Genomic DNA, 122,719 nt, shown 5'->3' with positions numbered 1-122,719 from the left:
TGTTTCCACCCCCATGCTTCACAGTAGGTATGGTGTTCTTTGGATGCAACTCAGCATTCTTTGTCCTCCAAACACGACGAGTTGAGTTTTTACCAAAAAAGTTCTATTTTGGTTTAATCTGACCATATGACATTCTCCCAATCCTCTTCTGGATCATCCAAATGCACTCTAGCAAACTTCAGACGGGCCTGGACATGTACTGGCTTAAGCAGGGGGACACGTCTGGCACTGCAGGATTTGAGTCCCTGGCGGCGTAGTGTGTTACTGATGGTAGGCTTTGTTACTTTGGTCCCAGCTCTCTGCAGGTTTTTCACTAGGTCCCCCCGTGTGGTTCTGGGATTTTTGCTCACCGTTCTTGTGATCATTTTGACCCCACGGGTTGAGATCTTGTGTGGAGCCCCAGATCGAGGGAGATTATCAGTGGTCTTGTATGTCTTCCATTTCCTAATAATTGCTCCCACAGTTGATTTCTTCAAACCAAGCTGCTTACCTATTGCAGATTCAGTCGTCCCAGCCTGGTGCAGGTCTACAATTTTGTTTCTGGTGTCCTTTGACAGCTCTTTGGTCTTGGCCATAGTGGAGTTTGGAGTGTGACTGTGTGAGGTTGTGGACAGGTGTCTTTTATACTGATAACAAGTTCAAACAGGTGCCATTAATACAGGTAACGAGTGGAGGACAGAGGAGCCTCTTAAAGAAGAATTTACAGGTCTGTGAGAGCCAGAAATCTTGCTTGTTTGTAGGTGACCAAATACTTATTTTCCACCATAATTTGCAAATAAATTCATTAAAAATCCTACAATGTGATTTTCTGGATTTTTTTTTCTCAATTTGTCTGTCATAGTTGACGTGTACCTATGATGAAAATTACAGGCCTCTCTCATCTTTTTAAGTGGGAGAACTTGCACAATTGGTGGCTGACTAAATACTTTTTTTCCCCACTGTATGTGAAATCCATAGATTAGGGCCTAATGAATTTATTTCAAGTGACTGATTTCCTTTATATGAACTGTAACTCAATAAAATCGTTGGAATTGTTGCATGTTGCGTTTATATTTTTGTTCAGCATAGTTAGTCTATAATTATTTACAGGCTACCTGCTGCTGAAATGTCTCTCTCTCCTCGGGCACTGGCACAAACACAGATGATGCCCGGCACACACAGAGAGGCGCGCTAAAGGGTAGGCCTAATTTTGATCATGCTGGTATGTAGATTTTTTAAGTGATTGATTAATACGTTTTAAAAGGAAAAGACAATATTACAATTGCATTACTTTTCCAGGATTTTCATGACCGCAGGAACCCGCATCCTGCGCATTCAGGTTGGCGCATTCTCAATCTGTGGTGCCTCCCATGGAAGACAGACTATTACCCTACCAGGTTCTGTGGCGCCTCCCATGGAAGACAGACTATTACCCTACCAGGTTCTGTGGTGCCTCCCATGGAAGACAGACTATTACCCTACCAGGTTCTGTGGTGCCTCCCATGGAAGACACAGACTATTACCCTACCAGGTTCTGTGGTGGCTCCCATGGAAGACAGACTATTACCCTACCAGGTTCTGTGGCGCCTCCCATGGAAGACACAGACTATTACCCTACCAGGTTCTGTGGTGCCTCCCATGGAAGACACAGACTATTACCCTACCAGGTTCTGTGGTGCCTCCCATGGAAGACACAGACTATTACCCTACCAGGTTCTGTGGCGCCTCCCATGGAAGACAGACTATTACCCTACCAGGTTCTGTGGTGCCTCCCATGGAAGACAGACTATTACCCTACCAGGTTCTGTGGTGCCTCCCATGGAAGACACAGACTATTACCCTACCAGGTTCTGTGGTGGCTCCCATGGAAGACAGACTATTACCCTACCAGGTTCTGTGGTGCCTCCCATGGAAGACAGACTATTACCCTACCAGGTTCTGTGGCGCCTCCCATGGAAGACACAGACTATTACCCTACCAGGTTCTGTGGTGCCTCCCATGGAAGACACAGACTATTACCCTACCAGGTTCTGTGGTGCCTCCCATGGAAGACACAGACTATTACCCTACCAGGTTCTGTGGCGCCTCCCATGGAAGACAGACTATTACCCTACCAGGTTCTGTGGCGCCTCCCATGGAAGACAGACTATTACCCTACCAGGTTCTGTGGCGCCTCCCATGGAAGACACAGACTATTACCCTACCAGGTTCTGTGGCGCCTCCCATGGAAGACACAGACTATTACCCTACCAGGTTCTGTGGCGCCTCCCATGGAAGACACAGACTATTACCCTACCAGGTTCTGTGGCACCTCCCATGGAAGACAGACTATTACCCTACCAGGTTCTGTGGCGCCTCCCATGGAAGACACAGACTATTACCCTACCAGGTTCTGTGGCGCCTCCCATGGAAGACACAGACTATTACCCTACCAGGTTCTGTGGCGCCTCCCATGGAAGACAGACTATTACCCTACCAGGTTCTGTGGCGCCTCCCATGGAAGACAGACTATTACCCTACCAGGTTCTGTGGCGCCTCCCATGGAAGACACAGACTATTACCCTACCAGGTTCTGTGGCGCCTCCTATGGAAGACACAGACTATTACCCTACCAGGTTCTGTGGCGCCTCCCATGGAAGACACAGACTATTACCCTACCAGGTTCTGTGGCGCCTCCCATGGAAGACACAGACTATTACCCTACCAGGTTCTGTGGCGCCTCCCATGGAAGACAGACTATTACCCTGCCAGGTTCTGTGGCGCCTCCCATGGAAGACATGAAAACATATGCGTAAATCAGATATCACATTTTTGGAATAAGGTAGGGTTTAGGCTACAACCTTGTTATATTCCACTATCCTGAGAGTGTTATAGTTTTTTTGTTGGAAATGGTAAGAGATTTTGTGAGGGAAAAGAATGGTGAGCATAAGAGAGAAGCTGCCCCGATGTGGGAGGCCTGGGTGGGGGTCCTTGACCTTGAGGATTAGAAAGACAGTTGAGTGGTTAATAGTTTTATATTATTTGACCAAAATGTTGATCCAAAAACCATTATATTCATGACAAATATAAATGTCTTATAAAAGGCCATGAGGCGGATTGAAATGACAAAATCAGACCTTTTTTTGCAGAAAGATTCTAATGTGGCGGTACAGAACTCATCGTTGAGTCGCCCTGGGGCCGCTTGGGGCGTTTCCCGAACATGAGCACAATCCTCGTTGCCCTGCCAATTATCAGGCTGGTTGGGCGCCCACGGCAGGAAGTCCTTTGTGAGAGAATGAAGCAAAAGTACGTTATTATATCATTATTTGTATTGTTTGTTGGTTATTGCCTATTTGTCACTCACGGCTGGAGTCCCATCAGTCCAGACCCACTGTGCTTCTGTCTGACTGTCACTTAGCCCAATACAGGATGGTTCAGACATATGAGCTGCAGTCTAACTCTCACTCAGTACTTCAAAATGACGTTTAAAAGTGTTCAACAAAAGTAACATATATTTTACAGGTGCTATCTAGAGTACTTTTTGTCAATGGCTCACCAGTGAAAAAGCTCAGTTCCTCTTGAGTATGACAACTGGCTAAGTGGTCAATTTGATTGGCACAGTAAGTCTCAGCATGTTGCCATTTTTTCACCATTTCAGTCTCAAAGTGATAGCAGTAGTCTCCATAGAGAAGATATCCAGCATCACAATGAGAATCTACACCAAAACAAGAGAAGATATCCAGCATCACAATGAGAATCTACACCAAAACAAGAGAAGATATCCAGCATCACAATGAGAATCTACACCAAAACAAGAGAAGATATCCAGCATCACAATGAGAATCTACACCAAAACAAGAGAAGATATCCAGCATCACAATGAGAATCTACACCAAAACAATGCAAAGTATTTTGTTATATTTCAAACAATATACTGTATAGGTATAAAAGAGAACTCTCAGATTCAGATCACTGACATGAGTAATGTGTTGACATGAATAACATGAACACGAACAATATAGCCACTAACCTGGAACAGAGGTAGGCTTAACATTTTGACCCCCCCACCATTTTACAAATGTATCCCAGGTTTTTGAAGCAGTTGGTTGTTTCCCATTTTCCAGAGAAATCTCCTGTAAGGCAAAAACAATAAAACAAAGTTCTGTCCCTTTCCTCCTCTATGATCCAGAGTTTGTTGATGGATTAAGTGATTAATGTAGTACAGACCACATGCCCTTACCGGTGTAGATTTGACCACAGTCCCAGAGGTTTGCTGTGTTCTTGGGAAAGTTAGGTTTCCAATTGGAGAACATAATATCTGTTTTCTCCACCCATCTGAATGTACCATCCTGGTCCTGATCTAGTGACATCACAATATTGGGAGATGGCTTACTAGCCCTACTTCAGTTTAATTGAAGTTTTAGTTTGATCAATTGTTTAGTGAGGCTCTCTTTAAAACGTTGTCACCAGCAGCACCTTACACCAGCAGCACCCTACACCAGCAGCACCCTACACCAGCAGCACCCTACACTATAGTTGTGATCAGGCCAGTGTCTCCACAAGTTACAGCGAGAAACTCTTGAATGATTGATTTCAATGCAAGCCTGTAGGTATGATGCACCCCGACAGGCCAGTCAACACATCAGGCGCTTCCCCCTTCATTTAGTCCAGGTGTTGATGAAGTACTGCTCGGGACATTTTCAGTCCTGGTTTAATTTTTTTCAAAACCAATCACTAAATCAATTTGTTTCTTTACGTCTTAATTGTCAACCGGTTAGAACCCAGGTCTGAACGCCTAGTGCCAGCTGGTCAGGAGCATGATGTTATGTCGCGATATTAAGAAGTAATGCTACAAAAAAATGACATAGGAATTTGCATAGTTATCCAGTACGGGAGAGTGGGGTAAGTTGAGCCATTTTTTTTACATTCAGTATCACTCCGTCAAGGGAATTATAGCGTTTGAGGATGTTGTGTATTCCTGGAAATAATCATAATACATTACAGTTTTGAAAACATAGCTTGTCCCAAAAAAAGTGGTTTGTTGTCACATCTTACCCCGGGTAAGATGAGTCGCGGGACGGGGTAAGTTAAGCCGCCTACAAATGTCTGCACTGAATGAAATATTACTACTAGCTCAGCTGGTAGAGCACGGCGCTTGTAACGCCAAGGTAGTGGGTTCGATCCCCGGGACCACCCATACACAAAAAAAAAATATGTATGCACGCATGACTGTAAGTCGCTTTGGATAAAAGCGTCTGCAAAATGGCATATTATTATTATAATTACTACATTTAAAAAACCATGTCTATCTTTATTTCCCCAACACAATTCAACATAATCACAATCACTTTTTTGTCTTTTAATCATTTTAAGCATCTTTTAACACAGGCTTGACACCTAACACACACTTAACATAGGCTCTGTTGTCACCTCACAGCCCAGTGATAATGCCTTGCTTTATGCCTGGGAAGAAAACTGTTCATTTTGCTTAACTTTCCATTGGCTCAACTATCGTCTTAACTTACCTCATGGCCATTGGCAGAACTTACCCCAAGGCCACACCGCTACAAGGATGCACTTTCCTGCTAGGTTTAGAACCTCATACTGAAGCTTACAAGAAACCCCAACGGATGTATAGAACAATCTTTAAATTACCTACTTTGGTTTAGATACAAGCATCATGAAACCTCTAACACAATACATGTTTTTGACTTGGAGAAAATCCGTCTTTCGGACCTAACTTGCTTACCACTTTTTCCATGTGTGGTTTCCTAGAAACAAGGATGGCTCAACTTTCCCCTTTGGCTCAACTTAACCTACTCTCCCCCTACTGAGTCCTGAAGATCTGAACTTACTGTTTAGTCCCTTTTTGCACATGTAAGGACGCTCATTACTGCAGACATGACTCTTCCACTTCCCAAAGTCCTGTCCAGCCTCCTTGATCACTGCGCCACAAATCCCGTTCTGCTTTTCACTGTCGGAAAATACAAACACATCATAAAACCAGTTCTGTACAATCACTGTGACTGTTAAATACAATAAGGCAGTTAATATACAGTTCTACCCAGGCCTGGGATTTCGTGGTTTTAGGGGCAAGGCGTAAGTTGATTTGCCTGTTAAAGAGGCCAATCTGCCAGGGCACCAAGGCCATTAACCAAAATAGCCAAGAAAACCAAAAAACACTAGCTATTCTGTTAAGAAAAACATAAGTGCCTTCAGAAAGTATTCATACCCCTTGACTTTTCCACATTTTGTTGTGTTACAGCCTGAATTTAAAATTAATTAAATTGAGATTTTTTTGTCGCTGGCCTACACACAATACCCCATAATGTCAAAGTTGAATTAATTAATTAATTGAAAATGAAAAGCTGAAATGTCTTGAGTCAGTAAGTATTCAACCCCTTTGTTATGGCAGACCTGAACAAGTTCAGGAGTAAACATTTGCTTAACAAGTCACATAAGAAGTTGCATGGACTCTCTCTGTGTGCAATAATAGTGTTTAATATTATTTCTGAATGACTACCTCATCTCTGTACCCCACACATACAATTATCTGTAAGGTCCCTCAGTCAAGCAGTGCATTTCAAACAGATTACACTACATAGACCAGGGAGGTTTTCCAACGCCTCGCAAAGAAGGGCACTTATTGGTAAATGCGTAAATATTAAAAAAAAGCAGACATTTAAAATCCCTTTGAGCATGGTGAAGTTATTAATTACACTTTGGATGGTGTATCAATACACCCAGTCACTACAAAGATAGAGGCATCCTTCCTAACTCAGTTGCCAGAGAGGAAGGAAACAACTCAGGGATTTCACTGTGAGGCCAATGGTGACCTTTGAACAGTTTGCAACAAGGCACTAAAGTAAAACTGCAAAAAATGTGGCAAATAAATGAACTTTATGTCCTGAATACAAAGCGTTATGTTTGGGCCAAATCCAACAACACACATAACTGAGTACCACTCTTCATATTTTTAAGCATGGTGGTGGCTGCATAATGGGTATGCTTGTCATCGGCAAGGACTAGGGAGTTTTACAGTTTTGACTTAAAATCGTCTTGAAAATCTATGGCAAGACTTGAAAATGGCTGTCTAGCAATGATCAACAACCAACTTGAAAGAGCTTTAATAATTGCAAGGCCTGTGAGAAGGACCCGGTCACGTGATGGGCATTGGCTAATAAGAATTGAATTATCTGATAGAGTCATGTGCGTGAGAGGTAGCATGGCAATTGGCAGCCAGGAGAAGGAAACTATATTTCTATAATTCAAGACCTGGTTGTTGGGCTTGAGTTCCCCAGTTGAGCCGAATCCGAAGCATCAGACAAAACTGAGTGCTATTCATTTCAACTTGACATGCTATTGTTGTGCATTTCTGTAGAAAAAAAACATGAGCCAGTCAACCAGTCAGCCAGTCAACCAGTCAACCAGTCAGCCAGTCAGCCAGTCAGCCAGTCAGCCAGTCAGCCAGTCAACCAGTCAACCAGTCAGCCAGTCAAGCAGTCAGCCAGTCAACCAGTCAACCAGTCAGCCAGTCAGCCAGTCAGCCAGTCAACCAGTCAGCCAGTCAACCAGTCAACCAGTCAACCAGTCAACCAGTCAGCCAGTCAACCAGTCAACCAGTCAGCCAGTCAGCCAGTCAAGCAGTCAGCCAGTCAACCAGTCAACCAGTCAACCAGTCAGCCAGTCAACCAGTCAGCCAGTCAACCAGTCAACCAGTCAACCAGTCAGCCAGTCAACCAGTCAACCAGTCAACCAGTCAAACAGTCAGCCAGTCAGCCAGTCAACCAGTCAGCCAGTCAACCAGTCAACCAGTCAGCCAGTCAACCAGTCAACCAGTCAGCCAGTCATCCAGAAAATCTCTGTACCAATCTGAGTCCGCACCCATGTCTACCAGGAGAGAGCAGAGGTTACAGCACAGAGCCCTATCCAGCAGCTATGAACTAGACTACTGTAGAACGCATCTCAAACCCAGAAGCTCACCCTCTCATGAATGTCCAGGATGCTCATCAGATGGCTCCCCCGTCCCACACAGTCTGTGCGGGCATCATCCCAGGACTTTGTGTTGGTAGAGAAGTAGTAACACTTGTCCTCATATGCTCTCCATCCCTCCTCGCACTGACCGAAGGCTGACAACACAACAATCACAGGAGTGTTTAGCTGTTTGTCTAAAAACTGTTAGAATTTTTCAAAATCACAAGTTAAGGAAAATCTATTTGACATATATTGTCCAATAATAGGACATTTTGAGTAAAAACCTTCATAACGATAATAACGTTAAGATTTTATAATGATGACAATTGTGTTACTTTATCAATAATTGGATGAGTTACAATAAAATCACTGTTTTTCTGCTGTAGAGTAGACATGTAATCCCCAGTTTATGTAATCCCCAGTTTATGTAATCCCCAGTTTATGTAATCCCTAGTTTATGTAATCCCCAGTTTATGTAATCCCCAGTTTATGCAATCCCCAATTTATGCAATCCCCAGTTTATGTAATCCCCAGTTTATGTAATCCCCAGTTTATGTAATCCCCAGTTTATGCCAAAATTGAAAAGGCATAATTAGACTCCTACTTCGGTCATAAAAGTCCCATGACAGATCTACAAAGCCCATCCATATTAACGCTTAAAGTCAAGGCAACGCTGTCAATGTTTTACTTGAATTGCCTGTCACTGAGTCACCGATTCAATGGTATAATAAGGTGTTTTGTATACATCTGATAATTATAGAGTTACACTAGTGGCAGTAAATTGGGCCTATATTGACATGCTAGTCATTTAACCTATGCTCTCATCCTGAGAGGTTCAATGTAAACCCCTACATCTATAGTCTATCAGTGTAGTTGTGATAGGTTGATCGATAGGCATTGCAAATGTCAGTTGAAAGATCTTACACTGTCACGCCCTGACTCTGGGGACTCGTATTTGTTGAATCAGGGTGTGTATTTTCTGTGTGGTATGTTCCTATGTTGTATTTTCTAGGTTTGGATCTAGATCGTCTAGATCTATGTTGGCCGGTGTGGTTCCCAATCAGAGGCAGCTGTCGCTCGTTGTCTCTGATTGGGGATCCATACTTAGGCAGCCTATTGGCACTAGTGGGTTGTGGGATCTTGTTCCGTGTTAAGGTATGTTGTGTTGTGCTGCCTTGGACTTCACGTTTCGTTTCGTTTCGTTATTTTGTCGTTGTGTTTGATATTTAATAAACATGTACGCATATCACGCTGCGCCTCGGTCCGTCCCGTCTATAAGCGAACGTGACAGACGTCTACAAACGTTGATCAACGGATCCACTGGCTTGCAATATATAACGTTTATAAAATAAAGATGTGAATCTTGGAATGTCTGTAAATAAGTGTTAAAAGAAAATGTATTTTTGGTCCCAAAAGAAAGAAATTACAAACACACAAAAACAGTAAATATGTAATAACAAAATTAAGTATGATAATTAATACATTTCATATCAATTGCTACATGATATCCAGATTGCTTCATTTCTTTCAAATACAATGGATATAAAATTACATTTTTACAGATCCATTTTACGGACAACATTGGATATCTGCCAAATAAATGATTGGATATACCACAACTGAGGAGACTACAGATGAGAAGCAGTAGAGGCTCCGTGTTTTGTCCATCAGATCAATGTTGACTCTTTTCTTACTTTTCATGGTCTAATACATTCCATAAGGTTAATCTTCCCTAAATGTCCTGAGACGGCCCCATAGTATGTACCAGCTGCCACCAGACTTCTGAGCAGTATGTACCAGCTGCCACCAGACTTCTGAGCAGTATGTACCAGCTGCCACCAGACTTCTGAGCAGTATGTACCAGCTGCCACCAGACTTCTGAGCAGTATGTACCAGCTGCCAACAGACTTCTGTGCAGTATGTACCAGCTGCCAACAGACTTCTGTGCAGTATGTACCAGCTGCCAACAGACTTCTGAGCAGTATGTACCAGCTGCCAACAGACTTCTGAGCAGTATGTACCAGCTGCCACCAGACTTCTGAGCAGTATGTACCAGCTGCCAACAGACTTCTGTGCAGTATGTACCAGCTGCCAACAGACTTCTGAGCAGTATGTACCAGCTGCCAACAGACTTCTGAGCAGTATGTACCAGCTGCCACCAGACTTCTGAGCAGCATGTACCAGCTGCCACCAGACTTCTGAGCAGTATGTACCAGCTGCCAACAGACTTCTGAGCAGTATGTACCAGCTGCCACCAGACTTCTGAGCACCCTCTCACAGTTTCCCTTCTTTTAAGAACCAGCCCAAGGTCCAAAGATTGAGGGGGAGTAAAACAGGGATGACAAACCCTTGGACCTGAGCTGTGATGCCAAACGCTTTCTATACTAGTCAACAAGAATACATGACATGACAATGCAAAAAATGTCCCACCTGACAACTGAAATAATTGACGTCTATGCTAATGAGATTGTATAACAAGACACATTAGTTTTGAAATAGATCTTTATGTGTTATATTGTTTTACATAAATATTTATAGCACTGCATAGACGCATTCATATGGCATCAATAACTGTATAATACTGAATAATTGGTTATAATGACATAACAAAATAATGAAATAGGGGAAATGATAGTAATTAAAATAGGAAAGACTCAGAAGGTCAGGAGAGGTAGCTATGTTTATTCTCGTAGCAATCAATCACATACCTCAAAGCAAATTTTCAAATTGAATTTTATTCATCACATGTTTCGTAAACAACAGGTGTAGACCAACCGTGAAATGCTGACTTACGGGCCCTTCCCAACAATGCAGAGAGAAAGAAAATGGAGAAATAATAGAAAGGTAAAACATTTAATAATAAATACACAATGAGCAACGATAAATTAGGTAGCTTAGTGGTTAAGAGCGTTGTGCCAGTAACCGAAAGGTCGCTGGTTCTAATCCCCGAGCCGACTAGGTGAAAAATCTGTCGATGTGCCCTTGAGCAAGGCACTTAACCCTAATTGCTCCTGTAAGTCGCTCTGGATAAGAGCGTCTGCTAAATGACTAAAATGTAAATGTAATATACACAGGGTACCAGTAACGAGTTGATGTGCAGGGGTACGAGGTAATTGCGGTAGATATGTACATATAACTAGGAATGCAGTGACAAATAATAAACAGTAGCAGTAGTGTATGTGATGAGTCAAAAAAAGGGACAATGCAGATACAGTGGGGAGAACAAGTATTTGATACACTGCCGATTCTGCAGGTTTTCCTACTTACAAAGCTTGTAGAGGTCTGTAATTTTTATCATAGGTACACTTCAACTGTGAGAGACGGAATCTAAAACAAAAATCCAGAAAATCACATTGTTTGATTTTTAAGTAATTAATTTGCATTTTATTGCATGACATAAGTATTTGTTCACCTACCAACCAGTAAGAATTCCGGCTCTCACAGACCTGTTAGTTTTTCTTTAAGAAGCCCTCCTGTTCTCCACTCATTACCTGTATTAACTGCACCTGTTTGAACTCGTTACCTGTATAAAAGACACCTGTCCACACACTCAATCAAACAGACTCCAACCTCTCCACAATGGCCAAGACCAGAGATCTGTGTAAGGACATCAGGGATAAAATTGTAGACCTGCACAAGGCTGGGATGGGCTACAGAACAATAGGCAAGCAGCTTGGTGAGAAGGCAACAACTGTTGGCGCAATTATTAGAAAATGGAAGAAGTTCAAGATGACGGTCAATCACCTTCGGTCTGGGGCTCCATGCAAGATCTCACCTTGTGGGGCATCAATGATCATGAGGAAGGTGAGGGATCAGCCCAGAACTACACGGCAGCACCTGGTCAATGACCTGAAGAGAGCTGGGACCACAGTCTCAAAGAAAACCATTAGTAACACACTACGCCGTCATGGATTAAAATCCTGCAACGCACGCAAGGTCCCCCTACTCAAGCCAGCGCATGTCCAGGCCCGTCTGAAGTTTGCCAATGACCATCTGGATGATCCAGAGGAGGAATGGGAGAAGGTAGTGTGGTCTGATGAGACAAAAATAGAGCTTTTTTGTCTAAACTCCACACGCCGTGTTTGGAGGAAGAAGAAGGATGAGTACAACCCCAAGAACACCATCCCAACCGTGAAGCATGGAGGTGAAAACATCATTCTTTGGGGATGCTTTTCTGCAAAGGGGACAGGACGGCTGCACCGTATTGAGGGGAGGATGGATGGGGCCATGTATCGCGAGATCTTGGCCAACAACTTCCTTCCCTCAGTAAGAGCATTGAAGATGGGTCGTGGCTGGGTCTTCCAGCATGACAACGACCCAAAACACACAGCCAGGGCAACTAAGGAGTGGCTCCGTAAGAAGCATCTCAAGGTCCTGGAGTGGCCTAGCCAGTCTCCAGACCTGAACCCAATAGAACATTTTTGGAGGGAGCTGAAAGTCCGTATTGCCCAGCGACAGCCCCAAAACCTGAAGGATCTGGAGAAGGTTTGTATGGAGGAGTGGGCCAAAATCCCTGCTGCAGTGTGTGCAAACCTGGTCAAGACCTACAGAAAACGTATGATCTCTGAAATTGCAAACAAAGGTTTCTCTACCAAATATTAAGTTCTGCTTTTCTGATGTATCAAATACTTATGTCATGCAATAAAATGCAAATTAATTACTTAAAAATCATACAATGTGATTTTCTGGATTTTTGTTTTAGATTCCGTCTCTCACAGTTGAAGTGTACCTATGATAAAAATTACAGACCTCTACATGCTTTGTAAGTAGGAAAACCTGCAAAATCGGCAGTGTATCAAATACTTGTTCTCCCCACTGTAGTTACAGTAAATAGTTAACCAAATAGCTACCCAGACTAACTATTTAGCAGTCTTATGGCTTGGTGATAGAAGCTGTTCAGGGTCCTGTTGGTTCCAGACTTGGAGCATCGGTACCGCTTGCCGTGCGGTAGCAGAGAGAACAGCCTATAATTTGGGTGGCTGGAGTCTTTGACAATTTTTAGGGCCTTCCTCTGACACCGCCTGGTATAGAGGTCCTGGATGGCAGGGAGCTCGGCGCCAGTGACCTTTAGTCATATACTGTATATATGTCATTATATAACCAAACTCTGCCTTGAATTGTTACTTTTTACATTTACATTTACATCATTTAGCAGACGCTCTTATCCAGAGCGACTTACAAATTGGTGCATTCAACTTATGATAGCAAGTGGGACAACCACTTTTTTTCTTCTTTTTTTATGGGGGGGTGGGGGAGGGGAGGGGGGATGACTTTATACTATTCCAGGTATTCTTTAAAGAGGTAGGGTTTCAAGTGTCTCCGGAAGGGGGTCAGTGACTCCGCTGTCCTGGCGTCGTGAGGGAGATTGTTCCATCATTGGGGTGCCAGAGCAGCAAATAGCTTTGACTGGGCTGAGCGGGAACTGTGCTTCTGTAGAGGTATGAGAGCTAGCAGGCCAGCCCCTCACAGCTCCGTAGGCAAGCACCATGGTCTTGTAGTAGATGCGAGCCTCAACTGGAAGCCAGTGGAGTGTGCGGAGGAGCGGGGTGACATGAGAGAACTTGGAAAGGTCGAACACCAGACGGGCTGCGGCGTTCTGGATAAGTTGTAGGGTTTTAATGGCACAGGCAGGGAGCCCAGCCAACAGCGAGTTGCAGTAATCCAGACGGGAGATGACAAGTGCCTGGATTAGGACCTGTGCCGCTTTCTGTGTAAGGTAGGGTTGTACTCTGCAAATGTTGTAGAGCATGAACCTGCAGGATCGGGTCACCGCTTTGATGTTAGCGGAGAACGACAGGGTGTTGTCCAGGGTCACGCCAAGGCTCTTTGCACTCTGGGAGGAGGACACAATGGAGTTGTCAACCGTGATGGCGAGATCATGGAGCGGGAAGTCCTTCCCCGGGAGGAAGAGCAGCTCTGTCTTGCCGAGGTTCAGCTTGAGGTGGTGATCCGACATCCACACTGATATGTCTGCCAGACATGCCAAGATACGATTCGCCACCTGGTTATCAGAAGGGGGAAAGGAGAAAATTAATTGTGTGTCATCTGCGTAGCAATGATAGGAGAGACCATGTGAGGATATGACAGAGCCAAGTGACTTGGTGTATAGAGAGAATAGGAGAGGGCCTAGAACTGAGCCCTGGGGGACACCAGTGGTGAGAGCACGTGGTGCGGAGACAGATTCTCGCCACGCCACCTGGTAGGAGCGACCTGTCAGGTAGGACGCAATCCAAGAGTGAGCAGCGCCGGAGATGCCCAACTCGGAGAGGGTGGAGAGGAGGATCTGATGGTTCACAGTATCAAAGGCAGCGGATAGGTCTAGAATGATAAGAGCAGAGGAGAGAGAGTTAGCTTTAGCAGTGCGGAGAGCCTCCGTGACACAGAGAAGAGCAGTCTCAGTTGAATGACCAGTCTTGAAACCTGACTGGTTTGGATCAAGAAGGTCATTCTGAGAGAGATAGCAGGAGAGTTGGCTAGAGACAGCACGCTCAAGAGTTTTGGAGAGAAAAGAAAGAAGGGATACTGGTCTGTAGTTGTTGACATCGGAGGGATCGAGTGTAGGTTTTTTGAGGAGGGGTGCAACTCTCGCTCTCTTGAAGACGGAAGGGACATGGCCAGCAGTCAAGGATGAGTTGATGAGCAAGGTGAGGTAAGGGAGAAGGTCTCCGGAAATGGTCTGGAGAAGAGAGGAGGTGATAGGGTCAAGCGGGCAGGTTGTTGGGCGGCCGGCCGTCACAAGTCACAAGATTTCATCTGGAGAGAGAGGGGAGAAAGAAGTCAAAGCATAGGGTAGGGCAGTGTGAGCAGGACCAGCGGTTTCATTTGACTTAATAAATGAGGATCGGATGTCGTCAACCTTCTTTTCAAAATGGTTGACGAAGTCATCCACAGAGAGGGAGGAGGGAGGGGGAGGAGGAGGAGGATTCAGCAGGGAGGAGAAGGTGGCAAAGAGCTTCCTAGGGTTAGAGGCAGAGGTTTGAAATTTAGAGTGGTAGAAAGTGGCTTTAGCAGCGGAAACAGAGGAAGAGAATGTAGAGAGGAGTCTAGTTTTCCTCCATTTCCGCTCGGCTGCCCGGAGCCCTCTTCTGTGAGCTCGCAATGAGTCATCAAGCCACGGAGCAGGAGGGAGGACCGAGCCGGCCGGGAGGATAGGGGACATAGAGAGTCAAAATATGCAGAAAGGGAGGAGAGGAGGGAGAAGGATTTAGCAGAGGGAAGATATGATAGGATGGAAGAGGAGAGAGTAGCGGGAGAGAGAGAGCGAAGGTTGCGACGGCACATTACCATCTGAGTAGGGGCAGAGTGAGTAGTGTTGGAGGAGAGCGAGAGAGAAAAGGATACAAAGTAGTGGTCGGAGACTTGGAGGGGAGTTGCAGTGAGATTAGTAGAAGAACAGCATCTAGTAAAGATGAGGTCAAGCGTATTGCCTGCCTTGTGAGTAGGGGGAGATGGTGAGAGGGTGAGGTCAAAAGAGGAAAGGAGTGGAAAGAAGGAGGCAGAGAGAAATGAGTCAAAGGCAGACGTAGGGAGGTTAAAGTCACCCAGAACTGTGAGGGGTGAGCCATCCTCAGGAAAGGAACTTATCAAGGCGTCAAGCTCATTGATGAACTCTCCAAGTGAACCTGGAGGGCGATAAATGACAAGGATGTTAAGCTTGAATGGGCTAGTGACTGTGACAGCATGGAATTCAAATGAGGAGATAGACAGATGGGTCAGGGGGAAAAGAGAGAATGTCCACTTGGGAGAGATGAGGATTCCTGTGGCACCGCCGCGCTGACCAGATGCTCTCGGGTATGCGAGAACACATGGTTGGATGAGGAAAGAGCAGTAGGAGTAGCAGTGTTTTCTGTGGTAATCCATGTTTCCGTCAGTGCCAAGAAGTCGAGGGACTGGAGGGTAGCATAGGCTGAGATGAACTCTGCCTTGTTGGCCGCAGAACGGCAGTTCCAGAGGCTGCCAGAGACCTGGAACTCCACGTGGATCGTGCGCGCAGGGACCACCAGATCAGTGTGGCAGCAGCCACGTGGTGTGAAGCGTTTGTATGGCCTGTGCAGAGAGGAGAGAACAGGGATAGACAGACACATAGTTGACAGGCTACAGAGAAAGGCTACAATAATGCAAAGGAGATCGGAATGAAATGAACTAAACATCTGGCAAAGCGAGAGAGGGGGGCCTCCCTCACTTTCGATTGGTTTAGGGCTATACTCCATGCAGATTGGTTTAGGGCTATACTCCATGCAGATTGGTTTAGGGCTATACTCCATGCAGATTGGTTTAGGGCTATACTCCATGCAGATTGGTTTAGGGCTATACTCCATGCAGATTGGTTTAGGGCTATGCTCCATGCAGATTGGTTTAGGGCTATGCTCCATGCAGATTGGTTTAGGGCTATACTCCATGCAGATTGGTTTAGGGCTATACTCCATGCAGATTGGTTTAGGGCTATACTCCATGCAGATTCAATTTTATCATTTGGTAAAATGTGTGGACAGAAATGTGGGGTTGGCAAAACCACAAATGTGTTCAAATCCTACAACCCCCCTCATTCAGTATGAATAAAAGTATTAAAATTAATGCACTTACTACTTACTGTTCACCAGGCAAGGAGCTCCCCTCTCACCAGGCAAGGAGCTCCCCTCTCACCAGGCAAGGAGCTCCCCTCTCACCAGGCGAGGAGCTCCCCTCTCACCAGGCGAGGAGCTCCCCTCTCACCAGGCGAGGCGTTCCCCTCTCACCAGGCAAGGAGTTCCCCTCTCACCAGGCGAGGAGCTCCCCTCTCACCAGGCGAGGAGCTCCCCTCCCACCAGGCGAGGAGCTCCCCTCTCACCAGGCGAGGAGCTCCCCTCTCACCAGGCGAGGAGCTCCCCTCTCACCAGGCGAGGAGCTCCCCTCTCATCAGGCGAGGAGCTCCCCTCTCACCAGGCAAGGCAGGAGGAACTAGTACTACAAATCTACTATGCCACAACAAATAGCTGTTCTATAATCATAGTAAATTAATATAGCCTAGGCTAGGCTAGGTGGCGTAGCTGCAATTTGACAAGAGAGGGACACATATTCCATGAGCTAGCAAAATATTTTGGTCAAGCAAAGACAGAGCAGGGGTATTCAACCGGGGGTCCGCGGCTCCCTAGGAGTGAGCGGAGAATAGTGATGCGCGGGTTGTCTCATAACCAAGTAAAGCCCCCCCGGCCAAACCCTCCCCTCACCCGAACGACGCTGGGCCAATTGTGCGCCGCCCAATGGGAATCCCGGTCACAGCCGATTGTGGGATCGAACCCCAGGCTGTAGTGACGCTGCAACACTGCGATGCAGTGCCTTAGACCGCTGCGTCACTCAGGAGGCCCCGTACATACCCCTTTTAAAGGACACAAAAAATGTTGTCTTGCCAATTCACCCTCTGAATGGCACACATACACAATCCATGTCTCAAATCCTTCTTTAACCTGTCTCCTCCCATTCATCTACACTGATTGAAGTGGATTTAACAAGTGACATCAATAAGGGAAGAGCAGGTGTGTCACGGTTTCGGCCGAGGCTGCTCCTTCTCCTTGTTCGGGCAGGCTTCGGCGGTCGTTGTCCCCGGAGTACTAGCTACCACCGTTCGATGTTTCATGTTTGTTAGGTTTTGTCTGGTTGTACACCTGTCCCTTGTTAGTGTTTGATTTTGTTTCCTATTTAGTTATCGTGTGTTGGGTCAGGTGTTATGTGTGATTATTATTGTCAGCTGTTGCCCTTGAGGAGTTTCCTCTCTCGTTTGTTTGTATTTTCGAGAGTTCGCACTGCGTGCGCTTTTTCTTGTTTTTCGCACTGTGTGTTGTGCGTAATTTGTTCGTGCCGCCCGGTTGGGTTGGCGACTCATTCCTATTTTGGAGTTACTAAAGTCTGTTGAAGAACACCCTTGTTCCTGCGCTTGATTCCCTGCACCACATCCACACGCAGCACCCTGACAAGGTGTCCTTCATATTTTGTACACTCAGTACAAAACATACCTACAATAGAAAAGTGTAGAATATCTTCTAATGATGTGACCTTAATTTCTCAACTCCTAATATTGAGCAAATTACACTCATTGGAGTATCTGACATAGGCTTTGAAAAAGCACCTGCTAATAGGCTACCAGTGTGGCAAGTGCTGCTGGCTGCTGGTTATCATTCTTGACTTGACATAATGTTTTGCCAACACATGGCTAGCCTCTGTTTAACCAGCTAAACAGCTGCTCTTAGCGAAAATGTGTTTGGAGTTACCTCTCTAACTAATAGGCTATTTTAGAGTTCACAGTTCCACTTCCAAGTATAATGTGGGGAGGTCAAAATAATGAAAATCTATCTACTAATTCATTTAACTATTCATTTAAAAAATGTTTATTACTTCTCCTTGCCATTACCATTCACCTGATGATAAGAGATTCGATTAAAACTTTTTTTTTTTACTAACGTATGACAGGGGTCCCTGGGTTGCCGGGGCAAGAAAAGTTTGAAGACCCCTGATATAGTGTTCGAGTTAGACTCACTATTCCTTACAAGCTTTCCTCTTGTCTAAGTTTATTTTTATTTTTATTGTTGTTCTACTACACTCTGAAAGGGCCTTGTTAAAGGAAGCCAGGAGGCCTTTGGTTCACAAAGAGAGAACTAAGGAAGTCTCCTAACAGCTGTAGAGCTATAATGTCCTCAGACGGTGAGAGGACTGTCTCAGGTGTAGGTGAGAGGACTGTCTCAGGTGTAGGTGAGAGGACTGTCTCAGGTGTAGGTGAGAGGACTGTCTCGGGTGTAGGTGAGAGGACCGTCTCAGGTGTAGGTGAGAGGACTGTCTCAGGTGTAGGTGAGAGGACTGTCTCAGGTGTAGGTGAGTGAAGGGGGATCCTGTAGAGCTCTTTCCCCCTCCACCCCACCTGTACTGTAGCTATAAATAGGACCGTCACACCACCTGTCTATTGTAATAGGACTGTCCCGTGGGTGCCTACCCCAACAGAAGCTGTGTCCGCTCGGGGCCGATTAGCCTGAGCCCTGCCTGCAGCCCCAGACTCCTTCCTGGGCTCAGGTGGCTCAGGTGTTGGGGTGTCACCTGGGGGGACACTTTCTTTCAGAGGTCCCCATCACACACAGGTGAGGTGCATGCATGACATTGCGTTTTTTGTATGTCATATCGTAAGGGGACTTCATCTCACCTCAATGGTTTTGGTGCTATTTAGACTAATCTAAGCCATTTACTAAAACTAATATCAACAGCTTGAATTAAAATCACTTTCAACCACCAGGAGGAAGGCAGTATTACTCAAAAGCAGTTATTAAATAGAACAAGGGAAAATAGTGATGAAAGAGCATCATCTTCTCAACACCATGCAAATTAGACTGTCCTCACTGACGTTAAAGAGCCGGGGGCGGAATTTCCCGGCTGTGTTCTACTACAACACATAGAAAGGTGTTTAGATAAGAAACGGGGACACACGCGGCTGTCTGGGGACACCGGCCCTGCAGGCTCAGTCTGCTCTGCATGTGGCCATGTAAAGAGAGAAAGGGAGTCTGTGGTACTCATGCAAATGGCACACCCACATGTGAGTAGATGCTCCTGCAATGTGTCCCTGCCGATGAAACCTTTAATCTGAGGGCAGGGTGGTATATCTGCTGGTTTAACCTCTAATCTGAGGGCAGGGTGGTATATCTGCCGGTCTAACCTCTAATCTGAGGGCAGGGTGGTATATCTGCTGGTTTACCCTCTAATCTGAGGGCAGGGTGGTATATCTGCTGGTTTAACCTCTAATCTGAGGGCAGGGTGGTATATCTGCTGGTTTACCCTCTAATCTGAGGGCAGGGTGGTATATCTGCTGGTTTAACCTCTAATCTGAGGGCAGGGTGGTATATCTGCTGGTTTAACCTCTAATCTGAGGGCAGGGTGGTATATCTGCTGGTTTAACCTCTAATCTGAGGGCAGGATGGTATATCCACTGGTTTAACCTCTAATCTGAGGGCAGGGTGGTATATCTGCTGGTTTAACCTCTAATCTGAGGGCAGGGTGGTATATCTGCTGGTTTAACCTCTAATCTGAGAGCAGGGTGGTATATCTGCTGGTCTAACCTCTAATCTGAGAGCAGGGTGGTATATCTGCTGGTTTAACCTCTAATCTGAGGGCAGGGTGGTATATCTGCTGGTTTAACCTCTAATCTGAGGGCAGGGTGGTATATCTGCTGGTTTAACCTCTAATCTGAGAGCAGGGTGGTATATCTGCTGGTCTAACCTCTAATCTGAGAGCAGGGTGGTATATCTGCTGGTTTAACCTCTAATCTGAGAGCAGGGTGGTATATCTGCTGGTTTAACCTCTAATATGAGAGCAGGGTGGTATATCTGCTGGTTTAACCTCTAATCTGAGGGCAGGGGGGTATATCTGCTGGTTTAACCTTTAATCTGAGGGCAGGGTGGTATATCTGCTGGTTTAACCTCTAACCTGAGGGCAGGGTGGTATATCTGCTGGTTTAACCTCTAATCTGAGGGCAGGGTGGTATATCTGCTGGTCTAACCTCTAATCTGAGGGCAGGGTGGTATATCTGCTGGTCTAACCTCTAATCTGAGGGCAGGGTGGTATATCTGCTGCTCTAACCTCTAATCTGAGGGCAGGGTGGTATATCTGCTGGTTTAACCTCTAATCTGAGGGCAGGGTGGTATATCCACTGGTTTAACCTCTAATCTGAGGGCAGGGTGGTATATCCACTGGTTTAACCTCTAATATGAGGGCAGGGTGGTATATCCACTGGTTTAACCTCTAATCTGAGGGCAGGGTGGTATATCTGCTGGTTTAACCTCTAATCTGAGGGCAGGTGGTATAAATCAAATCAAATCAAATCAAATTTTTTGTCACATGTGCTCAAATTATTTTACACAAAAAATTAAACCAGAAAAATACAGTAATCGGGTAAGAGTCATGCGGGGCACCGGCTAGTTGAGGTAGTTATATATTCTGCTGGTTTAACCTCTAATCTGAGAGCAGGGTGGTATATCTGCTGGTCTAACCTCTAATCTGAGAGCAGGGTGGTATATCTGCTGGTTTAACCTCTAATCTGAGAGCAGGGTGGTATATCTGCTGGTTTAACCTCTAATATGAGAGCAGGGTGGTATATCTGCTGGTTTAACCTCTAATCTGAGGGCAGGGGGTATATCTGCTGGTTTAACCTTTAATCTGAGGGCAGGGTGGTATATCTGCTGGTTTAACCTCTAACCTGAGGGCAGGGTGGTATATCTGCTGGTTTAACCTCTAATCTGAGGGCAGGGTGGTATATCTGCTGGTCTAACCTCTAATCTGAGGGCAGGGTGGTATATCTGCTGGTCTAACCTCTAATCTGAGGGCAGGGTGGTATATCTGCTGGTCTAACCTCTAATATGAGGGCAGGGTGGTATATCTGCTGGTTTAAACTCTAATCTGAGGGCAGGGTGGTATATCCACTGGTTTAACCTCTAATCTGAGGGCAGGGTGGTATATCCACTGGTTTAACCTCTAATATGAGGGCAGGGTGGTATATCCACTGGTTTAACCTCTAATCTGAGAGCAGGGTGGTATATCTGCTGGTTTAACCTCTAATCTGAGAGCAGGGTGGTATATCTGCTGGTTTAACCTCTAATCTGAGGGCAGGGTGGTATATCTGCTGGTCTAACCTCTAATCTGAGGGCAGGGTGGTATATCTGCTGGTTTAACCTCTAATCTGAGAGCAGGGTGGTATATCTGCTGGTTTAACCTCTAATCTGAGAGCAGGGTGGTATATCTGCTGGTCTAACCTCTAATCTGAGGGCAGGGTGGTATATCTGCTGGTTTAACCTCTAATCTGAGGGCAGGGTGGTATATCTGCTGGTTTAACCTCTAATCTGAGGGCAGGGTGGTATATCTGCTGGTTTAACCTCTAATCTGAGGGCAGGGTGGTATATCCGCTGGTTTAACCTCTAATCTGAGGGCAGGGTGGTATATCCGCTGGTTTAACCTCTAATCTGAGGGCAGGGTGGTATATCTGCTGGTTTAACCTCTAATCTGAGAGCAGGGTGGTATATCTGCTGGTTTAACCTCTAATCTGAGGGCAGGGTGGTATATCTGCTGGTTTAACCTCTAATCTGAGGGCAGGGTGGTATATCTGCTGGTTTAACCAAATGTCACAAATATCACACATCTTAGTGTGTCACAACCCATTACGTCCCATTGCAGAAATTATATAGGGCCCTTATAAAGATCATTTCAAAGGGTGACATAACGCATGGTAAGTAATGTAAGATGAAGACTTCATTACGCTAAGCCTGAATATTTATATTTTATTTAAAGTCTGACCAAATTAACTACACTGAACAAAAATATAAACACAACACGCAACAATTTCAAAGATTTTACTGAGTTACAGTTTATATAAGGAAATCAGTCAATTGAAATGAATTCATTAGACCCTGCTCTATGGATTTCACGACTGTGAATACAGATATAGATCTGTTGGGTAGGGGCGTGAATCAGAAAACCAGTCAGTATCTGGTGTGACCACCATTTGCCTCATGCAGCGCAACACATCTCCTTCACGTAGGGTTGATGAGGCTGTTGATTGTGGCCTGTGGAATGTTGTCCCACTCCTCTTCATTGGCTGTGCGAAGTTGCTGGATATTGGCGGAACTGGAACACGCTGTCGTACACGTCGATCCAGAGCATCCCAAACATACAAAATGGGTGACATGTCTGGTGAGTATGCAGGCCATGGAAGAACTGGGACATTTTCAGCTTCCAGGAATTGTGTACAGATCCTTGCTACATGGGGCTGTGCATTATCATGCTGAAACATGAGGTGGTGGCGGTGGATGAGTGGCATGACAATGGGCCTCAGGATCTCGTCACGGTAACTCTGTGCATTCAAATTGCCATCGATAAAATGTTTGTTGTCCATAGCTTATGCCTGCCCATACCATAACCCCACCGTCACCATGGAGAACTCTGTTCACAGAGTTGACATCAGCAAACCGCTTGCCCACACGACGCCATTCACCACTGTCTGCCATCTGCCCGGTACAGTTGAAACCCGGGATTTGTCCGTGAAGAGCACACTTCTCCAGCGTGCCAGTGGCCAATCGAAGGTGAGCATTTGCCCACTGAAGTCGGTTAAGACGCCGAACTGCAGTCAGGTCAAGACCCTGGTGAGGATGACGAGCACGCAGATGAGCTTCCCTGAGACGGTTTCTGACAGTTGGTGCAGAAATTCTTCAGTTGTGCAAACCCGCAGTTTCATCAGCTGTCCGGGTGGCTGAAGAAGCTGGATGTGGAGGTCCTGGGTTGGCATGGTTACACGTGGTCTACGGATGTGAGGCTGGTTGCACGTACTGCCAAATTCTCTAAAATGACGTTGGAGGCGGCTTAAGGTAGAGATATTAACATTCAATTCTCTGGCAACAGCTCTTGTGGACATTCCTACAGTCAGCATGCCAATTGCACGCTCCCTCAAAACTTGAGACATCTGTGGTATTGTGTTGTGTGACAAAACTGTACATTTTAAGAGTGGCCTATTATTCATTTCTGGGATCTTTTATTTCAGCACATGAAACATTTGACCAACATTTTACATGTTGCGTTTATATTTTTGTTCAGTACAATAAGTATACATTGGAATTATATACTTGATAAATTGAGAATAACTATATATCGTCAAAATGAACTACACTACATGGCCAAAGGTATGTGGACATACTTGTCGAACATCTCATTCCAAAATCATGGGCATTAATATGGAGTTGGTCCCCCCTTTGCTGCTATAACAGCCTACCACTCTTCTGGGAAGGCTTTCCACTAGATGTTGGAACATTGCTGTGGGGACTTGCTTCCATTCAGCAACAAGAGCATTAGTGAAGTCGGGCACTGATGTTGGGTGATTAGGTCTGACTCGCAGTCGGCTTTCCCCAAACTGTTGCCACAAAGTTGGAAGTACAGAATCGTCTAGAACGTTATTGTATGCTTTAGCGTTAATAATAATAATAATAATAATATGCCATTTAGCAGACGCTTTTATCCAAAGCGTTAAGATTTCCGTTCACTGGAACTAAGGGGCCTAGCCTGAACCATGAAAAACAGCCCCAGAGCACTATTCCTCCTCCACCAAACTTTACAGTTGGCACTATGCATTTGGGCAGGTAGCGTTCTCCTGGCATCCGCCAAACCCAGATTTGTCCGTTGGACTGCCAGATGGTGAAGCATGATTCATCACGCCAAAGAATGTGTTTCCACTGCTCCAGAGTTCAATGTCAGTGAGCTTTACACTACTCCAGCCGACGCTTGGCATTGCGCAAGGTGATCTTAGGCTTGTGTGCGGCTGCTCGGCCATGGAAACCCATTTAATTAAGCTCCCGACCAACAGTTATTGTACTGACGTTGCTTCCAGAGGCAGGTTGGAGGGCTGCAACCGAGTACAAATTATTTTTACACGCTACAGCACTCGGCGGTCCCGATCTGTGAGCTTGTGTGGCCTACCACCTTGCGGCTGAGCCGTTGTTGCTCCTAGATGTTTTCATTTCACAATAACAGCACTTACAGTTGACCAGTGCAGCTCTAGCAGGGCAGAAATTTGACGAACTGACTTGTTGGAAAGGTGGCATCCTATGACGGAGCCAAGTTGAAAGTCACTGAGCTCTTCAGTAAGGCCACTCTACTGCCAGTGTTTGTCTATGGAGATTGCATGGCTGTGTGCTCGATTTTATACACCTTGTCAGCAACGGGTGTGACTGAAATAGCCAAATCCACTCATTTGAAGGGGTGTCCACATACTTTTGGCCATGTAGTGTACTTTTAAAAGATTCAAATGATTAATAAAAGCACAACACAAGCAACAGCATACAGTGTATGATCTCATATTAATTTACAAAACAATTTGTACTTTCTCTATTAAAATTGGCAAGTCACTATACCAGCAGTGAAAAGTTGAATACATCAAGGATATTTCTATACCATAGCAGTTAGAAGAATAGAACACCAAGTGAATATTCTCTTGATAGAGTATTCAATATTATATATTATTATAATATATAAATTCAGTATTCAATACACAATATTCTAATCTGAGCAAACATAAAACATATCTTCAAACATGTTTGTTTTATATTTATCGGTTTTACAAAAGTAAAATCAGGGGAAAATATAACTACGATATTTTCAGCCACAGACACATTTGAAAAGGTCTCCGGCACGCAATACATTTAGAAATAGTATTAAAAGTGTATTTTATTTTATTCAAACCTCTTTTAGAAAATAGTGCATTATCAATACATTAAATACAACAGTAAATAATACTATTTCATACATTATCGTAAAATAGCTTTGCCATTTGGCAGATATATGAAATCTCCGGTGGTCGTGGCAGCCCAATTTGTTTCAGAAAGGTGATTTTATTGCTAATGTAGTGTGATATATACAACAACAAGCATCAATCAAAAAAATATTATATGTTGCCGACTGATTTATAAGAATTAAAAGAGATTAATAGAAAACATATTCTCTCAAAAATGCACGTCTCAAAAACAGTTCTTAGATATCGTTGTATTCATGGTTTATTAAAACAGACCTAAGTTATTGAGATGGTGATCTCTTATACAAGAGAAAGTGTGGCAATCGCGATTCATTACAAACATTCAAAAACTGATCCAGATCCAATGCTTCATGTTTCCGATTCTCCTCCAAAGTTGGGGTTGTTAAAAGCAGGCTGCAATAGAAGAACAAAGGAAGATTCAGCCTGAATTTTAACATTTCAAATCAAAATTTAATTTTGTCACATGCGCCGAATACAATAGGTGTAGTAGACCTTACAGTGAAGCCCTTAACCAACAATGCAGTTTTAAGAAAAATAAGTGTTAAGTAAAAAATAAAAATAGATAAGTGAAAAAAATAAAAAATGTAAATAAAAAAACAAATAATTAAAGAGCTGCAGTAAAATAACAGTAGTGAGGCTATATTCAGGGGGTACCGGTACAGAGTCAATGTGCGGGAGCACCGGTTAGTCCAGGTAATTGAGGTAATATGTACATGTAGGTAGAGTGTTCATGAATCCCTGTAAACCTCCTCACATGAACATCGCCCATTTCTCAATATCTAAAGAGGAACTAGCCAAGGATGGCTACTATCCCTGCTATTTGCTTTGTTTACAGCTAACAGCTATTTCCTCTCTCGTTGCCATGTTACCATCACGAACATCCATCTTTTTATAACAGCCATGGTTTCTTCAGCAGAAGATTCACTTACCACATCGACGCTCTTTCCCGTTCTTGTTGGGAAGCTGACGTCACTCAGCTTGACCCCTCTGATACTAAAGACATAATATAGCAGTCCAAATATCAAGGTGAAGACGACTATGGCCCCAATCACAGCCCCAGCTATCAGTCCTGCACCTGTTTTAAGAAAGGAACAAATACAAATGAATATTTTGATGATCTATGGTTTCTGGAATGATCTATGTTGTTTTTTTTTCAATGTTGCAACTAGTATAGCAAACTTACTGTTAGCTGGGGGAGCATCAGTGGGAATGACTATACCACCGTCATCTGTGGTGTAGTCTGCAGGAGAAATAACAGTGGCATTAGCATCTGAAAATACTGCATCAAATGGACCCCAGTGCCTGTCTTGTATCAGTTATACTGAGTACTCACATTGGCGATGGCGACAGGCATATCCTCTCTTCTGCATACAGTTGTTGTCGTTCCACTGTCCGTCAGGGTACATCTCGACACAGTTCTCTCCTCCCACGTCTCCTTGGTGGAAGGCTTCGTTGGGCTCGTTGGGCGCCCAGTTCAGGAAAGCCAAGGACTGCATGTCTGTCCAACTCCAACCAACTGGAAACAGTTACAGATATTAGCATCATGTTATACACTTAGGTGAGAAAACAATAATGGTGAAAGGTTAGGTCAGTGCACAACGGTACTTGGGTCGTTCCACCAATTCGGTGCCTTTTAAGAAGTGTAACTCGGTTTAAAATTCTGTAATGTACAGCACATGTTCAACTTAATAAAAAAACTAAATTTTCCTATCTCAAGAGGTTAAATAAAAAATAATATTATAGTAAGTGCCTATTAAGTGCCAAATAAAGTAACACGGTTGACCGTAACAGGGTTGACCGTAACACGGGTTGACACGTAACACGGGTTGACACGTAACTCTGTCATCTTAAATCAGCCATAAATCCGCTCGTGACAGGGGGAATGGAAGCTGGTTGTGTGCAACAGGGATGGCAATTGAATGCAAGCTTCACAAACAAATGTAATTGTTGAATAATTTCTAGCCTGTCTATCTATGGATAACAGGGTTGACGTGTTTTGCTCGACCCGCTCCGTTTTCCACCACAAAACACCAGAAAATGGCCAGAAAGAGTAGAACCAGCTCACCTGCTTTTACACTATGATTTGACTATTCGATGTTCAATGTTTCTATTGAACAAAATATTGAAAATAATAGTTCAGTTCACATAACAGGGTTGACCTTAAAATGAGTGACAGATGTAAATGAATCACTAATTACATGAAATAAATAATAATCTTCATAAATGACTTTGTCAAAGCAACAAAATAACTAGGGCTTTACATTAGAGAAATGTTTGGATTAAGTGGGTTGAAATCTTCCTAGAAGTGACACAGGGTTGGTGGAGGGACAAGTCAATATGCTGAATTTTGACCCTTTAGCAAGCCTTTATTCACATTAAAAATCTGATTGATTGAATTCTCCATGGGTCTATTTTAAAGGGTACTTCAGTTAATATAACAGGCTTTTATTTGTACTTCTAATATCAATAATACACTTACAGTTGTTGTCCCTGGTCAGGCCGATCCAGACGTTGTGCACCCTGGTGTAGTTCATTTTCAAGATGAACTCCACCTCTGCTCTACTGTGGATGGACACCAGGTCTCCTCTCATTCCTTGGCAGTAGTGTCTGGCCTCTGGCCAGGAGAATCCCTGGGGCCCGTTGTGTACAAGGTAGCAATAGCGACCATAGGGAACCCAGCCATGAAGGCATTTCCCATCTCCGGGGGCTGGGGTTGGAGGAGGAGACTCTGAGGAGAGAGTGTATATAAAAAAATATATATATTTAGTATTTTAAACAGGTGGCATTTGAAGCTGCAATTATCGGAAACCTGTGGGAAAATATACTACACTTGTCATGAGTGGGCTAGTTAAATGATTCTGCTTATCCCATCAGAGTCTAAGCCCTGTCTAAGACGGGGGAGGGGGTTCTACTAAGCTGTATGGAATTGTTTTCAGAAAGTCATACCAAAGATCATTTTGCTATTTCATTTTGAATTTTAAGACCCCTTGAAGAATCAAAAAATATATATTAAAACAAATATTTGATTAAACATTTTATTTGGCCTTACTGCTATTAGCTTATTCAAACGCATTTAATAACAGATTCACTACATGGAACAACAAATAGTCTCCAAAAAATAATCTAAAAGGAAGTTTGTTCTGAAGTGTCTGTCCTATATTTTAGAGATATAAGAAAGATTTTATTATTATTTTTTACATGTATTTAACCCCTTATTTTTGGCACAAAACAGTCTCCATATGTACTTCCATTCATTTTATCAACTGGTACCGGGGGACCTTCAGACGAGTCTCGTGGGCGTCCTAGAGCAAAACAACCAACATGTTCGTGAGAGTGTGTAGCCCAAACTGTTCCGGAAGCTACAGACAGAAGAGAGCAGATCGTCTGTACTGACTTCAGACGAGTCCCAAGACACTTGTGGTCCTCTGTAGCTCAGCTGGTAGAGCACGGCGCTTGTAACGCCAAGGTAGTGGGTTCGATCCCCGGGACCACCCATACACAAAAATTTATGCACGCATGACTGTAAGTCGCTTTGGATAAAAGCGTCTGCTAAATGGCATATTATTATTATTATTACTTGTGGGGGTCGTAGAGCAAAACGGAGAACACCGTCGTGTTCGCGAGAGTCTCGTCTTTCCATACAGGGGTCAAATGAGTCCCGATTTTTCAGGATGTCTCATGGTCCGACAAACACCGCTCTAGCTTTGTCACCTTTCACCGCAGATGCAGAAGTGCGACATAGGCGGATGCAGTGGATTGAGACGCATATAACTGACGGATTTCTATGGGGATTTTGTTATTATGCGAATTAGATTTCCGCGGGGGCGTGGACATCAACCTTAGGGGGTTATGCTGCAGTGGAGATGTAAAGTTCCTTCAGACTTATATATTTTGTGTCACTGGTTTACACACAATACCCCATAATTTCAAAGTGGAATTCTGTTTTTAGAAAGTTTTACAAATTAATAAAAATGTTAAATAAAAATATTCTAAAACATGCATCCTGTTTGCAATAAGGCACTAAAGTAAAACTGCTAAAAAAAAAATTGGCTACCAAATTCACTTTATTTCCTTAATACAAAGCATTTTGCTTGGGGCAAACCTAACAAAACACATTACTGAGTACCACTCAGAGGAAAACTTGGTTTCATTCTGCTTTCCAACAGACACTGGGAGACAAATTCACCTTTCAGCAGGACAATAACCTAAAAGACAAGGCCAAATCTACACTGGCGTTGCTTACCAAGAAGACATTGAATGTTCCTGAGTGGCCTAGTTACAGTTTTGACTTGGAAAGACTTGAAAATGGCTGTCTAGCAATGATCAACAAACAACTTGACAGAGCTTGAATAATGTTTTTAAGAATTATGTGAAAATATTGTACAATCCAGGTGTGCAAAGACTCACAGCTGTAATCGCTGCCAAAGGTGATTCTAACATGTATTGACGGAGGGGTGTGAATACTTGAGATATTGAGATAATGAGATATTCCTGTATTTAATTTTCAATAAATTTGCTAACATTTCTAAAATCATGTTTTCACTTTGTCATTATGGGGTGTTGTGGGTAGATGGGTACATATTTCATCCATTTTGAATTCAGGCTGTAACAACAAAATGTGGAATAAGTCGAGGGGTATGAATACTTTCTGAAGGCACTGTAGGTCCTACCTGAGGTGATCTTGCAGATGTAGGCCTTGGCAGAATTGCAATCGGTGTCATTCCACGTTCCATGGAAGATGCGGTCTGCATGCATGCTCACACAGCCCTCTGCTTTGTGGTTGCTAGGTTCCCCAGGTCCCCAGTGAGTGAAGAACACTGGCCAGCCGTCTGTCCAGGTATATGAACTGCTATCATCCTGCAGATACAACAAACCATCAACCAAGAGCACCCTGTCCACTTACCATAATCAAAGAAATGACACAACTTGAAAATGAGCTTTGTTGTGATGAATGCCAGTTCAATTCTATAAAGAGGATTTGGCTAGTGCCTTGCGTCGGAGTCCAATCCATGCGTCTGCCTTGCCCTGGAGTACAGCCCCAGCCACGAAGGCCTGGTCGTAGCTCATGTCAATGCTGGCCAAGTTGCCCACTTCCTGCTCACATGCCAGCTGAGCTGCCTCCCACGTCTTGGGCTCCTCCACCAGCTTGTAGCAGTTATTATACCAGGAGACGTAGCCAGCGGGGCAGGGGTTTGGGGTTGGAGCTGGCGGAGCCATACTGCTTGCTGTCGGGAATGAAATTATAGAACTTTTAACAAAGGTCAACAACAAAAAAATGAAGTTACAAAGAGTGAGTTTTTGTTTTGTCAGCACTAACATTTCTTCATGGAGCAGACCCAGCTATGTTCCTCAGTGCACAAGTCATCGTTCCAGCGTCCGCTCACCAAGGAGTTATGAGTAATGGCGGTGCAGTGCTCCTGGGGGAGGCAACAGGTCAAAGTCTAATCTCTGTGAAACTTGTAGCCTGTTAACTCGTTTTAAAACCATCCAGTCTGTGAGGTGAAAAACCTTAGAATCTTTTGACATTCACGGTGACCTTCAAAAAAACCCTCATCTGAAGTATGTTGGAGCTGTGCATGATTCTCACCCGCCCTCCATCGTTGTTGGGTTCCTTGTCGGCCCAGTTGGTGTACAACACCGGACTCACACCGTCACTCCAGCCAAACCCCCCTTCCACCAGGCTGTCTGTCAAGCCAATCCATGTTGACCGCTTCAGTTCCCTTAGATAGCTGGACACAAAGTCTGGAGAACAGAGGACATTCAAAATGTAAAACCACCATGGGAAAAAAAAAATAGGAACTTTGATCCACTGGATCTCCAAAGTGATGGTTCTTTCTAATAGATTACCGTTCTCATATTGATTGTCGATGACAGCCAATTCTGCTCCTTTACTTTTGCACCAACTCCGAGCGAAGGTCCAGTTGCCTTTCATCCCGTGCTTGTGTCCTTGGAACATGAAGCACTTGTTTCGGAACAGTTTCCATCCTAGAACAGCCAGACATAAGACACTGGTTACTGCTAGTGTTTTTTTGGGGGGGGGGATCATTTCACAAATCAGCACCTGAAGGATTAATGGGCATGTTTCTGCCGTACCCTCTGGGCAGTATCCCGTCCAGGGTTGGGTGGGAGGAGGAGGGGTGTGGTCTTCACCAGGGTATTTCTTACACAGGTAACCTGCATTGGTACGGGCGCAGTTGACATCGTTCCAATTACCTACGAGAAACAAGAGACAGAATATGTTGGATGAGGCCTCTAAATGAACCGTTTTCCAATGGTAGAATGGTGCTCCCAACTTAAAAAGTTAGGAGCACAACATAAAATTTAGGAGCACCAGAAAACAATATTTTTAAAATTGATTTAGATATAGCCTATATTGGGACTAGATTAATTTCTAGCTACTGTTGTGCCTTAGAAACTAATAATTTTAACCCTGTAAAGACATTTGTTTCTGATAAAAAGCTAAAATGTTGATACATAAACCTGGTCATTGACATTACAGTCATTTGTGGAATTTTTGGTTTCTCCATCGTGTATGAGAACCACCTATAGAGATGCATTCCCATCGACATTTGTACACTGTCTCTTTAAGAGCGTCAACTTCATTGCAGTGATGTGATCGTTCCTTACTAGTTTTGTGTGTATTGGGTATATGTTGTGAAATTGTTAAGATATTATTTGTTAGATATTACTGCACTATTCGGAGCTAGAAGCACAAGCATTTCGCTACACCCGCTATAACATCTGCTAAACACGTGTATGTGACAAATACAATTTGAGTTGATTTGATGGATTTTCTGAAGAAGTATACTTTTTCCCCTTTCTATCGTCAAATGTTTAGATATACTGGTAATTAAAGTTGGCTAGCTAGCTAATGAATTTACATGACTGAACAACGAGTGGTTTTGGTACAGCCTGCGAAATAGTTAATGAACGTATAGCCAATTCACGATCGGAAGAAAAAAACATTGCGTCGGTAATATGGGTCATACAGTATCTTTTAACCTGACAATCCGTTTTCGCTGTAGTAATGACGCAACAATGACAGTAACGAATCTGTGCTCACTTTTTTTTTTCTCTCAAGGCACTCGAAAACAACGGGACAACGAAGCCTAATCATTACAACAATTATTATCTGGGTGATTTATTTTTGTAGGCACACGGTGCTCCCAAAATAAAATGTCAGGTCGCACAGCAAAATATTTAGGAGCATATGCGACCAAAATTGTTGTATGGGAGTTTATTTTGTATTATTTTTTATTATATTCTTTACAGAAAGCTCAACCTGTTTACATCAGTACCTTGATGTCTGTTCATCTGGACACACTGTTCCTCCCCATTGGCATTATTAGGCTCTCCCGGACCCCAGAAAACATATGTGACAGGGGACCAGTCCACCCACCTGTGTAGGGGAACAGAGATAGGTGGTGAGCAGTCTTGACAATATCCCACACCATATATTATGCAACAGCATGGGTAGTATCAATACAAAAAAAAATACATACTGGTATTGGTCTGCTGCGATCCCAAACACCAGCATTCCAATCCACGATGATTCGGCCTTTCCCGTCCCAATCTGCAATGTCCAAGACACGTTACTGAGAGGAGCCGACCATTGAGATTTTGTAACTCCTCCTACACACAACCCGATAAACTTAACAAAGTTAAGCTAAGTTAAAGCTGCATTAGATGTATCGGTTTTCGAGAGGTCTGCTTGGACAAGCATATCGCACCATTGTGTTGATGTACGCCTGTTCGTCTTTGTTTAAGATGGAGACCAGATGGGCCTTCTCAGCGTAGCAGCGGGACATAGCTTGGTAGAAGTCCACTATGTCGGTATCGTTATAGTAATAGCAGATGCCATTGTTCTTCCTCCAGCCAGCGTTGGTACCGCAGTCAGGTGCTGGAGGAGATACAAGCCATTTCTCAGGGACGTACAGCTCATTGAAACTTCTGGAACAAATCAATGATCATGAAACCTACGGTGCTATCTTATGGTTTAACAGTGTGATCAGAGGTGCACTAAGCTGGTTACCTGGAACAGGAGGAGGGGGCACTGGAGGCACGATGGGCTTCTTCACCTTGGAGATCATGCAGATCCAGTCCTGATGGGCATCACAGTTGAGATCGTTCCACCAAGACGACGTTCCATTTGTGTTGCTCACCATCTCTACACAGTCCTCACGACCCTCATGGTTGTTGGGCTCCCCATGTCCCCAGTTGGTGTGGCTCACAGGAGTAGCGTCACTCCAGTGGTAACCTCCATCTGTAGGGTTGTGTTTCAGCCCGATCCACATGGACTTCCCCTTGGTGTGCGTGGACAGGAAGTTCTCTTCCTCCATGCTATGGATACTGACAAGGTCTGCCCCCCTGGACGTACAGTCCTCACGGGCTGCAGACCAACTCTTCTTCTTGGAGAAATCCACCGTGAAGAGCTACAACAAACATTTTGAGATTTACCCTGTAGCACTTCAGATAATGCTGTGTTTCTCTACCAAGTATCAGTTCATATAGTGTTGAGGCTCTTTACCCTGTACTAGTTCAGCAGTTCAGAGGAAGCTAGTCTGTGTCTTTAATGATTATCAGTTCACATAAAGATAGTGTGTCTTTACCCTGTATCAGTTCAGATGAAGCTAGTCTGTATCTTTACAGTGTATCAGTTCAGATGAAGCTAGTCTGTATCTTTACCCTGTATCAGTTCAGATGAAGCTAGTCTGTGTCTTTACAGTGTATCAGTTCAGATGAAGCTAGTCTGTGTCTTTACAGTGTATCAGTTCAGATGAAGCTAGTCTGTATCTTTACAGTGTATCAGTTCAGATGAAGCTAGTCTGTGTCTTTACAGTGTATCAGTTCAGATGAAGCTAGTCTGTATCTTTACAGTGTATCAGTTCAGATGAAGCTAGTCTGTATCTTTACAGTGTATCAGTTCAGATGAAGCTAGTCTGTGTCTTTACAGTGTATCAGTTCAGATGAAGCTAGTCTGTATCTTTACAGTGTATCAGTTCAGATGAAGCTAGTCTGTATCTTTACAGTGTATCAGTTCAGATGAAGCTAGTCTGTATCTTTACCCTGTATCAGTTCAGATGAAGCTAGTCTGTATCTTTACAGTGTATCAGTTTAGATGAAGCTAGTATGTATATTTACAGTGTATCACTTCAGATGAAGCTAGTCTGTATCTTTACAGTGTATCAGTTGAAATGAAGCTAGTATGTATCTTTACCCTGTAGCAGTTCCTGAAGTGTCGCTCAGCCGTCCAACCGTCCGCACAGTCCGGTGAAGGGGGAGGAGTTGGAGGTTTAGTGGGCGGTGTGATGTCAGGCCTTGGTGTCTCACACACGAATGGGAATGCCTCAGTGCATTGCTTGTCATCCCAGAACCCACCAGTAGGGCCCGTAGTCATGCCAACGCAGGTTCCCACGTGGTTATCTGGAGGACCACAACGACAATTGTAAACAATTCAACCGATATACTAACATTAAAATATTTCAGATTCGTTAATTGGTGTAACATGACTCTACCTGGCTGGTTTCGATCCCAGTGTGTGAAGGTGAGAGGTGCTCCATTATCCCAAATGTAATCCACCCCTCCTGAATCACCCCCTGCCCTCAGTCCAATCCACCACAAACCAGTGTATCCAGCCAGCTTCACCGTGAAGTGGGACTGTTCATAACTGGAAAAGACATCACAGATATTATTCAACACCAATCGAAGACCAGCATTATAGACATATAAAGACATCCTGAGGCATGCCGAGATTCCAAGGGGGTTTGTTTGTCTTGAATGTGATGCCCCTTTGGATCAAAAAAATGCACCGGCCGGTTTCCAACAGATCGAAGTACACCAGACTGATGATCTGTATCTGCCACAACATATACAAAGACATCTTGTGAGATGCTGAGGTAGAATCACACTCACATGTCCCCAATGTGCAGAAGTTTGCTGTTCTGCTGCTCGCAGAAGGCCTTGGCGTCTGACCAGGTTCTGGCGGTCTCTTCCATCCAGTAACAGGAATAACCATAGGCATCCCAGCCCTGTGGCACATCACACAAACACTGATGTGGTGCTGCAGAGGGATAGCTACTACAGGCAGGTGCAGGTGCAACAGGACAACCACTCACCTGTGGGCATCCGTACACCGTGGGCATGACGGAGGGAAGCGGGTAGTGTGCTTTGGGCATCTTGCATATATAAGTGTTCAGTTCCGTGCAGGGGACATCATTCCATCTACCAGTCTGCAATGAAAGGAACAGGACACTTTTGGTTGGACACAAGTGTCAGGTTAAAGTGATGACAACAGTAAGGTTAAGAGTAGGGGGGTAATTGTTAAGAGTTAAGCATGTGAGCCCAAGCTAACCGTGTTACCTGATAAAACATCTCCACGCAGTCCTCATTGAAGCCTTGATGGTTGTTGGGTTCTCCTGGTGCCCAGTAGGTGAAAGTGACCCAGTGGTTGTCTGACCAGGAGAACAGGCCTGAGAAGCCCAAATCATTCAGCCCAATCCACACATCATTGGTGGCTGCAAGGAAGACGGAATCAAAAGAAGAAGTCAGCTTTCCAACAGCAAGTAGTGTTCATGTTCCCCCCCATACTTCCCCATACGGACCCTGTGGACTCTTACCCATGTAAAGGTAGCTCTCCAGCCAGCTCTGTTCCGTCATGGACTGAATGGACACCAGGTCAGCTCCCAGCTTCCTGCACTCGCCACGGGCTGCATGCCATGTCTTTTTATCTCCGTAGGGCTTGTAGCAGAATTCCCCAAATTCATACCAGTCAGGCCCCAAGCATCTCAACTCTGCAGAGGAATCAAAGTTAAGTTAAGTAGCCTACAGCACATTCAATCACATTGAAGTCATATTAGTGTCCTTTGGCGACTTGATTTGACGTCGGAGCATGTTCTGTTTGTTGGTGTAGTCTGACGTACCTCCATCTGCAAACTGGTATGATATTTGATAGTTCCCATCATACCTGTTGAAGATCAAAGGGTACTATGTTGGTATTGGCTGCATGGTTCTTATTAATTAATTAATTAATTAATTAAAGAAGTGTAGACAGTGCACTGTCATGCAGTAATGAGACACTAACTGCCTGGAGGTGATGCCGTTCTTGGTGGAGCCGCTGTAGAAGTTCTGGCCCGGTTCCTTCAACATAGTACAGTCTCCTCCAATATCATTCAGGATTACTCCGGCATGGATCGCAGCTGCACAAATGTGGGAGTCCTGGTACACAGATTCATGTCATGCAAATGAACATACACCCAATATCGTCACATCTACAAACCGTGTGTTGAAGCAGTGGTAGTAGTAAATGGTTAAACCCATTTTTATTCACTCACCCCTCTATATTTTGTTGACCCGTACACAGTGTATGTCTTCCGTGCGCATCCTGCTGGGCAGTGGACACTGAAAGATGCACGCAAATAATACTCATAAAGATAGCAGAAATAGTTGTAGACATAAAATGCCCTTTTTTTTGTTGTGTTTTGTGTGTGTGTATCCTGTCAGGTTCTGTGGTGCCCCCCATGGAAGATATGAATCCATACAGAACTGCAAATCAGACAATATCTAAGCATATACATTTTTGGAATAGGGTAAGGCATAGACTTTAGCCTGGAGGAATCTAGCAGATTTCTCTTCTCAGTTATGGAATAATAACAAGGCAGCAGTCTAAGCAATACTCTATTCCCGAAATTAAAACTATAATTCAAAATGAGTCTTGACTTACGTCCTACGGTCACTGGCAAAGTCAAAGTTGGGCTTTGCACTACAGGTCACAGCATCTGCGAAAAGTAAACACCTCTTTGTCAGTATGCTGAGTGGACACAAAAAATTCACAATAGGGAAAAAAAAGATAGCCGAGTTTTGCCTACAGTCAGGTGTACATCCCAGGATGTCAAAGCGAAGTCCAGCCTGTCCGTTGAATTCCTGGGGAAGAATCCTGACATACTGGGCAGAGACAGGAGTCCCCATGATGTAGGTCTCTGGCGTGTTCCTGTCCGTTGAGCCTGGGAATTGCTGGACAAACAGGAAGGGCAAAGTGCAACGATGAGGCTGGAGTTTATAATCCAGACCACCATAGGACAGTGGATGAAATACAGGAACATTGTGTGCTGGATAAAGTATAGTCCTGGACTTATATGTTCAATGGAGATCTCGATTGAAAGTGGTCTTTAGTCCTGAACTTTGCTTAATCTGTGTCTGGGAAACGGGCCCTGTGTGTTTGATGTGATTTTTACCCCTCCGTCGTCTACGTAGTCAGTCCATTGGCCTCCATCCATACTGTGCTGGATCTTGAATTTAGTCACCCAGTGATCTGCATCTTTACACCCTTGCATCACGACCCCTGTGACCTTTTTGGTTTCGCCTAGGTTCACCTGGATCCAGGAGTTTACTGTGGTGATGTCAGAAGAGGAACAAAATGAACTGCCTTCACCAAAAAAAAAGTAATGAGAATTGATTTGAGAATTGTGAGAAATTTGAAAAGTGGTGTTAGGGGTTAACTTACCGGGGCTTGAGGTTTTCCAGCAGGAGTTACTATTCAGGCGACCATTGCTAGGACCATTGCTAGAACCAATTGAGGAAGAGGCAGAGAATCCTGCGTCCGGGACGGTACCACCCTGGGCCAGACCCAGACTTTTCAGACACACTGAAAGATCAAAAACACCAGCACCATGAAAGTCAGACCACAAGAGGTATCCGGCACGTGAATAACTGCAGAGAGACAACGGTTAAAAACAGTAGAGGTACTGTTCAAGTTTTGGGGGTTGGGTATTGAGGAATTGGGAGTATGGACAGGGAGTCTGGTTAGGGTTAGGGATGGTTTCAACCTACCATGTTGCTCACAGCTGTACACTACTTCCAGATATTTGGAGATGGAAGGGCAGGGGTCAGTTTCAGCATGGGCATACAAGAAGCAGAAGGGTCGGCCTTCACACGCCTTTCGTACCAAAGGCAGGATGCCATCTACAGTGCATGTTCCTGATAGGTATAACCAACGTGTTAGTAATATGTCTGTCTGAAGCACTGTATTACGCCCAACACATACAAATAGATGACTGGTTGCAGCGACAGTAGCAGAGGCATTTGCTCCACCCCGTACCTGAAGCTCCTTCCTGGTGGGGGCAGATCTTGTCACTCTTGCGGCCAAAGAAAGCTGACTGGATGTTGATGGAGCTGTTGGTGTCACAGTGGAGGACAGCACTGGAGTCCTCACAGATGTAAGCAGTTTCAAACCCTACAGGAGATCACCAGCCGTACAAACATGATCAACAGGTTTCAAAGATAGTGTAGTATCGAGTAAATGCTGGCAATTATTGCTGATAAACAAAGGAGTCCGCTCATACTGAACCTTGATCATAAGTTTATTCACATCACAAGCTTTCAGCATGAGTTACAGACCTGCAGTGTCTGGAGAAACAGTGTCCCAAAATAATCTGTCTGTTTCTAACCCCCTCTTTGTCTAGCCCATACTTATAAACAATGCAAAAATATGGGTTGCTCCCTCTGCTGTCCAATCACCTGTCTCCCCTTGGGCGTCACCCTACAAATGGCTACTTTTGAACTAAAATCAACATCCTTTCAGTTCCACATGAAAAACATTAACAAAGACATAATCCTAATACACTACAATAGTAGAAAAAGGAGTCTCCACACTCTTAAATCAGATAAAAAAGGCAACAGTAAACTTGTGCATCAATAGTCCACAGTTTATACTTTGTCTATAAGAGCAGGGTTCATTTATCTTACCATCGTGGGGTGGAGGAGAAACTGGTGTGTTTCCTGAAAGAAACCAGGGAAGTAGTTTTTTTTTTAAAAATAACATTTTAACATTTTCAAAAGACACAACCATTTGTACAGGACCAGGTTACCTCTGCGCTTGCATATGTATCCTCTATTGTAGTCACAGTTGTCATCGTTCCAGTAGCCGGTGTTGATGAGCATGGAAAGGCAATCCTCTCCTTCATAGTCGTCTGGGTTGCCTGAGTGAGGCAAAGAGGAGGTAGAGAAATGTCATGCTTGGTATTTGTACCACCTCGCCACTCTGGGGAAGTCACTCCTCTAAAATACATGGAAAAAACATCCAAAAAAAGAAGCATTACCTGCGTTCTAGAGGATAAGCCATAAGTGAATAAGCGTCCCAAGCAATAAGACTGCTGAACAGCTAATCAAATGGCTACCCAGACTATTTACATTGACCCCCCCCCCCCTTTTTTTTACGCTGCTGCTATTCGCTGTTTATTATCTATGCATAGTCACTTTAACCCTACCTACATGTACAGTCTCCTTCAAGACTGTCGGAAAAGCATTCCAGGTGAAGCTGGTTGAGAGAATGCCAAGAGTGTGCAAAGCTGTTATCAAGGCAAAGGATGGCTACTTCTAAATATATTTGGTTTGTTTAACACTTTTTTTGGTTACTACATGATTCCATATGTGTTATTTCATAGTTTTGATGTCTTCACTATTATTCTACAATGTAGAAAATAGTAAAAAAATAAAGAAAAACCCTTGAATGAGTAGGTGTGTCCAAACTTTTGACTAATACTGTACATATTACCTCGACTAACCTGTACCCCCGCACATTGACTTGGTACCAGTACCCCTTGTATATATAGTTATTGTTATTTTATTGTGTTACTTTTTTTAAACTTTAGTTTATTTAGTAAATATTTTCTTAACTCTTATCTTTCTTAAAACGGCATTGTTGGTTAAGGGCTTGTAAGTAAGCATTTCATGGTAAGATCTACACCTGTTGTATTCGGTGCATGTGATAAATACAATTTGAATTGATTTGATGTATCTGAAAGCATTAGGACTATTACCTGAGTTCCAGTGGATGTATCTGAAAGCATTAGGACTATTACCTGAGTTCCAGTGGATGTATCTGAAAGTATTAGGACTATTACCTGAGTTCCAGTGGATGTATCTGAAAGCATTAGGACTATTACCTGAGTTCCAGTGGATATATCTGAAAGCATTAGGACTATTTCCTGTGTTCCAGTGGATGTATCTGAAAGCATTAGGACAATTACCTGTGTTCCAGTGGATGTATCTGAAAGCATTGGGACTATTACCTGAGTTCCAGTGGATGTATCTGAAAGCATTAGGACTATTACCTGAGTTCCAGTGGATGTATCTGAAAGCATTAGGACTATTACCTGAGTTCCAGTGGATGTATCTGAAAGCATTGGGACTATTACCTGAGTTCCAGTGGATGTATCTGAAAGCATTGGGACTATTACCTGAGTTCCAGTGGATGTATCTGAAAGCATTAGGACTATTACTGTGGTCCTCTGTAGCTCAGCTGGTAGAGCACGGCGCTTATAATGCCAAGGTAGTGGGTTCGATCCCCGGGACCACCCATACACAAAAAAAAATTATGCACGCATGACTGTAAGTCGCTTTGGATAAAATCGTCTGCTAAATGGCATATTATTATTTATTATTATTATTACCTGAGTTCCAGTGGATGTATCTGAAAGCATTAGGACTATTACCTGAGTTCCAGTGGATGTATCTGAAAGGAGAGCCATCAGTCCACTCCCAGCCCCCCTCTGTAATGGAGTCATGTCCCCCCATCCACATGGACACCCCCGTAGGAATCAGCTGGACCTGAGCTGTTCATGAACACAACACATCAGAATACTACTCATTTGAATTGCTGTTGTGAATAGACAATATTGTTATAGTATTTTATTTTTACTGAAAATGTTTATAGCACTTTTTAACATAACTGTACATTGAATGAAGGCCTGTTCAAAGGGCTCGGTGATGCTGAGAAGGTCCCCTCCCTGGTTCACACAGTCAGCACGTGCATCAGCCCATTTCCTCGTGGACAGGTAGTTAAACAGGTAGCAGTAGTCATTGAACGGGTCTGACATCCAAGAGCCACACTTCTCATTCCAATCTGCAGGATGGAAAAAATCAGATTATATATTTTGGAATAGGGCTTAGACTACAGCCCTGTCTTACACCACACTCTGAACATTTTTTTTACCTGTTTGTTGCATTTTAACTGCACAAAAATAAATGTGTGTGGTTAAAATGGCCAACAGTCAAACTGATTTCTTGTTGGAAATTGCAAGTGAGAGATTTTTAGGAGGTAAAGAATGGTCAACTTACCTGGCCCCGATGTGGGAGGTCTGGGTGGGGGTCCTTGACCTTTTGCTGAGGATTAGAAAGACAGTTGATACTTTTATACACTGCTCAAAAAAATTAAGGGAACACTTAAACAACACATCCTAGATCTGAATGAATGAAATAATCTTATTAAATACTTTTTTCTTAACATAGTTGAATGTGCTGACAACAAAATCACACAAAAATTATCAATGGAAATCAAATGTATCAACCCATGGAGGTCTGGATTTGGAGACACCCTCAAAATTAAAGTGGAAAACCACACTACAGGCTGATCCAACTTTGATGTAATGTCCTTAAAACAAGTCAAAATGAGGCTCAGTAGTGTGTGTGGCCTCCACGTGCCTGTATGACCTCCCTACAACGCCTGGGCATGCTCCTGATGAGGTGGCGGATGGTCTCCTGAGGGATCTCCTCCCAGACCTGGACTAAAGCATCCGCCAACTCCTGGACAGTCTGTGGTGCAACGTGGCGTTGGTGGATGGAGCGAGACATGATGTCCCAGATGTGCTCAATTGGATTCAGGTCTGGGGAACGGGCGGGCCAGTCCATAGCATCAATGCCTTGCTCTTGCAGGAACTGCTGACACACTCCAGCCACATGAGGTCTAGCATTGTCTTGCATTAGGAGGAACCCAGGGCCAACCGCACCAGTATATGGTCTCACAAGGGGTCTGAGGATCTCATCTTGGTACCTAATGGCAGTCAGGCTACCTCTGGCGAGCACATGGAGGGCTGTGCGGCCTCCCATAGAAATGCCACCCCACACCATGACTGACCCACCACCAAACCGGTCATGCTGGAGGATGTTGCAGGCAGCAGAACGTTCTCCACGGCGTCTCCAGACTCTGTCACGTCTGTCACATGTGCTCAGTGTGAACCTGCTTTCATCTGTGAAGAGCACAGGGCGCCAGTGGCGAATTTGCCAATCTTGGTGTTCTCTGGCAAATGCCAAACGTCCTACACGGTGTTGGGCTGTAAGCACAACGCCCACCTGTGGACGTCGGGCCCTCATACCACCCTCATGGAGTCTGTTTCTGACCGTTTGAGCAGACACATGCACATTTGTGGCCTGCTGGAGGTCATTTTGCAGGGCTCTGGCAGTGCTCCTCCTGCTCCTCCTTGCACAAAGGCGGAGGTAGCAGTCCTGCTGCTGGGTTGTTGCCCTCCTACGGCCTCCTCCATGTCTCCTGATGTACTGGCCTGTCTCCTGGTAGCGCCTCCATGCTCTGGACACTACGCTGACAGACACATCAAACCTTCTTGCCACAGCTCGCATTGATGTGCCATCCTGGATGAGCTGCACTACCTGAGCCACTTGTGTGGGTTGTAGACTCCGTCTCATGCTACCACTAGAGTGAAAGCACCGCCAGCATTCAAAAGTGACCAAAACATCAGCCAGGAAGCATAGGAACTGAGAAGTGGTCTGTGGTCACCCCCTGCAGAACCACTTCTTTATTGGGGGTGTCTTGCTAATTGCCTATAATTTCCACCTGTTGTCTATTCCATTTGCACAACAGCATGTGAAATGTATTGTCAATCAGTGTTGCTTCCTAAGTGGATAGTTTGATTTCACAGAAGTGTGATTGACTTGGAGTTACATTGTGTTGTTTAAGTGTTCCCTTTATTTTTTTGAGCAGTGTATTATTTACATTCTGTGGTAATTTACTTTTGAATAGTGCCTTCGGAAAGTATTCAGACCCCTTGACTTTTTCCAAGTTTTGTTACGTTACAGACATATTCTAAAATTGATTAAATAAACAGTCCTCATCAATCTACACACAATTCCCCATAATGACAAAGTGAAAACAGGCTATTAGATTTTTTTGCAAAATTATAAAAAATAAAAAACAAAAATACCTTATTTACATAAGTATTCAGACCCTTTGCTATGAGACTCGAAATTGAGCTCAGGTAAATCCTGTTTCCATTGATCATCCTTGAGATGTTTCTACAACTTGATTGGAGTCCACCTGTGGTAAATTCAATTGATTGGACATGATTTGGAAAGGCACACACCTGTCTATATAAAGGTCCCACAGTTAACAGTGCATGTCAGCGCAAAAACCAAGCCATGAGGTCGAATACATTTTCTGTAGAGCTCCGAGACAGGATTGTGTCGAGGCACAGATCTGGGGAAGAGTACCAAAACATTTCTGCAGCATTGAAAGGTACCCAAGAACACAGTGGCCTCCATCATTCTTAAATGGAAGAAGTTTGGAACCACCAAGACTCTTCCTAGAGCTGGCTGCCTGGCCAAACTGAGCAATCGTGGGAGAAGGGCCTAGGGAGGGAGGTGACCAAGAACCCGATGGTCACTCTGACAGAGCTCCAGAGTTACTCTGTGGAGATGGGAGAACCTTCCAGAAGGACAACCATCTCTGCAGCACTCCACCAATCAGGCCTTTATGGTAGTGGCCAGACGGAAGCCACTCCTCAGTAAAAGGCACATGACAGCCCGTTTGGAGTTTGCCAAAAGGCCCCTAAAGACTCTCAGACCATGAGAAACAAGTTTCTCTGGTCTGATGAAACCAAGATTGAAATATTCTGCCTGATTGCAAAAGTCACGTCTGGAGGAAACCTGGCATCATCCCTACAGTGAAGTATGGAGGTGACAGCATCATGCTGTGGGGATGTTTTTCAGCGGCATGGACTGGGAGACTTGTCAGGATTGAGGCAAAGATGAACGGAGCAAAATACAGAGAGATCCTTGATGAAAACCTGCTCCAGAGTGCTCAGGACCTCAAACTGGGGCGAAGGTTCACCTTGCAACAGGAAAACAACCCTAAGCACACAGCCAAGACAACGCAGGAGTGGCTTCGGGACAAGTCTCTGAATGTTCTTTAGTGGCCCAGCCAGAGCCCGGACTTCAACCCGATCTAACATCTCTGGAGACACCTGAAAATAGCTGTGCAGCAACGCTCCCCATCCAACCTGACAGAGCTTGAAAGGATCTGCAGAGAAGAATAGGTGAAACTCCCCAAATACAGGTGTGCCAAGCTTGTAGAGTCATACCCAATGAAACTCGAGGCTGTAATCGCTGCCAAAGGTGCTTCAACAAAGTACTGAGTAAAGGGTCTGAATACTTATGTAAATGTGATATTTCTGTTTTTGCTTTGTCATCATGAGGTATGGTGTGTAGATTGATGAGGGAAAAAAACAATTTAATACATTTTAGAATAAGGCTGTAACGTAACAAAATGTGGAAAAAGTCAAGTGGTCTGAATACTTTCCAAATACACTGTATATATATTTTTTACAAAGAACATTTAGTCATGGAAAATGGTGAAATGACAAATCAGACCTTTTCTGCAGACAAATTCTAATGTCATTGTACAGAACTCATCGTTGAGTAGCCCAGCTTCATGGTGGTTGAATCCCCGAATATTGGAACAATCCTCATTGCCCTGCCAGTTGTCAGGCTGGTTGGGCGCCCATGGTAGAAAGTCCTGGAAGAGAGAGTGAAGCCAAAGTGAATGTTAATTTAAATCTCAAATGTGTATACCATCAAACAATTTGGCCCACAAACTTTTAATCAATGGAATATTTGTCACTCACGGATGGAGTCCCATCAGTCCAGACCCACACTCCTTCTGTCGTAATGTCACTAAGACCAACCCAGGATGGGCCGGGCATATGAGCTGCAAAATAACAATTTCCAATGGAATATAATATTTTTAAGGTTCAACATATAGATGTTTTTTGTTGTTGTTTTATTACATTTTGTCAACCACTCACTAGTTATGAAGCTCAGTTCCTCTTGAGTATGAAAACTTGCCAGGTGGCCATTTTGATTGGCACAGTAACTCTCAGCATCTTGCCATTTTTTCACCATTTCAGTCTCAAAGTGATAGCAGTAGTCTCCATAGAGAAGATATCCAGCATCACAATGAGAATCTACACCAAAACAAGAGAAGATATCCAGCATCACAATGAGAATCTACACCAAAACAAGAGAAGATATCCAGCATCACAATGAGAATCTACACCAAAACAAGAGAAGATATCCAGCATCACAATGAGAATCTACACCAAAACAAGAGAAGATATCCAGCATCACAATGAGAATCTACACCAAAACAAGAGAAGATATCCAGCATCACAATAAAAATCTACACCAAAACAAGAGAAGATATCCAGCATCACAATGAGAATCTACACCAAAACAATGCAAAGTATTATGTTATATGTCAAACGATATATTGATAGAATAAAGAACGTATTAGTTTGCATTGACATGATTTATAGGAATACAAACAAAGGGCTTCCAGTTGTCAGCCACTAACCTGGAACAGACGTAGGCTTAACATTTTGACCCCCCACCATTTTACAAATGTATCCCAGGTTTTTGAAGCAGTTGGTTGTTTCCCATTTTCCAGAGAAATCTCCTGTAAGGCAAAAAACAATAGAACAAAGTTCTGTACCTTTCCTCCTCTATGATCCAGAGTTTGTTGATGGATTAAGTGATTAATGTAGTACAGACCACATGCCCTTACCGGTGTAGATTTGACCACAGTCCCAGAGGTTTGCTGTGTTCTTGGGAAAGTTAGGTTTCCAATTGGAGAACATAATATCTGTTTTGTCCACCCATCTGAATGTACCATCCTGGTCCTGATCTAGTGACATCACAAATCAGGAAATTGTAGACTTGGCCTTTTCATTGACTTAAAATGTGAGTTTTAGTAAATATTCTGCAGTCTCTCTTTACAACGACGCAACCAGCAGTGCTCGTCAAGCCCACATCGGTCAAGTGTCACAGATTACAGTGAAAAGCTCATAAGATATTGGCCAAATAAAGCTATTGGGTTAAATCTGTAGGTCTGATATACCTGCAACACCAATCCACATATCAGGCACTTCCCCTTGATTAAGTTCAGGCAGATGAGTGTTGATGAAGTATTGCTCCTCTTGACTAAAACAACAAGTGATACGAATTAGAACATGTTTTCATTTTCTTATCAATCATTGTGTTCAGTAAATCGTGTTGTTTCTTACGTCTTAATTGTCACCAGGTTAGCCCCCTCACTTGAACACTTCTGTTGAGCCTCATGCCAGCTGGTCAGGAGCATCTTGTTGCTGACCACCCAGTAACAGCTCCCACTGAAACTGATCCAACCGGGAGGGCAAATGGCTTTTCAGAGGGAAATACAACAGAGTATAGGGTGTTCACTCACTGCTGTTACAACGTAGAGAAAAACGGGGCAATTCAAGAGGGTGCTACGAAATCAATGTCAAAACGTTGTTTTCCTTGCCCTATTTTATTATAAATTACATATAATTAATCATTCGATTGTTCTCTACAATATTGTAACCTTGTACTTGACAGTGTTGATGAAATAAGAACATGCATTTGCTGCGATCGTTGCTAGTTTAGACTGTGCCGCTCTTGGTTGTATCTCTTCCATATTTGGTGTTGTGAGGTGGTACCATTTGGAGGTGTTTCCGCTTGTTGGACAAATCAAAAATCAACTTGATATCTTCGTCATTTTCACCTACATATCCTTGGCTTTAATTGCATATAACCACGATCAATCTACGTTGAGAGAGGCCGTTTCTATGGCGATTTAAAGGGAAAGACACAATGAAAACAGGAGCAGATTGTCTTCGCGGAGGATGGATATTGAAATTCAGTCTTTTAGCTTTGTAAATAAATATACATGTAGTCCCCGTTTAGTTTTGTCTTGAGTGGATTTCATTTAGAAAAAGCCCATGTTTTCACTCAGGAGCCTGCAGCCACTAGTTAGCTTGTCAGTTGACGCCACGGAGTTCTATTGAGCAGTTAGCACATTTATCTGCATTGTTGCACGGTGTTCAATTGCCTTCTGAAGACCATATCAAACCATATAATAATTGGCAATGTATTAAGTCATGTCACAGTAATTTGAGCTAATACCACATCATTCACATGGTTATCTATCCAGTAATGATTTCTGAAGATCTGAGCTTACTGTTGAGTGCTCTTTTGCACATGTAAGGGCGCTCATGACGGCATATATGGGACTTCCACTTCCCAAAGTCCTGTCCCGCCTCCTTGATCACTGCGACACAAATCCCGTTCTCCTTTTCACTGTCGGAGAGAGAGAAGGTATTTTTGACTGCGAAGCTAGAATCAACCCTGCACAATCACTGTGATACAGTTGATCATATAGATCTGGCACCCAACATGTCCTGTCCGACCTGAGATCTGGCTGATGAGGATCGGTTCCCCAGTTGACGTAGGCCCCTGTAGAAGCATCAGACCAGCTGAACTGAACGCTGTTAATTTCAACCTGACATGATATTGTTGTGCATTTCTGTGAAAAAACAAAAATGATAACTCATTATACCAGGGTTAAGTTATATAATTACATGTAGCTAGTACACACTGGTTGGATCAATGTTGTTTCTACTTAATTCGTCTATGTATTGTGGAAAACGTGGAAAATACATTGTATTTAAGAAAAGAAATCAACCTATACTGTTTTCATCTAATTTCAACCAGCGTTGTAATCAATTGATTAGGGTAAAATTTTAACTTAAATACATTGACTTAATCTGACTAACAGGTTGTTACATCGATCTAATTCCAACGTAATCATCAGAACTATGTATACGTTGAAATTGCGTTGAAAAGTCCACATAGAAACAGAACAAATAGTTGTCCTTCTATATTCAATATACTTATATATTGGGTTGTATAAATTATGTAGAATTTTATATTTCATTAGACATATGTTATTTGACCTTGTTTCAATGTTGATAGTAAAATGATATGTTTGAATCAACCTCAAAAAACTATTTCTGTATGGACCTGGCTTTGCACACTGGCATTGTCATGCTGGAACAGGAAAGGGCCTTCCCCAAACTGTTGCCACAAATTTGGAAGCACAGAATCATCTAGAATGTCATTGTATGCTGCAGCATGTGGTCCTCTGTAGCTCAATTGGTAGAGCACAGTGCTTGTAACGCCAGGGTAGTGGGTTCGATCCCCGGGACCACCCATACGTAAAAATGTATGCACACGTGACTGTAAGTCGCTTTGGATAAAAGCGTCTGCTAAATGGCATATTATATTATATTATTAAGATTTCCCTTCACTGGAACCATGAAAAACAGCCCCACACCATTATTCCTCCTCCACCAATCTTTACAGTTGGCACTATGCATTCAGGGTTCTGTGGCATCTGCCAAAGCCAGATTCATCCATCAGACAGTGAAGCATGATTCATCACTCCAGAGAACACGTTTCCACTGCTCCAGAGTCCAATGGTGGCGAACTTTACACCACTCCAGCCAACGCTTGGCATTGCGCATGGTGATCAGGCTTGTGTGCGGCTGCTCGGCCATGGAAACCCATTTCACGAAGCTCCCGACGAACAGTTCTTGTGCTGATGTTGCTTCCAGAGTCAGTTTGGAACTCGGTAGTGAGAGTTGCAACCGAGGACAGACGATTTTTACACGCTAAGAGCCTCAGCACTCATGTGAGCCATTGTCTATAGAGATTGCATGGCTGTGTGCTCGATTTCATACAGCTGTCAGCAACGGGTGTGGCTGAAATAGCCGAATCCACTAATTTGAAGGGGTGTCCACATACTTTTGGATATATAGTGTATATTGAAATAAAACTTGTACCCATAGTTCGAGGACTCCTGCCTGAACGGTGACTCCTACTGGTATTTGAGGGGTAATGCACTTCAGCGAGACTGAGACTACCATCCAGATGCCTACCTGTAGCTCAGTTGGTAGCGTGGCGTTTTGCAACGCCAGGGTTGTGGGTTTGATTCCCACGGGGGGGGGGCAGTATGAAAAATGTATGCACTCACTAACTGTAAGTGGCTCTGGATAAGAGCGTCTGCTAAATGACTAATATGTACCCTACTTAGCTTTGTCCGATGGAGCTGAGCTATCATGTCAACACGTTTCAACATTGATCAGCTTCCATACTCATTGGCGTAGACTACCTAAGTGACTCCTCTAACTTTTCTTACACAAGCTGTATGTGAAAGTAAATTGGAGTGAGGTTGGGTTTATGTAGGCTACATTGACATGTGATTTGCCCAAAGGACACCATACTTTCAACGTGTAGCTAGGTATAATATCATTCATCCCTGGTTGATTGGATCTTTGGAAGTTTAGAAGTAGTCACCATTAGCCCTATTAATAGGTAAATTGTGGTAAATTCAATTGATTGGACATGAGTTGGAAAGGCACACACCTGTCTATATTAGGTCCCACATTTGACAGTGCATGTCAGAGCAAAAACCAAGCCATGAGGTCGAAGGAATTGTCCATAGAGCTCAGAGACAGGATTGTGTTGAGGCACAGATCTGGGGAAGGCTACCAAAACATTTCTGCAGCATTGAAGGTCCCCAAGAACACAGTGGCCTCCATCATTCTTAAATGGAAGAAGTGTGGAACCACCAAGACTCTTCCTAGAGCTGGCCGCCCGGCCAAACTGAGCAATCGGGGGAGAATAGCTTTGGTCAGGGAGGTGACCAAGAACCCGATGGTCACTCTGACAGAACTCCAGAGTTCCTCTGTGGAGATGGGAGAACCTTCCAGAAGGACAACCATCTCTGCAGCACTCCACCAATCAGCCACTCCTCAGTAAAAGGCACATGACAGCCCGCTTGGAGTTTGCCAAAAGGCACCTAAAGGACTCTCAGACCATGAGAAACAAGATTCTCTGGTCTGATGAAACCAAGACTGAACTCTTTGGCCTGAATGCCAAGCTTCAGGTTTGGAGGAAACCTGGCACCATCCCTACGGTGAAGCATGGTGGTGGCAGCATCATGCTGTGGGGATGTTTTTCAGCGGCAGGGACTGGGAGACTAGCCGGAATCAAGGGAAAGATGAACGGAGCAAAGTACAGAGAGATCCTTGATGAAAACCTGCTCCAGAGCGGGGCGAAGTTTCACCTTCTAAAAGGACAATGACCCAAAGCACATAGCCAAGACAATGCAGGAGTGGCTTCGGGACAATTCTCTGAGAGCCCGGACTTGAACCCGATCGAACATCTCTGGAGAGACCTGAAAATGGCTGTGCAGCGACACTCCCCATCCAACCTGACAGAGCTTGAGAGGATCTGCAGAGAAAAATGGGAGAAACTCCCCAAATACAGGTGTGCCAAGCTTGTAGCGTCACACCCAAGAAGACTTGAGGCTGTAATCGCTGCCAAAGGTGCTTCAACAAAGTACTGAGTAAAGGGTCTGAGTACTTATGTAAATGTGATATTTCAGTTTTTTATTTGTTATAAATTTGCAAAAATGTCTAAAAACCTATTTTGTCATTATGGGGTATTGTATGTAGATTGATGAGGAAAAAATCAATTGAATCCATTTTAGAATAAGGCTGTAACATTGTGAGAATCGCAATACATATCGTAGTGTCACCTAAGTATGGTGATAATATCGTCTCGTGAGGTCCCTTGCAATCCCCAGCTCTATATACTATCCAAGCAGAAGATACATTTCCTTCAAATGTTGGCGTTTGGTTGCGTTCACAATTCAATATCCAGTTTGTCTACAAATTAATGATTGAGATGTCTCCATCTTAACCAAAAATGCAAGTTAAAGTATAAGGCACTGCATCGCAGTGCTAGCTGTGCCACTAGAGATCCTGGTTCGAATCCAGGCTCTGTCGTAGCCGGCCGCGACCGGGAGACCCATGGGGCGGCGCACAATTGGCCCAGCGTCGTCCAGGGTAGGGAATGGCCGGCAGGGATGTAGCTCAGTTGGTAGAGCATGGCGTTTGCAATGCCAGGGTTGTGGGTTCGATTCCCACGGGGGGTATGAAAAATAAAAAATAATGTATGCACTCACTAACTGTAAGTCGCTCTGGATAAGAGCGTCTGCTAAATGACTAGAATGTAAATGTAAAATATAGCACTAATTCAAAATCAACTTTAAATGCACTTCAAATAAAGTTTGATTTGATTTAGTCCTATTCTTCAACTTATATTTTTATGTTGAGATGGAAACGTGAATACAATGTATTAATAACTTGGCGATTTAAATTTGAAGTCAACCAACCATTCTTCATATACAAGACAATATTCAAAAGTAAAAGTGTATTATTAATATAATACATTTGGCATCCTATTTATAAGGCTAATGGTGACTACTACTAAACTTCCAAAGATCCAATCAACCAGGGATGAATGATATTATACCTAGCTACACGTTGAAATTATGGTGTTCTTTGAGCAAATCAGATGTCAATTAAGCCTACATAAACCCAACCTCACTCCAAATGCACTTTTGCATAAAACTTGTGTAAGAATAGTTAGAGATACTTTCAACTGTTCAATGTTATTTAAGTAGTCTACGCAAATGAGTATGGAAGCTTTTCAATGTCTAAATGTGTTGACATGATAGCTCAGCTGAATGGAACGCTGCTTGTTTCCAAAGCTAAGCAGGGTACATAGAGGCATCCAGATGAAAGTTATTCTCACTGAAGTGCATTTCCTCTCATATACCAATAGGAGTCACTGTTTCAGCAGGAATTACTGGACTGTGAATTCATATTTTATTTCAATATAAGTCCTAACTCTTTATTTAGGTTGATGGCATGATTTTGAAACAATGACGTTGATTCAAACATACCATTTTACTTTCAACATTGAAACAACATCAAATAAAAATCTGTCTAATCAAATATTAAATTCAACAATTTTAACCACCCAATATTGTAATTATTCTACATGGAATTTTCTATGCAATTTCAACGTATACATTGTTCTGATGATTATGAATTAAATTAGAATGATGTAACAACCTGTTAGTCAGGTTAAGTCGATGTATTTAAGTTAAAGTTTTCATATACTGTATGTTTTGATTACCAGAGTGGTGTAGCCAAGCCAGAGGTCGTACATGGAAGAGTCCAGTCGTCCTGTGACGTACTGCTCCTCTTCCTGTGATGCGATGGACACCAGGTCCGCCCCGTCCCTCACACAGTCATTTCTGGCTCCCAACCAGCTCTTCCTGGTGTCTGTCTGTAGTTTGTAGCAGTTGGATCCATACTGGCTCCATCCGTTGGCTGTGTCGCACGTTGTTGGAGGATTAGCTGAGGAAAGGAGTGAAATGTGTACGAATGTCATTCACCTCCTTAGGTCCCATAAGCATTATTGTAGACAACAGGCAACGGCGGTATGTTGATTTGCTTGTTAAACCTACGGTTGGGGCGCTTGCAGATATACTTCTGCAGGTTAACACAGACGTCATCATTCCATTGTCCATGTTCTCCCCCGACCACCTCCCCACAATCCTCGTTGTCCTGCCAGTTGTCAGGATTGCCTGGTTTCCAGTATCTGTGTAGAGTGCACAAGCACACATGAGAACATCAGAGGTGAATATGAATAATCATGGGGTCAAACGAGGGCTTGATACCCAACTATCCTGGGAAGTATGGTGCCCATCAACCAATCATCAACAACCTTCACACAACAAAGGCTACTATAGGGTGTTACTGTACTTGATACAATGACAATGACTGACACATAACAGCACTTGATTACCCCCCCCCAACCAGATTGTTCATTTAATGGAGCCATAATTTTGCTGATGTGTTTTTAATATAGTGTCAGATCGTATAAGATCATAAGATGGCTACGTACGCTAAGTAGGGGAGGAAGGTGCTCCCGTCAGTCCACTCCCACACTCCCTCAGCAGCAATGTCATTCAGACCGATCCAGAAAATCTCTGTACCAATCTGAGTCCGCACCCATGTCTACCAGGAGAGAGCAGAGGTTACAGCACAGAGCCCTATCCAGCAGCTATGAACTAGACTACTGTAGAACGCATCTCAAACCCAGAAGCTCACCCTCTCATGAATGTCCAGGATGCTCATCAGATGGCTCCCCCGTCCCACACAGTCTGTGCGGGCATCATCCCAGGACTTTTTGTTGGTAGAGAAGTAGTAACACTTGTCCTCATATGCTCTCCATCCCTCCTCGCACTGACTGAAGGCTGACAACACAACAATCACAGGAGTGTTTAGCTGTAGGCCTAACTGATCATAGTTCAGTTTATGGAAAATAACAAAGCAAATACAATACGATGTATGGAACATTATAAACTGGGTGGATCAAGCCCTGAACGCTGATTGGCTGACAGCCGTGGTATATCAGATCGTATTTCACGGGTATGTCAAAACATTAATTTTTACTGCTCTAATTACGTTGGTAACCAGTTTATAATAGCAATAAGGCACGTAGGGGGTTTGTGGTATATGGCCAATATACAACACCCCCTCATGCCTTATTGCTTATTTACACAACAAGAAGAAAAAAAGAACTAACTTCAGTCCAGTGTAACTGATCGTAACTTATCATGGCTATTCCTAGTGTTGTCGCTTGTCTGTAATGAATTACAGTGATAGCCCCCTATCCCCGTTTTGTCTTGGGTTAGATGAGGAAACATTCCACAACTTTTTCGTGCCAAGGATGAGAGGGCATCGTGCCCTCCTTCCGTCATAAACTTTTACATTAATGTGGACGCTACCATGATTACAAATAATCCTGAATGAATCGTGTATAATGATGAGTGAGAAAGTAACAGAGGCACAAAGATCACGTCCCCCAAGACATGCTAACCTCTCACCATTACCAATAATAGGGGAGGTTAGCATTTCAACTCTTCAATGTTATTTAAGTAGTCTACGCAAATTAGTATTATATATACCTCTGTACCTTTCTCACTCATCATTATACACGGATTCATTCAGGATTATCCATAATCATGGTAGCGTCCACATTAATGTAGAAGTGTTAAGAAACATATTGTATTCTTATTTACATTAAAAGTGACTCCAAAATCATACAATACTTTTTTTTACCAATTCATTTCTATTGGGCACAAAATAATCTGAAACACAACCAAAAGTTTGTAGAGTAATCATTGCGTGCTATGAATATGGAACCAAATACTAAACTTTTGACTACTTTAATGCACATATAAGTGAATCTGTCCAAATACCTATGCCACCTTCAAATGGGGGGGGCTAAATACATAAAGTGCTTTTCATTTCTAAACGGTAAAACAGATTTTGTAGGAAAATATCCTCAAATAAAAGGTGACACTCTGCACTGTTGCCTCATGAAACATTTTATCTCAAAATCCAAAATGCAAGAGTATAGAGCCAAAATTAAGGTTTTAACTTCACTGTCCAAATAAATACGTAGTGTAAGTATTCCATGTACATTTATAGCAATATGATATTAAATTAGGTTCCATAGAAAGATAATTTCGAGGGATATAAATAATGATTATACTTACCACAACTGAGCAGACTACAGAGTGTGAAAAGCAGTAGCAGCATGCTATGTGTTTTGTCCAGCAGATCAATATCTTATAGTATCTACAGTATATAGTATATAGTATATCTATCTATATCTATCTATAGTCTTGGTTTAGTCTAATACATCCTAAAGGAGTAGTCTTCTCAACGTTCTCTAGACGTGGGTATGTACCTGCTGCAACTCAACACAGCTTTGAGCATCTTGGCACAGTTTCCCTTCTTTTAAGAACCAGCCCAAGGTCCAAAGATTGAGGGGGAGTAAAACAGGGATGACAAACCCTTGACCTGAGCTGTGATGCCAAACCATCACCAAAAGTGGCCTACTGTTGGTGGGGTTAAGTCAGAATTTCTTGAAGTACATAAAGGTAGATGCTAGGACCTGTTCTTTTCACTATTTATACAAATGTATAAATAGTGTCAAAATTGTCAAATATATATCAAAATTGTCAAAGACTCCAGCCACCCTAGTCATAGACTGTTCTCTCTGCTACCAAAAGACTTCTCAACAGCTTCTACCCCCAAGCCATAAGACTCCTGAACAGCTAATCATGGCTACCCGGACTATTTGCACTGCCCCCCCACCCCATCCTTTTACGCTGCTGCTACTCTGTTAAGTATTTATGCATAGTCACTTTAACTCTACCCACATGTACATATTACCTCAACTACCTCAACTAGCCGGTGCCCCCGCACATTGACTCTGCAACGGTACCCCCCTGTATATATAGCCTCCCTACTGTCACTTTATTTTACTTCTGCTCTTTTTTTTCTCAACACTTTTTTTGTTGTTGTTTTATTTTTACTTTTTTTGTTTAAAATAAATGCACTGTTGGTTAAGGGCTGTAAGTAAGCATTTCACTGTAATGTCTGCACCTGTTGTATTCGGCGCATGTGACCAATACAATTTGATTTGATTTGATTTGAAATGCTATTGGTCAATCTGTTGTAAATGTAATCCTTCAGAAAGTATTAACACCCCTTGACCTTTTCCACATTTTGTTGTGTTAAAGACAGAATTTTGAATGGATTACATTTTTTTTTTGTCACTGGCCTACACACAATACCTCATAATGTCAAAGTGGAATTATGTTTTTAGAATTTTTTTGAAATTAATTAAAAATGAAAAGCTGAAATGTCTTGAGTCAATAAGTATTCAACCCCTTTGTTATGGAAAGTCTAAATAAGTCCACTCGGCAGCACCATGGACAGTGTGCTGGCAACCATCCTGTGGTTGGAGGGGAACGTGCAGTCCCTCCAGTCTCCAGCACCGGTTCCGGCACCAGTCCGCACACAACCACTACCTGCCTCCGTCCCATCTGAGCCGGTCCGCGGAATACCCCTGTCCCTCGCCGGAGCGCTTTGACGGCGCGCCAGCGAGATGCAAGGGATTCCTTCTGCAATGCGACCTGTACCTCGCTCGCTAGGCCGAGGCTGTCTCCGGGAGAGACAGGGTTGCCACCGTCCTCTCTGCACTGACCGGACGGGCCCTGGACTGGGGTGCCGTGGTCTGGGAAACAGGCGGACCCGAGGTCGAGTCCTACGAGCGCTTCACCCTCCTCTTCCGCTCGGTGTTTGATCATCCTGTGGAGGGCCGAGAGGAGGGTGAGCATCTACTCCGACTACGTCAGGGATCTAGGACCGCCTCGGAGTTCACCCTGGAGTTCCTGGACCATCGCAGCCTTCACCGGATGGAATGAGTCGGCTCTGGTCACCGTGTTCCGCAGCGGACTGCAGGAGGAGGTACAGATGGAGTTAGCCTGCTGTGATGACAACCTGTCACTCGACCAGCTCATCAGCATGGCGATCCAGTTGGACAACCTCCTGCGGTCCTGACGAAGACCTGTGCGGAATCCGGAGCCCATGGCTACACCTGCTCCGTGGCCAGAATCGATGGAGGTGGGCTCTGCACGTTTGGCCGAGGCAGAGCGTAGGAGAGGGAGGAATCTGGGCCTCTGCTCTCCTATTGTGGAGAAAGGGGTCATTCCTCCCCGACCTGCCCTATATCCACTAATAGGCGAGGAGGTGACAAGCCAGGGAATTCCCTTGCTCCAACCCAGATAGGATGCAAGATCTCCTTTTCTATCAACTCAACCAGTGTATTTTCCCATTAAATTCCCTGAATACCCTAGCCCCTCACTCCCGCTAGCTCTGATTGATTCCAGAGCTGCCGGGAATCTTTTAGATAGCACACTGGCCACTGCATTATGCATTCCTTTGGTTCCCCTACAGTCACCCATTCCGGTTCGAGCCCTGGATAATCGTCCAATAGGGACTGCGCTCGTACATCACTTCACTGTACCCGTTTCTCTGCTGACACTCATTTAGAACAGATCACCTTTTTGATTATAGACACCCCCCACGCACGCCGTTGTTTTAGGTCTCCCCCCTGGTTGAATTGGCATAACCCTGTTATTTCCTGGTCCAAGAGGAGACTGCTGGGTTGGTCGCAGGAGTGTCAGGGGAGGTGTCTCGCGGTGTCTGTCAACACCACTGTGGTGGAAAGTCCGGACCGCGCCACTCAAGTGGCTTTACCGGATGAATACCAGGATCTGCACTGGGTTTCTCTAAGACCCAGGCTACACGCCTGCCTCCTCATTGCCCCTGGGACTGTGCCATTGTCCTGCTGTCTGACGCAGCCCTCCCGAGAGGACACGTCTATCCCCTCTCCTGTGCGGAGACCGAGGCCATGGAGACCTACGTACAGGAGAGCCTCCAGGGTTTTATACACCCCTCTATGTTACCAGCCTCCACAAGTTTATTTTTTGTTAAGAAGAAAGATGGGGGACTGCGTCCCTGCATTGATTATCGAACACTGAATAAAGCCACCGTTAAGTTCAGCTATCCTTTACCCCTCATCCCATCCATCATCGAACAAATGCACGGGGTGCAGGACTTCACGAAACTGGACTTGAGGAGTGCCTACAATCTGGTGCGCATTCGTGCAGGCGACAAATGGAAAACTGCCTTTTCCACGACCACGGGGCATAATGCCCTTTGGCCTGTCTTCCAGGCCTTTATTAACGAAGTGTTTCGGGACATGCTGGGACAGGGCGTAGTGGTTTATATAGACAATATTTTGGTCTATTCTGCTGACCAAGCCAAGCATGTCTCGTTAGTCAGGTCTGTGCCGGGAAGACTGTTGGAGCATCATGTCTATGTTAAACAAGATAAATGTTTTGTTTTTCCAGCGGTCCGTGTCCATTTTGGGCTACCTCATATCCAAGGAAGGAGTGGAGATGGAGGAGCAACGCGTCAGCGCAGTCAGGTCAGAGCCCATCCCCAACTCCGTGAAAGCTGTCCAGCGATTCCTGGGGTTCGCCAACTATTTCCGGAGGTTCATCTGGGGCTTCAGCACGGTGGTCGCGCCTCTTACCTCCCTGCTGAGAGGAGGTCCCCAGCGGAGAGGGCGGAGAGGGCGTTCGAGACGCTGAAGGCCCGCTTCACCACTGCTCCCGTGCTGGCACATTCCGACTCCTCACTCCCTTTCATCGTCGAGGTGGATGCCTCCGAAGTAGGAGTCAGGGCAGTGCTGTCCCAGTGCACCGGAACCCCTCCAAAACTGCGGCCCTGAGCCTTCTACTCCAAGCAGCTGAGCCCCGCCCAGAGGAACTACGATGTAGGGGACCGGGAACTCTTGGCGGTCAAGAAGGCTCTGAAGGCGTGGAGGCACTGGCTGGAGGGGTCCAAACACCCTTTCCTGGTGTGGACGGACCACCACAACCTGGAGTACAGGCTAAACCCAAGACAGGCCAGGTGGGCTCTATTCTTTGCCAGGTTCCAATTCACACTTTCCTATAGGCCAGGCTCGAAGAACGTGAAGGCGGACGCCCTGTCTCGCCTCTATTATGCAGAAGAGAGGCAGGAAGAGGAGACCCCCATCATCCCTCCATTCCGTAACATCGCGCCAGTGGTGTGAGATGTGGACGCCGACATACAACAGGCCCTTTGTACGGGACCACTTCCTTTCCTGGGCGCACACGGCGCCTGTGTCGGGTCATCCTGGGATAGGCCGTACCATCGCCTGCCTGACTGAAAAGTACTGGTGACCCACCTAGGCTAGGGACGTCCGGGTTTACGTCACTTCCTTCTCCATCTGTGCCCAGTCTAAGACACCCAGACACCTCCCTTATGGAAAGCTCCTTCCCTGCCGGTTCCACAACAACCCTGGTCTCACCTCTCTGTGGACTTTGTCACTGACCTTCCCCCCTCCCAGGGGAACACCACCATTCTCGTCGTTGTGGACCAGTTTTCCAAAGCTTGGGTTCCCGTCGGCCATGCAAACCGCGGAGGCTCTTTTTACGCACGTCATCCGGCACTACGGGATCCCAGAGGACATTGTGTCAGATTGTGGCCCTCAGTTCACCTCACGCGTATGGAATGCGTTCATGGAACGCCTGGGGGTCACGGTCAGTCTCACCTCCGGGTACCGTCCTCAAGCTAATGGGCAGGTGGAGAGGGTCAATCAGGAGGTGGGCAGGTTCCTGAGGTGTTACTGTCAGGACCGGCCGGGGGAGTGGGTGGATTTTCTACCTTGGGCTGAGGACGTGCAGAATTCCCTCCGCCACTCCTCCACTAACCTCACTCCTTTCCAGTGCGTGTTGGGGTATCAGCCGGCCCTGGCACCTTGGCATCCGAGCCAGACCGAGGCCCCTGCGGTGGACAAGTGGTTTCGGTGCGCTGAGGAGATCTGGAACACTGCGCACACTCGTCTCCAGCGGGCCGTGCGTCAGCACAAGGAACAGGCCGACCGCCACCGCAGTGAGGCGCCTGTTTTCTCTCCAGGCGACCGGGTCTGGCTCTCCACCCGGAACCTGCCCCTCAGTCTGCCCTGCCGGAAGCTGAGCCTGCGGTTTATGGGGCCGTTTAACGTCCTGAGGAGGGTTAATGAGGTAATGTACTGTTTGCAACTCCCTGTTGATTACCGCATTAACCCGACTTTTCATGTCTCTCTCCTCAGGCCAGTGGTGCCTGGTCCCCTCGCTGAGGCTGGACCCAGTGACGCCCCGCCTCCTCCTCTGGACATTGAGGGAGGTCCGGCGTACTCGGTCCGTGAAGTCCTGGATTCGAGGCGTTGGGCGGGGCGTCTCCAGTACCTCATCAACTGGGAGGGGTACGGCCCAGAGGAGTGGTACTGGGTTCCTGCGGTGGACATCCTGGATGCTTCGCTGACCAGGGATGTTCACCGTCAGCGCCCTGACTGACCCGCACCGCGTCCCTGTGGTTGTCCTCTAGGCCGGTGTTGTCCCGCTGGGAGGGGGGGGGGTACTGTCACAGATCCCCCCGGTACTGATGCTCATTCCGTTCACCAGCTCCAGAGGTCTACGTCACCGGCGTTCCATGCATCACTGACCTGGATCATTACCACCAACCCTGGACTGTCTTGTCTCATTACGCACACCTGGTTCCCATTCCCCCTAATTAGTATGTGTATATATACTCAGCAAAAAAAGAAATGTCCTCTCACTGTCAACTGCGTTTATTTTCAGCAACCTTAAAATGTGTAAATATTTGTATGAACATAACAAGATTCAACAACTGAGACATAAACTGAACAAGTTCCACAGACATGTGACTAACAGAAATTGAATAATGTGTCCTTGAACAAAGGGGGGGTCAAAATCAAAAGTAACAGTCAGTATCTGTTGTGGCCACCAGCTGCATTAAGTACTGCAGTGCATCTCCTCCTCATGGACTGCACCAGATTTGCCAGTTCTTGCTGTGAGATGTTAACTCACTCTTCCACCAAGGCACCTGCAAGTTCCCTGACATTTCTGGGGGGAATGGCCCTAGCCCTCACCCTCCGATCCAACAGGTCCCAGACGTGCTCAATGGGATGAGATCTGGGCTCTTCGCTGGCCATGGCAGAACACTGACATTCCTGTCTTGTAGGAAATCACTTTGGTGTCTACAGAGTTAGGTAAATCAGCCTTCAGTTGTCTTGCTCCACACGTTTGGAATGATCTCCAAAATACATTTCGAATAGATGCGTTAGTGTCCGTTGGGCGGTTCAGGCAGCAGACAAGAGGATTTGTATAATGAAGAATGTGTTTGTTTTTAATTGACTGTGTTTTGTGTATATTAATGTTTGTCCGTTCAATATGTGTTGTGATGTATTTTATTAGATATATATTGCATTAGATTTTTGATGTATTTTATGAAATTGTAAACGCAGGGTTCCCTCGTAAAAGAGACACTAGTCTCAATGGTGACTCGCTGATTAAATAAAGGTCAATAATAGTCTTTATGAATTCCCTAAAAACCCTTCATAAGTTGTAGTTCATAAAGTGGGGCAGAATATTTAAATAAAGGGAAGCAGTCTGTGACATATATGTTCGAATCTATACACCAAATGTCTTATAGATTTCATGATCTGGTCAAACTGACGTTAACGTTGATCGGTTGATTGCATAGTTGGTGTTTATACACTGAGTGTACAAAACATTAGGAACCCTAATATTGAGTTGCACACCCTTTAGCCCACGGAACAGACTCAATTCAGTCTGTCATTGGAAAGAGCACTCAGTGTAAAAATGTTCTTACACCCATGCCATGATCCTCAATGTCTTCAGTTTAATGAAATAATGGGCTGATGCATGATCAGGAGGTAAATTTTACACAATATCACTTATGAAATCTCAAAGTCCAAAATATATTTTATGATTCTCCTAAAAAACCACATACTTTTAGTCTGTAAACATTATATAACCGAAACTGCCTTGAATGGTTACTTTTTAACTTGGGGCTCTATTTACTTAGATCCGCATCACGGAGGTGGAACTGTGTTAGAGCGGTCAAACCCACAAGCGGGTCCCGGCGTTATACCTAAAGTGGACGCTGCCATTGGCTGCACGGAGTGTCATTAAGAGAAATCAGATGCGGCCTTGTTTACAAGTTTGGAACACTGGAATGTGAGATGGAATCTACACCTCCATTAGGATGATAGAAATCCTCATAATTTCGTTTAATGATTTTAAATTTGAGCATCTTTATATGTAGCCTAACACTTTCGCATTCTGAACTTCTAAAGGCGAGTAGGACGGTGCGTCTTCGTGACAATGATCAAGAGAAGCTGCTCACCTATTTGACACCGCCACAACATCAGCTATGCGGGGGTGTCAGTTATCGCTTGATCTGATTGAACCTAGGCCTTGATTTATGGTGAATTGGTGGAGTAGCAAAAAACCATCCTCACAACAATAAAACCATAGATTGCTAATTCACATACACTGAAGAAAACAGATGGTTGAATCTGTACCTTTATCTGAATCTAAGTTATTCTGTTCACTGGATACAGACCATAAAGAACATGTTAACTTCAATATGCAATCCCAAAAGAGTAAAACAAATAGACATCTTGGAGCCATATCATGGATAACGAGATTTATTATAGTAATACCAACAAAAATGAAAAGATTTTAGCTGTATAAAATACAACACAAGACACAGCATTTCGTCTGAACCAATATCAACACATTTACAAAAGCTTGAACTGACACGTTCTATGTTACGGTTGGCAAGTCAGTACACATCCCTGGTGTACTGTACGCATTACAGTTCAATTGTAGAATACAGCAAACCAAATGGCGCAACAGTTCAATATTCCCTTACTGGAGGGTACAAGAGCAAATATACACCGAGTGTACAAAACATTAGGAACACCTGCCTAATATTGAGTTGCATCCCCTTTTGCCCTCAGAACACCATCAATTCGTCATCAGGGCGTGGACTCTACAAGGTGTCGAAAGCTTTCCACAGGGATGCTGGCCCATGTTGAAGCCAATGCTTCCTAAAGTTGTGTCAAGTTGGCTGGACGTCCCTTGAGTGGTGGACCATTCTTGATACACACAGGAAAAACTGTTGGAACGTGAAAAACCCAGCAGCGTTGCAGTTCTTGACACTCAAACCGGTGCGCCTGGCACCTACTACCATACCCCGTTCAAAGGCACTTTTGGCTTGCCCCATTAAATCTTTCGTCTTGCCCATTCACCTTCTGAATGGCACACAAATAATCCATGTTTTGTCTCAAGCCTTAAATATCCTTCTTTAACCGGTCTCCTCCCATTCATCTACACTGATTGAAGTGGATTTAACAAGTGACATCAATAAGGGATCATAGCTTTCACCTGGATTCACCTGGTCAGTCTATGTCATGGAAACAGCAGGTGTTTCTAATGTTTAGTACTCTCAAGTGTATATCATCTCGTCAAACATTTGTATTTTTAAATCAAAGTCTTCGGTCAACCTGTTGACCAACAGCAGTCTTACAATCAAAATCACCTGAAAGGCCTTGAATTGGCCAGGAGTCACAAGAAAATAAGGTTGAGGAAAAATCTTCAAACACAAGGCCTCAAAAAAGAGCAGACACTCAACTGTCAAAACATTTTGAAAATAGCATAAACATTTCCATAGGACAAAATATAGTGAAACCCCTGTCAACTCCAGGAAGATTGTGCACAGCAACAAGTCCAAGACAAGACATTAAAGAATAACGCCAAAGATCAGCACTGATTTCATAAAAACTCCAAATATAAAAAATATATCTGAACCATTATGGCAGATAGAGGATTCATCTCTTCACACATCTGAAAGCACACTTGTTTACTGACAGCCCAGCTATCTTTGAGTAGGACACAGAGAGTCGGGCTTGCACTCTGCTAAGACCCCAGACTGTCTGTCCTGAGGGTTAGCACTAGTCCCTCAGCCATTTCAAAACTTCACACGTTCAGTCTGGTAACAAAAGGCATGCATCAACCTCTTTTATTGCATCACAAGATAGTCAAACTCTGCCAAAGACCGCCATAGTTTAAATACATCCCAATCAGACTCAAAATCAGTCTGATAGGAATGATTGTTCAAACGCAAATACAGGCTACAGCTATCTAATGCTAACACGAAAGCGGTTTCAGCATCACGGAGCCTACAGGAGAAGGAATTGACAGAAAGCCCTGAAATCCTAAAACAGAAGGAAAAAAACATTGCCTTTGTGTGGCTTATTTGGAATTTGGAGTCAATAGAATGTCAACAGATTTTTATCCCAAACACTGTTATGTTCATCCGAGTCTTTACTTCACAGCTTTCCATCCTCTAGATACGGTCCAAACTTCACAGTACTCTCTCTCATACCGTTTTATATGTGAGAGACTGCTGGGAACCTAGGAAGATCTCTCAACTTAGACTGCTAGGAACCCAGGAAGATCTCTCAGCTTAGACTGCTAGGAACCCAGGAAGATCTCTCAGTTCAGACTGCTAGGAACATCTCTCAGCTTAGACTGCTAGGAACCTAGGAAGATCTCTCAGCTTAGACTGCTAGGAACCCAGGAAGATCTCTCAGTTCAGACTGCTAGGAACATCTCTCAGCTTAGACTGCTAGGAACCTAGGAAGATCTCTCAGCTTAGACTGCTATGAACCTAGGAAGATCTCTCAGCTTAGACTGCTAGGAACATCTCTCAGCTTAGACTGCTAGGAACATCTCTCAGCTTAGACTGCTAGGAACCTAGGAAGATCTCTCAGCTTAGACTGCTAGGAACCTAGGAAGATCTCTCAGCTTAGACTGCTAGGAACCTAGGAAGATCTCTCAGTTCAGACTGCTAGGAACCTAGGAAGATCTCTCAGTTCAGACTGCTAGGAACCTAGGAAGATCTCTCAGCTTAGACTGCTAGGAACCTAGGAAGATCTCTCAGTTCAGACTGCTAGGAACCTAGGAAGATCTCTCAGTTCAGACTGCTAGGAACCTAGGAAGATCTCTCAGTTCAGACTGCTAGGAACCTAGGAAGATCTCTCAGTTCAGACTGCTAGGAACCTAGGAAGATCTCTCAGTTCAGACTGCTAGGAACCTAGGAAGATCTCTCAGTTCAGAAAGCTAGGAACCTAGGAAGATCTCTCAGTTCAGACAGTGATGATTGTGAAAGTGAGGTCTGACCGAGCATAGGTACTAACTGGTTGCTCTTAAAAATACAAGTTGATATGCAAGGCCTGTCTAATATGACATCTAAAGCTCAACTATCAGTCAGCTATTTTCCTTTGATAAAGAACCAAAGCCACAGCAGTCAAGAAGCAAAAGAAAATCCAGTACGATAAACTTTTTCAAAAAAAACACCATCACTGAATTGCATCTGCAAACATCACAAAAAGAGAAAATACATGTATTGTTTGTAAAATCAGCTCTCCACTGACAAGGTTCAGTCAGAGAAGTGTCTTCAGCTGAATAATATCAGTACACGCCGCCCTACATAGTGAGACTGATTACATTACAGTCAGTGCTAAAAGGAACCACTGCTGAAGGACAAATGCTCCTAGTCAGTGACCGTGCAGTGCGGTTGAGTGCTTGTGGCTGTGCGTGGGATGGGTGCTTGTTCCGTGCAGGTCTGGTCTTAGTGCGGTCTTTCCAGTCAGCCTGTGGTCAGATACAGCCGTCACATGCAGTCGACCACGTTGCTGGAGCCCTGGCCCACGTCCCTGATCTGGCTGATGTGAGAGGAACAGACAGCCACCCCTGCGCCGGCCCGACAGTGAGAGACAGACCCCACCAGCTCCCATCTGAGGAACAACACAAGACATACAGTCAGACCAGGTGGTTATGTATTTTGATAAAGTTTCAGTTAACTCACCAGACCTTAAAACTAAAAGACCCTATTTAAGTAGAAAACGGTTGCTCATCTGTGCTAGAGCATTGACCATACCAGACCTGGGTGAAATACTCGGTGTGCTTGTTTAAAACTTGCCTGGTACAACCTCTTCCTCTGACCTGAACAGTAACCCTGCTCTCTCTCCCCGTCTCACCTGTTCATGCGGGGGTCGAAGGCCTCCACAGTGTTAAGATAGATATTCCCGTTGTGACCTCCGACCGCGAACACGCGACCCATGACCGTGGCCACGCCCACTCCGCCCCGGGGCGTGGTCAGCTCAGAGACGTAGTTCCAGCGGCTAAGACGGGGGTCGAAACGCTCCACAGAACTCAGAGGGGAGTTGTCATCAAAACCACCTGACGGGAAGACAGAAGGGGAGATCAGCGAGACCTCGGCGGAGCCCTGACTAACAAACTATGAATGAGCAATTTCAGAGGGGAAGGCTTGTTGTACACGCCGTGTCCCAAATAAAGTAAGTTGTGTTGTGTGCATACATAACAGCTCAAGCAGTGCAAGACGTGATACGAATAGCGTAACCCGGTCAGTGAAGCAGCAGGCGGACTTATCAACAAAGATCTACTCCTCTGTCCACCGAGGTCAATGCCTATGAGTAGCTTCACCTCCTACACAACCACACCAATGCTGACTCATTTAAACTAGGGTCAGCTAAAAGTCAGGCCAGAGCTCTGAAACAGCTTTAGAGGACTCTTCACATTCAGCCAATAACATCACCCCACCCTTATGGATTACTTTTAATCAGTAACCAACTTGACAAAACATTGAACTTTTCTCTTTTCTGTTTCATGTTTACAAGCCAACCCCTTGTGTGTGTGTGTGTGTGTGAAGCATGTGACCCATGTTAAAGAGCAGCCAGTAGGATGGGTGGTAAAACACTGATATGAAATATAAATGTGATGGTTTTACTTACAAGGATTGTGATATGTGGTTGTCTCACCTAGTTTAAGTTGAATTCACTTACTGTAAGTCGGTCACATCTTCTGAATGATTAACATGTCACTGCAGCGGTGCTGTGCTGTGCTCTTACCCACAACATAGAGGCACCCGTTGAGCTCACTGACTCCGTTCCCTGCTCGTCTCTGGCCCATCTCCCTGACCTCCGTCCACTTGTTGAGGTGGGGGTCAAACCTCTCCACGCTGGACAGAGAGGCCACTCCGTCGTTACCCCCGACAGCGTACACATGATTCTGATTGGGACAGGAGAGGACAAAGGTTAACAAGTGATTCTCAGTGCTTGAAGTGGACTGAATTAGGTGCTCATTTTGGGTGTCGGAACTTACATTTACATTTTAGAACTTCACAATATTTTAAAGCCGACATAAAGAGGCTCAGAAATTCAAGAAGTACTTCAAATCACACAAACAGCACAGGGAATAAAATCTCTTTTCTCAAATGGTATAAAATGGTTATAAAATAATTGTATGCGAGGAGCGTAATGTCACCTGTTGAGTGTTTAAATGTGATATATATAAAAAAAACACCTGGGTCGTGTTCACTAGGCACAAAACAGAATAAAACAGGCCGAAATTGAGTGAAACAGGGGGAGGTACTATCTGAACTTATCCAATAAGAAATGCCTGTTTTCCGTTGCACAACGGTTTTCTTTATTGTTCCCTAATGGACACGACCCTGGTTTCTACAGTGTCTTCAGAAATAATCCATACCCTGTGACTTATTCTACATTTTGTTGTGTTACAGCCTGAATTCAAAATGGATTAAATATATTTTTTTTAAATCTCAGTCATCTACACACAATACCCCATAATGACAAAGTGAAAAGATGTTACAGAAATATTTCATTTACATAAGTTTTCACACCCCTGAGTCAATACATGTTAGAATTACCTTTGGCAGCGATTAGAGAGTACAGAGTCTTTCTGGGTAAATCTCTTAAGAGCTTTGCACACCTGGATTGTACCATTTTTTAAATAATTGTTTTACTCTTCAAGCTCTGTCAATTTGGTTGTTGATCATTGCTAGACATCCATTTTCAAGTCTAGCCATAGACTTTCAAGCCGATTTAAGTCAAAACTGTAACTAAGCCACTCAGGAACATTCAATGTCGTCTTGTTAAGCAACTCCATTTTGGTAAGTAACTCCAGTGTAGATTTGTCCCTGTGTTTTAGGTTAATTTTGTCTCCCAGTGCCTGTTGAAAAGCAGACTGAACCAGGTTTTCAAATAGGATTTTGCCTGTGCTTAGTTCTATTCTGTTTTTTTTATCCTAAAAAACTCCCTAGTCCTTGCCGATGACAAGCATACCCATAACATGATGCAGCCACCACCATGCTTGAAAATATGAAGAGTTGTACTCAGTGATGTGTTGTGCTGGATTTGCCCCAAACATAAGGCTTTGTATTCAGGACATAAAGTTAATTTCTTTGCCATATTTTTTGCAGTTTGACTTTAGTGCCTTTTTGCAAACAGGATGAATGTTTTGGAATATTTGTATTCTGTACAGGATTCCTTCTTTTCACACTGTCATTTAGGTTAGTGTTGTGGAGTAACTACAATGTTGTTGAGCCATCCTCAGTTTTCTCCTATCACAGCCATTAAACTCGAACTGTTTTAAAGTCACCATTGGCACCATGCTCAAAGGGATATTCAATGTCTGCTTTTTTTTTTTTACCCATCTACCAATAGGTGCTCTTCTTTGTGAGACATTGGAAAACCTACCTGGTCTTTGCGGTGTAATCTGTGTTTGAAATTCACAGCTCAACTGAGCGACCTTAAAAAGGTAATTGTATGTGTGGGGAAGTCATTCAAAATGAATGTTAAACACTATTATTGCACACAGAGTGAGTCCATGCAACTTATTATGTGACTTGTTAAGCAAATGTTTACTCCTGAACTTATTTAGGCTTGCCATAACAAAAGGGGTTGAATACTTATTGACTCAAGACATTTCAACTTTTAATTAAATTTGTAAAAATGTCTAAAAACATAATTCCCCTTTGACATTATGGGGGGTATTGTGTGTAGGCAAGTGACACAAAATCTCAAATTCAGGCTGTAAAACAACAAAATGTGGAAAAAGTCAAGGGGTGTGAATACTTTCTGAAGGCACTGTATAATACTGCATGTTCAGTGCAGCCATGTATCTATGCTGTTCTCACCCCTAAAGCCACAGAGCCCACCCCTCCCCTGGGTGTGTTCATGGGCGCCACGGCAGTCCAGCGGTCGCTCTCGATGTCGTATCTCTCCACGTCGTTGAAGCATGAGTTATCATCTAGACCCCCGATGGCGTAGACAGGACCTCCCAGAGCCGCCAGAGCTATGCCCCTCCTACACACATACAAGACAGCATTGACAGTTGGGCAGTATATCAGAGTGAGTATGAGTATAATTAGGGATCTCTATGATCGGCTGTAAAAAAAAAAAAAAAAAAAAAAAAAATACATTTCTAAAACTCATATTAGAGACTTGTCTTTTTTCAGACATGACATACCTCTTTGTGTTCATGGAAGCCTTCATCATCCATTTGTTAGTGAGAGGATCAAACATCTCCATGTTGCCCAGGTGTTCACTACCATCATGGCCCCCTACTGCATACACTTTACCTGAGGAGAGAGGACCAGAGCAAGGTCAGGACTACTAGACCACAGACAACTCACAACCTGACATATAGTAAAATATGGTCAACGCAACTCCACAACTTTGCAGGGGCAGAGGAGGCTGGTGGGAGGAGCTATAGGAGGACGGGCTCACTGTAATGGCTGGAACGGAATTAATGGAACGGAGTCAAACACGTCAAATATATGGAAACCACTTGTTTGACTGTTCCATTAATACCAGTCCAGCCATTACTATAGCTCCTCCCACCAGCCTCCTCTGGTGCAGGGGAAACAATCCCGACTATGGAATCCTCTACGACTGGTCAACGAGTATATCTGGAATAACACAAATCACACCTCCCTGAAACAGTGTCTAAAAAGCTTCTAGAGTGGAATGAAACCAAATAAGTGCTCTATAGATGCTTTTGTCCTGATTTATTTATAGCCTGACGTTGGTTTAGCCTATTTCAAATGGGCTTTTCAGAGTGGAAGCAGTGTTTCCCCTAGAATGTTTTTCAGCAGCGGTGGCAAAGTTAGCATGGTGGGGATAGTGAAAATTGTAATGCTAATTTCCTTAATTTCTACAAATTTTTTCCATGGGCCAGAGAGAACATGTTACAGTTTTAATTCTACACATTTTGTCATGGGGCTGAGAGAGAAAACCCCCAGTTTTAAAGCCAATTTCCTGCAATTCTACACATTTTGCCATGGGGCGGTGAGAAAATGTGCAGTTTAAAATAACTGTCCAGTGAAAATCTCACTTTTAAAAGTTAATATTCTGTTAACTCATACCCAAATAATGTTGTTGACTCATCCTTTACTTGTATGTGGCCAAAGCATAAATTGGAGAAAGAAAACACTTCAAAAACCCCACCTCAAAAGTTGCATCTCAAAAATGCTTGCTATTTCTTCATAGAGTATGATGTCATACTCCTGAGGAGGATGAACTGGCCAATCAGCAGTCTACTCGTATGCATATTTGACCGGTATACGCCCACACCATTCTGTTGTTGGAGTACGCCCACACCATTCCAACACAGAAAAGCTGCTTTTTAACATACTTAATTACAATTTTTTGGAAGGAAAACAATTTCACTCATATTGTCAGTAATTATAGGTCATATTTCATAGGAATCTGGAAACATTGGACAATTACTTTAAAGCAAATTTCCTTCAATTCTACACATTTTGGGATTTTTTTTTTATTCTCCCTGACTGTCTAGTTATTATTCTGGTTAGTTCTCAAAGATTACCTTATTTAAAAATATATAGGTCCATTATCTTTTCTACATACTTGATATCTGGTTTTAGTTATTTAAGTTTACACTGAAAACGTTTTACCATCCTGGGAGAAAAAAAATCTCTATCATATTTTTTTGAGTGGCGGCCACGATTTATGAATGAATATAGCGGAAACACTGCTGGAAGCCAGCAGAATTAATAATGGCAAATAAATCTGGCTGCACAGCCGATTGGCAAACATATTGTAAATTAAGAAATCATGTGACTAAACTGAACAAAAAGAAGAAGAAACTGTACCATGAAACAAAGATAAATTATATAAAGAATGATAGTAAAAAGCTTTGGAGCACCTTACATTAAATTTTAGGCAAAAAGCGAACTCGGCTCCATCATTCATTGAATCAGATGGCTCATTCATCACAAAACCCACTGATATTGCCAACTACTTTAATGATTTTTTTAATTGGCAAGATTAGCAAACTTAGGCATGACATGCCAACAACTTCTGAACCTACACATCCAAGTATATCTGACCAAATTATGCAACACAAGCATTGTAATTTTGACTTCCGTAAAATGAGTGTGGAAGAGGTGAAAATGTTTTTGTTGTCTATCAATAATGACAAGCCCCCAGGGTCTGACAACTTGGATGGAAAATGACTGAGGATGATAGCGGACAATATTGCCACTCCTATTTGCCATCTCTTCAATCTAAGCCTACAGGAAAGTGTGTACCCTCAGGCCTGGAGGAAAGCCAAAATCATTCCGCTACCCAAAAATAGCAAAGCACCCTTTACTGGCTCAAACAGCCGACCAATCAGCCTGTTACCAACCCTTAGTAAACTTTTGGAAAAAATGGTGTTTGACCAGATACAATGCTATTTCACAGTTTAAAAAATTACAAACAGATTTTCTGCATGCTTATAGGGAAGGGCATTCAACATGTACGGCACTTACACAAATGACTGATGATTGACTGAGAGAAATTGATAATAAAAACATTGTGGGGGCTGTTTTGTTAGACTTCAGTGCAGCTTTTGACATTATCGATCATAATCTGCTGCTGGAAAACGTATGTGTTATGGCTTTACACCCCCTGCTATATCATGGATCGAGAGTTACCTGTCTAACAGAACACAGAGGGTATTCTTTAATGGAAGCCTCTCCAACATAATCTAGGTAGAGTCGGGCATTCCCCAGGGCAGCTGTCTAGGCCCCTTACTTTTTTCAATCTTTACTAATGACCTGCCACTGGCACGGAGTAAAGACTGCGTGTCTATGTATGCTGATGACTCAACACTATACACATCAGCTACCACGGCAACTGAAATCACTGTAACACTTAACAAAGAGCTGCAGTCAGTTGCATAATGGGTGGCAAGAAATAAGTTAGTCATAAATATTTCTAAAACTAAAAGCATTGTATTTGGGACAAATCATTCACTAAACCTCAACAAAATCTTGTAATGAATCATGTAGAAATTGAGCAAGTCGAGGAGAGTAACCCTGGATTGTAAACGGTCATGGTCAAAACATGTTGATGCAATAATAGCTAAGATGGGGAGAGGTCTGTCCATAATAAAGCACTGCGCTGCCTTCTTAACAACACTATCAACGAGGCAGGTCCTACAGGCCCTAGTTTTGTCACACCTGGCCTACTGTTCATTCACATGGTCAGGTGTCACAAAGAGGGACTTAGGAAAATTACAACTGGCCCAGAACAGGGCAGCACGGCTGGCACTTAAATATACACGGAGAGCTAACATGAATAATATGCATGTCAATCTCCCTGGCTCAAAGTGGAGGATTGACTTCATCACTACTTGTATTTGTGAGAAGTATTGACATGTTGAATACACCGAACAGTCTGTTTAAACTACTAGCGCACAGCTCGAACACCCATGCATACCCCACAAGACATGTGGTCCTCTGTAGCTAAGCTGGTAGAGCACGGCGCTTGTAACGCCAAGGTAGTGGGTTCGATCCCCGGGACCACCCATACACAAAAAATGTATGCACGCATGACTGTAAGTCGCTTTGGATAAAAGCGTCTGCTAAATGGCATATTCATATTCATTCATATTCACATGCCACCAGAGATCTCTTCACAGTCACCAAGACCAGAACAGACTATGGGAGGCGCACAGTACTACATAGAGCCATGACTACATGGAACTCTATTCCACATCAAGTAACTCATGCCAGCAGTAAAGTCAGATTTAAAGATCAGATACAAATACGCCTTATGGAACAGCGGGACTGTGAAGAGACGCATATATGTACACACACATTATAATATACGCACTATACACACATACTAGGGCTGTCCCCGACCCAAAACAAATCTTGGGTCGTCCTAATGTACTCCTGAGTGGCGCAGTGGTCTAAGGCACTGCATCGCAGTGCTAACTGTGTCACTAGAGATCCTGGTTCGAATCCAGGCTCTGTCGCAGCCGGCCGCGACCGGGAGACTCATGGGCGGCGCACAATTGGCCCAGCGTCGCCCAGGGTAGGGGAGGGAATGGCCGGCCGGGATGTAGCTCAGTTGATAGAGCATGGCGTTTGCAACGCCAGGGTTGTGGGTTCGATTCCCACGGGGGGCCAGTATAAAAAAAATATGTACTAACTGTAAGTCGCTCTGGATAAGAGCGTCTGCTAAATGACTAAAATGTAAATGTAAATGTAGTCGTCTGTTCCAATCGATTGGTCTACATTTTAAAACGTGTATTTTTCCATATATAGACACACCCTATGTTTGAATAAAATCAACTATATGTAGGCTACTGAGCTTGTCTGATGCTTTAAGCACTGCGATTAAAAATGAAGAGACACACAAATTACTAAAGAGGGAGCCAGAGATCAATATAGCCTTACAGATCAATATAGCCTATCCAGAAGAAGAAAAACCTGTTCCCGACCCTCCTCCTCCTCACGCTGCCCGCTGCTGCTGGCCTTCGCAGCCGTTACGCTCCTGAAGTTACCGGTAATAGTCTACACCAGCGGTCGGCAACCTTTTCCATTTGGAGTGCCAAGTTATCGTACCATTTCTACTGATCTGCCAGTTATGATTTTCATATGCACATTTTCGTGGAACAGTTTCATTTCATTTTTAATAAAAGTCTTCATATCTCAAAATCAATGTCAGGTGGTTCATAAAAATTATATCTAAATGAAAATGATACAAATCTAAAAGTAACTTATATTGCCATTATGTAAAAATAGCCAACATAGAGCCAACAAATAAAAAACATTGCAGGTAGAAAATATCCTGCTAAAAATAAATATCCTATAAATCCCATTGGCTACACATGGCCTGTCTGCATGGAACTTGAAACATTGTATCAACTATTGACTTGGTCTGGCCCAGTGCTAGCAAACTTGCAACATTGTATAAAACATTCTCAGCATTTCCTCCTTCAGTGAACTCCAGACAGACACAGCTGTAGGCTATTTGCACAAGGGATAAGAAGTAATCAGGTAGGCCTATTTTATGATGTTTTCAACGGATCAGAGCATGACATTTTTTCCCCCCTTTCATGCCAAGTGGTTATCGAAATGGAGAGAGCTGGAAAGATTTTTCAAATAGGCTACGTTGAGGAACTATTGTCATTCTCAATGGATGTAAAAACAGACTTGGTTTACTTGTTGTTGGAGGCGAAGAAAAAATTACTTTTGAGAAGCTCCACAGTAATGGTGAGTTAAGACAATCAGAAATAGTATCAGATCCCCAAATGGGCACATTTATAAGCCTACATTTGAGCACAGGCCAGGTAGCCTAGGCCTCACGTCTATGCGTAATCAAGTGCATGTGCTTAATCAAGACTGACAGGAGCGCGCCAAACAAAAGACAATTAATAAAATTGACAATTCGTAAATGGAATTAAATAAACCAAAACTTTTTCCTCACAAGTGTAGCCTAGGTTGAGCTCTGCAAACAACGTGTCCACTCCTACAATGACAACGGTAAGACTGTAATAATAATAATATTAATATACTGAATGCATTAACAGAAATTACCATAACATACATTGTAGATTCGAAGTTATGGGAATTAAGGGTAAATGTACTACTGGTGCTACTGGTGAATGAATGAATGAATGAATATAGCGGAAACACTGCTGGAAGCCAGCAGAATTAATAATGGCAAATAAATCTGGCTGCACAGCCGATTGGCAAACATATTGTAAATTAAGAAATCATGTGACTAAACTGAACAAAAGAAGAAGAAACTGTACCATGAAACAAAGATAAATTATATAAAGAATGATAGTAAAAAGCTTTGGAGCACCTTACATTAAATTTTAGGCAAAAAGCGAACTCGCTCCATCATTCATTGAATCAGATGGCTCATTCATCACAAAACCCACTGATATTGCCAACTACTTTAATGATTTTTTTAATTGGCAAGATTAGCAAACTTAGGCATGACATGCCAACAACTCTGAACCTACACATCCAAGTATATCTGACCAAATTATGCAACACAAGCATTGTAATTTTGACTTCCGTAAAATGAGTGTGGAAGAGGTGAAAATGTTTTTGTTGTCTATCAATAATGACAAGCCCCCAGGGTCTGACAACTTGGATGGAAAATGACTGAGGATGATAGCGGACAATATTGCCACTCCTATTTGCCATCTCTTCAATCTAAGCCTACAGGAAAGTGTACCCTCAGGCCTGGAGGAAAGCCAAAATCATTCCGCTACCCAAAAATAGCAAAGCACCCTTTACTGGCTCAAACAGCCGACCAATCAGCCTGTTACCAACCCTTAGTAAACTTTTGGAAAAAATGGTGTTTGACCAGATACAATGCTATTTCACAGTTTAAAAAATTACAAACAGATTTTCTGCATGCTTATAGGGAAGGGCATTCAACATGTACGGCACTTACACAAATGACTGATGATTGACTGAGAGAAATTGATAATAAAAACATTGTGGGGGGCTGTTTTGTTAGACTTCAGTGCAGCTTTTGACATTATCGATCATAATCTGCTGCTGGAAAAACGTATGTGTTATGGCTTTACACCCCCTGCTATATCATGGATCGAGAGTTACCTGTCTAACAGAACACAGAGGGTATTCTTTAATGGAAGCCTCTCCAACATAATCTAGGTAGAGTCGGGCATTCCCCAGGGCAGCTGTCTAGGCCCTTACTTTTTTCAATCTTTACTAATGACCTGCCACTGGCACGGAGTAAAGACTGCGTGTCTATGTATGCTGATGACTCAACACTATACACATCAGCTACCACGGCAACTGAAATCACTGTAACACTTAACAAAGAGCTGCAGTCAGTTGCATAATGGGTGGCAAGAAATAAGTTAGTCATAAATATTTCTAAAACTAAAAGCATTGTATTTGGGACAAATCATTCACTAAACCTCAACAAAATCTTGTAATGAATCATGTAGAAATTGAGCAAGTCGAGGAGAGTAACCCTGGATTGTAAACGGTCATGGTCAAAACATGTTGATGCAATAATAGCTAAGATGGGGAGAGGTCTGTCCATAATAAGCACTGCGCTGCCTTCTTAACAACACTATCAACGAGGCAGGTCCTACAGGCCCTAGTTTTTGTCACACCTGGCCTACTGTTCATTCACATGGTCAGGTGTCACAAAGAGGGACTTAGGAAAATTACAACTGGCCCAGAACAGGGCAGCACGGCTGGCACTTAAATATACACGGAGAGCTAACATGAATAATATGCATGTCAATCTCTCCTGGCTCAAAGTGGAGGATTGACTTCATCACTACTTGTATTTGTGAGAAGTATTGACATGTTGAATACACCGAACAGTCTGTTTAAACTACTAGCGCACAGCTCGAACACCCATGCATACCCCACAAGACATGTGGTCCTCTGTAGCTAAGCTGGTAGAGCACGGCGCTTGTAACGCCAAGGTAGTGGGTTCGATCCCGGGACCACCCATACACAAAAAATGTATGCACGCATGACTGTAAGTCGCTTTGGATAAAAGCGTCTGCTAAATGGCATATTCATATTCATTCATATTCACATGCCACCAGGAGATCTCTTCACAGTCACCAAGACCAGAACAGACTATGGGAGGCGCACAGTACTACATAGAGCCATGACTACACATGGAACTCTATTCCACATCAAGTAACTCATGCCAGCAGTAAAGTCAGATTTAAAGATCAGATACAAATACGCCTTATGGAACAGCGGGACTGTGAAGAGACGCATATATGTACACACACATTATAATATACGCACTATACACACATACTAGGGCTGTCCCCGACCCAAAACAAATCTTGGGTCGTCCTAGTCGTCTGTTCCAATCGATTGGTCTACATTTTAAAACGTGTATTTTTCCATATATAGACACACCCTATGTTTGAATAAAATCAACTATATGTAGGCTACTGAGCTTGTCTGATGCTTTAAGCACTGCGATTAAAAATGAAGAGACACACAAATTACTAAAGAGGGAGCCAGAGATCAATATAGCCTTACAGATCAATATAGCCTATCCAGAAGAAGAAAAACCTGTTCCCGACCCTCCTCCTCCTCACGCTGCCCGCTGCTGCTGGCCTTCGCAGCCGTTACGCTCCTGAAGTTACCGGTAATAGTCTACACCAGCGGTCGGGCAACCTTTTTCCATTTGGAGTGCCAAGTTATCGCACTCATTTCTACTGATCTGCCAGTTATGATTTTCATATGCACATTTTCGTGGAACAGTTTCATTTCATTTTTAATAAAGTCTTCATATCTCAAAATCAATGTCAGGTGGTTCATAAAATTATATCTAAATGAAAATGATACAAATCTAAAAGTAACTTATATTGCCATTATGTAAAAATAGCCAACATAGAGCCAACAAATAAAAACATTGCAGGTAGAAAATATCCTGCTAAAAATAAATATCCTATAAATCCCATTGGCTACACATGGCCTGTCTGCATGGAACTTGAAACATTGTATCAACTATTGACTTGGTCTGGCCCAGTGCTAGCAAACTTGCAACATTGTATAAAAACATTCTCAGCATTTCCTCCTTCAGTGAACTCCAGACAGACACAGCTGTAGGCTATTTGCACAAGGGATAAGAAGTAATCAGGTAGGCCTATTTTATGATGTTTAACGGATCAGAGCATGACATTTTTTCCCCCTTTCATGCCAAGTGGTTATCGAAATGGAGAGAGCTGGAAAGATTTTTTCAAATAGGCTACGTTGAGGAACTATTGTCATTCTCAATGGATGTAAAAACAGACTTGGTTTACTTGTTGTTGGAGGCGAAGAAAAAATTACTTTTGAGAAGCTCCACAGTAATGGTGAGTTAAGACAATCAGAAATAGTATCAGATCCCCCAAATGGGCACATTTATAAGCCTACATTTGAGCACAGGCCAGGTAGCCTAGGGCTACGTCTATGCGTAATCAAGTGCATGTGCTTAATCAAGACTGACAGGAGCGCGCCAAACAAAAGACAATTAATAAAATTGACAATTCGTAAATGGAATTAAATAAACCAAAACTTTTTCCTCACAAGTGTAGCCTAGGTTGAGCTCTGCAAACAACGTGTCCACTCCTACAATGACAACGGTAAGACTGTAATAATAATAATATTAATATACTGAATGCATTAACAGAAATTACCATAACATACATTGTAGATTCGAAGTTATGGGAATTAAGGGTAAATGTACTACTGGTGCTACTGGTGAATGAATGAATGAATGAATATAGCGGAAACACTGCTGGAAGCCAGCAGAATTAATAATGGCAAATAAATCTGGCTGCACAGCCGATTGGCAAACATATTGTAAATTAAGAAATCATGTGACTAAACTGAACAAAAAGAAGAAGAAACTGTACCATGAAACAAAGATAAATTATATAAAGAATGATAGTAAAAAGCTTTGGAGCACCTTACATTAAATTTTAGGCAAAAAGCGAACTCGGCTCCATCATTCATTGAATCAGATGGCTCATTCATCACAAAACCCACTGATATTGCCAACTACTTTAATGATTTTTTTAATTGGCAAGATTAGCAAACTTAGGCATGACATGCCAACAACTTCTGAACCTACACATCCAAGTATATCTGACCAAATTATGCAACACAAGCATTGTAATTTTGACTTCCGTAAAATGAGTGTGGAAGAGGTGAAAATGTTTTTGTTGTCTATCAATAATGACAAGCCCCCAGGGTCTGACAACTTGGATGGAAAATGACTGAGGATGATAGCGGACAATATTGCCACTCCTATTTGCCATCTCTTCAATCTAAGCCTACAGGAAAGTGTGTACCCTCAGGCCTGGAGGAAAGCCAAAATCATTCCGCTACCCAAAAATAGCAAAGCACCCTTTACTGGCTCAAACAGCCGACCAATCAGCCTGTTACCAACCCTTAGTAAACTTTTGGAAAAAATGGTGTTTGACCAGATACAATGCTATTTCACAGTTTAAAAAATTACAAACAGATTTTCTGCATGCTTATAGGGAAGGGCATTCAACATGTACGGCACTTACACAAATGACTGATGATTGACTGAGAGAAATTGATAATAAAAACATTGTGGGGGCTGTTTTGTTAGACTTCAGTGCAGCTTTTGACATTATCGATCATAATCTGCTGCTGGAAAAACGTATGTGTTATGGCTTTACACCCCCTGCTATATCATGGATCGAGAGTTACCTGTCTAACAGAACACAGAGGGTATTCTTTAATGGAAGCCTCTCCAACATAATCTAGGTAGAGTCGGGCATTCCCCAGGGCAGCTGTCTAGGCCCCTTACTTTTTTCAATCTTTACTAATGACCTGCCACTGGCACGGAGTAAAGACTGCGTGTCTATGTATGCTGATGACTCAACACTATACACATCAGCTACCACGGCAACTGAAATCACTGTAACACTTAACAAAGAGCTGCAGTCAGTTGCATAATGGGTGGCAAGAAATAAGTTAGTCATAAATATTTCTAAAACTAAAAGCATTGTATTTGGGACAAATCATTCACTAAACCTCAACAAAATCTTGTAATGAATCATGTAGAAATTGAGCAAGTCGAGGAGAGTAACCCTGGATTGTAAACGGTCATGGTCAAAACATGTTGATGCAATAATAGCTAAGATGGGGAGAGGTCTGTCCATAATAAAGCACTGCGCTGCCTTCTTAACAACACTATCAACGAGGCAGGTCCTACAGGCCCTAGTTTTGTCACACCTGGCCTACTGTTCATTCACATGGTCAGGTGTCACAAAGAGGGACTTAGGAAAATTACAACTGGCCCAGAACAGGGCAGCACGGCTGGCACTTAAATATACACGGAGAGCTAACATGAATAATATGCATGTCAATCTCTCCTGGCTCAAAGTGGAGGATTGACTTCATCACTACTTGTATTTGTGAGAAGTATTGACATGTTGAATACACCGAACAGTCTGTTTAAACTACTAGCGCACAGCTCGAACACCCATGCATACCCCACAAGACATGTGGTCCTCTGTAGCTAAGCTGGTAGAGCACGGCGCTTGTAACGCCAAGGTAGTGGGTTCGATCCCCGGGACCACCCATACACAAAAAATGTATGCACGCATGACTGTAAGTCGCTTTGGATAAAAGCGTCTGCTAAATGGCATATTCATATTCATTCATATTCACATGCCACCAGAGATCTCTTCACAGTCACCAAGACCAGAACAGACTATGGGAGGCGCACAGTACTACATAGAGCCATGACTACATGGAACTCTATTCCACATCAAGTAACTCATGCCAGCAGTAAAGTCAGATTTAAAGATCAGATACAAATACGCCTTATGGAACAGCGGGACTGTGAAGAGACGCATATATGTACACACACATTATAATATACGCACTATACACACATACTAGGGCTGTCCCCGACCCAAAACAAATCTTGGGTCGTCCTAGTCGTCTGTTCCAATCGATTGGTCTACATTTTAAAACGTGTATTTTTCCATATATAGACACACCCTATGTTTGAATAAAATCAACTATATGTAGGCTACTGAGCTTGTCTGATGCTTTAAGCACTGCGATTAAAAATGAAGAGACACACAAATTACTAAAGAGGGAGCCAGAGATCAATATAGCCTTACAGATCAATATAGCCTATCCAGAAGAAGAAAACCTGTTCCCGACCCTCCTCCTCCTCACGCTGCCCGCTGCTGCTGGCCTTCGCAGCCGTTACGCTCCTGAAGTTACCGGTAATAGTCTACACCAGCGGTCGGCAACCTTTTCCATTTGGAGTGCCAAGTTATCGTACCATTTCTACTGATCTGCCAGTTATGATTTTCATATGCACATTTTCGTGGAACAGTTTCATTTCATTTTTAATAAAAGTCTTCATATCTCAAAATCAATGTCAGGTGGTTCATAAAAATTATATCTAAATGAAAATGATACAAATCTAAAAGTAACTTATATTGCCATTATGTAAAAATAGCCAACATAGAGCCAACAAATAAAAACATTGCAGGTAGAAAATATCCTGCTAAAAATAAATATCCTATAAATCCCATTGGCTACACATGGCCTGTCTGCATGGAACTTGAAACATTGTATCAACTATTGACTTGGTCTGGCCCAGTGCTAGCAAACTTGCAACATTGTATAAAACATTCTCAGCATTTCCTCCTTCAGTGAACTCCAGACAGACACAGCTGTAGGCTATTTGCACAAGGGATAAGAAGTAATCAGGTAGGCCTATTTTATGATGTTTTCAACGGATCAGAGCATGACATTTTTTCCCCCCTTTCATGCCAAGTGGTTATCGAAATGGAGAGAGCTGGAAAGATTTTTCAAATAGGCTACGTTGAGGAACTATTGTCATTCTCAATGGATGTAAAAACAGACTTGGTTTACTTGTTGTTGGAGGCGAAGAAAAAATTACTTTTGAGAAGCTCCACAGTAATGGTGAGTTAAGACAATCAGAAATAGTATCAGATCCCCAAATGGGCACATTTATAAGCCTACATTTGAGCACAGGCCAGGTAGCCTAGGCCTACGTCTATGCGTAATCAAGTGCATGTGCTTAATCAAGACTGACAGGAGCGCGCCAAACAAAAGACAATTAATAAAATTGACAATTCGTAAATGGAATTAAATAAACCAAAACTTTTTCCTCACAAGTGTAGCCTAGGTTGAGCTCTGCAAACAACGTGTCCACTCCTACAATGACAACGGTAAGACTGTAATAATAATAATATTAATATACTGAATGCATTAACAGAAATTACCATAACATACATTGTAGATTCGAAGTTATGGGAATTAAGGGTAAATGTACTACTGGTGCTACTGGTGTGTGGCCTCCACAATGGATTGATCCACTCAGACAGGCCTGAATCAGACAGGTCTCTCAGACAGGCGTGAATCAGACAGGTCTCTCAGACAGGCCTGAATCAGACAGGTCTTTCAGATAGGTGTGAATCAGACAGGCGTGAATCAGACAGGCGTCTCAGACAGGCGTGAATCAGACAGGCGTCTTAGACAGGCGTGAATCAGACAGGCGTCTTAGACAGGAGTCTCGTGTGCCATAAATGTTTTGCTACTGCTCGACAAAAAACAAATCTCAGTCGACCAACAGCCAATCAACCAAACAATGGACTAAACGGGGTCAGCCCAAACATGTACATTTTGTGGACTTTGTGTTATAGATATGTGGTAGTAGAGTAGAGGCCTGAGGGCACACAATGTGCTGTGAAAGGTATTGTCATGTTTTTAAAAATGTATAATTACCTTTAATTTTGTTGGGCCCCAGGAAGAGTACTATAGCTGCTGCCTTGGCAGGAACTAATGGGGATCCATAATAAACCCCCAGGAAGAGTAGCTGCTGCCTTGGCAGGAACTAATGGGGATCCATAATAAACCCCAGGAAGAGTAGCTGCTGCCTTGGCAGGAACTAATGGAGATCCATAATAAACCCCAGGAAGAGTAGCTGCTGCCTTGACAGGAACTAATGGAGATCCATAATAAACCCCAGGAAGAGTAGCTGCTGCCTTGGCAGGAACTAATGGGGATCCATAATAAACCCCCAGGAAGAGTAGCTGCGCCTTGGCAGGAACTAATGGAGATCCATAATAAACCCCCAGGAAGAGTAGCTGCTGCCTTGGCAGGAACTAATGGGGATCCATAATAAACCCCAGGAAGAGTAGCTGCTGCCTTGGCAGGAACTAATGGAGATCCATAATAAACCCCAGGAAGAGTAGCTGCTGCCTTGGCAGGAACTAATGGAGATCCATAATAAACCCCCAGGAAGAGTAGCTGCTGCCTTGGCAGGAACTAATGGGGATCCATAATAAACCCCCAGGAAGAGTAGCTGCTGCCTTGGCAGGAACTAATGGAGATCCATAATAAACCCCAGGAAGAGTAGCTGCTGCCTTGGCAGGAACTAATGGAGATCCATAATAAACCCCAGGAAGAGTAGCTGCTGCCTTGGCAGGAACTAATGGAGATCCATAATAAACCCCCAGGAAGAGTAGCTGCTGCCTTGGCAGGAACTAATGGAGATCCATAATAAACCCCCAGGAAGAGTAGCTGCTGCCTTGGCAGGAACTAATGGGGATCCATAATAAACCCCCAGGAAGAGTAGCTGCTGCCTTGGCAGGAACTAATGGAGATCCATAATAAACCCCAGGAAGAGTAGCTGCTGCCTTGGCAGGAACTAATGGAGATCCATAATAAACCCCCAGGAAGAGTAGCTGCTGCCTTGGCAGGAACTAATGGAGATCCATAATAAACCCCCAGGAAGAGTAGCTGCTGCCTTGGCAGGAACTAATGGGGATCCATAATAAACCCCCAGGAAGAGTAGCTGCTGCCTTGGCAGGAACTAATGGGGATCCATAATAAATACCAATACAAATTATCTCAGTCTCTGTGCTCTGACCATCCCTGAGAGATTCCATACACCACTCATAACCATACAGCACTCCTAACCATACACCACTCCAACAAAACAAATAAAGACCTTTCTGCGAAAACACAGACCCTGGCCGTGACACCACTCTCCAACGGTATCTCAGGGGGAGCAAAAAACACATTTCCAATTCACATATGCATATAATACACACTTGTACATGTGTGAAATAGGACAAATACAAGTGTTATGATTTGGGAGCAAGGTTAGTGTTTGGACATAGACAAACACACTATCCAGGATACGCTTCCACACTCCATTCCCCCAGGGGGCAGCAGAAACCTTGTCCAGGTGTTGAGTCTGGTTGATAAGCACAGGGTGATCGACAGTCAGTGTCCCAGCTTGCAAGCCGTGAGGCTGTTGGTTGGTTTGGTGGAACAAATAATAAATCCGCTTGGACTGGCCAACCAAGAGAGACGGCTGGCCCTGGACCAAGGTAAGATTGCTGTCTCCCTGGGCACACTGATTTGTCACATAAATGCACACATCCATTCAGTTACAGACCATGTAACTAGGCCTAGGACCCCTAGACACATCCATTCAGGTTACAGACCGTGTAACTAACGAGTACAACAATATCCGTAAGCTAGTTATTGGGTTCGTAACATAAACACCTAATTAATATTACTATGATATGATGGCTGCTGCTCTCCCAACACACATCTATTCTCCATCCCTAATCTGCAAAGCATTTAGTGAGTACAGGGGGGAAAACAGCACATAAAAGACCAGTTTTGGTCTCTCTCGTCCTCCATCCCTCACCTCCTACAGAGATGACTCCGACATGTCGTCTCCTACTGTTCATCTCAGGTCCAAAGAACCAGCTGTTCTTGCTGATGGAGTAACACTCGATGCTGCGGAACGGGTCACCAGAACCTCCCCGCCCACCCACACAGAACAACACACCTGATGACGAGGCAGAGGTCAGGGGTTAGAAGTTATGAGTTCAGAGCACATGAATATACACCCTGAGGAATCAATCAACGATTTAGGGTTTAGTTATGTCAGGCTCGTAATATAGAAATGAAGAAGATGATGATTTGCAGGAATGCCAACTTTTCCTTTATCATTGTTCTGCAATGTACTCAACACTATCACATAGCCGATTGATTATTAGTTGGACAAGCTGCCAGTCCGTTTACCTGCAGTCTGTTTCCTTGGTGTTGTTCTGACAGAATACTCAAAGTCGGGGACAACCTTGTTGCTAAGGTGCAGGTGATAGTTCCTGGCCTCATCCAGCAGATCTCTGCAGCTCAGGTTCCCTTTGATCACCTCCTCTTTGGCCACCGTGGCCGTCAGGAAGTCTACTGGGAGCAGGGGGAGCCGCACCTACAGGAGATATGGATACACAGCACAATCAACACAGTCAACATACACAACATACACAATCAACACAGTCAACATACACAATCAACACAGTCAACACACACAATCAACACAGTCAACACACACAACACAGTCAACATACACAACACAGTCAACATACACAACACAGTCAACATACACAGTCAACATACACAATCAATACAGTCAACATACACAACACAGTCAACACACACAACACAGTCAACACACACAATCAACACAGTCAACATACACACAACACAGTCAACACACACAATCAACACAGTCAACATACAGTGAGGGAAAAAAGTATTTGATCCCCTGCTGATTTTGTACGTTTGCCCACTGAAAGATGATCAGTCTATAATTGTAATGGTAGGTTTATTTGAACAGTGAGAGACAGAATAACAACAAAAGAATCCAGAAAAACGCATGTAAAAAAATGTTATAAATTGATTTGCATTTTAATTAGGGAAATAAGTATTTGACCCCTCTGCAAAACATGACTTAGTACTTAGTGGCAAAAACCTTGTTGGCAATCACAGAGGTCAAACGTTTCTTGTAGTTGGCTACCAGGTTTGCACACATCTCAGGAGGGATTTTGTCCCACTCCTCTTTGCAGATCTTCTCCAAGTCATTAAGGTTTCGAGCCTGACGTTTGGCAACTCGAACCTTCAGCTCCCTCCACAGATTTCCTATGGGATTAAGGTCTGGAGACTGGCTAGGCCACTCCAGGACCTTCATGTGCTTCTTCTTGAGCCACTCCTTTGTTGCCTTGGCCGTGTGCTTTGGGTCATTGTCATGCTGGAATACCCATCCACGACCCATTTTCAATGCCCTGGCTGAGGGAAGGAGGTTCTCACCCAATATTTGACAGTACATGGCCCCGTCCATCGTCCCTTTGATGCGGTGAAGTTGTCCTGTCCTCTTAGCAGAAAAACACCCCCAAAGCATAATGTTTCCACCTCCATGTTTGACTGTGGGGATGGTGTTCTTGGGGTCATAGGCAGCATTCCTCCTCCTCCAAACACGGCGAGTTGAATTGATGCCAAAGAGCTCCATTTTGGTCTGATCTGACCACAACACTTTCACCCAGTTCTCCTCTGAATCATTCAGATGTTCATTGGCAAACTTCAGACGGGCCTGTATATGTGCTTTCTTGAGCAGGGGGACATTGCGGGCGCTGCAGGATTTCAGTCCTTCACGGCGTAGTGTGTTACCAATTGTTTTCTTGGTGACTATGGTCCCAGCTGCCTTGAGATCATTGACAAGATCCTCCCATGTAGTTCTGGGCTGATTCCTCACCGTTCTCATGATCATTGCAACTCCACGAGGTGAGATCTTGCATGGAGCCCCAGGCCGAGGGAGATTGACAGTTCTTTTGTGTTTCTTCCATTTGCAAATAATCGCACCAACTGTTGTCACCTTCTCACCAAGCTGCTTGGCGATGGTCTTGTAGCCCATTCCAGCCTTGTGTAGGGCTACAATCTTGTCCCTGACATCCTTGGAGAGCTCTTTGGTCTTGGCCATGGTGGAGAGTTTGGAATCTGATTGATTGCTTCTGTGGACAGGTGTCTTTTATACAGGTAACAAGCTGAGATTAGGAGCAGTGTGCTCCTAATCTCAGCTCGTTACCTGTATAAAAGACACCTGGGAGCCAGAAATCTTTTTGATTGAGAGGGGGTCAAATACTTATTTCCCTCATTAAAATGCAAATAAATTTATAACATTTTTTACATGTCTCTCACTGTTCAAATAAACCTACCATTAAAATGATAAACTGATCATAAGTCAACATAAACATCTCAGTCAATATACAGTCAACACACACAATCCAGTCAACATACACAATACACAGTCAACACACAACACAGTCAACACAGAGTCAACATAGACAACACAGTCAACAAAGTCAATATAAACATCAGTCAACATACACAATCAGTCAACACACACACAACACACAGGGGGACATAAACGTTAACACAGAAGCATCTGTCCTGCAGGGCAGCCGGACACACCCATCACAGAGTCAAACACTACAACTATCACAGAGTCAAACACTACAACCATCACAGAGTCAAACACTACAACCATCACAGAGTCAAACACTACAACCATCACAGAGTCAAACACTACAACCATCACAGAGTCAAACACTACAACCATCACAGAGTCAAACACTACAACCATCACAGAGTCAAACACTACACCCATCACAGAGTCAAACACTACACCCATCACAGAGTCAAACACTACACCCATCACAGAGTCAAACACTACAACCATCACAGAGTCAAACACTACAACCATCACAGAGTCAAACACTACACCCATCACAGAGTCAAACACTACAACCATCACAGAGTCAAACACTACACCCATCACAGAGTCAAACACTACAACCATCACAGAGTCAAACACTACAACCATCACAGAGTCAAACACTACACCCATCACAGAGTCAAACACTACACCCATCACAGAGTCAAACACTACACCCATCACAGAGTCAAACACTACACCCATCACAGAGTCAAACACTACACCCATCACAGAGTCAAACACTACACCCATCACAGAGTCAAACACTACAACCATCACAGAGTCAAACACTACAACCATCACAGAGTCAAACACTACAACCATCACAGAGTCAAACACTACAACCATCACAGAGTCAAACACTACAACCATCACAGAGTCAAACACTACACTACATACATCACAGTCAAACGCTACACACACCTACAACTAAGTATTGATTAGGAAAATGTTCTACAAACAGACAACATACTAAACACAGAACCTACAAGCATAAACTAAGAATGTTTAAAATGCCAAAGCTCCCCAACCAGGCCAAGCTGTGCAGGGTGACTAAGGCTGCGTTTACACAGGCAGTCCAATTCTGATCTTTTTTCCACTAATTGGTCTTATGACCAATCAGATCAGCTCTGAAAAAGATCTGATGTGTAAAAAAATCTGATCTGATTGGTCAAAAGACCAATTAGTGGAAAAAAGATCTGATGTGTAAAAAATCTGATCTGATTGGTCAAAAGACCAATTAGTGGAAAAAAAGATCAGAATTTGGCTGCCTGTGTAAACGCAGCCTTTCAGACCTACCTGAGTCATGATCTGGTGCAGCCAGGCCTCGTGGTGTTGAGGGTTATTCTTCAGCCACCTGACAGCAGCGGTGTACACCTGGGTCTCAGAGTGGATGTTCAGGTCGCTGGAGGACAACAGGGTTCTCAGGTGCGGAGGCGACACGCACGGGAAGTCCTCACAGTCCACCACTTCCCGGAAGTGCTCGCAAGCGTAGCGGTCCGCCATGTCCATCAGGTCGACGCGGTTGTGGCTCTCGGCGAAGGTGCGGACAGCCAGGCAGTTGGACGGGTGGAAGTGGGCCTTCATGTACTCGCAGCAGGCCCTGGCGACCAGCTCCACCTGCAGTATACAGGCCGCGTAGAGGAGGGGTTGCACGTTGTCCACTGTCAGGGTCAGCCGAGAGGAGTAGGCGAAACGCACCAGGTCGTGGATGGCGTCTCCGTCAAAGTCCTTGATCTCAATCAGGTCCTGTTTGGCCTCGGACATCTCAGACAGGAACATGGCCCTGAAGTATGGAATGACACAGGCCAGAACCAGCTTGTGGCACGGTATCAGCCTGCTGCCCACCTGAACACAGGGACGAGGAGAGGAGAGAGAGAGAGTTAATGCAAGCTCACACGTTATTCATTCCCTGAACTATTCCGTCCACACAAAAAAAGGTTCTGTTGGTTAATGTGTGCCTTTAAAAAAATAATTAATAGGCGAGGCCTATCGCCAGCTATTCAAGGATTCAAACTAATTCGATTTAATAGGCCTAACTGGTTTCCACCAAACTTGCTATTCTTTTTTGCCCTGGAGGCTATTTATACAGAAAATTGGTATATAACCTGTATAAACTGTATTTACAATTATATGACAATATTTTAGGTTGACAATAATTATATTACACCATTTCTGATATCACACGCCTTCCTTTTACAGGATTATGCCTCTACTGCCATTCATTCCAATTAGACTGGTTTGGATTTCTACCTGACCAATATGGCTGCCATTTTCACTCCATTCTGGAACTTTGAGGGTTTATGACATAGCCTCTCTAGTAATTTAATAGAATCTCTATGCTTTACCCATTGTTTGGCATACCCATGTCACAAATAGCTCGTAGCCAAAGAGCTAGTGGCTGAGCATTGTGAACACTATGAAACCCCACTCTGCCCGTCCCTCAGTTCAATGTCCAGACCTACCTTCAGTGTGACATCACAGAGCTCCCCCACTTCGTAGAACTGTCTCAGGGAGTTGTGGAAGTCCTTCCATGCCTCATGGGCCTCAAAGACAAAAGATCCGTCAGGCTCACAGTCTCCATCAGGCCTGGTGGTGGTGGTGGTGCTCTGACGGGTCTCCTTCTCCTGCTTGAGCTTATGCTGCTTGGCATGCTCGGGCACCATGTCGCCTGGCGCCATCACAATCTACAGGGAGCCAGACCTGGGAGGAGAGGGAGGGGCAAGATGAATGGGGAGAACAACATGCAGAGAGCTCGTTAGATGGTGGAGTGGGAGTCAGCCTAGTCCTGTACATTTACAGCCCAACCAAATGCTCAAGTTGAGCCTGCTCTGTTCCCTCCGTCCCACACTCAGTTGAAAAAGAGGTCAAGCTAATTCTCAAAAGGAGGCTAAATGTATGATGACACGGTTGGGAACAGAGAGCTGTAGACTAGACAGGCTATTGAGCCCCTGGGTGAGCCGTCTCTCGCTGCCAAACTGATATGGCACAGCCTATAAACAGAGCATCGCAAAGCACATTTCCACCCACATTTGACAGATTTATGTGGCCCCCTCTGGTGAGCTTTCTGCTGCTGAATGGACTCCCTGAGACAATGTGGCCAAACGCTCCACGGCCCCCTCGTCACTATTCTCAAGGACAGAAGACATTTTGTAGAGACAATGTGGCCAAACGCTCCACGGCCCCCTCGTCACTATTCTCAAGGACAGAAGACATTTTGTAGAGACAATGTGGCCAAACGCTCCACCGCCCCCTCGTCACTATTCTCAAGGACAGAAGACATTTTGTAGAGACAATGTGGCCAAACGCTCCACCGCCCCCTCGTCACTATTCTCAAGGACAGAAGACATTTTGTAGAGACAATGTGGCCAAACGCTCCACCGCCCCTCGTCACTATTCTCAAGGACAGAAGACATTTTGTAGAGACAATGTGGCCAAACGCTCCACCGCCCCCTCGTCACTATTCTCAAGGACAGAAGACATTTTGTAGAGACAATGTGGCCAAACGCTCCACCGCCCCCTCGTCACTATTCTCAAGGACAGAAGACATTTTGTAGAGACAATGTGGCCAAACGCTCCACCGCCCCCTCGTCACTATTCTCAAGGACAGAAGACATTTTGTAGAGACAATGTGGCCAAACGCTCCACCGCCCCTCGTCACTATTCTCAAGGACAGAAGACATTTTGTAGAGACAATGTGGCCAAACGCTCCACCGCCCCTCGTCACTATTCTCAAGGACAGAAGACATTTTGTAGAGACAATGTGGCCAAACGCTCCACCGCCCCCTCGTCACTATTCTCAAGGACAGAAGACATTTTGTAGAGACAATGTGGCCAAACGCTCCACCGCCCCCTCGTCACTATTCTCAAGGACAGAAGACATTTTGTAGAGACAATGTGGCCAAACGCTCCACCGCCCCCTCGTCACTATTCTCAAGGACAGAAGACATTTTGTAGAGACAATGTGGCCAAACGCTCCACCGCCCCCTCGTCACTATTCTAAATGGCAAGAGACATCTATTGTAGGGATGTAACATTCACCAATATGCAACAGTCCTTGATTCAAATTTATAAAGATACAAATGTTTAAGATATGACTGCATCAGTCCGCAGACCCCAAACCGATCCAATTGTAAAATGCATCGGTCAGAAAATCGATTAAAACGTTATGAATCGCCGATTCACTTTTTTGTTTGTTTTGTTTCTCATATTAGTTTCGACCTTCCGAAAATACCTCATATTTTGTGACAACTGATACGCAGTGTCGAAACTAAGCATTTAGCTGCGTTGACCATAATTGAGCATGCCGAACAACCCTAGGGTGTAACCTAGTCAAACTGCACGCTGTGCCCAGCTTTGCTCGCAATATTAGGCTTTAGAAATTGAGTGACAACCTGTGTCATTTGCTTGGTTATCGTTATCTATGCGCTGTTGAAAATTGTGTTTTTCCAGAATAATTTGTAAATGATCAACATTGATACATAACTTTTTTTTTTTTTTTACTTATGTTTTTTTGGGGGGGTACATCAGCTTTAATATTGCATATAGATTGTAGCTTCCATCAATGTAATTGTCTGCATCACTTCCAATCCCCCATATACAGTGGGGGAAAAAAGTATTTAGTCAGCCAACAATTGTGCAAGTTCTCCCACTTAAAAATATGAGAGAGGCCTGTAATTTTCATCATAGGTACATGTCAACTATGACAGACAAAATGAGGGAAAAAAATCCAGAAAATCACATTGTAGGATTTTTAATGAATTTATTTGCAAATTATGGTGGAAAATAAGTATTTGGTCAATAACAAAAGTTTCTCAATACTTTGTTATATACCCTTTGTTGGCAATGACACAGGTCAAACGTTTTCTGTAAGTCTTCACAAGGTTTTCACACACTGTTGCTGGTATTTTGGCCCATTCCTCCATGCAGATCTCCTCTAGAGCAGTGATGTTTTGGGGCTGTCGCTGGGCAACACGGACTTTCAAATCCCTCCAAAGATTTTCTATGGGGTTGAGATCTGGAGACTGGCTAGGCCACTCCAGGACCTTGAAATGCTTCTTACGAAGCCACTCCTTCGTTGCCCAGGCGGTGTGTTTGGGATCATTGTCATGCTGAAAGACCCAGCCACGTTTCATCTTCAATGCCCTTGCTGATGGAAGGAGGTTTTCACTCAAAATCTCACGATACATGGCCCCATTCATTCTTTCCTTTACACGGATCAGTCGTCCTGGTCCCTTTGCAGAAAAACAGCCCCAAAGCATGATGTTTCCACCCCATGCTTCACAGTAGGTATGGTGTTCTTTGGATGCAACTCAGCATTCTTTGTCCTCCAAACACGACGAGTTGAGTTTTTACCAAAAAGTTATATTTTGGTTTCATCTGACCATATGACATTCTCCCAATCCTCTTCTGGATCATCCAAATGCACTCTAGCAAACTTCAGACGGGCCTGGACATGTACTGGCTTAAGCAGGGGGACACGTCTGGCACAGCAGGATTTGAGTCCCTGGCGGCATAGTGTGTTACTGATGGTAGGCTTTGTTACTTTGGTCCCAGCTCTCTGCAGGTCATTCACTAGTATTTTAGTCAGCCACCAATTGTGCAAGTTCTCCCACTTAAAAAGATGAGAGAGGCCTGTAATTTTCATCATATCCCAACTATACAACATTAAAAAAAATCCAGAAAATCACATTGTATGATTTTTAATGAATTAATTTGCAAATTATGGTGGAAATAAGTATTTGGTCACCTACCAACAAGAAAGATTTCTGGCTCTCACAGACCTGTTACTTTCTTCTTTAAGAGGCTCCTCTGTTCTCCACTCGTTACCTGTATTAATGGCACCCTGTTTGAACTCGTTATCAGTATAAAAGACACCTGTCCACAACCTCAATCAGTCAGACTCCAAACTCCACTATGGCCAAGACCAAGAGCTGTCAAAGGACACCAGAGACAAAATTGTAGACCTGCACCAGGCTGGGATGACTGAATCGCAATAGGTAAGCAGCTTGGTTTGAAGAACAACTGTGGGCGCAATTATTAGAAAATGGAAGAATTCAAGACCACTGATCAATCTCCCTCGATCTGGGGCTCCACGCAAGATCTCACCCCGTGGGGTCAAAATGATCACAAGAACGGTGAGCAAAAATCCCAGAACCACACGGGGGGACCTAGTGAATGACCTGCAGAGAGCTGGGACCACAGTCTCAAAGAAAACCATTAGTAACACACTACGCCGTCATGGATTAAAATCCTGCAGCGCACGCAAGGTCCCCCTGCTCAAGCCAGCGCATGTCCAGGCCCGTCTGAAGTTTGCCAGAGCGCATCTGGATGATCCAGAAGAGGATTGGGAGAATGTCATGTGGTCAGATGAAACCAAAAATAGAACTTTTTGGTCAAAACTCAACTCGCCGTGTTTGGAGGACAAAGAATGCTGAGTTGCATCCCCAAAGAACACCATCCCTACCGTGAAGCATGGGAGTGGAAACATCATGCTTTGGGGCTGTTTTTCTGCAAAGGGACTAGGACGACTGATCCGTATTAAGGGAAAGAATGAATGGGGCCATGTATCGTGAGATCTTTGAGCCAAAACCTCCTTCCATCAGCAAAGAGCATTGAAGATGTCGTGGCTGGGTCTTTCAGCATGACAATGATCCCAAACACACCGCCCGGGCAACTAAGGAGTGGCTCCGTAAGAAGCATCTCAAGGTCCTGGAGTGGCCTAGCCAGTCTCCAGACCTCAACCCCAATAGAAAATCTTTGGAGGGGAGTTGAAAGTCTGTGTTGCCCAGCGACAGCCCCAAAACATCACTGCTCTAGAGGAGATCTGCATGGAGGAATGGGCCAAAATACCAGCAACAGTGTGTGAAAACCTTGTGAAGACTTACAGAAAACGTTTGACCTGTGTCATTGCCAACAAAGGGTATATAACAAAGTCTTGAGAAACTTTTGTTATTGACCAAATACTTATTTTCCACCATAATTTGCAAATAAATTCATTAAAATCCTACAAATGTGATTTTCTGGAGAAAATCTCATTTTGTCTGTCATAGTTGACGTGTACCTATGATGAAAATTACAGGCCTCTCTCATCTTTTTAAGTGGGAGAACATGCACAATTGGTGGCTGACTAAATACTTTTTTTCCCCACTGTACATTACATTCATATATCCACCCACCCAAACATATCCAGCTCAGAGGCCCAGCTCTTGAGCTTCATCAGCAGCAGATTTGAATTTAGAACCGAAAATGAATGTTTATGCAACAAATGTTAGTGCATTCTGTTCTCTAATTAAACCATACCTAATTGTTTCAAACCAAAACGTATCGTTCCTGTATCGTATCAGAGCCCATGTATCTACAAGTGTTAGTCCCATGTTTTATGAGCTTAAATAAAAGATCCTAGAAAATGTTCCATACGCACAAAAAGCTTATTTCTCAAAACTGTTGTGCACAAATTTGTTTACATCCCTGTTAGTGAGCATTTCTCCTTTGCCAAGATAATCCATCCACCTGACAAGTGTGGCATATCAATAAGCTGATTAAACAGCATGATCATTACACAGGTGCACCTTGTGCTGGGGACAATAAAAGGCCACTAAAATGTGCAGTTTTGTCACACAACACAATGCCACAGATGTCTCAAGTTTTGAGGGAGCGTGCAATTGGCCTGCTGACTGCAGGAATGTCCACCAGAGCTGTTGCCAGAGAATTGAATGTTCATTTCTCTACCATAAGCCACCTCCAACATCGTTTTAGAGAATTTGTCAGTACGTCCAATCGGCCTCACAACCGCAGACCATGTGTATGGCGTCGTGTGGGCGAGCGATTTGCTGATATCAACGTTGTGACAGAGTACCCCATGGTGGCGGTGGGGTTATGTATGGTATGGGCAGGTATAAGCTACGGACAAGGAACACAATGGCAATTTGAATGCACAGATATACCGTGAAGAGATCCTGAGCCCCATTGTCATGTCATTCATCCGCCATCTCCTGTTTCAGCATGATAATGCACAGCCCTATGTCGTAAGGATCTGTACACAATTCCTGGAAGCTGAAAATGTCCCAGTTCTTCCATGGACTGCATACTCACCAGACATGTCACCCATTGAGCATGTTTGGGATGCTCTGGATCGACGTGTACGACAGCGTGTTCCAGTTCCCGCCAATATCCAGCAACTTTGCACAGGCATTGAGTGGGACAACATTCCACAATCAACAGCTTGATCAACTCCATGCGAAGGAGATGCAAATAGTCTGGGTAGCCATTTGATTAGATGTTCAGGAGTAGACGCTGTTTAGAAACCTCTTGGACCTATACTTGGCGCTCCGGTACCGCTTGCCGTGTGGTAGCAGAGAGAACAGTCTATGACTAGGGTGGCTGGAGTCTTTGGCAATTTTTAGGGCCTTCCTCTGACACCGCCTGGTATAGAGGTCCTGGATGGCAGGAAGCTTGGCCCCAGTGATGTACTGGGCCGTACGCACTACCCTCTGTAGTGCCTTGCGGTTGGAGGCCGAGCAGTTGTCATACCAGGCAGTGATGCAACCAGTCAGGATGCTCTCGATGGTGCAGCTGTAGAACCTTTTGAGGATCTGAGGACCCATGCCAAATCTTTTCAGTCTCCTTGGGGGGGTATAGCTTTTGTCGTGCCCTCTTCACGACTGTCTTGGTGTGCTTGGACCATGTTAGTTTGTTGGTGATGTGGACAGCAAGGAACTTGAAGCTCTCAACCTGCCCCACTACAGCCCCGTCGATGAGAATGGGGGCGTGCTCAGTCCTCTTCATTTTCCTGTAGTCCACAATCATCTCCTTTGTCTTGATCACGTTGAGGGATAGGTTGTTGTCCTGGCACCACACGGCCAGGTCTCTGACCTCCTCCCTATAGGCTGTCTCGTCGTTGTCCGTGATTGTTGTGTCATCGGCAAACTTAATGATGGTGCTGGAGTCGTGCCTGGCCATGCAGTCATGAGTGAACAGGGAGTACAGGAGGGGACTGAGCACGCACCCCTGATGGGCCCCAGTGTTGAGGAACAGCGTGGCGGATGTGTTGTTACCTACCCTTACCACCTGGGGGCGGCCCGTCAGGAAGTCCAGGATCCAGTTGCAAGTAATTATACATGCCACATTAGCCATGAAGAGATGCAAGCAGGTCTGATACGCCGCCATAGCAACCTACTTATGTCATGTCTAATTATTTCATCACACCTGCACTGTTGGAGCTCAGAGCTCAAGTATTTCACTGTACACTGCAACTACATCTGCAACCCTGTATGTGACTAAATAAAAATCTAACCTAATCCCCTTCCCAGAGGTCAGAAGTCTTCAGTTTGAAAAGCCATGTTTCTTTATGCGAGTCTCTCTGCAGTAGGTTAATTAGCTAATGTTAACTTCCTTGGCTCCATACTCAGAGAGGGAGATACCTGCCCTGTCCCATTCATGCCTTTACTAAGGACATTTCTGTCCTGTTCAAATGTCAAATCAAATATATTTATAGTTACCCTGATCACCCAGCCAATAAGCAATATCCATCGGAGGTTGAGATTTTATGAAATAGCACTGTGTAGTTACCTACAGTTTGTTCAGTGAAACGTAGCCCAGATTAGATTTAAACTACCCTTTGTAGCTCAGTTGGTATAGTATGGTGCTTGTAACGCCAGGGTAGTGAGTTCGAATCCCGTGACCACCCATATGTAAAATGTATGCGCGTATGACTGTGTCTCTGGATAAAAGCGTCTGCTAAATGGCATATATTATTAGTATACATTATATTAACTGCCTGCATTTGGACAGAGAGCAATTACAGTGAGTGTGCATGTAGTAGGGTTTATGGACAACAGGCATGTAGAAGGTGCTACAATGTTGCCAATGTGGACATTCTAACTAGCTAGCTAGCTAGCTAGCTAGCTAGACAACCAACAATGTAAAATACACATGGCTAACTTAGGATGGTTGCTATGCTAACCAGTCTTTGGCAACTAGCTAACTATCCATCTGTTCCATGCTTATGTTTTCAACCAAATAAATCACACAAGCTAGCTTACGCGTATGGTTGTTACGCTAGCTCACTTACTAATGACTGTTAGCTGAGTAATTAGCTATCTAGAGCTAGCGGAAATTCTACGTCTCTCTCATATCTTTGCAGTGCTATAACTTATAGTATAAGTCGGTAGGAGTATGAAAAATCATAACTAATAGCTTTACTGGTGTAGCTATATTTTTGCTAGTTAACAACAAGCAATCTGTTCAAATTCATTAGCTAGCAAGAAGCTAGCTAAAGCTAGCTAGCTGACAATTAGCTACTACTGAACTCATGCAAGATGTTGGAGGAAACTAATTACTGTTACCCTCGCTATACATTTACTACATGGAACACTTTGAGACAGTCTACATGAGACAGATGTATTTTTCTGTTACCTCATCTTGTAAAAATCCAATCTCACTTTTCATTTACCGGCACAGAAGATAAACCATTCGACTCGCTCTGGACAATATGGTGTAGGCGCAGACCTCACTTCTTGATATCAGGAAATGCCCCATTGGTGCCTGCCATTGGCCAGTTCCGTGTTATGAGACTAATGTTCTCTAAACACAGATGATTTGTTTGCATAGCAAGCTAGGGTAACTAACGTAGCAGGTTAGGATAATTCACGTGGTTAGGAGAATGAGGTTAAGGTTAGGAAAAGGGTTAAGGTTAGGCTTAGCTACAATGCTACAGTTGTCAACAACTGTTGTCCCCGCAAAAGAAACTGGTGAGCATCAATGGGTGTAAATTAATATCAACGCTGATAACCGAAAACACCTCTACTGTGTTGGAGTGTGCGATCATTATGGTTTGTGTAATTCTGTACTGCAAATGTTTTATATATACAGTACATGTCAAAAGTTTGGACACACCTACTCATTCAAGGGTCTTTGTTTATTTTTACTATTTTCTACATTGTAGAATAATAGTGAAGACATCAAAACTATGAAATAACCCATATGGAATCATGTAGTAACCAACAAAGTGTTAAACAAATCAAAATATATTTTATATTTGAGATTCTTCAAAGTAGCCACCCTTTGCCTTGATGACAGCTTTGCACACTCTTGGCATTCTCTCAGCCAGCTTCACCTGGAATGCTTTTCCAACAGTCTTGAAGGAGTTCCCACATATGCTGAGCACTTGTTGGCTGCTTTTCCTTCACTCTGCTGTCCAACTCATCCCAAACCATCTCAATTGGGTTGAGGTCAGGTGATTGTGGAGGCCAGGTCATCTAATGGAGTGTGCGATCATTATGGTTTGTGTAATTCTGTACTGCAAATGTTTTATATATACAGTACATGTCAAAAGTTTGGACACACCTACTCATTCAAGGGTCTTTGTTTATTTTTACTATTTTCTACATTGTAGAATAATAGTGAAGACATCAAAACTATGAAATAACACATATGGAATCATGTAGTAACCAACAAAGTGTTAAACAAATCAAAGTATATTTTATATTTGAGATTCTTCAAAGTAGCCACCCTTTGCCTTGATGACAGCTTTGCACACTCTTGGCATTCTCTCAGCAAGCTTCACCTGGAATGCTTTTCCAACAGTCTTGAAGGAGTTCCCACATATGCTGAGCACTTGTTGGCTGCTTTTCCTTCACTCTGCTGTCCAACTCATCCCAAACCATATCAATTGGGTTGAGGTCAGGTGATTGTGGAGGCCAGGTCATCTAATGCAGCACTCCATCACTCTCCTTGGTCAAATAGCCCTTACACAGCCTGGAGGTGTGTTGGGTCATTGTCCTGTTGAAAAACAAATGATAGTCCCACTAAGCGCAAACCAGATGGGAGGGCGTATCGCTGTAGAATGCTGTGGTAGCCATGCTGGTTAAGTGTGCCTTGAATTCAGAATCACAGACAGTGTCACCAGCAAAGCACCCCCACACCATCACACCTCCTCCTCCATGCTTTACGGTGGGAAATACACATGCGGAGATCATCCATTCACCCACACCGTGTCTCCCAAAGACACGCCGGTTGGAACCAAAAATCTCCAATTTGGACTCCAGACCAAAGGACAAATTTCCACCGGTCTAATGTCCATTGCTTGTGTTTCATGGCCCAAGCAGGTCTCTTCTTCTTATTGGTGTCCTTTAGTAGTGGTTTCTTTGCAGCAATTCGACCATGAAGGCCTGATTCACACAGTCCCCTCTGAACAGTTGATGTTGAGATGTGTCTGTGACTTGAACTCTGTGAAGCATTTATTTGGGCTGCAATTTCTGAGGCTGGTAACTCTAATGAACTTATCCTCTGCGGCAGAGGTAACTCTGGGTCTTCCATTAATGTGGCAGTCCTCATGAGAGCCAGTTTCATCATAGCGCTTGATGGTTTTTGCAACTGCACATGAAAAAACGTTCAAAGTTCTTGACATTTTCCATATTGACTGACCTTCATGTCTTAAAGTAATGATGGACTGTCATTTGTCTTTGCTAATCCCCGCCTTATCTTAGCTCATTGGTCACCACAGCAACACCCACCCGTAGTATGCGCTCCAGCAGGTATATCTCACTGGTCATCCCCAAAGCCAACACCTCCTTTGGCCGCCATTCCTTCCAGTTCTCTGCTGCAAATGACTGGAACGAACTACAAAAATCTCCCTCATTAACTTTAAGCATCAGTTATCAGAGCAGCTTACCGATCACTGTACCTGTACACAGCCCATCTGTAATTAGCCCACCCAACTACCTCATCCCCATATTGTTATTTACATTGTTATTTATTTTGCTAATTTGCACCCCAGTATCTCTGTTTGCACATCATCTTCTGCACATCTATCACTCCAGTGTTAATACTAAATTGTAATTATTTTGCACTATGGCCAATTTATTGCCTTACCTCCATAACTTACTACATTTGCACACACTGTATATAGATTTTCTATTTTCTATTGTGTTATTGACTGTATGTTTTTGTTTATCCCATATGTAACTCTGTGTTGTTGTTGTTTTTATCGCACTGCTTTGCTTTATCTTGGCCAGGTCGCAGTTGTAAATGAGAACTTGTTCTCAACTGGCTTACCTGGTTAAATAAAGGTGAAAAATAAAAAATAAAAAATAAATTGAGCTCTTCTTGCCAAAATATGGAATTGGTCTTTTACCAAATAGGGCTATCTTCTGTATACCACCCCTACCTTGTCACAACACAACTGATTGGCTCAAACGCATTAAGAAGGAAATCAATTCCTCAAATTAACTTTTAACAAGGAACACCTGTTAATTTAAATGCATTCCAGGTGACTACCTCATGAAGCTGGTTGAGAGAATGCCAAGAGTGTGCAAAGCTGTCATCAAGGCAAAGGGTGGCTACTTTGAAGAATCACAAATATAAAATATATTTTGATTTGTTTAAAACTTTTTTGGGTACTACATGATTCCAAATGTGTTATTTCATAGTTTTTATGTCTTCACTATTATTATACAATGTAGAAAATAGTAAAAATAAAGAAAAACCCTTGAATGAGTAGGTGTGTCCAAACTTTTGACTGGTAGTGTAGGTCTTTTCTGCTTTTCACCCCCACGCCCTTGAGAAACACACATCGAGGGTTGCTCTTGGTGGAGTGTTTTAGCCATGGGCTATTAAGGACATTGGAATAAGGATGTGACTTACCTGGTAATACACACTTTGATGGGATAAACGGCCTGTTCTTCATCAGCGTACAATACCCAAAGAATACTATGGAGGTGGTAACATTAATCCCTGTCATGAAAGGGAAAAGGGAGTCCAAATCTGGATGGGAAAAACAAACTGACAATCACAACTTGTGTCAAATGGTCAACGATTCATGTAATGCAAGTGTGATGAAGATATTACTAGCATTGATACCTTTTTTCAGTCTGAATGTTGTCATTTATTTTATTTAATATAATAGTAATGCAGTCACTGGCAATCTTGCCGTACTGGCTGGCTCCTGGAAATGCGGCACCATTCCTCATGTTCTTTATGTAGATGATTGGGGTGTAGGAACATCAATACACTAGCCCTGCAAAAGCAAGCAAGTGAGCAGCCACTTAAAGAAAAAAGGGTAAGTAATTATCACAAAACTGATACCAAAGCATAAAACCAGTGAGTAGCAGCTTTTAGTGTCTGAATGGTCTATGTTCATATTCTCTATTGCACCAAGGTTAAAACCCTGGTTTGCACACTTTGAAAACATTTAGCAAAACAGTCTGTCATACAACTCATGATATACAGTAGGTCTTGCTTTCTTTAAGCAAGTGATTTCACTCAACAAGTACAGTGAGGGAAAAAAGTATTTGATCCCCTGCTGATTTTGTACGTTTGCCCACTGACAAAGAAATGATCAGTCTATAATTTTAATGGTAGGTTTATTTGAACAGTGAGAGACAGAATAACAACAACAAAATCCAGAAAAACGCATGTCAAAAATGTTATCAATTGATTTGCATTTTAATGAGGGAAATAAGTATTTGACCCCCTCTCAATCAGAAAGATTTCTGGCTCCCAGGTGTCTTTTATACAGGTAATGAGCTGAGATTAGGAGCACACTCTTAAAGGGAGTGCTCCTAATCTCAGCTTGTTACCTGTATAAAAGACACCTGTCCACAGAAGCAATCAATCAATCAGATTCCAAACTCTCCACCATGGCCAAGACCAAAGAGCTCTCCAAGGATGTCAGGGACAAGATTGTAGACCTACACAAGGCTGGAATCGGCTACAAGACCATCGCCAAGCAGCTTGGTGAGAAGGTGACAACAGTTGGTGCGATTATTCGCAAATGGAAGAAACACAAAATAACTGTCAATCTCCCTCTGCCTGGGGCTCCATGCTAGATCTCACCTCGTGGAGTTACAATGATCATGAGAACGGTGAGGAATCAGCCCAGAACTACACAGGAGGATCTTTTCAATGATCTCAAGGCAGCTGGGACCATAGTCACCAAGAAAACAATTGGTAACGCACTACGCCGTGAAGGACTGAAATCCTGCAGCGCCCGCAAGGTCCCCCTGCTCAAGAAAGCACATATACAGGCCCGTCTGAAGTTTGCCAATTAACATCTGTATGAATCAGAGAACTGGGTGAAAGTGTTGTGGTCAGATGAGACCAAAATCGAGCTCTTTGGCATCAACTCAACTCGCCGTGTTTGGAGGAGGAGGAATGCTGCCTATGACCCCAAGAACACCATCCCCACCGTCAAACATGGAGGTGGAAACATTATGCTTTGGGGGTGTTTTTCTGCTAAGGGGACAGGACAACTTCACCACATCAAAGGGACGATGGACGGGGCCATGTACCGTCAAATCTTGGGTGAGAACCTCCTTCCCTCAGCCAGGGTATTGAAAATGGGTCATGGATGGGTATTCCAGCATGACAATGACCCAAAACACACGGCCAAGGCAACAAAGGAGTGGCTCAAGAAGAAGCACATTAAGGTCCTGGAGTGGCCTAGCCAGTCTCCAGACCTTAATCCCATAGAAAATCTGTGGAGGGAGCTGAAGGTTCGATTTGCCAAACGTCAGCCTCGAAACCTTAATGACTTGGAGAAGATCTGCAAAGAGCAGTGGGACAAAATCCCTACTGAGGTGTGTGCAAACCTGGTGGCCAACTACAAGAAACGTCTGACCTCTGTGATTGCCAACAAGGGTTTTGCCACCAAGTACTAAGTCATGTTTTGCAGAGGGGTCAAATACTTATTTCCCTCATTAAAATGCTAATCAATTTATAACATTTTTTACATGCGTTTTTCTGGATTTTTTTGTTGTTATTCTGTCTCTCACTGTTCAAATAAACCTACCATTAAAATTATAGACTGATCATTTCTTTGTCAGTGAGCAAACGTACAAAATTAGCAGGGGATCAAATACTTTTTTCCCTCACTGTATGGCGATACAGTAATATTACCAACCTACTATAACAGCAAACAGAAATGACATTTTAGTAGATGCTCTTATCCAGAGCGACTTACAGTTAGTGCATACATAATTTTTTCATACTGGCCCCCCGTGGGAATCGAACCCACAACCCTGGCATTGCAAACGCCATGCTCTACCAACTGAGCTAAATCCCTGCCAGCCATTCCCTCCCCTACCCTGGGCCAATTGTGCGCCGCCCCATGGGTCTCCCGGTCACGGCCGGCTACGACAGAGCCTGGATTTGAACCAGGATCTCTAGTGGCACAGCTAGCACTGCGATGCAGTGCCTTAGACCACTGCGCCACTCGGGAGACAATAAGAGCCTTTACATTAACAAGGATTGGGAAGAGTGTAACTAAGTGGCGCTTGGGATGCCATACCGGACCATACCGCCTTACTTTCACCTCTGATTATAATAACAAATCCATCACAGATCAGACTTGCAAAGACTAGGCTGCCTATCATACACCACATATTTCAAACTTCAGATCTGTGTCCATGGTAACCTAGTAAACAATTCATTTAGACCCGGCGTTTATTTGAAACAGCCTTTTATTTGCCGAAATGTGTGCCAATAGCATTTAAATAGGACAGGCGGATATTTGAGGCTCAGCGTTAAATTGAAGTTTTACTGTAAGAGAGCCTGTCCCTTTAAGAGTGACTGATGACATCACAGCTAGCGGGAGCTCTCAGAGCGTTCGTTCTTTCCAAATGAAGCTTGCCCACTTTGGAGAGGAGTGAAGAGGCATCTCCAGTTTCTAACAGTTAATTATTTACTGTGGGTGAATGGAATAACTGTGAGTACAGTACATTGTTTCTGTATGTTTTTCCTGACGAAGTTGTCATTATTGTAACATTTAGGGCACTAGCCTAAGTAACCACTGTTAGGCATATTTTGCCTGTCATAATGTTGGCTGCCTAGCTAGCTAGTTAAATTGTTGCTAGCCATTTTGTATCTCGTTTTTGAGGCACTGTATTGTAATAGCAGATGACAACTGTGTGTCTGGTTTGTTGTTTGCTAAGATGTCAAGCCATTGTATTAATGCCGTTTTATTCCATGATTATTATTTCAGACCACAGTGTATGGACACACACCATTAGATAATTACAGCTTGATGATGGCACAGAAGCCTGACATGTATGTTAAACCTACCATCAAGATTAAAGACCAGTAAACTGAGGAACAGCCTTTCTCCCGTCTCTGTCTAACCTGAGCACAATCTCCATATCTTTGCCTACTCACACCAGTAATAAATATCAGAGGTTTCACCCTCTTCAACATTCACGGTATCATAAAGCATATATAACTCACAGTAGCAAGCCCAGTTCCAATGTGGGGCTTGGTACATCTTGCTGATCCAGGCTGAACAGGCCAAATCTGATGTGAATTAAAAAATTAGAATCCCATAAAATACTGTTAATGTGTCAAGAATTATGGAACCATCCTACAGTAATCATAAGCATAAAATAACTGCAGATGGCAGATTTCAGCAGATCTAAGAACTCAATACATATTGTATTATAAAAACTCATTTTAAACACATAAAACATTGATGCCATTACAGGAAGGGTCAAACATTTATGTGATTTACCATGTGATTGATTAGGTCAATTTTAAAAAATCAGGCCTCAATTATCTGTATTTTTACCCCAGATTTGTAATGAAGTATCTATTACTGAAATACACATCAACTTGCGGTGGCCCATGCCATAAGAAGAGAAAATGTTGACCAAATGAGGAATCCCATACCAAGTCTGATTGTTTTTATTATCGGTAAAGTGGTGAGATTCCCTACAAAACAAGCAATCACAGAATCAGGTTAGAGGTAGACATGACACACACACAGCTTTTTTAAAAAACATTTTAGTCATTTAGCAGACACTCTTATCCAGAGCGACTTACAGGAGCAATTAGGATTAAGTGCCTTGCTCAAGGGCACATCGACAGATTTTTCACCTAGTCGGCTCGGGGATTAGAACCAGTGACATTTTCGGTTACTGGCACAACACTCTTTACCACTAAGCTACCTGCCGCCTCTTTTGTTATTGTAGTCTTATTGTGTACTTATCAAATTACCCCCTGGTCTGGTCACTCACCTGCGCTGAACAGGAATCCCCCCAGTAAGCTGAGCATCCAGATGGTTGGGCAGCCCTGGATCATATAGCGCAGGGTTGCCCAACCCTGTTCCTGGAGAGCTACCATCCTGTAGGTTTCCACTCCAACCCTGTTCCTGGAGAGCTACCATCCTGTAGGTCAGGGCTCTCCAACCGTGTTCCTGGAGAGCTACACTCCTGTAGGTTTTTCACTCCAACCCCAGGTGTTAACTAACCTGATTCATCTTATCAACATGCTAATTATTAGAATCAGGTGCGCTAGATTAGGTTTGGAGCAAAAACCTACAGGACGGTAGCTCTCCAGGAACAGGGTTGGAGCAGTCCTGATATAGACTATCAGAGACCCTAGCTGGAGAGTGTTGGTGAACACCAACTGAAAGAACATGCCTTGGAAAACACAGAAAGCAATCTACAACGGCAGACACGGGACACAGAATAACAACACACAGAGTGAATCTGCTGACCCTTGTTCAAAATACTCCAGGATGTTGACCAAATCACTCTTAAACTAAACAGTTCAACTTGTGAGGAACTGAGATGGGCCTGTGACGTTTCCAAAGTGCACGCTAAATACATCGGGTGACTTTGAAACGTGTAAACATGATAAGCAGCCAGGTACCATCTCCTGTCTCTGTGCGTTGGACACAGAGAGGTGCCGAAGCCGATGACGGAGAGTCCCAGAGAGGTGAAGCCCTTAATGCGTTGGAGCCTAGTTTCTGTGGAGTTGTTCTGGGGACCAGAGGAGTTACCCATAGACTCCTCGGACTACATTAGTATTCGTTGGTAATGTGTTGACTGATTGATTGATGTTGTCTTATGCACATGTGGCGCAATCGCATTTCCCCTTAGGGGATCAATAAAATATTATATTATCTTATGTGTCCCACTACGAACTGGTGTGCTGATTCAATCAAAAATGTTACGGAAGCCGTTACAATCAGTGATGCTCATGTGGTAGTCTGTTTATTGCACAGAATGTTTTGCATCAGTTAAAGTATAAAACATAGTGTTATACAATCTACTACAGAAAAATGTGCGATGTAAGGCAGTTAAAGGTATACTTTATAGGGTCATATGAAAGCTATTCAGTTTAACTATCTTGGCCAATAAAATCTTGCAACAAATGATTAACATCTGATCTCTGTTGGGTAGAGGGACGAAAGCCCTGCCCCCCTATGTTGGTGTTATATTTTCATATGAATGTTTAGTCTCTGACATACAATATATGCACCCCAAACAAAGAGTTGTGTGAACTCTGTAAGAAAACGGCTCTGGCTAAGCCAAGCTGAGCTGTCCTGGTTACGTATCCACCATTGTTGCTGGAGCCGTGCTGGAAAGGATAATGTGACAAGAAAATATCTGGGACAGCACAATACAGTACTGGTTGGCAATAATGTTCACACGGTTTACTTTCCCTCTACCTGTTATATTGAGGCATCATCACAGAGAGAGTATTGCTTTGTTACATACTGCCACAGCCATGCCGGTCCCAGTGTGGACATTAGAGAAACTAAACACAGTCAGACATGTAGCCTAATCCATGTGTCCTCACCCTTTTCTGGGTCTCCACTGCTCTGCTGGTGACAGGCTCCACTGCTCTGCTGGTGACAGGCTCCACTGCTCTGGTGCGCCACGACACCAGCCTCTACCACTGTAAGTATAGTAGCTCTCTCTTCTCTACCACTAAGTATAGTAGCTCTCTCTTCTCTACCACTAAGTATAGTAGCTCTCTCTTCTCTCTCACACAAACTCACCAACATCCGTTAGGATGCTTGGGCTAAGAGTTGATTCTAAACTCGCTTGAACTTTGATGTCATTCCTAAGCCTTCATGGATCACTGGATCAATATGTAATTGTCCATTTATAGAGTAATGTTTTCAGCAGAACAAGGGAGCAAAACTTTGCACCCTATCGACTCAACTGGTCAGATACAGCTGAATCGGCTCTTGTGAGAGATGTTATGCAATATCTTTGACCTCACAGTAGCATCCACAGAGTAGGGTATCTGTTCTGCCGTAGGAACAAGGTTGATCCAAAAGGGGAATCCTGAGTAAAGTGACCTCTTATCAGGGCTCACATGAGCAAAAGTAGACTTCATGTCCATTATATAAACAATGCATTGATACTTCTATTACACTCAAGGCATAAAAAGGCTGTTAAATTTTTTTTTTTCTTAATCTTTATTTTTCTGAAAAAATAACTTTCAAATGCAACACTTATATTAGTAGAATCAATGCATTAAAAACATCACAGTTAGGCATGTCTGTACTTTTATACATTAAAATACATTGATGAAATGTCAACAGTGACTGGACTAGAACCCCATTGAAAACCTGTGGTTTGAATAGAAGAGGGTACTCCATACGCACAGACTGAAGGGTATCAAGGACCTGGGAAGATGCTGTATGTAGGAATGATCCCTACCAATGTGTTCGCCAACTCATAAAACATTTTAGAAAAAGGCTCAGTGGCGTTATCCTCGCAAGGGGAGGGTGCCGGAGTATTAAAAACAGGGGTGCCAATAATTTTGACAAATATAATTAGAATAATCTCTCAGCAATTGTATTAGTATAAAATAATATGATTTCCCCTCTTTTTTTTTTTTTAAGACAATATAGCTCAGTATTTGTATTATTTATTTCATATAGTATTTTCTTCTCATCCTTATCAAGGGTGCCAGTAATTTTGGAGGAGACTTTATAAACGGCTTTGTTCATTCCACACTTCAATTCGTCCTCGAATCTGGTTTCCCCAGTAAGGCTCCATTACTTTGTATGGTCTTTGGGATAGTTTGTTCATTCTCAAACTCCACACTGACTTCCCCATTTCCACCGTTGACACTGAGCTAGCTCTGCGGGTCCTCTCCAGAGGGGACATCAGATAGTGTCTGTAGTCATGTCCATTTATAGCTCTGAAACACTGTAATGGGAGAAAAAAACAGCCATTGTAAGTTATAAACTTCCTTAGAATGAGAACGTGCACCAAAATAAATAAACAGAATTGTGTGTTTTTGTTCTGACAGGCAAAGTTGGAGTTACTTTGACCACTTTTGTGTACTATAGTATAATCCACGTGACGGATGGTGGTTTCAGAACAGCGCCCCCTGTCAGTCATCTAGTATAGTGAACATATGTCTTCATGCAGGATTATATTAATTTTAAGGCCCAATCCCAAACAGACCCCTATGTCCTACACAGATCTGAGGATTTGATTGGTGGTGAAACTTCCACCTAGCCTATCAGAGAGGGCAAGGTGGAGTTATAACCATATTGCTTGCACCCGCCAAATCCTCTCAGATCTCCACAAGTGCATAGGCCGTAGGGTTTAGCGATCCACCATTTGGGATTGGGGCTAGGTGTGATATTGCCTGTTGTACCTGTGGCCAGCAGCAGGCCGTTGAGCAGCTGGAAGCCACCGTACATGAGGGGGGAGGTGAACATCAGGTCCAGCTTCTCAGGAGGGAACGACAGCTGCAGGATTGTGGAACAGATCATACGTAAAAATGTATGCACGCATGACTGTAAGTCGCTTTGGATAAAAGCGTCTGCTAAATGGCATATTATTATTATTATTATTATTATTATCTGGATGTTCTGAGCCCCTGTCTCCATGGCAATGGTCCGGCACCTGTAACCAAGATGTGGGAGGGGCTTTTCAGAGGGGCAATGTGCAAGATCAGCCATACGTCAACATTCAAATTCTATAGCCTGAGAAATCAGCAACTGCAGCCTCATAACGTTATGGGATGTTTTTGTGGTTTTGCAACTGTGACCGCTGGCCACCTGTATCACACAGTGAAGTGCAATGAACAAAACAGTGTAGTAGTAATATGATGTATTAGTTGGTTAATTAAATAGTTCCTCTTACGTCCCAACAGGAAGCCCACTGGTCACAGACGTCAGTTTAACACCTAGTGTTGATTTACATTTGGTTGAGTTGTAAATTAACGTGAATTCAAAAAAAATGTAATTGGATTTAGGTTAAAAAGTTGGGTGAAAAAAAAATGACGAAATTCCCTGACGTTGATCCGTTTTTGAAGTAGATTCAACGTCACCACATAGATTTTTTTTTGTTGTTGAAATGACGTGGAAACAACGTTGAGTAAACCATTTTTTGGCCAAGCGGGAGGAGGATTACCTACACCCAAAAGAGCTGCCACTGCCTACACCCAATGGCCACGCTACACATTCTCAACCTGGCAGGAGAGCAGAAGAGAAGCTGATGTCTGTTGTTGTTTTCAGGTCCTTCTGACAGAGAACCACATTTACCTTCAGCTACAGAACCCTGTCATAGTTCACTGTCTTAGTGATAATGGGGAAGGGTTGGCGATATCAGTCATTCAAATACATGATAGGATTCATATTTTCTGACGTCTGTCATGGCTGCAGTCACAACACCATTATCCATAACTCATCACCATCTTCGTGAGAAAGACGACAGGGTGTTTGGTGATATTGTGACTTCTGCCATGGCTGCCTGATGATGACAGCGGTGATGAACCCCGGCGCTGTAGCCTATCAGGGGGAAGATGGTGAAGGGTCTGGAAATGTCAAAGGTCAGAGTTCGTGCCATTAAATGTAATAAAGGCTTAGACATAGAGTCGGGGTCATAGTGACTTGCAATAGAAATAGACATATAGCAATAGATCACAATGATTTGTCATTCTCAACATATAGAAATATGCCTCATTGTGTTTTGTTTGTAAGCTCAAATGGACAGTGAGCAGTGATGTCCAACGGGCCTTCGAAAAACAAAATACTTTCTTCTGACTTATCATAGAATATCCTGCAGGTGGTTTCTGAAACTGATTAAATCTTTGTAAGAATCCCTTGAGTCTAGGTTAGGGAGGGTTTCCTCCCAAGGTCGAGAGAGAAGACCCCGCTGTACATTCCATCTGCTAACAAGCTCCTTGTAACACTGATGTAATGATTAAGTTTGTCACATTTTTACATTTTAGTCATTTAGCAGACGCTCTTATCCAGAGCGACTTACAGTTTAGTGCATACATTTTTTTTTTTCATACCCCCTGTGGGAATCAAACCCACAACCCTGGCGTTGCAAACGCCATGCTCTATCAACTGAGCTACATCCCTGCCAGCCATTTCCCTCCCCTACCCTGGACGACGCTGGGCCAATTGCGTGCCGCCCCATGGGTCTCCCGGTCGCGGCCGGGTCCGGGTTTGATTACTGTAACCAATTATTGCAAGGCACATTATGACGCAAGACCAGGTATTAACAGAGAAGAACAAGGAAGTAAGGCTTTGAGAAAATGTACCTGGGAGCTGTACTAGAGTTTTCTCCCGGGCGCCTGTCATGTCTAAACGTATTTGTCAATAAAACATCTTATACTCTGGAAGCCATCCTGATCTCTCTTCATTACTGATTACCCTGAGACCTTCAACGGCTCCTATGATGAGGATGATAGAGGTGTCTGTGTGCCAGGAGCCTCGGTAGAGAACAGCACTGTGCCAGGAGCCTCGGTAGAGTACAGCACTGTGCCAGGAGCCTCGGTAGAGAACAGCACTGTGCCAGGAGCCTCGGTAGAGAACAGCACTGTGCCAGGAGCCTCGGGTACAGCACTGTGCCAGGAGCCTCGGTAGAGAACAGCACTGTGCCAGGAGCCTCGGTAGAGAACAGCACTGTGCCAGGAGCCTCTGTAGAGAACAGCACTATGCCAGGAGCCTCGGTAGAGAACAGCACTGTGCCAGGAGCCTCGGTAGAGAACAGCACTGTGCCAGGAGCCTCGGTAGAGTACAGCACTGTGCCAGGAGCCTCGGTAGAGAACAGCACTATGCCAGGAGCCTCGGTAGAGAACAGCACTGTGCCAGGAGCCTCGGTAGAGAACAGCACTGTGCCAGGAGCCTCGGTAGAAAACAGCAATGGCAACCCCCACTACCATCAAGAGAAGCCCTCCCACCACAGTACCCACCCACCTAGAGAGAGAGAGAGACATAATGACACTTGAAATGTCTTTATTCTTTTGGAACTTTTGTGAGTGTAATGTTTACTGTTCATTTTTATTGTTTATTTCACTTTTGTGTATCTATTTCACTTGCTTTGGCAATGTTAACATATGTTTCCCATGCCAATAAAGCCCATTGAATTGAATAGAGAGAGAGAGAGAGAGAGAGAGAGAGAGAGAGAGAGAGAGAGAGATACATTTTTAATGGGTTTTTAAACCCATTGCCCTTTATGGTTGTAGGTCTGTGGTCCGCTCATCAACCAATAATTCACAAAATGGGACAAACACCAAATTGAGACTCTGCAAGCAGAATTCTGCAAAAATATCCTCTGTGTACAACGTGAAACACCAAATAATGCATGCAGAGCAGAATTAGGCCGATACCCGCTAATTATCAAAATCCAGAAAAGATACGTTAAATTCAACAACCACCTAAAAGGAAGCGATTCCCAAACCTTCCATAACAAAGCCATCACCGACAGAGAGATGAACCTGGAGAAGAGTCCCCTAAGCAAGCTGGTCCTGGGGCTCTGTTCACAAACACAAACAGACCCCACAGAGCCCCAGGACAGAAACACAATTAGACCCAACCAAATCATGAGAAAACAAAAAAATAATGACTTAACACTTTGGAAAGAATTAACAAAAAAACAAAGCACACTAGAATGCTATTTGGCACTAAACAGAGAGTACACAGTGGCAGAATACCTGACCACTGTGACTGACCCAAACTTAAGGAAAGCTTTGACTATGTACAGACTCAGTGAGCATAGCCTTGCTATTGAGAAAGGCCGCCGTAGGCAGACCTGGCTCTCAAGAGAAGATAGGCTATGTGCACACTGCCCACAAAATGAGGTGGAAACTGAGCATATTTCCAGAATGTAGCTACATAGATGACATCCACCTGGTATGGAATGGTACTAGTTCATTTCTTATATGAACCTATCTGACCCCAATCTCAAATTCACAGCAGAGAATATATATATATATTTTAACCTTTATTTAACTAGGCAAGCCAGTTAAGAACAAATTCTTATTTACAATGACGGCCTACCAAAAGGCAAAAAGGCCTTCTGCGGGGACTGGGATTAAAAAATAAATACATCTATAAATATAGGACCAAACACACATCACAACAAGAGAGACACCACAACACTACATAAAGAGAGACCTAAGACAACAACACAGCATGGCAGCAACACACGACAACACAGCAAGGTAGCAACCCAACATGGAGCAGCACAACACATGGTACAAACATTATTGGGTACAGACAACAGCACAAAGGGCAAGAAAGTAGAGACAAGAATACATCACGCGAAGCAGCCACAACTGTCAGTAAGAGTGTCCATGATTAAGTCTTTGAATGAAGAGATGGAGATAAAACTGGCCAGTTTGAGTGTTTTTTGCAGCTCGTTCCAGTCACTAGCTGCAGCGAACTGAAGAGGAGCGACCCAGGGATGTGTGTGCTTTGGGGACCTTTAACAGAATGTGTCTGGCAGAACGGGTGTTGAATCTCAGATAGGGGGGAGTGAGGCCTAAGACTTCTTGGATCTTACAATCCATGAAAATAAAGAAAACAAGTTCGTGTCTACCATCTTCCGCAAGTTGCACAGTAGGAATACACCTTTACGCGCATTCAGTAATCACCCCGTACACCTTTAAGCGGAACATACCTGTGGGTAAATTCCTAAGACTCTGACGTAACTGTAGCACAGACATAGATTTCGTACACCAGGTTGCTGCAACGCGGGTATGATAAGACTCAGAGTGCCATCGAACAGGTCTATACCCGTGCTAGAGAGACTTAACGTCAAAGCCCCCACGGAGTACAGCCCATGTACCGGTCGCGTCAAATTCATTGTATTGAAACACTGGAACATCCTCAAAAGTGATCCAAATCTACGAGAGTTCACAACAGTGTCCCCTCGCATTTGTTTTCGCCGGGCGCGCAATCTAGACGATTCCGTTACGCACAGCAAGCAGCAAGCGTGACAATACGACCAATACTAACGCTTTTTACCACCCGAGAACAGTTCAATAATACAAAATCCAAATTAATTGTAGCACCACAAATGTCATATACATGCTCAAATGCATCTGCGGGGCATCTAATATTGGTCAAACTAAACGACCATTGAAATTTAGCATCGCAGAACATAAGGCTGCTATTTGTAGCCTAATAAAAACACGGACAATGCTACTGCGCCAACCATGGCTCACCTTCCTCCCTGCGCTTTGTGGCCATATACCACTTCCACATTTCACCAAGAGGTGACATCGTACGTAAACTAAAACAAAGAGAGGCATTCTGGCAGTACTCCTTAGACACTGTGCATCCAAACGGGCTAAACGATGATTTTTCACTATCCTCGTTTCTATAATATTATTGCCTTGATTGTTTTGGGTCTCTCTCTCTGGATTCACAGACACCCAAATATCACCTATGTATATTTTGACAAGGCCTATTGATTAACGAGACACACTATTGCTCTTATTATTTTTGTGTGATCATTTGCCATTTACATTGAAACATATCATTATAATTGTTTTTACATTGTTGTGTCTCGGCCACTAGGCTATAAATAGGAGCTAAGTGCAATGGGTCAGGTCAGTCTGAGGAAGACATCAGCTTGACGTTGAAACGTCAGTCACCTGTACTCATCTTGAAGAACAATGTATTAAAGTGATCTAAAATAAATACATATGTCTTTTTTTGTTGTTGAGTGCTCCAACTCCTTTTTACCTCGAATTAATTAGTACTTTCTGGAAGTTTTTCTTGGTAAGCCTCATGCTTTTTGTCATTGTTGTTGAGCGACCCTCCTTTCCTTTGTTTGCTTTAGCACGACTGCCTCCTGAATAGACATACCATCAAGATCTTCCTGAACTCAGAATAGACATACCATCAAGATCTTCCTGAACTCAGAATAGACATACCATCAAGATCTTCCTGAACTCAGAATAGACATACCATCAAGATCTTCCTGAACTCAGAATAGACATACCATCAAGATCTTCCTGAACTCAGAATAGACATACCATCAAGATCTTCCTGAACTCAGAATAGACATACCATCAAGATCTTCCTGAACGCAGAATAGACATACCATCAAGATCTTCCTGAACTCAGAATAGACATACCATCAATATCTTCCTGAACTCAGAATAGACATACCATCAAGATCTTCCTGAACGCAGAATAGACATACCATCAAGATCTTCCTGAACTCAGAATAGACATACCATCAAGATCTTCCTGAACTCAGAATAGACATACCATCAAGATCTTCCTGAACTCAGAATAGACATACCATCAAGATCTTCCTGAACTCAGAATAGACATACCATCAAGATCTTCCTGAACTCAGAATAGACATACCATCAAGATCTTCCTTGCTGCTATGGGCCACTTGTAGTTTCCAAAAACACCACATGCCACGGGAACCAGATCACCAAGGTGATCAGTGTGATGCCTAAGAAAATGATACAACGTTTTAATACATAGGCCTACATGGCAGCTTATGCATATTGAATAACATAAATTAGTATAAGTATGACTCCAACATTTCAACATGTTATGTGGCACTCATGTCAAGCTCTAATCTAAATGAAATAGTATTGGTCCTGTACACATATCTGCAGATGTTATCGCAGGTGCAGCGAAATGCTTGTTTCTAGCTCCAACAGTGTAGTATACCTAACAATACAAAACAACACACAAATCCCAAAAATATAAAACATTAAAAAATGTCAGAACAAGCAATGTCAAAGTCCGAAATATAAATGTATACAGTGACTTGCGAAAGTATTCACCCCCCTTGGCATTTTTCCTATTTTGTTGCCTTACAACCTGGAATTAAAATTGATTTTTTGGGGGTTTGTATCATTTGATTTACGCAACATGCCTACCACTTTGAAGATGCAACATATTTTTTATTGTGAAACAAACAAGAAATAAGACAAAAAAAACAGAACACTTGAGCGTGCATAACTGTTCACCCCCCCAAAGTCAATACTTTGTAGAGCCACCTTTTGCAGCAATTACAGCTGCAAGTCTGTTGGGGTATGTCTCTATAAGCTTGGCACATCTTGCCACTGGGATTTTTGTCCATTCAAGGCAAAACTGCTCCAGCTCCTTCAAGTTGGATGGGTTCCGCTGGTGTACAGCAATCTTTAAGTCATACCACAGATTCTCAATTGGATTGAGGTCTGGGCTTTGACTAGGCCATTCCAAGACATTTAAATGTTTCTCCTTAAACCACTCAAGCATTGCTTTAGCAGTATGCTTAGGGTCATTGTCCTGCTGGAAGGTGAACCTCCGTCCCAGTCTCAAATCTCTGGAAGACTAAAACAGGTTTCCCTCAAGAATTTCCCTGTATTTAGCGCGATTCATCATTCCTTCAATTCTGACCAGTTTCCCAGTCCTTGCCAATGAAAAAACATCCCCACAGCATGATGCTGCCACCACCATGCTTCACTGTGGGGATGGTGTTCTCGGGGTGATGAGAGGTGTTGGGTTTGCGCCAGACATAGCGTTTTCCTTGATGGCCAAAAAGCTCAATTTTAGTCTCATCTGTTTGGGGAGTCTCCCACATGGCTTTTGGCAAACGCCAAACATGTTTGCTTATTTTTTTCTTTAAGCAATGGCTTTTTTCTGGCCACTCTTCCGTAAAGCCCAGGTCTGTGGAGTGTACGGCTTAAAGTGGTCCTATGGACAGATACTCCAATCTCCGCTGTGGAGCTTTGCAGCTCCTTCAGGGTTATCTTTGGTCTCTTTGTTGCCTCTCTGATTAATGCCCTCCTTGCCTGGTCCATGAGTTTTGGTGGAAGGCCCTCTCTTGGCAGGTTTATTGTGGCGCCATATTCTTTCAATTTTTTTTATTATGGATTGAATGGTGCTCCGTGGGATGTTCAAAGTTTCTGATGTTTTTTTATATCCCAACCCTGATCTGTACCTCTCCACAACTTTGTCCCTGACCTGTTTGGCGAGCTCCTTGGTCTTGCATATTATTATTATTCATGGTGCCGCTTGCTTGGTGGTGCCCCTTTGCTTAGTGGTGTTGCAGATTCTGGGGCCTTTCAGAACAGGTGTATATATACTGAGATCATGTGACACTTAGATTGCACGCAGGTGGACTTTAACTAATTATGTGACTTCTGAAGGTAATTGGTTGCACCAGATCTTATTTAGGGGCTTCATAGCAAAGGGGGTGAATACATATGCACACACCACTTTTCCGTTATTTTCTTTTTTAGAATATTTTGAAACAAGTAATTTTTTTCATTTCACTTCACCAATTTGGACTATTTTGTGTATGTCCATTACATGAAATGCAAATAAAAATCAATTTAAATGACAGGTTGTAATGCAACAAAATAGGAAAAACACCAATGGGGGATGAATACTTTTGCAAGGCACTGTAAATAAACACGTACAGTACATAATGGTGTGTATGGCAGTGTATGAATAGGAAAGGTGTTCAGCAGTAGTTATAAAGGATGAGCCTCGACTAGAATACCGTTTATACATAAGAAGTGGTTAAAAACACCATGGAAACATTTATTAAAGTGACTAGTGTTCAATTACTATGTACATACGGCAGCAGTCTCTAAGACGCAGGGTGGAGTACCGGGTGGTAGCCGGCTAGTTACAGTGTCTAAGGTTCAGGGCAGGGTACTGGGTGGAGGCCGGCTCATGGTGACTTGTAAACAGTCTGATGGCCTGAAGATAGCTGTTTTTCAGTCTCTTGGTCCCAGCTTTGATGCACCTGTACGGTCTCTGCCTTCTAGATGTGGCGGAGGTCCTTGATGATCTTCCTGTGACACCGGGTGCTGTAGATTTTCCTGGAGGGCAGGCAGTTTGCCCTCAATGATGTGTTGTGCAGACCACACCACCCTCTGGAGAGCCATGGGGTTACGGACGGTGCAGTTGCCATACCAGGCGGTGATACAGCCAAACAAGAGGCTCTCAATGGTGCATCGGTAAAAGTTTGTGAGGGTGTTAAGGGCCAAGCTGAATTTCTTCAGCCTCCTGGAGGTTGAAGAGGCACTTTTGTGCCTTCTTCACCACACTGTATGTGTGGATGGACCATTTCAGATTGTCAGTGATGTGCACGCTGAGGAACTTGAAGCTTTTCACCTTCTCCACTGCGGCCCCGTCGATGTGGATGGGGGTGTGCTCTCTCTGCTGTCTCCTGAAGTCCACGATCAGCTCCTTCGTTTTGTTGACGTTGAGGGAGGAGGTTATTTTCCTCCTAGATTGCTGGTAAACTTTTATTCCATTTCAGTGCATTTGAAGATTCTTATTACAGTCTCTGACCTACAGAGTTTATCACGCTGCTCTCTCCAAGGGAAAAGGTTGAGTAGTCAGAGAGAAAAAGAGAGCGAGTGAGACCGAAGACAGAGAAAATAAGAAACATAAACAGAATCGAAAACAGCAATTTATTAAAATATAGAAGAAGGAGACGGTCATTACCAATGTTAAAGTATGGTGTTCTGATGGTGCCTGCCTCCACCCAGTCGTGTGTAGGCGTCCTGACACAGAGGCATACCAAGCACTGTGGAGATACTAGTCATGGTGATGATACAGACAACACACCCAAAACAAAACAACAGACCCAAAACAACAGACAGCCTAGCAGGAAGACCAGCCCATGACAGACATTCACAGAGAATGAATTTAACTAGGCAAGTCAGTTAAGAACAAATTCTTATTTACCCCGGCCAAACCCGGACGACGCTGGGCCAATTGTGCGCCGCCCTATGGGACTCCCAATCACGTCCGGATTGTGATACAGCCTGGAATCGAACCAGGGTCTGTAGTGACGCCTCTTGCATTGAGATGCAGTGCCTTAGAAGTGCCTTAGACCGCTGCGCCACTCGGCAGCAAGATCATGAGGTGTATGTGTCAACTCCATTAGTGTCATCTGGGTTAATCTTTACACTGGACCGCTTTAATGTCTGCACTGTTTGAGTCATTATCCAACACAATGACAAAAATGGCTGGAATCTAATCTACCTAACACAATTCTAACCTATTCTAATAAGCTCCTTATTATCAAATAAAATTGTATTTGTCACATGCGCTGAATACAAGTGTACTACTTACAAGCCCTTAACCAACAACGCAGTTTTAAGAAAAATAAGTGTTAAGTAAAAAATAGATAAGTAAATAGGAGGAAAATAGAAAAATAGCAACTAATTAAAGAGCTGCAGTAAAATAACAGTAGGGAGGCTAAATACAGGGGGTACCGGTACAGAGTCAATGTGCGGGGGCACCGGTTAGTCGAGGTAATTGAGGTAATATGTACATGTGGGTAGAGGTAAAGTGACTATGCATAGATAATAAACAGAGAGTAGCAGCAGCGTAAAAAGAGGGGGTGGGGTGGGGGGACAATGCAAACAGTCTATGACTAGGGTGGCTGGAGTCTTTGGCAATATTCAGGGCCTTCCTCTGACACCGCCTGCTATAGAGGTCCTGAATGGCAGGAAGCTTGGCCCCAGTGATGTACTGGGCCGTACACACTACCCTCTGTAGCTCCTTGCGGTCGGAGGCCAAGCAGTTGCCATACCAGGCGGTGATGCAACCAGTCAGGATGCTCTCGATGGTGCAGCTGTATCTTTTTGAGGATCTGATGACCCATGCCAAATCTTTTCAGTCTCCTGAGGGGAAATAGGCTTTGTCGTGCCCTCTTCACAACTGTCTTGGTGTGTTTGGACCATGATAGTTTGTTGGTGATGTGGACACCAAGGAACTTGAAGCTCTCAACCTGCTCCACTACAGCCCCGTTGATGAGAATGGGGGCGTGCTCAGACCTCCTTTTCCTGTAGTCCACAATCATCTCCTTTGTCTTAATCACGTTGAGGGAGAGGTTGTTGTCCTGGCACCACATGTCCAGGTCTCTGACCTCCTCCCTATAGGCTGTCTCATCATTGTCGGTGATCAGGCCTACCACTGTTGTGTCGTCTGCAAACTTAATGATGGTGTTGGAGTCATGCTTAGCCATGGGTGAACAGGGAGTACAGGAGGGGACTGAGCACGCACCCCTGAGGGGCCCCCGTGTTGAGGATCAGCGTGGCAGATGTGTTGTTACCTACCCTTAACACCAGGGGGCGGCCAGTCAGGAAGTCCAGGATCCAGTTGCAGAGGGAGGTGTTTAGTCCCAGGGTCCTTAGCTTAGTGATGAGCTTTGAGGGCACTATGGTGTTGAATGCTGAGCTGTAGTCAATGAATAGCATTCTCACGTAGGTGTTCCGTTTGTCCAGATGGGAAAGGGCAGTGTGGAGTGCAATAGAGATTGCATCATCTGTGGATCTGTTGGGGCGGTATGCAAATTGGAGTGGGTCTAGGGTTTCTGGGATAATGGTGTTGATGTGAGCCATGACCAGCCTTTCAAAGCACTTAATGGCTACAGACTTGAGTGCTACGGGTCAAAGTTGTCTCTACAAAGTATTAACTTTGTGGGGGTGAATAGTTATGCACGCTCAAGTTCGCTTTTTTGTCTTATTTCTTGTTTGTTTCACAAGAAAAAATATTTTGCATCTTCGAAGTGGTAGGCATGTTGTGTAAATCAAATGATACAAACCCCCCAAAAATCTATTTTAATTCCAGGGGGTGAATACTTTCGCAAGCCACTGTACACAGACCGCCTTGTCTTACCGAAGGCAGCTGTTCTATCTTGCCGATGCACCGAAAACCCCGCCAGCTGTATGTTATCCATATCGTCGTTCAGCCACGACTCTGTGAAACAAGATATTAGAGTTAATATCCCGTTGGTAGAATATTCTTGATCGGAGATCATCCATTTTATTATCCAATGATTGTACGTTGGCTAATAGGACTGATGGTACAGTGAGGGAAAAAAGTATTTGATCCCCTGCTGATTTTGTACGTTTGCCCACTGACAAAGAAAGTATCAGTCTATAATTTTAATGGTAGGTTTCTTTGAACAGTGAGAGACAGAATAACAACAAGAAAATCCAGAAAAACGCATGTCAAAAATGTTATAAATTGATTTGCATTTTAATGAGGGAAATTAGTATTTGACCCCCTCTCAATCAGAAAGATTTCTGGCTCCCAGGTGTCTTTTATACAGGGAACGAGCTGAGATTAGGACCACACTCTTAAAAGGGAGTGCTCATAATCTCAGTTTGTTACCTGTATAAAATACACCTGTCCACAGAAGCAATCAATCAATCAGATTCCAAACTCTCCACCATGGCCAAGACCAAAGAGCTCTCCAAGGATGTCAGGGACAAGATTGTAGACCTACACAAGGCTGGAATGGACTACAAGACCATCGCCAAGCAGCTTGGTGAGAAGGTGACAACAATTGGTGCGATTATTCGCAAATGGAAGAAACACAAAAGGACTGTAAATCTCCCTCGGCCTTGCAATGATCATGAGAGCGGTGAGGAATCATCCCAGAACTACACGGGAGGATCTTGTCAATGATCTCACGGCAGCTGAGACCATAGTCACCAAGAAAACAATTGGTAACACACTACGCCGTGAAGGACTGAAATCCTGCAGCGCCCACAAGGTCCCCCTGCTCAAGAAAGCACATATACAGGCCCGTCTGAAGTTTGCCAATGAACATCTGAATGATTCAGAGGAGAACTGGGTGAAAGTGTTGTGGTCAGATGAGACCAAAATGGAGCTCTTTGGCATCAACTCAACTCGCCGTGTTTGGAGGAGGAGGAATGCTGTTGTAGTATCTGAACTGTTTATAGCTTTGGCTGAGGTTTTCATATGGGTTAAATGAACTCTGCTTTGCTGAAACATCTGGAAAGCGTTACTATAGGGGCCCCCCTGAAATAGAGGACACTTGGATATGTGGAGGCCAGGGATTGGTCTATCTAAAACCACCCATCTTATGTTACATAGGATATATACCATGTTGGAACAAAGGACGAGGAGAATAATCATATTTGAGATTGGGTTAGTGTTTTTCTGCTAAGGGGACAGGACAACTTCACCGCATCAAAGGGACAATGGACGGGGCCATGTACCATCAAATCTTGGGTGAGAACCTCCTTCCCTCAGCCAGGGCATTGAAAATGGGTCGTGGATGGGTATTCCAGCATGACAATGACCCGGCTCGAAACCTTAATGACTCTGAGAAGATCTGCAAAGAGGAGTGGGACTAAATCCCTCCTGAGATGTGTGCAAACCTGGTGGCCAACTACAAGAAACGTCTGACCTCTGTGATTGCCAACAAGGATTTTGCCACCAAGTACTAAGTCATGTTTTGCAGAGGGGTCAAATACTTATTTCCCTCATTAAAATGCAAATCAATTTATAACATTTTTGACATGCGTTTTTCTGGATTTTTTTGTTGTTATTCTGTCTCTCACTTTTCAAATAAACCTACCATTAAAATTATAGACTGATCATATCTTTGTCAGTGGACAAACGTACAAAATCAGCAGGGGATCAAATACTTTTTTCCCTCACTGTAGAGGCAGATTACCCACTCGCCGTCGGATCCTTACAAGGCACCCCGACCTACGTCCCCAATATCTCTGTCTCTTCTTTATGCGAATGATGGGGATTTGGGCCTTGTCGGGTGTCTGAAGTAAATCCTTCGCATCCGACTCGTTAAAGAAAACATCTTTGTCCGGTACGAGGCGAGTAATCGCTGTCCTGATATCCAGAAGCTATTTTCGGTCATAAGAGACAGTGGCAGAAACATTATGTACAAAATAAGTTTAAAAAATTATGCGGAAAAACACACACAATAGCACAATTGGTTATATATTATACTAAAGTCAGTAAGCATTATTCATTGGGATCAAGTCCCTTCCCATTCCTATATGTCCATGTAGCTGCCGTGGAATCTTCTCTCATCAGAATGACATCACATTTACCTTTAGAACCAAGGTTTTGTTTACTGTTGATTTGAGAATCCACAAAAGAAAATCTCTCTCTCAAATAGTTTACTACTTTTTGACCAAAGCCCTATGGGCCCTAGTCAAAAGTAGTGCACTATGTAGGGAATAGGGTGCCATTTGGGACGCAACCAAAGTAAACCAAACCGCCTGAGGTCCATGTTTAAGGAATACCTGGGATAGGATGAAGTAATCCGTCTAGCCCCCCCCAAAAAAAAATAAAAAAAATTTAAAAAAAAAAATTTTGTAAAGTGGTTAACCCACTGGCTATAGGGTGAATGCACCAATTTGTAAGTCGCTCTGGATAAGAGCGTCTGCTAAATGACTTAAAATGTAAATGTAAATGTTCCCGTCCATCCAGTATGTGATGACAAGACAGCAGCCCATGATGATTATAGCCACCGCCTGTACAGGTTGGACAGAGAAGCCCAGAACCAGCAGGCTGAGGGACAAATGTGAAGTTTTGGAATGGCCTAGTCAAAGTCCAGACCTAATCCCAATTGAGATGTTGTGGCAGGACTTGAAACGAGCAGTTCATGCTTGAAAACCCACAAATGTCACTGAGTTACAGCAGTTCTGCATGCAAGAGTGGGCCAAAATTCATCCACAGCGATGTGAGAGACTGATCAACAACTACAGGAAGCATTTGGTTGTAGTCATTGAAGCTTAAAAGGTGGCACAACCAGTAAGGGGGCAATTACTTTTTCACACAGGGAAATTGGGTGTTGCACAACTTTGTTAATGAATGAATTAAATTAAATAAGTATCAGTTTTCTTAGTTATTTGTAAACTCAGGTTCCCTTTATCTAATATTAGGTTCTGGTTGAAGATCTGATAAAATTCTGTATCAAAAATACACAAAAATAGAGAAAATCATAAAAGGGGAAAATACTTTTTCATGGCACTGTAGATGATAATATCTCTCTAGGAGCTGATCCGTTGTCAGTATTGTGGAACAATTCTAATGTTAAGGTAAGATTTGAATGGAGAACGCTGATCTGAGAGCAGTGCTGCCTTTCTTTCGATCCTATTAGTATCGACACATGCTCCAACAACACACTTACTGAACGTTCTTTCTACACGGCGTTCTGGAAAACGCATGTAACATCTTCGGCCGTTATAGTAATGATGCATCGTTAAAACGATCGTAAGCTTAAAGGGGCAATCGCGAGTTCAAACAACAACAAAGTAGACACCCCGCCACTGTTTTGGAAAAAATCTGAGGGTTTGGGATAAAGAAATGTAACCACTCTCATATTCATAGAGATCTATGGATGCAAAGACTGACATTCCATGATATCAAAATTATAGTTTTAATCATGTTTTGGGGCTATACAGTTTGTTTACAATTCAATTGTTTACAAACAATGAAGTAAAACAAGTGTATATTTTGGGTTCTGATGGGGGACAGCAGTTGAATTAAGCTCACAATGAATTTATAAAATCTATTTTTCAAGAATCAATGGAGATATACAGTGGGGAGAACAAGTATTTGATACACTGCCGATTTTGCAGGTTTTCCTACTTACAAAGCATGTAGAGGTCTGTAATTTTTATCATAAATCCAGAAAATCACATTGTATGATTTTTAAGTAATTAATTTGCATTTTATTGTATGACATAAGTATTTGATCACCTACCAACCAGAAAGAATTCCGGCTCTCACAGACCTGTTAGTTTTTC

General features: G+C 43.6%; 2 protein-coding genes and 1 long non-coding RNA gene across 5 annotated transcripts; all 3 read right to left on the bottom strand.

The window, feature by feature from the left end:
- Window positions 1-24,762: 24,762 nt before the first annotated feature.
- On the bottom strand, window positions 24,763-54,809 carry LOC121573392 (macrophage mannose receptor 1). Of its 2 annotated transcripts, XM_041885331.2 has the most exons (49): window positions 54,615-54,809; window positions 53,161-53,306; window positions 52,955-53,067; window positions 52,515-52,648; window positions 52,181-52,404; window positions 47,539-47,654; window positions 47,310-47,428; window positions 46,357-46,492; window positions 46,191-46,273; window positions 45,858-45,977; window positions 45,648-45,749; window positions 45,100-45,258; window positions 44,920-45,002; window positions 44,666-44,810; window positions 41,345-41,389; window positions 40,962-41,129; window positions 40,720-40,839; window positions 39,094-39,204; window positions 38,972-39,004; window positions 38,325-38,459; window positions 38,057-38,203; window positions 37,731-37,871; window positions 37,462-37,616; window positions 37,096-37,240; window positions 36,951-37,005; window positions 36,562-36,628; window positions 36,312-36,445; window positions 36,151-36,194; window positions 35,848-36,021; window positions 35,591-35,745; window positions 35,347-35,460; window positions 35,144-35,259; window positions 34,747-34,898; window positions 34,449-34,654; window positions 33,264-33,663; window positions 32,962-33,131; window positions 32,734-32,804; window positions 32,530-32,630; window positions 31,325-31,444; window positions 31,079-31,216; window positions 30,819-30,973; window positions 30,549-30,648; window positions 30,221-30,456; window positions 29,902-30,088; window positions 27,711-27,959; window positions 26,565-26,747; window positions 26,415-26,471; window positions 26,161-26,306; window positions 24,763-25,624 (listed from the first exon to the last, which is right to left on the bottom strand). In XM_041885331.2, exons 1-49 carry the CDS (start codon window positions 54,655-54,657, stop codon window positions 25,580-25,582), a joined length of 6,498 nt encoding a protein of 2,165 aa, XP_041741265.2. In that variant the 5' UTR covers window positions 54,658-54,809; the 3' UTR covers window positions 24,763-25,579. The 2 variants fall into 2 exon arrangements, with proteins under 2 accessions (XP_041741265.2, XP_041741266.2); XM_041885332.2 differs by lacking the exons at window positions 47,310-47,428; window positions 47,539-47,654; window positions 52,181-52,404; ... (2 more) ...; window positions 53,161-53,306; window positions 54,615-54,809 and adding an exon at window positions 46,789-47,179.
- Window positions 54,810-62,737: 7,928 nt separating this feature from the next.
- LOC121573391 (kelch-like protein 8) lies at window positions 62,738-96,776 on the bottom strand. Of its 2 annotated transcripts, XR_006002036.2 has the most exons (11): window positions 96,578-96,776; window positions 88,627-88,864; window positions 87,461-88,009; window positions 84,136-84,322; window positions 83,756-83,899; window positions 68,727-68,838; window positions 68,395-68,563; window positions 66,308-66,467; window positions 65,417-65,618; window positions 64,045-65,173; window positions 62,738-64,010 (listed from the first exon to the last, which is right to left on the bottom strand). XR_006002036.2 is itself a non-coding variant. In XM_041885330.2 (10 exons), exons 2-10 carry the CDS (start codon window positions 88,840-88,842, stop codon window positions 65,050-65,052), a joined length of 1,863 nt encoding a protein of 620 aa, XP_041741264.1. In that variant the 5' UTR covers window positions 88,843-88,864; window positions 96,578-96,776; the 3' UTR covers window positions 62,738-65,049. The 2 variants fall into 2 exon arrangements, 1 of the variants encoding a protein (XP_041741264.1); XM_041885330.2 differs by having other exon boundaries at window positions 62,738-65,173.
- Window positions 96,777-105,125: 8,349 nt separating this feature from the next.
- On the bottom strand, window positions 105,126-113,955 carry LOC121573389. Its single transcript, XR_006661430.1, has 3 exons — window positions 113,526-113,955; window positions 107,561-107,654; window positions 105,126-107,103 (listed from the first exon to the last, which is right to left on the bottom strand). It is a non-coding gene; the product is annotated as an uncharacterized LOC121573389 (long non-coding RNA).
- Window positions 113,956-122,719: the final 8,764 nt, after the last annotated feature.

This window comes from Coregonus clupeaformis, chromosome 9 (assembly GCF_020615455.1).
Source record: "Coregonus clupeaformis isolate EN_2021a chromosome 9, ASM2061545v1, whole genome shotgun sequence".
NCBI lineage: Eukaryota > Metazoa > Chordata > Actinopteri > Salmoniformes > Salmonidae > Coregonus > Coregonus clupeaformis.
This window is presented reverse-complemented; position numbering and strand designations above follow the sequence as displayed.

Coding starts and splice junctions, on each gene's coding strand:
- LOC121573392 (XM_041885331.2), bottom strand. CDS start 54,657: ATGCTGCTACTGCTTTTCACACTCTGTAGTCTGCTCAGTTGTG. Junction 36,022..36,150: donor ATACCAGTTTGCAGATGGAG/GTACGTCAGACT, acceptor ATTCCTCTGCAG/AGTTGAGATGCTTGGGGCCT. Junction 26,748..27,710: donor CCTGACCAGGGACAACAACT/GTAAGTGTATTA, acceptor AACTGTTTCCAG/TTGGTTGGAGTTGGACAGAC.
- LOC121573391 (XM_041885330.2), bottom strand. CDS start 88,842: ATGGCGCCAGGCGACATGGTGCCCGAGCATGCCAAGCAGCATAAGCTC. Junction 68,839..83,755: donor CGGAGTCATCTCTGTAGGAG/GTGAGGGATGGA, acceptor CTCTCTCCTCAG/GTAAAGTGTATGCAGTAGGG. Junction 65,174..65,416: donor TTCGACCCCCGCATGAACAG/GTGAGACGGGGA, acceptor GTTGTTCCTCAG/ATGGGAGCTGGTGGGGTCTG.